Genomic DNA, 144,179 nt, shown 5'->3' on the forward strand with positions numbered 1-144,179 from the left:
GCTGCTAGACAGGAGGGTGTGACACGATTGCACATATACAAACACACAAACCAATTAGGTGCATACACACACATACACAAACACACTACCAGCTCAGGCACATACACATCCAAACTAGCGTAGGCACATGCATACCTATCACCAATTCAAGCACATACGCTATACTCCCCAAAAGTTAGACAAAAATCAATTTGTCCATACCCACACACTCAGTACACATACACAGATTACTAATTCACATACCATACACACAATGACATACACACACGCACGCACACACACACTGGCAGCAGGAGAAAGAAACTCAGTGGAAGGGTTGGAGTCCTGGTGGGAAAGAGAAGCAGAATCCAAGTCCTTGGTTGAAGAAGGGGCGATAGCTATGTATCCAGACTGGAAAGGGGTCCTTGTCCAGTAGGTGTTGTTCAGAGCGGGGTTGCTGGCAGGGCCTCTGGTTGGATAGGTGATATGGCATCGTGCTGGTCCAGATGAAGAGGGCATCCCAAAGAGTCAGTCTTCAATACCCCTTTTTAGGGGGCAGACTACCTCTGATCTCCTATGAGGAGGGCCTGTCCAGGCAATGTCAGTCCTGTCCCAGAGGGCTCCAGGTGTTCTTACTGAGCATGTGCATGCAGCCTGGAATAATGGTGGTTGCCTCATCTTTTGTTTCGTGAATGCTGAGGGTGGTTCCAAGGGCTCGGTAGTTGGTCCAGGTATTGGTGTTGACAGTTTGGTCATTCAGAGGGAGCTATTTTTAGACCTATTGCCATTGTGTCTCAAGGACCCTCATTCATCCCCATTCATTCAGGAACCAAGTTACTAGGAGGGGTAGGTGTGAGTCAAGGGTTACACAGCCGGGCCTGGGGACAGGATGGAGACTTGACAAACAAAATGGAAACTTGACATGACTTATGCTAACTTACATGTATAGTCCTAAATCTTATAGTATCAGTAAAACAGTAATATAGAACAGTAAAAATCACTATAAACATAATAATTATACAATATAAAAAAAGAGAAAAAACAAAACAAATACAACTTGCTACCAAAATAAAATGCTGAAGCTTATCCGATGTCTTAGCTCACTTATACTTATCTATAGGGAATAGAGAGGGAGAGACAAAGTCAGAAATGGTTGTGGAAGGGGAGGGAATGCATTTTAAAAAGAAAAAAAAAACTGGGGGTTTTGCTACAGCTTCTTATTTGTCAATATTTATTCCCTAGGCAAAACTTTAGGGAAATTTAAAGAGAAGAATATACCATCTTAGGAAAGAAACAATATAGTGAGAAAAGTTGTGAAAAATCTCCATATAAGATTTTTCTAAGGAGTGACAGAGTGCTGGATGACATCCGATCATAGATGAAAACAGTGTTTGTGCCAAGTGCTTACTGTCAAAGGAGCTGCAGACTCCAAACAATGACTGAAATGAGGAAATGAGGACAGGTGCAGGATGAGTGAGATTTTCAAGGCAAAATTCTTCACTTTCTTTGTGCCCTGTGTATTTTTTTTGTCTTTGTCATAGCACCTTATACCCATTTTGCACAGATGGAAATGATGAGATAGGGTGGAAGCCTGTGGTTGTTTGAAGAATAGTTGTAGGGATTAGATTTATGGCAATGCTTAACTATAATCAGGACTCCTGTAAACTCTGTCACTCTGTAGTCATTATGTTTGTTATCAAACCACTTTCTTAGACATGTGCTTCTGAATCCAAGCATTTAAAATCAGTTTCAAGTTTCTAGCCTTAATTATTTTGAAGAAAGCCTTAAAAACAATAACCAATTGTAAACTGGTACAGTCATTTGCATAAAACTGCAGGCAGTTTGAAATGGTGGATCTGGAGGCAGGGGGTGAAGTAGCATACTCACCTTCAAAAGGTGGTGGCTAAGTCTTTAAGCTAAGTATAACAAATTAATTATGATCACTTTTATGCTGATGGTTATTTTAGGAGAAACTTCCACTTTATAAATGTCCCATGCTCAAGTGTCAAGGTCTCCAACTTTCTCGTTGTTAAGAACTTCTGCAGCAATGCAGTCATGCATTGTTAATAAAAAAAGTTACTTTTTTATTTAAATAAAGCTGCCAAGCATTTCCAATAGATTGCACTACAGTTCTGCAGAACAAATTAATCTTGCTACAGAATTAGGGCCTTCCTTATTGTAAAGTACACAAGGCCTTGACCATAACAGCATTGCAATTATCTTTCTAACTCAAAAATCCCTGATTCTTAAATTTTCTCCCAGGAAGATTAGTCTAAGCAAATTAAAAGCTGCCCTGGGGTTTCTGTTTTATTTACTAGGTTCTTGTTCAACAAAAAACACATGAACCAGAAAAGTGTTTACATTCCTTCATAGAGATTAAGTCCCAGAACTCCCTTTACTAATTTTTTGTTTAACATATCTCTTTAATGAGTACCCCAAAACCCTTTTCAGGGCCTTAAGCTCCCCTATACATCATTACCTCAGTTTAGGAAGACATGCTCAACTGATATACTGAAGCACCTTTACAATTTAACCCGCTCTGAATTTTCATAATTTTCTGGTTCAATGAGTTATTGTCCTAGCCAAGCCTTTCTGGAGTGGTTGAACAGTCACTGCTGTCTAGTGGCATGTACATGTCTTACAGTATCACATTATTAGAGATGAAATTACAAAAGTGATGCATTAATATTGCCAGGTAAGACAGAAAATCTTTCTTACATGTCTCCCCTTTCTTTTTATATTCTGGTTTTGTGCTGTTAGATTATTTTCCCTTTCTTCCTCTTCTCTTCTTTTCTCTTTAACAAACACAATTTACAAGATACTTCTTCAAAGCTGTCTCCCAGAAATGGCATGTCAGCCGAAAGTTTTGTCAGACAATTTAGAAATCTTAACCAGCAATGTGTTTTATTAATACATGGTATGTATACCACCAGCTCTGAAACTGTTTCTCGGAAAGCCCAGAGGGCTGCAAATATGGAATTTATTGCATGACTGCAACCTTTGTGATGTTGCTTGTAGCTTCTAATAAACACATTTAAACAAGGTAATCAGGATTTTGTGTCGATAAATATTAGAATGTGTGAGGGTCACTGAAAGGGTGGTGGATGGCTGTTAGTTGGTACGTGGGAGACTAGAATGATGTAACCCTTTAAGGTATTCATGGGACTAAAACCTGAGAACCTTGGTGCTGCTGGGAGCAGGATCTTTGAGGGATCATCTACACTGCCCCTAGTCTATAATCAGGAGAGCCACTGAGAAGCATTCCCTACCTTTTTAGTCCAAGCCAGTACGTGAGAAAGATCAGAAATTTGGTAGCACATACACCTGAGCACAGGTCCTTTCTCTCCTTCCTGACTGAAATAATTTTCACTCCCCAGAAATAAAAATTTCCAGAGATACCATATCACACCATGAAACTGTGAAAAATGTTGTTTGGATGGCTGCAGATTTTTTTTCTTCTAGCCAATTTGACCTGCAGGTCATTTTTTTTCCAGCCAATTTAACCTCCATTGAGAGATTAAGTAAATTTGCCATATACCTATGGCATGGACAGCCTACCACTTCCTACTCTGAGATATTTAAATTTATTATTACATCTTCAGTTTATTGTTACCAAGTTTAGACCAAGAAAGAAAAAGAGAGAGAGAGAGAGAAATTCCTTTGAAATTATCAGGCTTCAGAATATGTTTTAGATGCTAATGCTTCATGGAAAAATACTTTTCCAAATTAAAGAGATTAACTGTAGTATTATAAACTTCCTGGTTAAACATTTTAGCTAACATGTACTATTTTTTTTTAATCTCAGAGCTTTCATGTCTATAACACAATAATTTAAAGCCAGTTTCACTAAATTCATTTTTTCACTGTTTGATTAGGAGGCATTTAAAATCTACAAAATGAACAGATTTAAAAATAGACCTAAGTTATCATAGATATGTATAGCGATGTAAATCCCCTCCCCCTCCCGATGTACTGTGCTTAGCAAATGCATCCTTTAACAATGAAATATGCATATGAGTATATTGGAAAAGATGGGTCTCTTTTGGAAGAACACAGACTATGCAAGGATAGTCGCCTGGTTTGCTCTTCTGTGGTCATATATGTGGACAGGACAAAGCCAGGCATACAATTTCTTCCCCATAATCCCAATCTCACACCATTTTATGCATGTACATAATGCACATAATATATGTGTACACTATATTTCTTTGCAGGGACAGAGCCAAAATGTGAGCATATCCTGAAAGCCAGGTACATTTAAAACTGCACTTTCATATAGGTGCCTTATCAGATCTGAGAACTCAGATTGGTGTAGTCTCTGACAAAAGGTCAGAGGCCAGGACTCTAGCAGGGCCAGGATTTTCCCTGAAGTTTGATAAGTTAAACATAATGTATTTATTTGTGAGATAAATAAAGGCTCAGGGAAGCTCAGGAGAGCAAAATAACAGGAGAAGGAGCAAGAGAACAGAACTTAAAAGACAGGTAGAAGATCAACATAAAACAGAATTCCTGTAAACAATATCCCATCTGTGTTGCCAGAGTGAAAAGCTATGGTAGTTTCTTGGTTGGCTGAAAGTATCACAGTAGTAATTAGGACAACTGGAGTTATTTGTTGTTAATAAATGCAACATATGACTAGAATGTTATATTTGAGTAAATCATTTGTATTTTTAAATCAATTATACATCTATATAAGTATTTTATTAATAACTTACGTGATTATGGGTTTTTCCTTTCAATCACCAAGGAAATGTTTACAGTTACTTTTTTCATCATGTGTAGGAAAGTCAACATCTGTCTTCAAAGAGCAGTGAAGAAAGGGTAACCCTTGGCGTACAGTGCTACCCATGGCCACATCCAGATGTTCGGGATTTGGGGTGTCAGGTAGTTCTACCCATATTCAGCTCACCTATAAGTGGCCAGAGGCTTCTTGAGACAAGAGGCTCCCTTTTACAATGAAGAGACCTTGCAGACTCAGGAATAACTACCTGCAGAACTTAATTATGCACAGGGAATAATTATAATATGCAAACAAATAGTAAATGATATCAAAAGTTTGAAATACTCTATTTACAATACAATCAGGGTAAGTTTATACAAAAATAGCAGTTAATAGTGATTTACACTTAAGCGATGATCAATTTGATACAAAGCTAATAACTGATACATATGCTAAATGCTCATTATATTAACCCCTTAATTCATTATCCATAACTAATAAATGTTTTCCCCAACTTATGTCCAATGGATGGAGGGAGGGGCAGTCCTTCACTCCTTTCATCATGGGCTTTGAGGCTCCAGCTGTCTTGGACTATCCCACATAGGTCCAGGTGTCTTGCAGTCAGCAGAGGCTGTTCTCACTCTAGACCTCTGCAAAACTCAGATTTTTCCCCACACACCTCCATACACAGTTCTCTGCCTGCATACTCTCTCTCCAAGCCCACAGAGATATTTATGCAGTTAAACACACGGAGGAAAGCATGCTGTGCCTGAACACTCTGGGATCCTGTGGCCCTTGAACACCCAGACTGTGTGCTATGGACACTAGCATCGATGTGGTCCAGAAACCCCTACCAACTGTGTGCCTTGAAACTTTCACTGTGTGGGCTGGCTGCACATCCTCAATCCCTTTTCCTGGGTTGTTACCTCACACCTGAGCCAGAACTTCTCTTCCCCTTGGTTTTATTCTCCCTGTTCCAAAGCACTCACCAACAGACAAGCCAGGTAGCACCTCTGCTCTCACTTCTTCCTTATGCACCTAGGCACACTGAGGCTCCCCTCAGGTTGTGCCTCCCTGGGTCCTAGCCCACACAGGCATCCTGGAAACTTCCCCTTACTGGCATCTCTTTCCACCAAGCTGGCACAGTTCTGTCACAGTCCTTTCACTGGCCACTCACAGGGGGGTTTATCACATTCTTTTACTGACCCCCAAGTTTCCAAACCCAGCAGGGAACTGGCATCCCGCTATCTAGGGGCTCCCTGGGGCTATGTCGCCACCCAAAGGAGTTTGTCAAGCTGGCTCACAAACTCCGAGACCCTGTTCTAGGGCTTGACCCACAGGTGCTCCACTGGCCTCCTGCCTGCTCATGAAGGCTTTGGCATGCACCTGTGGGTTGGGACCATGCTGCAGACTCTCCTCAACTGTCTTTACTCAGCGTGCGCTCAGCGCACACCTCTTTCTACTACTATCCCCCCCCGGGGGGGTGGGGAGACAGTTGGCTTTAAGGGGAGTTGCCCAGCCAACCCTGGGCTAGAATTTTCCATGGGCTCCCAAACTGATTTTTGAATCCTGTTGGGGATAGTACAAGTATGGCATCCTGATTGGAACAAAATTGATGCTAGTTCCTGGTAAGGTGTCCCTGCTGGGACAATCTTCTTCGAGAATTCCTTAAATTGTCTGTTACAAAAGAAATGCCAGTGCTGCCATTCTCAGCTTTTCTAACTTGGGCCTGTCAGCCATGGCATGTCACAATATATTTCAATTAGTTAAATGAGTCTAAAGCAGAAAAGCACAGAAGAAAGAGGCTTTTATGTCTTCAAGGCAGATAGCCCCCAAATGCTTGGCCCTTAAATACATCAAAACAAATGTGTATCTTAAAACAAACAAAATTTAACGCAACCTGACCAAATGTGAGGCATGATCTCCAAAGTGAATTCTTTCCTGCCTTAGTGATCTTTTAAAAATTATCATATCTTTCATTTCGTTTGCCTCAGTGGATAATTCCTAGTATGAAGGATGTGTTGTTGTGTCAGTACCTATATATCTAGAAAGAAAGTTTAATTGGGGAAAACCTCTTGTTTATGGAGCTGTGTTTCTTTTCCAGCTCCATTTATTCATTCAATTTCCATTCATTTTTCTGCTTTATTTTTCACATTTTTCATGTTTCATTTCACTCCATAATGATACAGTTCTCAAGTAAATTAATTATTAAATACTCTATCCAATTTGTTCTTTTTGAATTCAGACCTTTGGCTGATGTAAACTGGCACAGCTCCAGTCATGAAGCTATACTGATTTAAATCAGGTGAAGTAGCTTCCTATGCAGAATTTTTACTGGACTTTTCCATGAGGATTTTTCAAGATTGTTTCTAGGATTAGAAAGGTGGAAAGCCACAAAAGCAGGATTTTATGTATGTAACAGAGTTTTTTGTGTGTCTTTCTCTTGTATTTATCTTTTTCTTACGGATTTTTCCTTACTTACAGATTTCATACATGTTTTGGTCATGCATTTTAATATTTTTTCCTCTCATATAAGTTTTCTTTCAAACCTATTGTTGTGTTATTAAATTAAATAATGCCTTTGGGATATGGCTTGAATTATAAATATACAGAAAAGATTATGATCCTTTGGTTCTTTGGGGTCCAGCCCTGGTGAGAGATACATGGGAGGAAGCCCACTGTGCTCCCATCATTTCATAGATTTCATAGACATCAGGGCTGGAAGGGACCTCAGGAGATCATCGAGTCCAGCCCCCTGCCCAAGGGGCAGGAAGTCAGCTGGGGTCACAGGATCCCAGCAAGATAAGCATCCAATTTACTCTTGAAGGTCTTCAATGTAGGTGCTTGAACCACCTCTGCTGGCAGACTGTTCCAGACCTTGGGGGCTCGGACAGTAAAGAAATTCTTCCTTATGTCCAGCCTGAAACGGTCTTGCAGGAGTTTGTGACCATTCCACCTCGTCATCCCTTGGAGCGCTCTGGTGAACAAACGTTCCCCCAGATCCTGGTGGTCACCCCTGATAAACTTATAGGTGGCCATCAGATCACCCCTGAGCCTACAATTTTCCAGGCTAAAGAGTCCCATGGCTCTCAGCCTGTCATCGTAAAATCTGTTTTCCTGACCTCTGATCATGCGCATGGCTCTCCTCTGGACTCTCTCAAGCTTCTCCACATCCTTTTTGAATTGTGGAGCCCAAAACTGGACACAGTACTCCAGCTGCGGCCTCACCAAGGCCGAGTACAAGGGGAGAATGACGTCCCGGGATTTGCTCGAGAAGCATCTATGGATGCACGCCAGCATTTTGGTCCCTTTATTAGCCGCAGCATCGCATTGCAGGCTCATGTTCATCTTGTGGTCAATGATGACCCCCAAATCTCTTTCTTCTGTAGTGCTATCCAACGTAGCACTGCCAAGCCTATAAAGAAGCTGCAGGTTTTTCCTCCCAAGGTGGAGAACCTTGCATTTTTCAGTGTTAAACACCACCAGGTTCTCAGCCCAGGACCCCCAAGGACCCCCAGCAGACATGCAGCAGATCCTGACCTTGACCCACAGCACAGCTGGGATGTAAGTTGGGCCTGTGGTGAGTGGGAATTAGACAGCTGTGGGAGGTAGTTGAAAGGAACTGAGGAGGGTCACCTCCCCAACTCCTACTTGGCCCAGCCCCCCAGGGAGCCATGTGACCAGTGCCACCCAGTGTGTGAATTAAAGGAAGGGGAGGCACTTACCTACCCCCTTCTTCAATGGGTCATGGATACCCCAAGCCCCTAAAGTGGCATGGCACTGGTGGTGGGCCCATTGCACATGCACAGAATTTAAAAGGCCCAGTAACACAAGCCACACTTTGGGGTCCAGAAGCTGCACATTGAGAAATGCATTGATGGCAGCCCGTGATCCCAGGACCCCCAGGGATCCCCAGCAGACACACAGCAGACCCCAACCTGACCCCCAGCACAGACAGAAGGTAAGTGGGGCCCAGGGTATGTGGGAATTAGACAGTTGCAGGAAGCAGCTGAGAAGAGCCTAAGAGGGTCATGCCCAACCCAGCTCCTGCTTGGCCCAGCCCCAGGGATCCACACAACTGGAGGCTTGCAAATGGAACATGTAAATAGCCCACATGTTAGTGTGGGAGTTTGCACGCATGAGCAAGCAGGAGGGGCACAAGGCTCTAGGCAGTGAGACTGAAGAGAGGGGTCTTCACAGCAGTAGCCTGGACTACTACCTGCACCATGGTGGGGACACGCTGCACTCTGAAGATCTCCTCTGTGACTGCCCCCCCCCGGTACCTCTGAGGGCTCCAGCGAGATGGAACCCATGGTTCTGGCCTTCACTCAGATGGAGCCCCGGCTCTTGGCTGTGGGGGATTCCTGGCATGACTACAGACACATGGCATCAGGAGCAATGACACCTCTCCTTGTGAGGTTTGCTTCATATTGGAGTCTCTGGAGTGCCAAATAGGGGAGCTCCAGACTTCAGTGCAGAGGCTGTGTGACATCAGGGATGGCAAAAAGAAGATTGACTCCTACTGCCATGCTCTTCACCTGAAGAAAGCAGAGGGAAGAAATAGATTGCCTGCCAGAACAAGGGTGGACAAGAGGAGCTCTGATACCATCCAGCCAGGGGTTTGGATGGAGGTTGTCTCCGGCCTCAAGGGTTACTGCACTAGGGTCACCTCCCCTCTGGATCTTTGCAACAGGGATGAATCCCTTGAAGCACCAGTAGGGTCAGCTGTTCAATTAACTCCTGCACATGGGGAAGAAACACAACCAGCTACCATCCCTAAGAAGAAATGCAGAGCAGTCATCATGGGAGACTCCCTCTTGAGAGGAAAAGAGGGAGCAATCTGCCACCCTGACCCCTTATCCCATGAGGTCTGTTGCCTCCCAGTGACCCATATGTGGGATGTAGCTGAGAGGATCCCAAAACATACCTGTCCCTCTGACCACTACCCCATACTCCTTATCCATGTGGGCACAAATGACATGACTTGGAGCAACCCCCACTGGGTTATTAATGACTACAGGGCTCAGGGAGTGGGGCCTAGGGGGTTGGGGGTTCAAGCGGTTTTCTTCTTGTTCCTTCTGGTTATGGGTCATGGGCTGTGGAGGGAGAGACAAAATGAAGTAGTGAACAGAACACTGCAGTACTGGTGCCATTGTGAAAGGCTTTGGCTTCTACAACCACAGTCCACACTTTGGAGGGAGAGGCAGTGGTCTTTTGGGAAGGGACAGCTTCCACCTCACTCTATTGGGGGAGAAGCTCTTAGCCAGAATGGCTGACCTGCTTGACTGGGCTTTAAACTAAGTTCACCAGGGGATGGGAGGATAACAACCAGTACAAGCCCACCAAGCATCAATCACAAAATCATCAGGTCAGGCTGCTCAAGGGAACCCACGCCTATAAAAGCCCTTGGGCTGGGGTAGGAGTGCAAGGAAGCCAAGGGCATCCAGTGGCAGACTCACTTGCCTGTACACAAATGTCAGAAGCCTGCGGAACAAAAAGGAGGAACCAGTCCTCCTACTAAACAGTAATGACTATGATCTCATAGGGATAATGGGGACCTGGTGGGACTCCATCTATGACTGGACCACAAGTATAGATGGCTATATCTTATACAGGAGAGATTGTGTTGAAAGAAAGGGTGGGGGTGTAGCTCTCTATGTGAAGGAACAGCACACTTCCCTACAAGCTGAGATTGGCACCCAAGGAGGGTGACTTGAAAGCCTCTGGGTTAGAATATAAGGTGGAACATGGAGAAGTGAATATAGTGGAAGGAGTCTACTACAGACCTCCAAATCAGGAGTAAGAGTTTGACCATGAATTTGCTAGGGAACAGTCTGAGGCTGCACACTTTCAGTGCATGGTTGTCATGGGAGACTTCAACTACCTGGACATCACATGAGAAGAGCATTCAGCCAAATCCAGTCGGTCACAACGCTTCCTCACATGCATAGATGAACTCTACCTGTCCCAAAACATTTATGGGCTGACAAGATGTAAGTCAAGACAAGATGGACCTGATACTGGCCAAAGGGGGTGATCAAGTCAGCGACTTAAGAATCAAAGGGAAGCTGGGAGACAGTAACCATATGTTGATCACTTTTGCTATCCATTGCAAAGCTGGCAGGTCAGTCAGCAGAAGTCAATGTCAATAGGCTTTAATAAGGAATTTCGACTTTAATAAGCTCAAGCGGCTAGTTTTCGGGGCCATGAGAGGCTATGCTCTGACAGGGAGGGGATTTCAAAATGACTGGTTGCTCCTTAGGGGTCTGGCAGCTCAGGTGGTGTTTTCATCGATCCTCCCAGTCTCGGGCTATGGGCTGAGGAGGGAGAGGAGGATACACGCAGTGAACCAAAGACTGCGGAGCTGGTGTCATCGGGAAGGCTTTGGCTTCCATGACCACAGCACACTTTTTGGTGAGAGAGGCAGCGAGCTGCTGGGAAGAAATGGCCTCCACCTCTTTCCCCTGGGGAGGAGGCTCTTCTCAGCCAGGTGGGCTGACCTGCTCCACTGGGTTTTAAACTAAGCCCGCTGGGGGATGGGGGGACTACTGTCACTGCTGGCCCGCTGAGCGACCCTTGCAAAGCCAGCAGACCAAGGCACTTAAGGGAGCCCACCCCTGCCCCAGCCCTGGCACAATCTGTGGGCAAGGCAAGAGCCCCCAAGGGCACACTTGCCTGCCTGTACACTAATGCCAGGAGCCTGGGCAACAAGCAGGACGAGCTCGTCCTCCTACTCAGTGCAAAGAACTATGATGTCACTAGGATAACGGAGATCTGGTGGGACTCCACCCATGATTGGACCACAGGTATAGAGGGCTATACCCTGTACAGGAGGGATCATGTTGACAAAAGGGGTGGGGGTGTAGCTCTCTATGTTAAGGAAAGCCACTTGTCCCTGCAAGCTGATGTTGGCGACCGGCATGGACAGCTAGAGACCCTCTGGGTAAAAATTCGTGGGGAATACGGCACAGGGGACACAACGGTGGGAGTCTACTACAGACCTCCCACTCAAAGTCCTGAGCTTGACCAGGAGTTCGCCCGGGAACTGACTGAGGCCGCTTGCTCCAGGACCTTGGTTGTCATGGGTGACTTCAATTACCCAGACATCTCCTGGGAAGATCACTGAGCAAAATCCGAGCGGTCGCAAAGCTTTCTCTTATGTGTGGATGATCTCTACCTGACTCAAGAAATCTATGGGCCAATGAGAGGCAAAGCACTGCTCGACCTGGTACTGGCTACGGGGGATGACTTAATCAGAGACCTAGTGATCAATAGGAAGCTGGGTGACAGCAACCATGAGCTGATCACCTTCGCCATCCGCCGTAAAGCTGGCAAGTCAGTCAGCAACACAGAAGTCCTTGACTTCAGAAAAGCCGACTTTGACAAGCTCAAGAGGCTTGTCAGTCAGGCCCTCAGGGACCATGACCCCAGGGAAATGGGAGTTCAAGAAGAGTGGTTGCTTCTCAAGGAAGCGATCCTCAATGCACAAGCTAAATCTATTCCAACATGGAGGAAAGGCAGCAAGAAGGCACAACAGCCCTCCTAGCTCTCCAGGGACCTAGCGGACCTCCTGCGGCTAAAAAGGAAAGCCTACAAAGGATGGAGGATGGGATTCACCTCCAAGGAGAATTATTCTGCGCTAGTCCGGTCCTGCAGGGAGCAAACCAGGAAAGCCAAGGCTGCAACTGAACTCCAACTAGCTTCAGGCATCAAGGACAACAAAAAGTCCTTTTTCAGTTATGTGGGGAGCCGGAGGAAAAGCAAGGGCAATGTTGGACCCCTGCTAAACCAGATGGGGCAACTGACAACTGACACCCAGGAAAAAGCCAACCTATTAAATAGGTACTTTGCGTCAGTCTTTCATCAGTCCCATGGGACGCCCATTCCTGCTATGGGACAGAGAGATGGGGATCCCCTACCCTCCATAAATGCTGACCTCGTGAAGGAACACCTTGAGAAGCTGGATACCTTCAAGTCAGCCGGCCCTGACAATCTGCACCCCAGGGTACTCAAGGAGCTGGCGAGCATCATAGCCCAGCCCCTGGCATGGATCTTTGAAAACTCCTGGCACTGTGGTGTAGTGCCCGAAGACTGGAAGAAGGCCAATGTGGTGCTGATCTTCAAGAAAGGGAGGAGAGTGGATCCGGCTAACTACAGGCCCATTAGCCTGACTTCTATCCTGGGGAAGATCTTAGAAAAGTTTATTAAAGAGGCCATCCTTGATGGAGAGGCCCAGGCTAACATTCTAAGAGATAGCCAGCACGGGTTTGTTGTGGGTAGGTCTTGTTTGACCAATCTCATTTCCTTCTATGACCAGGTGACCTATCACCTGGATGAGGGAGAAGAGATTGATGTCATATATTTTGACTTCAAAAAAGTTTTGATCTCGTATCCCATGATCACCTCTTGGCCAAACTGGCCAGTTGTGGCCTTGGCTCCACCACGATCCGCTGGCTGGGAAATTGGCTCCGTGGTCGTACCCAGAGGGTTGTAATTGATGGCAGTCACTCATCGCGGTGCCCTGTGACCAGTGGGGTCCCTCAAGGCTCTGTCCTTGGACCCATACTGTTCAACATCTTCATTAATGATGTGGACATTGGAGTCAGGAGTGGACCGGCCAAGTTTGCCGATGACACTAAACTTTGGGGCAAAGCATCCACGCCAGAAGATAGGCGGATGATCCAGGCTGACCTGGACAAGCTCAACAAATGGGCAGACGAGAACCTGATGGTGTTTAACACCGAAAAATGCAAGGTTCTCCACCTTGGGAGGAAAAACCTGCAGCTTCCTTATAGGCTTGGCAGTGCTACGTTGGATAGCACTACAGAAGAAAGAGACTTGGGGGTCATCATTGACCACAAGATGAACATGAGCCTGCAATGCGATGCTGCGGCTAGTAAAGCAACCAAAACGCTGGCTTGCATCCATAGATGTTTCTCGAGCAAATCCCGGGACGTCATTCTCCCCTTGTACTCGGCCTTGGTGAGGCCGCAGCTGGAGTACTGCGTCCAGTTTTGGGCTCCACATTTCAAAAAGGATGTGGAGAAGCTTGAGAAAGTCCAGAGGAGAGCCACGCACATGATCAGAGGTCAGGAAAACAGATCTTATGATGACAGGCTGAGAGCCATGGGACTCTTTAGCCTGGAAAAGCGCAGGCTCAGGGGTGATCTGATGGCCACCTATAAGTTTATCGGGGTGACCACCAGGATCTGGGGGAACGTTTGTTCACCACAGCGCCCCAAGGGATGACTAGGTCAAACGGTCACAAACTCCTGCAAGACCGTTTCAGGCTGGACATAAGGAAGAATTTCTTTACTGTCCGAGCCCCCAAGGTCTGGAACAGTCTGCCAGCAGAGGTGGTTCAAGCACCTACATTGAACACCTTCAAGAGTAAATTGGATGCTTATCTTGCTGGGATCCTATGACCCCAGCTGACTTCCTGCATTTTGGGCAGGGGGCTGGACTCGATGATCTTCCAAGGTCCCTTCCAGCCCTGACGTCTATGAAATATATGAAATCTATGAAAGGAAGCGATACTTGAAGCACAAGGGATAGTCCATTCCAGCCTGTAGAAAAGGTAGTTAAAGGGCTTGACAACCCCCTTGACTTAATAGGATACTCATGGATCTCCTGCATCTAAAAAGAGAAGCGTATAAAGGATGGAAGACAGGAAACACCAGTAAGGAGGAGTATTCAGCACTGGTCCACACCTGTAGGGAGCAAACTAGGAAAGCCAAGGCTGTAACTGAACTCCAACTGGGTACATTAATCAAGGAAAATAAAAAGTCCTTCTTCAGATATGTGGGAAGTCAGAAAAAAAATAAGGGCAACATTGGGCCCCTGCTAAACCAAATGGGGCAGCTGCTAATTGACACCCAGGAAAAAGCCAGTCTGCTTAATGATTATTTTGTGTCAGTCTTTCACCAGCCCAAAGTGAAAACCCTGCCTGACAAGATGCAAGATCACCAGGGTAAGGGTAAATATACATCCACCATTGGCTTAGATCTGGTGAGGCTGGACACCCACAAATCAGCTGGTCCAGATAGACTGCACCTAAGAGTGCTAAAGGAACTGGCTGACATCATAGCATGGCCACTGGAAGGATATTTGAGAACACATAGTGCTTGAGTGAAGTACCTGAAGATTGGAAGAGGGCCAATGTGATGCCTATCTTTAAGAAAGGAAGGAAGGAAGATCTGGGAAAATACAGGCCAGTTAGTTTGATCTGAATCCCTAGAAAGATCTTCTAAAAAATCACCAAAGGAACTATTAATGGCAGGATAATGGAAGGCAACATTCTGAGGGATAGCCAACACAGTTTTGTTGCAGGTACGTCTTACCTGACCAATCTCATTTTCTTCTATGATCAGATGACATATCACCTGGACAAAGGAGAAGAGGTTGACATCATATATTTGGACTTAAAAAAAGCCTTTGACCTGGTGTCGATGATGTCTTCATGGCAAATTTGGGAAACTGTGGTCTTGACAACACTACAGTCCGATGGCTGGGGAATTGGCTCCAAGGTCAGACCCAGAGAGTGGTAGTTCATGGAACCGAATCAACATGGCACATAGTGACCAGTCTTTTCCCCCAAAGCTCTGTTCTTGAACCTGTACTCTTTAATGTATTTATAAATAATCTGGACTCTGGTGTCAAAATAAGACTGGTTATGTTTGCTGATGACACCAAACTATGGGGAAGAGTGTCCACAGTTGAGGATAGACTAGGGATCCAAGCCAACCTTGGCAGACTCGCAAGGTGGGTGAATGAAAACTTGATGGCATTCATTTTGGAGAAATGCAAGGTGCTCCACCTTGAGAGAAATAAACTGCATCACACTTATAGGCTCAGCAGTGCTACACTCGCTAGCACCACAACTGAAAGAGACTTGGGGGTCATGATTGAACACAAAATGAACATGAACACCAGTGCAATACTGCAGCACAAAGCTGTGACTTGCATCTACTGATACATCTCTAGCAAGACCCAGGAAGTTATCCTGCAGTACTCAGCCTTGGTGAAGCTGCAACTGGAGTACTGCATCCAATTCTGGACTCCACAATTCAGAAAGAACATGGAGAAACTTGAAAGAGTGCAGAGGAGAGCTATGTGCATGATCAGAGGGCAAGAGAATAGGCCTTATGAAGAGAAGCTGAGAGCCATGGGACCCTTCAGCCAGGAGAAGCGCAGGCTCAGGGTTGACATGGTGGTAGCCCATAAGTACATAAGGGATGTGCATCAGGTTCTGAGGGAACAGCTGTTCACCAAGCACCCCAAGGGAAGGCAAGATCTAATGCTTACAAACTACTGCAAGAATGTTTTAGGCTGGACATGAGGAAAAACTTCTTTACTCTCCGAGTCCCGAAGGCCTGGAATAGACCCCCCCTAGAGGTGGTGCAAGCACTTACTCCGGACACTTTCAAGAAACAATGGGATGCCTATCTTGCTGAAAACCTTTGATCTGAGCTTACTTCCTGCCCCTTGGGCAGGGGGCTAGACCTGATAATCTTGAGAGGTCCCTTCCAGCCCTAATGTCTATGAAATCTATGACATACTGTGCTTTTTGTTCTAAATAAACAAGAATCTCATTTTTGGTTTTGTATTAGAGTAGTACCTCCATGCCCAAATAATACAGAAATTTAAGTGCTGAGGAAGGCTTGATATAATTGCAAGACTTGCTGAACATTTATTTCTTTTTCCCACTTAGCTGGTAATATGGGTTACATTCCTTTCATTCTGCTATCACCTACCACTAGAAGTATTTCAATTGTCAGGTTTCATTTCCATATCCTGGGCTTGGCACATGCATGTTGTTATGCTTCTCCTGCTGTATTGTTTGTGTTTTTCATACTGCTTCATCAAACCCAGCCTGAATTTAACTCTGCTTTGGTTTTTAGGTTCAGATTTATTTAAGATTTCTGATTCAAATACATAAGTTCATGAGTTCAGTTGTATATATTACTATTGACAACTGAGAGCATTCACATAATTCTTTCATGGGACGTACTTATTGGACAACTGCATGAACAATCCTTTAAAAGTCTCAAACTAAAAATCAGAAATTGTTTATAGTAGTTTCATAGTTTCATAGTTAATAGGGTCAGAAGGGACCTGAGCAGATCATCGAGTCCCACCCCCTGCTGTGGCAAGAAAGAGTACTGGGATCAAACCCGTTCTCATTAAGAATTGGGGTATGGTGGTGTCGACACTTACACACGCAAATGGGTTGCCAACTGGCTGAAGGGCCGCACCCAGAGAGTGGTAGTGGATGGGAGGTGATTGTCAAGCCTTGTCTTAAAGACCCCCAGTAGGAGCCAACACCACTTCTCTTGGAAGTTGGTTCCAGATCCTAGCCGCCCTGACAGTGAAGTAGCATCTCCTGATGTCTAATCTGAATTTACCCTCTGCCAGCTTGCGACCGTTATTTCCAGTCACTCCTGGTAGTGTTTGGGGAAACAGGGATTCCCCCAGTGCCTGCTGATCCCCTCTGACTAGTTTGTAACAGGCCATTAGATCCTCCTCAGCCTCTCTTATGGAGGCTGAACAGGTTCAGGTCCCATAGCCTGTCCTTGTAGGGTCTGCCCTGCTGCCCCCTGATCATGCGAGTGGCCCTCCTATGGACCCTCTCCATGTTGTCTACATCCCTCTTGAAGTGCGATGCCCAGAACTAGATGCAGTACTCCAGCTGCAGCCTTACCAGTCTTGCATAGACGGGGAGTCTCACCTCCCTGGACCTGCTTGAGATGCATCTGTGGATGCATGACAAGGTGAGGTTGGCCTTTCTGACTGCATCTCCACACTGTTGACCCATGTTTTTTTGGCATCAATGATGACTTCAAGAACCTTTTCTGCCTCTGCACTGATGAGAAGGGAGTTCCCCAGCCTGTAGGTATGGTTCTGGTTCTTCCTCCCCAGGTGCATCACCTTGCACCTGTCAGTGTTGAATCCCATCCTATTCTCGCCCGCCCACCCCTGTAACCTGTCTAGGTCCAATTGCAGCCCATTCCTTCCTTTTAATGTGCCCACATCCCCACACATCTTAGTGTCATCAGCAAATTTGAACAGACTGCTTTTACCCCCTCGTCCAAGTCACTGATGAAGATGTTGAAAAGTGCGTGCCCGAGGACTGAGCTCTGAGGAACCCCACTGCCCCCATCCCTCCAGGTCGAAAATGACACATTCACTACCACTACCCTCCAGCCAGTTGGTAACCCATTTGACTGTGTAGGTGTTGACACCACAGTCCCCCAGTTTCTTAATGAGAACTGGGTGAGAGACAGTGTCGAAGGCCTTCCAAAAGTCCAGAAAGACTCTGTCCACTGCTACCCCTGCATCTAAGGATTTGGTGACATGGTCATGGAAGGCCACCAGGTTGGTCTGACAGGACCTGCATCTAATGAACCCATGTTGGTTGTCCCTAAGCATAATGTCCCCTGCTGGCCCCTCATGGACATCTGCCAGAATAATTCTCTCAAAAAACTGACTCAGGATCGAGGTAAGACTAACTGGCCTATAGTTTCTTGGGTCCTCCTTCCTCCCTTTTTTGGAAATGGGAACCACATTGGCCCTCTTCCAGTCCTCTGGAACCACACCAGAGCACTACAAGTACTCGTAAAGCTGTGCCAGGGGTCCCGCAATGACCTCAGCTAATTCCCTCAGCACTCTGGGGTGGAGATCATCTGGACCAGCTGATTTAAATACATCTAGTCCCTCCAGAAGTTCACTGACTAGATCTTCACTGACCCTTGGCCTAGGTGCATCTCTGCCAAGGCCTGAGGAGGGCCCGCTGGGGGTGCTGATCTGGTCCCTGCTCAGGACATTGGAGGCAAAGAAGTCGTTAAATAAGTTAGCTCTGTCGTCTAGTGTGATGACCAAATTTCCTAGTGTGTCTTGCAGGTGCCCCATGTTACCCAGTACCTTCTTTTTGCCCCTTATGTATTTAAAAAAGGACTTCTTGTTGTCCTTGATCCAGGAAGCTAGTCCCAGTTCCATCTCTGCCTTGGCCTTCCTGACTGTCCCCCTGCATCTCCGAGCAACTTCACTATAATCCTTCCTGGTGATGGCCCCTCCCTTCCATTGGGTGTGCACCTCCCTTTTAGCCAGAAGACATTCCTGGATGCTTTTGGTGAGCCACAGGGGCTTTTGTGCTCTCCTGCTCCCTTTGATCCATGTCAGGATTACCTCCCTTTGGTCTTGGAGGATCGTCTCCTTAAGAAGCAACCACTCTTCTTGGACACCTGGCTCCCCTCCCCTCCCCTCTGGGACCTCAGTGCTTCCCTGACTATTCTTCTTAGCTCATTGAAGTCCGCCCTCATGAAATCTAGGGCTGCTGCCTTGCTGCAGGCCTTTGCCACCTTGCGCTGGATGGTGAATTCCAGCAGGCGATGATCACTGTCACCCAGGTGGTCGAGCACCCACAGCCCCCTTACCTGGTCCTCACTTGTGGCCAGCACCAGGTCCAACAAGGTGTCTCCCCTGGTGGGGCTGTTCACCTCCTGGGTTAGATGGAGGTCCTGCATTTTGCCTAGGAACCTACATGAGTGATAAGACCTGGCTGATTGCTCTTCCCAGGAGATGTCTGGAAAGTTCAGGTCACCCGTGATGACCAAGTCCTTTAACCTAACTACTGCTGTGAGCTGACTTAAGAATTCCTGGTCTATCTCTTCCCCTTGGTTGGGTGTTCTGTAGTAGACCCCCACCGTTAAATCTCTTTCCCCTTGACTGCCTTGTATTCTAACCCAGAGCACTTCTGTGTGCCTCTCCTCTGACTCTGTACTACCTGGTGAGGATGTGTATTCCTCCTTAATATAGAGCGCCACACCCCTGCCTTTCCCCCCTGTCCTGTCCCTCCCGTACAGCCTATAGCTCTTGATATTCACTGCCCAGTCATGTGTTGGGTCCCACCATGTTGCAGTGAGCCCCACTATGTCTGGGTTGATGTCAGCTAGCAGGAGGGTAAGTTCCTCCTGCTTGTTTCCCATACTACAAGTATTTGTGTAGAGGCATTTGAGGCCTCCTGTGGATGTGTGCACTGTCCCCCTAATCACAGCATTGCCCTGGTCCTGTTGCTTACCTGTGTATATGTTCCGTTTGTTGGTCTAGGCTGGGCTGTACTTGTGAGTGCTGCTTGGTTTAGCGGTCCAAGGCTTCCTCCTCCCTCATCTCCCCTTCCCCCAATAAGCCTAGTTTAAAGCCCACCAGAGGAGATCCACCAACCTAGAAGAGAACACACGCTTATCTTTAGGGGAAAGGTGGAGCCCATCCCACCCGAGCATGTCTCTTGTCATGATGTGCGGGTTATTGTCAAGGAAGCCAAAGCCCGCCTCAAGACATTATTCCCAAAGCCACCAGCTGGTCTCTGCAATGCATGTCTCATGCCATCTTCCATGTCCGCTCACTGGTAGAACAGAAAAGAATACCACCTGTGCACCTATCTCCTTCAGCACGCCCCCCAGAGCATGGTAGTCTTCCATCAGGTGATCAGGGCTTCTCCTGGCCACATCATTAGTACTTACATGGATTAGGACCATGGGGTAGTAATCGGTGGGCTGGATCATGGCCGGACTGGAGGAACTGGTACTGCTGTGTTACGAGCAGCCCTGGTGGTGATCGTATGCCACCCTGCAGTGAAGGGCACTTCCTGAGGTGCTTCTTCCTTGGGTGTGTGGCCCTGCAGGGAAAGGAAATAGCCATCATTTCTTCCTCTACCTCCCTGATTCCCCTCAGCCTGCTAACCTCCTCCTGGAGCTCCCTCACCTTCCCCTCCAGGGCCCTAATGTGGGTGCCTGCAGGAAAGGTATGGAGGTCCCCAATCCCTGCCCCCCCAGGCCTTGCTGGGCAACCCCTGCAGGCCAGGGGATGAGGAAACATCAGCTCTCCCATGGGCCTCAGAGGCCTCAGACAAGCCCTGGGTAGGCTGCTCCTCCTGGGCAGGGGCCCTGGAAGCACTCCGCATCAACACCATCATAGGAGTTGCTGCTTGTTTTTAGCTTAGTGCAGTGCCTTTGCCCTGCCCTAGTAGGAGTCTCCCTCCTGACCCTTCCTGCTCACCCACCGGTGTGAATGCTGCCACAAACGCCAGCGCGCTCTGTTTGTGTGGCGCGGCTCGGGATCATGGCTCCCTACTGGCTCAGCCAAAAGGGATCCGAGGGGATTCCCCTCTGGTTCCGGCTCAGCTGTGTCTGGCCCCTCTGCCCACTTACTTTATGCTGCTGGCTCCGCTTTTGCTGTGTCCGCCTCTGCCTTGGGTCTGGTAAGGGGGCACACGTGCGTGCGGGACACACATTTGCCTGGATCCCTCCTCTCTCTGCTGCTCCTGGCTCCCGAGTTTAATCTATTCCTTTCCAGGTAGTCATTAATCTACCTGGGATCTTTGCTTACCTTGGTTTAGAATAATTAATACTTTTAGTAGTTTTGCTAAATAGGTGAAAAGGGTGTAAAGTATAAGATCTTGGTGCTCAGAGGCACAACCTAGCTGTTCTACTTGAGTCCTTCAGGGAGGAAAGGATACTGTCAGGGGTTCACTGTTTTGAGTCCCTCTCTGTAAGCCTTGTTTTGGATGTTTTAACTCATAACTCCTTCCCTTTTTCTTTCTTCTCTTGTCCCAAGTACTCTATTGTAGCCCTTCTAGCCTCCTCTAACAGCAAGGGCTTATAGCAAGAGTCAGATCTAAAAGCCAACCCACCTAAACCATCCTCTGGTTCTAGGTTCTTGGTTCCAAGAGGGTCTTTGAACCTATTACATAATTTTAATCTGAAAACAATAATGCCTATAAAATTGTAGGAACAAAATAAAGGAAGATAGATTGAATTGACACATTTCTTAATGGAAAATGTGTGCTTTTTCCATGTATTATTTGGACATATTGGCAGATTTTTACAATTTTTGACCAAACTTCATTTGAGCAGTCAAATACCCAAACTCAGTACAAAGTTCTCAGAAATGTATAAGCCATAACAATTAAAAACAGTTTGTCACAGAGGAAAAAACAAAACCAAACTAAACCCTGAGCTGTTGCAGAGAATGTTACAAGGTATCATTATAAGTTATTACAAGTAAAATGCTGCAACTTAATGGCATCCATTGTATTCTGATTGATGGACCATCCTTTGAATAGCCATATCGTTGTTGTAACAGCCATAGTAATTGCTTATATGGAAAGTGCTAAAGTTATGTTGGAGATGTATTTGACACCGTTGGTGTCCTTTAATGGGGTTCAGACTCTAGAAGCAAGTGGAGCAGGCAACACACCAGCTAAAGCTAAATGGTTCACTAACACTCTGTACATTATTATGAGGGATCTTCAGCTGTGCAGTATAGCTTCTGTTAATGAGATAAGAATCACTACTGCAGAAACTCAGATTTAGGACTTCACAATATGCAAAATGTGAAGCTGATACTCCAGCATCCTTCCTGAATAGTGGGTTTTAATTCACCAGAGCCCAAAGGAACAGAAAGATGTATCACATAAAGCAGAATTTTAAAATAATTAAATGTCAGCAGAAATTGTAAATTTAAAAAATGACTATCACTTTCTTAATTTGTTTAGAGCTAGACATAACCATGTTGATGATTCTTTAAGTTTATACCAAAGCACATAATGAGCAATTATACCACACACGATAGATTCCACAGTGAAATATTATCATTTAGCAGCTGGGTCTTTTGCAAACATAACAGAGTGTGAACATGAAGGGTACTAGAACTAACCATCTGCTGGAAAAGACTATATCACAAATTTAAAAATTCCAAGTTTAAAATGGAATGTATTTTACCATACCTTATTAATCTGCTGAATTGTGTATGCTGTACAGAAAATAGATGATGGATAACCAAAAATTATATAATCTGAATTATTATGTCTAAAAATAGTTTGAAATTGGCTTTAATGTCAAACTCTTATATGTTTAGTCCTAAACACAACTTGAATCCCACTTAAAACTTTAGATACGTTCCAATATGTAGATCCATTGACCTCAGTGGGAGCTATTTATATATAGCTGAAGTCAGAATTTGCCATTGTATTTGTTCTCCAAATTTATATTGAAAAAATTAGGAAAACTTTTAACGAGATATGCTGTATTATTCCTACCTCCTGAGGTGAAATTTCATTTACTAAAAATTCTCCAGAACTAAGAAATCCCAACTGCTACTTTAGATTCACTCTTCCCATAAGCCTGTTAAAGTCGATAATATTAACATGTTAAATATGTAGACAGTGGCCACTGCACCATTTCATTAGAAAGGCTTAATTTCAGATAGTGAGATGAGAGTTTATGTCTGCCTAGATGTAATATCTTGGACGTTTTTACCTCAGAAATTCATACATCACAATGTTGAGTGTTATAAATGCCTAGGTATCAGTAGAAAGACTTCTGATAACACTATGTGCATGATAAGAAAAAATCTTTTACATGTTAAACCCATGCATAGTATTTTAAACTTAAAACTATTTAAAATATCAATAAAAACTAAGACCACTTCTGTGAGATGATCCAAACTCAAAATGAGCATTAAAACCATGTGTGCAAGAAGGGAAGACCAAAACAACTGATGGTGAATTGGCAAGTTGTTTTGTCAAGTCAAAGGAATATTATTGCTATTCGTGCAGACAGTGCTAAATTACAGAGAAACCCTGGCTTTTTCTTAGACAGAAATAGATTAGTCTGAGCAAGGTAATATCTCATGCTGTACAGCATTCAATCCATGATCTTATATACACATATAGCTGTCATTCCTGAGATTTATGCTCAGTAGCTAAAGATATCTTCATAATTGTCTCATTCAGTTGATAAAAAGTGCCCTCCATGTATGTATGAAACTACTTACTCAAACCTTGCATACAACCTTAGTAAAAGTCTTGAATTTAAAATTGCCCATAATTTCAACTCATTGCTTTTACCTTTGAGATTAAATTGTATCTTGATACATACTTAGAAAGGGCATCTGACAGTTATGATAAATAAAGCCTTTCAGTCTTACCTAGGTCAATTTAGAGAGAATATTTTAAAATGAAAATGACTTATGTTTAAATAGCATCATTTAAAAGTCTGATTTAACATGAAAATTCCCCTTTCAAGGTCACTGCACTTGTATAGTACATGATATAACACTTTTCTCTCTCTTCCCAAGTAAAACATGTAAATGACGGATAGAGCAACATGTGCTCCTTGACACCAAGCTTTAGCTCAACAGCAAAGTGTTTTTTTTATGAAGTATAGAAAATCTCCCCTGGTTTGTTAAGCTGTATTTGATGTCAATCAGCCAACTCTCAATATAACATAAAGCAGGATTAGAGCTTTTTTATGACATATTTGTGTAGCATACTGAAGAATCATTTCTAGAGCAAAATGATTTGAGGGAGAGGGGAGCAGGGAGGGATCATTGAGTTCCAGGTACAATTTTTTTAAAGTCTTCACAATATTTGGTTCTTTGAGATTTGAGATTTGAATGCCAATGGGACCCAATTTTCAGAAGCCCTCACAACTCCAGTTGAAGTAATTGGAAATTGTCAAGTGCTTAATACTTCTTCAAATTAGGGTCCATGTATTTGTATCTATCAATCTTAAGGGATTGCATTGTCAGAAATTAACATATTTCTGAGTGCTTTATGTGGAAAACAGATTGTTAACAAGTTTCCTGTTGGATGGAGTTCCTTATTCTTCTCTTTCAGGGCATGGGAAGCCTGACTGGCAAGGTCAGAGTGCAGAAGTAAAGACTACATGACAGGACATTAGTTTAACTCCACTCCAGCTAGAAGCTTGTTGTTGGTTAGATGTAGCATCATGGCAAGGAATATTGAGAAGTGTTGGCGTGATAATACAGCCTTGCTTAACTCTCATATTAACCTCAAAGGGGTCTCTGATAGATTCATGACTGACAGCCACCACATGCATACCATCAGGGAGCAGACAGAGAATGATGACGAATTTCAGTGGGCATCCATACTTCAGAAGGATCTTCTACAATACTTCTCAGATGACAGAGTCAAAAGTCTTCATGAGGTCAAAGAAGGCCATTGTAGAAAGCCTTATGTTGTTCCCAACTTTTCTCTTGCAGCTGGCAAGCCATGAAGATCATGTCAGTTGTGCCTCTTGATGCCCTAAACCCACACTGAGATTCTAAGAGGAGCTCTTCAGTAAGTGGAAGGACACAGTTCAGAAGTGTTCTTGCAATGTTCTTTCCAGTGGTGGACAGCAAGATGATTCATCTGTAGTTTCCAAGGTTGGTTTTGCTCCTTTCTTGAAGACTGTCACAATAATGGCATCCCTTAGGTCATTTAGGATTTCCTCATCATTCCAGATCCATAAGATGAGGGGATGGATCTGTGATGTGAGCTCCTCTCCTCCCTGTTTTAAGATTTCAGCAAGGATTCCATCTGTTCCAGATGCCTTCTTGTTCTTTATCTGCTTGATGGCTTTGCTCACCTCATCAAGGTTGGGAAGGATTCTGAGAGCATCTTGACTAGGTGTTGTGGGATGGAGCTCAGAATACTCTCTTCAACAGCAGTGTCTCAATTGAGAAGGTTTTCAAAATGTTCTTTCCAATAGGCATTGATGGCTCCCCATTCCTTGATCAAGTCTCCTTCATCCTTAGGTCTCAAGGGGGGTGATTCCTGTGTGCTCAGACTGTAGATGGCTTTGGTGGCACCGAAGAAGCCATGCATATCATGGGTGTCAGTCGGATATTGAATCTCCTTAGCCTTGTCTTGTCACTAGTTGTTCTTCATATTCCACATCTTCCTTTGGACCTTTATCTTGGCTTGTTGGAGATTCAATTTATTTTGCCTGGAGTTGGCATTTCCTATTTTTATAGGGGCAGACCATGTGTGACCCTAGTGACAGGAGGCATGCCCAGGCAAGGGTCAGCCCCTGGCATATTAAGCATGTGTGCTCTATGCATGGATGTGCAGCTTCAGGTGTCTGTAATGGTGGGGTACAATGATAGAGCTGCTGGTTCTTCAGGGTCCTTTGTTTTTCAAATGCTAGGTTCTTGTCTTTGTTTCTGGATGAGATCCATGGTTCCTGGATGAATCAATATGAGGTGATGGCCCAGTCGTTACAGGCTATTCAGTAGAGGCCTGCTACCATTGTATTTCAATCATGCCCAATCATTCTCATTCATGGGGGAACCAATTTACATGGGAGGGGTACAATGAATCATATTGTTGCAACATGGGATGCCCAGGCAGAGGACAGAAGATGGAAGCTTGACAAAACTTTGGTTCACTTACAAACGCAGGCCTAAACCATACAATATCCATATGCAACAATAAAAATCAATGCAAAATTGATAATAATACAATATACACAGTAAAAATTAATACAAACTTAATAATATAAATTATAAAGTAATGGATATCCAAAACCAAAAACTTGCTACCAAAATAAAAATGTTTAAAGCTTATCCTAAGTTTGAGCTCACTTATACTTATCTATAGGGAATAGAGAGGGAGAGAAATGTCAGAAATGGTTGGGGAAGGGGAGGGAATGCATTTTAAGATAAATAATAATAATAGAAAAAAGAAAAACTGGGGGTTTTGCTACATAAGTACTAGATAACCTTCTTTTAACTTCTACCTTTGTGCAAGCAACCAGGAGCTTCCAGACCTCATAATCCTGATACTGTCACCATTAGCTGATTGCCAAAGGCCTTGGGGAATCTGCTGCCATGGAAGACACCTATGCATGACTGCTTTTATTGTGTAGAAGCTGCTGCACATCAGCTTCCACATGGCTTTTGACAGAACGGGACCTTGGTCCAGTGGCAAGGAGACCAAGATAACAGAGAATCTCATTCAGCTGCAGCATTCATCCACCCTTGCAGCCACTGAGAATCTAACATCTTATTCTGCTTGCTCCACTACTGAGGACTTGTAGACCCATAGGTAAGGGCTGGACAGGCTTATTGTAGTGGTGACCTGTACTTGCAATGTCACAGCACCATCAATGGACATATGTGGCTTTTCAGGAGGAAAATCATTGCCATCTGCTGTCCTCATCACATCCTGATGGTGTTGCCACTGCTTGGTCCGCAACTGCTTATTCATCAGAGTTATCCCTGCTTATTCCACAGCTAACCTATCCTGAATGTCATTCCACTATCTACCACCCGTGGATGTATTGGGTAGCGGTAGACAGCTCTTTCCCACAGGCCTATGTAGAAGAAAAGAGGTGTAGTAATAGTGTTGTGCAAAATCTGTCATGAAAATTAACACCTCAGAACTGGCTCTGTTCAATTCAACCAGCATTACTGTGCAGTAGTGCTGGCTCATGCTTTAGTGACTAATAATACTGGGCAGTAGCATATTAGCATTGTTTGTGTTGTGAGACATTAATGCACAGTGTTATTAGGCTACTGCACAGTTAGCGTATCATGTAGATGTGGCCAAAGAGAGTCAGAATTCTGCCAAAGACAATTCCTGGTGCCCCTTCCAATAAGCAATCAGAAAAATGCAAAATGACCCTTCCACCTGATAACTTTATTCAGACTCAGACATTGTGGTCTAAATCTGCACCTTCCAAGCTACACTAGTATTTTATCAGTTTTTCTGCTGTCTATTAAAGACATTGCATATCATCTTTGCCACTATTGACCATAGCCCTCTAACCAACTTCAAACTTCCTACCCCAAAGAGGTTCTGTCACTTTTTCTCTTATATTCCCATGATAGAACTACCTGTTTATTTATGTATCTAGGCATTTATACTACACTTAAATAGGAGTATCAATCATATCTTTTGAAAATAAAGGTTACACATAACTCTAGCTAGTTATTAATGTTGTATTCAATAGCAAAATTAGATCACGTCCAATTAAAAAAAAGAAGAAAGTATCAACTGCAGGCACCTATTCAGAGTTTAGGAAATAAAACTAAAAAGGCTCTGTATTAGAAGTGCTTTCCAAAAAAACCCCTTTCTTCTTCCTTGGGAGTGGCCAGAGCACCTTGACATTAGTATAGACAGTGAATGTATGACCCTTTGCCTTATTTTATTTTAGTTCAGGCAATTATAGAGAGAACTAAGGAAATACATGTCCTTTGATATGTATACACATCTTTTTCTTTTTTATTTCAGACCTGTTTCTTTACTTTCTTTTAGACTAAAGGTGATACAAAAGCCCCTATTAAAGTATGAGGAATGAAGCTAAGTTTATTCATGTCAAAGAAACAGAACCTTTGTTAGGCATCTTGCAAACTTTTAAATTAAGGCAGGAGAATGAATATACTCAGAGGAATTTAGAAAGACTAAAACTAGAATCGAAAAAGTCTTCTCTTCTGGATAGCTCAGGAAAGCTTCATATTCAAATATTGGTGGTTTTAATTAAGTTTTCAAAATTCAGTTTCCTAAGAAGGAAAGAATTCTACTCAATAATCATACAGGTAAGTGCGTTAGTAAGATGTGCTGAGTGCAGATTAGGAATCTTCTTTTTTGGATAGCCTCTCAATCTGTTATTACTGATTAAGACATAAATTATATTTAAGAACTTTTAACTGAACATGAATCTCATTTAGCATAGAAGAATCAAACTTACCCTTTATATCTAAAGAAAATGGTTTGAAAGATGGTTTATGGGAATCAGTTTCTTTGGACTAGATTCTGACTCTGTGTGTGTGTGTGTGTGAGAGAGAGAGAGAGAGAGAGAGCGAGAGAGAGAAGTAAAGTTGACTTGAAATCTACTACGTGAACATAGATCCAGGCTGTGTAACCATATGTTTTATTACAGTCCTATGTAGGTCCCCTCCAACAATTTTATCTTAAGTATAATTTTCTTGGGCTAGCGAGGTTTTAACTATGTGCTTTGTTTGGAGGGGTCCCCATAAACCCTATTAAAACAAGTAATAGCTTTTAACTTTGATACAAGCTAATTCTGTTTGGATACATCAGTTGGATTAGTCACATAGCATGTTAAAATGTTATTCTCTTTTGTAAAGAGTGCTGAAAAGATTAGAAAGTGTGCATTGTTTAAACCGTGCCGCCTTAGAGGTCTTTGCAATTTTTTTCAAGTTTTACTAGTCTATCTGAAATCTAAACATATAACTAAAAAATTTATAACATAGACCATAAACTCACATCTTGAGCATTAGGATTTAGTAAAAAAAGACCAGCCAAATAATATCAATTAAAAAAAAAAAAAACATGGTCAGATCTTCAGCTGATCTATATTATCTAGACTTTGCTGACTTTTATGAGGCTATTTGAATTGACACCACCTCAGTGGCCATTGATGGTAAGAGCCAGATGTGTCTGTTTTCTGATCTGGACCCTAAGCTGTTCATCAGATCAGATTGTTACCCTTCCAGAATTGTTCAGTTGGCTCAGTAGCTAAAAACACTTCAGCCAAATGAAAATCACTCAGCTGCCAACTAATCCTGAAGTCATATAATTTCCATTCGGACTTCACATTCTGATCTTGGGTGCATCTACACGAGATGCTGACTGTGTGATAGCCAAATAATAGTGTGCAGTAGGAAGTCACAGTATGGAAAATGCTAATATGCATTATTAAGCTACTGTGCAGTACAGCCACTTAAAAGACATTTGCTGGTGCTGCTGCACAGTAACTCCAGTTACTACACATTTATTTAGTACTTGCTTATACAAGTTTTAAAAAAATGCACAGTAAACACTGTGCACTAGTATCTCATAGACATCCCCTCTGTTCCCAAAGAGCTTAGAATTCTGGTTTCTCACATGCTCAGAGTCTTGTCAGTCTTGACCATTGTTACCTGTCAGCTCCATGTTCTTGGGGAACCCTTACACAGGACACAGACTGTCTGACTCACAAAGAATGCACCCCACCCTTCCTCTACCTAAATAGAAATTGATTAGGATGCAGTGAGAGACACACCTAAAACCCTCCAGATAAGGGTGACAAAAGTGAAACAACTGCCCTAGGTCTCATTTGCATCGGAGATGGGACCAGATGACCATTCATTTACATGAGAGATGGAGAACAGAAAGCCTGAAGCAGAGACTGCAGTGAATTCTGGGATCAGCGAAGCAGGGAAGCACTGCATGATGGGGAAGCTGTGTTCCAAATGCTAATCAACCCCCACACCCCGCTCAGCATTGATCAAACCAGTTCTAATCTGGATTTACAAAGGACTTTTCCTCCCCCCCACCCCCCCCCCGCACACACAAACACCTCTAAGCAAAAGTAAGTTGATTAGGCATCTCGGGCCGTACATTCCCCGGTCCCACTATGGGAGGCCTATGTAAACTTAATTGGCTACAACTCGGTTGCTGGGTTAGGGAATGCTGAGGCAATAGACTGTGTCAGAGGGGGTATGGGCAACATTTGAACAATGGTACAGGGTTCATCACAGTGTCCAGCCCATTGGAGCCCTGTCCACAAGTGTTGTCATATTTTTCCCGAGACGACTGGTGGAAGTCCTCTCCGCAACAGGTTATGAACACTCCAATAAGTGCCTTAAGTCTGGTAAAAGACTATATAGTAAGGTCTGGAAAAGTCATGCTAAGCTGAGGCTTGTTCACAGCAAGTAAAAATCCAAAACCCTGATGCCGCAATCTATTGTTTCTGAAGACACCAGGAGAAATCCCATCAAGTATATCTGCTATCCATAGGAATGTCAAGCTGGCTCCAAGTAGATGGTTCCTGAGTATCAATCAAGTTCCTGAGATGTTCCACCCAGATAACCCCTTGTCAATAGAAAAGACCATTTGATTTTCACTATTGAGAATGCTTGAAAGAAGCTGAACTGGGGGGTATAAAAATCTGTAAAAGAAGCAGCAGTGTGTGCTGATACCACCTGCTTTCTCCCGGAGAGGCTGAAGGAGGCAGATCATCTCCCTTCAAGGATCGTGCTGAGAACTTTGACCTGTCAGCTTTGCAACCTGAGTGCCCTGGACTGGTGAGATCTCTCTCTTTTCTCTTGTCTCTCTCTAAGCATAGATTTCTGAACTTGAACTGTATTAGTTAAGCTTGATCTAAGTTTCCCCAAATACTTAGTGAAACCAGGGTATACTGTGACTGTTTGTGTTTGTTTTTCCTTTGCATGTCTATCACTACTAGTGTCAATATATATTTCATCTTCTTAGCAATAAATAACTTTTATAGTCAAACTGGTGGTAATTGGGTATATTTTGCCTTCTTTACTTCTCTTTCCCCACTTCCTCTGCAGCAACGTCCCTTTTACCTAAGCTAAAGATCCCTGTGAAGCCCAGAAATACTGTGGGGTCTGCTCATCAAGAAGCTAAAAGATTGGGACATAAGGGGATCAGCTGGTACAGGCTGATTGACCCAGTTTGGCTCAGATGTGCCCTAATGAACTGAATGCTGGCCCATGAGGGTGTCATCTGGACACCCAGCCAGATTCAGAGGTATTCTGTTTAACTGTGTGCTTGTGTCTGACTATAGTTTATTGTTGCTCTGATGAACTGATTCTTGGCATATGAAGGTGTCGGCCTGTCCATGCTGATCAACCCGGTCAGGTCAGGCATGTCACGTTAATCTGTGTGTGTTTGTGTGTATGACTGATTTGGGGACTGGAGGAACCCCGCCCCACTGAATTGAGTCCTGCAAGATAGCTCCATTGGGGGTAAGGGCTTGCAGAAGGGAGAGATACAGCTCCATATAGAAACACAAGTAACACAACCAGCACATTAATAGAATTACCAAGACCCTAGCCCTAATAAATGAGCACACCCCAAAGTAGCCGGCAAATTTGGTAACACCATACTGAGCAATTTAGCGCCTATTTTACATGGGACCCTGATCTGGATTCAGAATTAGCCAGTCTTTATTATAACTCCAATAAAGGTTTTAATCTAGTTGTCATGCTTTCAGAACACCTGCCCAATTGGGCTACATACAAAATGCAAGTGGTAGCTACATCTTTCTTTTCAAATGTTGATACTGATGCTTCCTTTTATGAGTTCGAGGGGTTCAAGCACTCCTTTGAGTGTGATGGATCCAGGACAAATTCCATCTTCTGCTGTAGTAGATTCAAAGTCATGTCCCCTCCAATGCACTAACTCTCTAGGTATTCTGGGATTGAGGTGGTCCCCTTCACCCTTCCTGCCAAAGGTCTGCAACGGTGTCGGAAAGAAGTCAAGGCTCATAGGGCCAGGAAGAGTGAGAAAGAATGAGCCCTGTCAGCATCTACAAATGTGTTGCTACCCACTAAAAAACTCTGATGTAAGATAGTACTTTCATTTACAAGTATTAACCTGTGGCAGCATTAATTAGATTCCTGTGGCTTAATAGGGCTGCACATAATAGACATTGAGACTTTACTGCAGAGCTAATGGGGCAGCTCCACAGTAAATGTCTTGTGTAAATGTGCCCAATGGGTGCATCTACATGTGCAATTAATGTGGAGCAATAAAATCTAGAGCAGTTTGAGCCAGAATAAATTACTTCCAGACACAGTGTCTACATGTTCACTCAGGACAGCAGCAATTTGATATGGGGTGGAGCAGGGCTGCACTGGCAGGGGCAGAGGGGGCCAGCCCCAGACTCTGGGTGGTGGTGTCAGGCAGCTGAGGGGCTGGCTGTAACACAAGGGTGCTGAAAGTGTAGAGCCTAATGGCTAGGCAACAAGCAGGAGTCTTGCCCCTAGCTGGCTGTGCTGACCAGGCTCAATTTCACCTGTGGCCAGAATCTACACATGTATCTAATCACTGTTAATTACTCTGGCATAAGATAGTTAATTAGTTTACTGCAACCCAATAATGTTGCATGTGGAGATGGTGATGCTTTACTCCTCAGCTAATTACTCTGTAGTTAAGTGCATGTGTAGGCACAGCCAATATGAGCAAAAATTCCAGAATCTGGCCCTAATAATTAATTGTTATGGAAATTGAATGAAGTTATTTGAAAGAAAGAATCCAAAATTTCTTATGGACTCACTTGGGCCATTCTTCCTCACACTGCATAATGCCTTCCACCCAGCTTCCAGGCATTTTGCAAAGATGTAAATGGCTTCAGAAGACATAAGGAAGAAGAAAATTGTGTCTATGGTCTGTGCTAGGCAAGGAGAAGATGTCAAAAACTGAGTTGAATCTGGAGATGGTGACATCTTGTTTTAAGGATGTTATAGATGGAATTGCCTGTGTAAAGTTTTGCTTTTGTTTTAACTATGTTTCTTCAAGGTAATCAGGAGCTGGACACACATTTACAAATATTAATATCCCCTCTTTCTTTCAGCTGGGTTGGCCGAGGTTCAAATCCAAGAGAAAAGTGAGTAACGTGTTAATTACAAAATATGATTTCTAAATTGTTATTAAAGGGATAAAATAATTCACAAAGTCCATGTCATGTTCAGTGATATGAAGTACTGTGCTTCATTTACTTTTGAGGAGTTTTCTTAATTAAGAAAGTTTGCTGACAGAAAATGGTAAATGCAGCTTCCGTGGATTTACTGGAGATACAAAATCTGGTACCAACAGGAAAAACCCTGAAGTGCTAAGAATCTCTAAAGGTCATTTCAATAATAGTTGTATCTTCTCTTACAATGGTTTTCAAACTTTTTTGACTGTGTCCCCTTTCACCTGCAAACTATTGCTGCTCATACCTCCCTCCCCACCTCCAGTATGTCTCTACATGTTTACCAACGTCAACATGTGGCAACACCATTACTCGGTGTGCATTTTCCAATCAGAAGTGTCAGCATCATTATTAACATTTAGACAAGCAGCTGCTGGCAAAGTGCCATGTACCCCCATTTGAAAACCATCATTCTATTAACCAATTCAAAACTGTGAGGTTGTTTAGTATAATGATCCTATTATTAATGTCTTCATAATGGAATGTATTAAATGAGTCATGCAAAACATTGTGCTGGATTTTGGAATCCAGGTGAACTATACAGTCCAGCCCCCAATCCAGGTAGAGCTGGATACAGTGTGTATTCCATAGCCTACTTTACAACACAGTGATAAAAACAGCCCTAACGAACTAAAACTTTCAGCATTAGCCTGTCCTAAGGTGAACCTAAAATCACATCAGGTTATGTTTGTGGAATGTTCTTTTCATCATAGAGTTGAACTTGGGTTGCAAATGAAGTATAATTATTTAGGGTTTTTTCCAGTTTCAGTCCTGGATGCATCTTTGAATTAATAGCTGCTTTTGCTCTCCAGTGAGTTTGCTGAGTTCTGTTCCACATAAGGTAAGATATAGCAGCCTATGCCTATGACTTATTTATTTCCATATGAGGAAACAACCTACTCTTACTCTAAATCAAGGATCAGCAACCCCCGGCATGTGTGTCGAGCATGGCACATGAGGTTTGGCACACCACCTCCAGCCTGGGGTCTAGGCAGCTGCTGCCAGCCATGAAAGCCCAGGCTGCAAGCCCTGCAGGCTGTGTTCTGTGGTTGGCAGCAGCTACACAGAGCCTAGGCCACTTGCAGCCAGGAGGCTGCAAACATCTGCTCCGATCTCCAGCATTAACTCCATACCAGTGCCTGAGAGGGGTTGAGGTGGGGGGGCTGAGGCAGCACAACCCCAGCCTCTCCTCGACTGCTGACAGAGCAGATGACTGCGCTCTGGAGACTGGTGCAGCTGTTTGTGACCAAACTGGGCTCTGGGAAGCTGCAGCAGGCAGCAAGCAGGCTGCAAACACCTGCACCAGGTTTCAAATCCCCAGCATCAACTCTATGCTGGCAGCAACTGCACGTGGACCTCAGAGAAGATAGTGGGAGGTTTGTGCTGCCTCACGCCCTATCCCCACCGTCTGGAGGTAATGCTGGAGCCCGGAGCAGATGTTTGCAGCCTCCTGCAACCGGACCAGGCTCTGGGTAGCTGCTGCCAACCATGGAGCCCAGTCTGCTTGCAGTCCCCCAGATGCCTGCTGGGAGCAGCCTGGGCTTTGTGGCTGGCAGAAGCTGAGACCACCTGACTCCTGCTCGCTCCAAGGCCAGCATCAAGTTCTGTGTATTTATCTTCCTCTGTCTGGTTCTGTGACTGTGTGCACACACATGTGTCTGGTTGTAGATGTTTGCATGCATGTGTCTGTTCTGGGTGTGTTCTGGTTCTCTGTGTTTGTGCATGTGGTTCTGTGTGCATGTGCCTGGTTCTCTTTCTTCTCTCCTTTCTCTCTCTCTCTCTCATCTTTTTTTATCTCTCACTTTTATTGCAACATGCTCAACAAAAACGGAATACAGAACAACAAAGGCAACATTTATGATTATTAAATATATTAATATGCAGTGCATCCTGCCATGTACCCCCCCCCCCCTTATTTTGTTTTTCTGGCATTCCATCATTTTCCAAGGTAGGCAGTGTGGTATTTTGGCACTCCAGCCAAAAAAGGTTGCCTACTGCTGCTCTAAATGCTCCACTGATATTCAAATTATATTAACATATGTGGGTGGGCACTCAACACTATAATTTAGGAGGAATGTGATGGGATTGGGATGTCTGTTGTAAAAAAACAAAACAAAACTGGGAAACAGAGAAAACTGATCAAAATCTTTAGCTCTATATCACAAAACACCATTTTAGTAGGATGCAGGAAATAAGGGAAATCACAAAGATGGTTACATGCTATGGTAGAGATGAACATGCAAAAAAAAGCCATGATATTTGAAAGGGGAAAAAAGTTAGTTTCAAAGCCATTTTTTAAAGAATATGGAGCTGCTGCACAAAAATTGTTTAACAGATACATGGATTAATATGTAAATGTTATGATTTTATTATATGTTTTGTGTGAGTCCTAAAGTCTATCTATAAAAATAATTTTCATAAAGTTCATCTGTAATAATATCTGCAGTTTTCTTAATTGAACTTTTAATTAGACTGCATAAATTATTTAAAATGTTCACTTTGATTATGCATTGAAGAGCATCTCTTTGCCCATGTAAAGAAACCAAATTGGCACTTGCTTTCCTATCTTCTTTAGAGCGTTAAGATAAGGATAATTTCATTAGTCCCTGACTAAATGATGTCTCAGATTGAAGCCCTAGGGCCAAAGTACTGGGTCTTAATTGGCTGCACCATCCAGTTTATTCATGTAGATAAATTAAATTAACTACAATATTTTGAAAATGCTTCACCAACAATTTTCAATCACAAAACAAAGAACATTCTTCTGCAGCTCCATTGGAACACAAAGGAAAAACAGGGGCTTTGTTTTTTGGATTTATATTTGCTACCTGGATTGGACATAAAATCACATATTTAAAAAAATAAAAAAGAGCCATAGATGAAAAAAAATCTTTATTTTTATGTTCATCAGATGTTTGCATCATTATCAGTATAATCTATTATTTGTTCTGGAGCCTGGCTAATTAGCCAGTTGTCAAGACATGCCTTGTGACATTGAAAATTTTCTCCTGCATTCTTAAGCATCAGAGCCAGATCAGGAATGAAGGTGAAGATACTCAGAATCAAAATTAAACAACATTCATGGCACTATCTGCTTCTCCAAGGTGAGTTTTATTCTTAACATGGCAAGTTGTATATATATAAGTAGTCTCTTTTGGTGTTGTATACATATATGTCTAAGATATGCTTTGTAAAGGGGCATGTTATGCTGGGGATTTGTTTTTATAGACTTGTTTCTGCATCTTTTTGAGAGTACCTCCATCTGTACAAGCTGACTTAAAGCTGTGCAAGATTTTTTGTGCAAAACTTTTCTAGCTGAAAATGAACAACCAGAACAAATGAAACAAGATGTGAATTTGTGTCAAATTCACAAATTGTTTCATCTGAAAAAAGACTTAATTTTATTTCTAAACATTATTGTTTTCTTTTTAGAAGAGGTATTTATTTTTACAATAAATCAATCGCATTTTTCTTTTCAAAATAATGTTTAATTTACTTTTGTTTTCTAAATAATTTAACATTTCCCTCCTCCAAAATGAAGTAAAATATTTGATTTGGGCTCAAACAATTTTTGCACTGGGCCACAAATTTTTTCAAATTTTCATTTTGTTAGAAAAATAACAAGGAAAAAATGCTAGTTTGGGAGCAATTCAAAACCCTTCGTTCCTTCCTTCCTTCCATGTTTTTTTCAGTCTGTTCAGGGAATTGAAACATCACTTACTAACGTATCTCTAGTAATAAATTGTACCTCAGGCAGGGGAACAGTTAGCATGTCAACAGATCCAGCAAGTCAGCTTGCTGATTTGCAAGGAATGTTTCTCCTCAAGGCAAGTACATATCACAAGAAAGGGAAATAACTTTGGAGCTCATAAAGAGAGCCTCAAAATAAATACATTATGAATGGGAATCCAGAGAGAATGACTAAAATATGACACAGGAAGATTGTTTTCCTCCTATTACTCTTAATCTCTGAAGTTAACAAACATGGAAGATTCCTAGACCAAGACTTTGGGAGGAGGCGTGGAAACATGAGAAAGGAACTATTTCATTAGAATGAGAGTTTGGGGCTTTTCAGGAGTACCTTTTGGGCTCCTTGGAAACATAAATATGCCAACATTGAGCAGGAGCCACTTTGCATTTTTCTGCACTATTCTGAACCAAGTTAAGGGAAACTTGAACATAGCTTTGGTAAACTGGCCAGAACAGAGAAGCCCCATACTGAAAGTTATGTCATAGCAAAGATATAATATTTAATTTTCAGTTACTGTTCATGGCCTTATTATTTTCTGGTGTCTGACTAAATAGTGCTGAGCTAGTCTCATACAAAAAGTAAAAAAGCAATTTACCTTTTTTGTAACGATGTCCATCAGCAATTCCATAGTTTTTCTTCTTAACCCTAGATGGCCATTAAGGCCCCCTCTACATGTTACAGGTATCACACAATTAACTTGTTTTGTTCTTATCACACATGGTAAATAAGTAGTACCTAAACTCACCCCTGAAAAGGAAATGCAGTGTGCAGAACTTAGCCATATAAAAAACACTTTCCTGTTCAGTGTGAGTACTTAACAGATAATATTTGTAGTAAAATATTTTAATACATTCTTCCAAAGCCATGTATCTGTTTCATATGATTTTCTTTTAGATGCTGTGAAAGCATCTGATGGAATTGAATGGAACTATTTATTTGTACATTGGAAGCTACAGATCTTGGAAAATGAATTAAAAATAAGTCCATGTTACATATAAGGGCACATAAACAGCAATTGAGACAAAAATGTACCCTAGTGAAAAACTATAAAAGCAGATTCCCTTCCACCATTATTCAGTTACTTATAAAATAAACTCAGAGGAAAATATAAAAAACTTAAGTGTCTAAAGCCAGGGGAAAATATTCACTTGATAAATCTTACTCAGGGGCAGGCAAAATATGGCCTGTGGGCCAGATTCAGCCCACCAGGCCAGTCTATCTGGCCCACAGGACCCCTAAAAAAATTAGAAAATATTTATCTGCTCCTGGCTGCCTGTCAAAGATGACAGGAGACAGGGACAATAGGACCCAGGGGGAGCCAGCAGCAGGAGGCAGGAGTCCACCACTACCCACCCTCAGGCATTTCCCTGCTTCCTGCTCCCTTCCTGCTCCAGCACCACCTGGCTCCTAGCTGCATGGCCAGACGAAAGAGCAAGGGGTTGTACTTGTATGGGGGGTACATGCACAGGCAGAAACAGTGTGTGTGTGTGTGTGTGTGTGTGTGTGTGTGAGCGTGTGTTTCTGTGTGTGCATAGGTAGGGCAGTGTGTGTGTGTGTGTGTGTGTGTGTGTGTAGGTGGGACAATATGTGTGTGTGTTTGTGTGCAGGCAGAAGCACTGCATGTGTGTAGGCAGGGGCCGTTTGTGAGTGTGTTTGTGTACATGTGTATATAGGCAGGGTCAATGTGTGTGTATGTAGGCAGCAGCAGTGTGTGTGTACGTATGTGTATTTGTGTTTGTGCACATGCACATAGGTAGAGGCAGAATGTGTGTGTTTGTGTGTGTGTGTGTAGGCAGGGGCAGTTGTATGTGTAGGTAGGGGCAATGTGTGTGTGTGTAGGCAGGGGAAGAGTGTGTGTGTGTGCAGGTGTTGACTTGACATGTGTAGCCCAGGTAACTGAGGTATATACTCCCCTTCTCCAATTGAAGGGGACTGTTAGCTGGAAGGTGTGCTGTGGGGTGGGAACTGCAGAGCACTCAGTTTCCCTCCGTCCCTATAGAACCAGGCCAGGACAGTCAGGGGAATTAACTGTATACAAATTTATTTATATTAACTTATCACAAGGGAAAGGAACATGGATATAAACTTATGTACAATGTGTGTATATATTTATAAGATATCTAAACCAGTAACATAAACACTACCCTCTGGGTAAATGACATAAAACCTTATACCAGTGCTCCAGATACAGGTAAGTCACAGGTAAGTATCTGATCTGAAACAGATAAACCCCAAAGATAAACTCAACCCCAAGGGGAAACCACAATGCCTCTGGGCTTTTTCCAAGCCCTACATAGAAGCTGGTAATGTTAGGGGGGCCCTCTCTGTGGGACCCCCCCCTTTCAGGAGCCCTAAACTAACCGGGGTGGGAAGCCGGGGGGTACTCCCCTCCCCTCTGGGAATCCTCTTTTCCCTGTAACTCATGGCTCTCAGGCCTGGCAGGTGGTCCTCATCCTCTGTGCCAGGCTGCTCTTTCGCCTGCAGTGGGTTTCAGGGGGGGTTGCTGTCCTCTGAAATAGGGCTCTGCTATGCAGGACTTCTGGGGCCTCTGACTTGGCCCTGTCTGCTAGCTCAGTAGACCAATCACCATTTGGCTCTCTGGACTCAACCTTTTGCTATGGGTTGGAGGCCTGGGTTGCCTCATGCAGCACCAGGCTCAGTTTGCTCCTGGACCCTCTGTGCAGCACCTCTTGCACTGAGCTCCCAGCCTCATTGCGGGGGTTGAGGACCTGAACCACCCAAGTGCTCCAAAGGACCTACTCTGTGCACCGACCTGTGCACCGTGTCTCTGGCTGCACATCAGAGGTTGCAGATCTGAGCTGCCTCACAGAGCTCCCAAGGTCTGGATGCTGTGTGCCATGCTTCACACTGAGAGCCTAGCTGCTGGAGCCATCTGCTGTTCCCCACTGATGGAAGTCCTATGGGGCACTTCTGGGTTACTGCTTCACCCTGCTGAGCAGCTCTCTTCAGCTCTTCTAAGTCCTGCTCTTCTCTCTCCTGGATGTGTTTCCCTCATGCTGGGCATGCAGCTCCTTTTATATGCTCCAGGGCTCTGTCCCTGAAGTCTTCCAGACCTGAGTGTTGCAGTCTTCAATCAGGTCCATGGTTGGGGGGGGGGAACTTCTCCCCTTCCCTTCAGGAAAGGGGCATGATTAAACTCCTCTTGCTGCCTCCTGATTGGGGGATGAGCTCCACCAGTCAGAACAGCAAGATTTCAAGCCTGGGACTCAACCCAAGCTCTAAAAGGCAAGCCTATTACATACACATAAGATCAACAGTCTAGATCTCAATATTGCGCTGTTAGACAGGAGGGCATGATACAAAATTATATACTCACATGCACAAACTACACATATACCACTCTGAGTTCACACACACACATACACATACACAAACACGCACCTCTGTGGCTGTATATTCACACTGGGGGGGGTTGGGGTAACTTGGTGCCCCAGGGTTACTTGAGGTCAAGGTGCCCAAGGGTTATTCAGGGTCACTGGGGCTCAGGATTCCTTCATGTCACTAGGGCTTGGGGTTATTTAGGGTCAATTGGAGCTGGGGTTACTTGAGGTTAATTGAGGAACAGTGCTGGGAGAAGCTGGGTCCAGAGCAGAGAGGCTGTGGGTGGAGCCTGTGGAGCCAGAATGAGCGGTTGAGGTGGAAGTGAGCTGAGACCAGGACTGGGAGGCTGTGCGGGATGCTGGGGGTTAAATCTGGGTCAGGGAACTGGCCAGGGAGTTGGGGAACCTCTGGGGAGGCTGCAGGTGCTGGGCGGAAACCAGGAGCCAGGTCAGGGGGAGCTGCAAGTACCAGGAACAAAGGCGGCTGGGGCCGGGAAAAGTGGCAGAGGCAGGACCTGGGGCTGGGAGGCAGTGGAAAAATCCAGCAGAGGATGCTGGAGCGGGGAAAGCTGGGGTCAGGAGAGAAGCCAGGTGTTGGAACTGGGAGGAGACTGGGATACAGCGGGGTGAAAGCTGGCACCGGGAGAGCAGCAGTCATGAGTTTTGCCTGTCAGCAGCTAGGGGTGCAGGGCCCCAGAACCCCCTTAACAGCTGGCAGGCTTTGTGGCTGCATCAGGACCTTGCAGCCAGGCCTGCAGTAGTTCCCTACCCCCCACCCCACCATGCCCCAAGACAGACACAGTTGCACAAGCACCCATGTCACGAGTTTTTCCTATAAGCAGCTAGAGGTGCAGGGCCCCAAAACCCAGAATCCCTGCACCTATCTCCTTGACAGCTATCAGGCTTTGTGGGCTCAGCAGGGGCTAGCAGGCCTGCAGCTTTCACCCTGCTGTGCCTTAACAGAGTGTCACCCATGTCACAAGTTTTGCTTGTCCAAAGCTTGAGATACAGTTTCCCCCAAACCCCTCCAGCTATCTCCTTGAAACTTGGCAGGCTTTGTGGCTTCTGAGGAAGCCACCACTCCCACAGTTTTGACCCCGCTGTGACTTAACACATACACATGACATGAGTTTTGCTTTCAAGAACTTGGGGTGCAGTTTCTCCCAAACCCCTACACCTATCTCCTTAAAACTTGGCAGAATTTGTGGCCTCAGCAGGGGCTACCATACCTGCAGTTTTTACCCCTCCATGCCTTAACACACAAACCGTGTCACCTATCTCATGAGTTCTGCTTATCAGCAGTTTGAAGTGCAGTTTCCCAGAAACCCCTGCACTTATCATCTTGAAACTTGGCACAAGTCATACTATCGGCAGATGCTACAATTTATGCAGGTTTGATCTGAATTAACCAACAGACAACTAAGTTATAGATATTTCATTGATTCCCCATTATACTCTATGGCCAAATCTCCAAATTGGCTCCAAATTGGATCTGAATCTTCTGAAGCAATTTGGCCGAATTGAATCGGAAAAACAATTCAGATGTCTGAAATGAATCTCTGGCACCCATACTGGCTGAATCCAAATCCGAATTGAATAGTTCCCTATTTGCACAGGCCTATTCACCAGGGCACCCTTGGGGAAAACCAAGAGTAATGGCCCCAAACTCCTGGAAGACCATTTCAGGTTTACCACTAGGAAAAACTTCTTCACAGTCAGGGTGCCCAGACTGTGGAATAAACTCCTTCCAGAGGTGATGCAACCACCTACCCTGAAAATCTTCAAGAGGAGATTGGACGGTCACCTTGCTGGGGTCACCTGACCCCAGTTGTCTTTCCTGCCTAGTGCAGGGGGGTTGGACCCAATTATTTTGCTAGGTTCTTTCCAGCCCCTTACAAGCTATGAATCTATGACCCTTAATGTGCAACTGCTCACAACTGGTGCACCTTCCTAAGATGCTAACTGCACAGTAGCCTAAAAACACTGTTCAGTATCATGCCAGGCAAATTCTGGGCTAATATGCTACTGTACAATAGTAATAGGCTTCTGTGCAGTTACTGTCTGTAAAAACCTGTGTACCAACACTTCTCTGCTGTAGCACCAGTTACTGTGCATTGTTTTAGTACTTGGTTATCCAAGTACTACATTTAACATGCTGTAACTAGGGTGCATTAATGAATATGTAGACACACCCAGAATGTTCTAACTTTAACACTATTTAACAGTCTACAGATTTAGTATGGTCTAGGTGTAATGTGTGACTGCACACTGTACATTAACATAACACTCTCCTACAAACACCTCTGCTGGTTCATGGATTTCTGGCTACTTCTCTCATGCCTTAGGCTTAGCATCAGTTACCTGAGAAACCCCCACCTTAGATATATCTCATGTAATGTAAAAAGTTTGTCATATGTTATTAAAGGGACACAGAGTAAAGATTGTATGTGACATCTAACAAGTTGTATGAAACACATTCTAGCATAATAGCATTGCTGGAAAGTTATATCAAGGATAGTGATTTCAAACACTTATAGTAGTTCTATCCACATAAAGTCCATGCATTTAAATTTTATTTCCAGTCTAGTGTTATTTCTGGTTCCCTATGTATTTCTTATTTTAAAATGGCAAATGTCAATTTCTGTGATTTTACCACAGTGTTCTGTTTATTTAATTAAACATTCATTTTTTTAAAAGTCTCATGGTCTCTTAGAGAGAAAAGCATAAGCTTATGAACCCCAAACACTGATTGTAAACAAACAGAACCCAACACTATAAAAAGAAATCAATGTTGGGAGTATCCTGGGGTGAAAAGGAAGGAAGACCATGAAGAGACAGTGAGACATCCTTCAAGATAAAAGAGAAACAGAGTAAAAGGATGGGAGAAATAAAAAGGAGGGATGGAGCCCCATTCACTCCACCATCCCCTGTGCTCTCTTTGGAATCAGTGTAGACAGAACTCTGGGTGTAAAATGTGACCAAATCTGAATGGTTATGTTTTATACTCAGTTTGTATAGGTATAGATGGTTCTCCAATGTCAAAACAGCAGAGGAACAGGCCTCATATATATCCCTCAAAAAAAATTTAAAATGCACTATTTTTAACGAATGCTTGAGAGAGATTAAGAACAAACAGAAGTAATTTTTATAGTCTTAGTGTCTCTGACTTGCATCACACTACTGCTGTGAGATGGTAGCTGCAAGGAAAGAGTCATAATGAGCAAAGAGAGGAGTTTACAAAATTCTAGGAAATGACACTGAGATTGTGAATCTTAAATATTCCTTATACTTCAATAATAGGACCCAAATGAAATGGTGAATAGTGTGACTTAGTGGGATAACACAGCCTCAGATTATGTTTTGTTTTGTTTTATTTTTCTTTCTCACCTTCAGGAAGCCAGGAAGTCACATTTTCCCAATAGAAAACATGCCCTTTAAAGATTAAAAGCTGGATTCAGACCGCTACATGTTCAACTCAATTTACTTAATTGGTATTGTTCCAGTTTATAGCAGCCAGAGGTTAGCACTGTAGCTAATTGTTTTGTTTTGTTTTATTTTTTCAAAGAAAGCCTGAAATGCTATTTCTTAAGAGATAGGAAAGAAAAAAGGTTAATTCAAACCAGTAGGTGCTGACATAATAATAATAACTGCCATTCATTATATTTATGTGATTATTCTTTGTTCCTGGTAGAACTTCTTAAGCATTAGACCAATGAGCTTCAATTTAAACATAAACATACCCTCTGAGATGATGAAACACCAAGGAATTTAAAAGGTAGTTGTGATCCTTGCTCAGAATTTAGCCCTACAAGCATGTAGCAAGCATCCTTATTCACATAGTCACATAGGGCATATCCACACATGCAGGCATGTACACTTGCAGCAGCTCAAGTAGAAGAGGTGCACATTTGAGCCAGGGCTTTTTGCCTCAGCGCAGGTACCCAAACATGCACTTTGGTGTGGGGCAAATTGTGCCAGCTGGGGCAAAAAAACCCTTCCTGGCTCTTCCTGGATCTGCAGCCAGAGGTACCTAGAGGTATAAAAAGCTGCCCTGTGCTGGCCCCAAGCAGATTAGGGCTAGTTGCTTTCAGGAGCTTCTGGGGCCTGGCCAATTGGTGTCTGGGGACACTACCCCATGTACCAGCTAGACTGCTGCAGCAGCATCCCAAACCCATTTTTTTAAATATCCCCAAATCCATGTTCTTCCACAATTAAAACAGAAGATCACTAACACACACACACACACACACACACAGAGTCGGGGGGAGGGGGAGAATCAATCAGTTGGGCAATGCTTTATTGATATATTTACAATGTTAAAGCAATTTGGAAGCCTACCAGTGTCTCTATCATTATAATAAAATAAATTCTAAATATCTATATGTGTTGATGTGTGCCTTTGGTTTTCTCACATGATGAGTGTGTGATGGGGGGATGTGGGGTTTGCAGGAGGATGGTAGGAAGGGATGTGGGGGAAGGTGGGTGGGTATATGGGTGGGTGTGAAGGGATGTGGGGGAGATGTGAGTTGGTGTGTGGGGTGATTGCAGGGGGATTGTGGGGCTGGGGGGAACTTGTGGTGGGGTTGCTCAGGAGGGGTGGGTCCCCTGGCCCCAACAGGATGCAGCCCTAGCACACAGTGCATAGACTGCCCTCCCTGCAGGGCCCCAGCTCCCTCTTGCAGGGTCCCAGGCACCCTGCAGGACTACAGCCCCCCCCCCCCCCCGACTTGGTTTCAGGCACTCTACAGGGCCACAGCCCCCCTGTGCAGGGGGAGTCGGTGCTCAGAGCCCACTGCTGCCAGACCTCCCCCCACCCACAGCTTGGCATGGCCTTGAGCGGCTCAGAATCAGTGCTGCCTGTGCCACTCATCAGGGACTGGCACCACTCACTGGTGTCATCCAGGGCTGGTGCAACTCATGGGGACCACGTGTTGCACTGAGCCAGGTCCTGCCAGCACTGGGGCAGTTCACACTGCTAGGCTGTGCCAGTTCCATGGTGGCAGGACCCAGCTCGGCATAACACATGGTCCCTGCATGCCATGCCTGGTCCTGCCAGCATGGAACCAGCCTGGCCCGGCAGTGCAAGCCGCCCCAGTGCTGGCAGGACCTACCTGGCTTGACTTAGTATTCTGTCCCTGAGTGCCACACTGCGTCCTGCCTCCAGTGGCAGTGCTGCTTGACCGGTGGTGCTTGCAGAGAGAAAGAGCATGGCGGGACCTGGCCTAGCATGACTCCTTAGCCTGGCTTTTCAGTGAAGCAGGATACACAGCTCTGGGAGGCATGGCTCCTGTGCAAATGCATGCTATCTGTGCAGCCCGGGGCATGCAATTTGCACAGTAACTGTGCCTCCCAGAGCTGCATGTCCCACTCTGATGCAAAGCCAGGCTAGCAAGCCACACCAGACTAGGCTGGGTTGGTCCCAACACATGTTTTATGGAGGGACATAAGGGGGAGCTTCCACATGCCTGCCCCTCCACACAGCCCCTGCAGCACCAGTGACAGCAGGCAAGTAGGGTCGTGTGGGGCTGTGGCTCTGCTGCAGGCACAGTGGGTGGTGACACGACATTGTGTGACCTGGGCTCCATACATGCTGAATGGACCTGGTCCGGCCTGTCCAAGGCCATGCACTAGTGGGCCAGGCCAGGTCTGTTCAGCATGTAGGAAGCCCGGGTCACAGAGTGCCGCATCACCACTGGCTGTGCCTGCGGCACAGCCATGCTTCCTGCTGCTGTCAGTGCTACAGGGGGGCAGGCACATGGCAGTCCCTGCTTGAGCCCCTCCATGAACCAACCTACATATGGGCCATCTTTCCCACCACTCCCTACTCCCCGGCATCCTCCTCCACTCCCCATACCCCCGACCACCCCTCCACTCCTGACATCCCCCACCACTTCCCATAGCCCCTGACATCCCCATGCCACTCCTCACACCCATCCATACCCACCAATACCCATAAACCCACCCACCTCACATCCCTATTTACCCTTGATAGTGCTGGGGGCAGCAGGAGCAACACAGAGATGCTCTGGCCAGAGACCAGAGCATCCCTCCTGGAGGACCTACTCCTGGGTTGCCTCCAGGCATGGTTTTGGCCAGTGCCTTGCCTGACTGTTCCTCAGGGTTTTTTTTTTTACCAGAGGTCTAATTTTGCCCAAGCACTGCAAACATGCAGCACAAGGAGCAGTTTTTTGTTCCTGTACATGCATCTTGCAGCATCTCAAAGGGGTTTGAGATGCTTCAAGACACATGTGCATGCTCATCTGGACATGCCCATAGAGTTCCAAGAGATTATGTTTAAGCGAAGTTACTCCAATGTGTTTTTAGGATTCACCATATTGTTTAACCCTTACAAAGCTCTTAAAATTAATGGAAGTTTTGGTGGTATATGTGTATGTTGTCTGGTTTGATATACATTTATATTAATAGCTGTCATTTGCATTTTAAATATATGCTAATTTAAATTAAATGGGATTTCAGGGCTCCATGCAACTTTGAGGAATTATTCAGGAATGTTCATCATTGGGATTGGCGTATGGTACATGCTTGGTTTAATAATTGCATGGACGCTACATAAGGAGAAAGAATGATCCACTTATTGCCCAATACCCTAGTGTTTAGGGAACTTGCTTAGGGTGTGAGATACCTGATCTCACTCAAACAAAGCAGATTTAAACCCACATTACTTTTCAAGAAATGACTTAACCTCCAAGCTATGGGCCTAGGTAGGGCATTTCATCTTCCTTTCAAAATTTTCCACTGCCAAAAATGAATGCTGCCAGGACAACAAACAAGGAATGTGATTTTGTAACCTAATGAGATTAGCTCCCCTTGGAAGGGAGGGAGCTGTGCACTTTTGCTCTTGTTCCCAAGGCTGTGTATGCATTTTCTCTACTAACTATTACATTGAAAATAGAATTATCCTCCTCAGTGGGACATACTTTTGGTGACAAGAATTTTCTATATTTTAGATATGTAGCAAGTGGAATAGGATCCATACCTCTAGTAGTAACAGATAATTGTGTGGTTCTTCATTTACCACTTCACTGCTCTAGACACTTTTCTGTGGTATTCTGCCCAAGCAGTGAAAACTTAGAGCTGAACAATGGATATCCCTAGAGTAGCTATCTCTTATTTAGTTGAAGCTGTTTCTGTTTCTTTATCAGACCTGAGAAAGGGCACTTTGTGTCTGAAAGCTTGTTTAACATCTCTCTCAAATATATAGTTTGTCCAATAAAAGATATCACCAATAAATCCTTGGTTCTCATGTATTTACCCAGCAAAGACACTCCAGCAGACAAACAGACTGAGCTTTAAGACCTTTACAAACCTACTACAATATATAAAGAAAACCTCCAGTGACTTCATACCCCTGATTGCCATATGCTATTCCACACTGGAATCTATAATAAAGATCATCAGACAATTACAGTCTATACTTGAAGTGGAAAAGACCTTCAGAGAAATATTATCCCACTACACATGCATGCACACAGATTTCTGGCTTCTCAAAAATCCACAGCTTTGTCTGATTCGTCATCAAAAGTGAATTCCCTGATGATCAGCATTTACCAAGTGGAACCTGAACCTGCCTAAGCAGCAAAAACAAAGCCTGTTGACACATGTCCTCTGTTGCTACTATCTACACACTGCACAATGAAACTGTCATAATTCACCAAAACTTATATGCCTGTCAAACATGTGATATAGCTATTTTATCCAATACAGCAAATGCCCTTATGGAAACTATGGCCAAGTACAGACATTACACTTTTACCAGTATAAGTGATCAGAACCCGGTCTATACCTGTAACAGTACAGAATTTCAGTGCACAGACTGGTTTAAAAGTGGTGAAATATGGTCTAAGATTTCCTCCTGTCACCAAAGGGTAAATGTACATTCTATTTGCTATCAATCTAAACTACATTGCTTGCAGAAAACTGCATAATATACATTGATTTCACCATGGGTTTTTTGAACGTCTGTACCTAGCCTATGTGAGTAAAGCTAAATAATCACTATGGTCCAGAATGAAATATCAAAGAATAACATAAAGGATAGAAACACCCAATCACCTGTGGTTACAGAACAACCACTCCATTTCTAGCCTCATAGTAACTGTACTCAAGAGAAAGCTACAAAATGCCTTCCAAAGATGGGCCTGAGAACACAGTGGTTTCATGGATCATTCTAATTTAGCCTGTATTTCTCCTAATCTCTCTGTACTCAACATGTAGTAATGATCCTTTCCTCATTTTGAATGATCTTTTCTTTTACATAGGTTACCTATTCAACAACACTTCTCTTGTTTTGAAACTAGTTCTGATACTTTACAGTATCATACTTTACAGCCCTCCTTCATTCCTTTAGGTAACTTTCTTCAGTTACTTATGGAGACCAACACAAGCCATTATCTTATCTGGTAATTTGTTTAAGTTATACCTGCTTCTTTCCAAAACTTTAGGAAAAGGATCTTATTCCTGAAAGCTTGTCTAATACTGCTTTCAACTATATGTTGATCCAATAAAAGATATTACCAGAAAACATCACTCTTCTAATATTCCATAGACCATCACATCAACAACAACACTCCTACCCTTCTGTAAACCTAGCAATATTAGCAGAAAATAATGGTAGGTCTCCACAGTTGCCACTGAGCTCTTGTGACTGAAAACTAAATCCTGCCCATTCGCCCCTGCCCTTCACAAACTTAGGTGGTGAGGATGCTCTGGCAATGTCCTCTGCCACCATTTTCATAGATTTCATATATTTCATAGACGTTAGGGCTAGAAGAGATCTCGAAGATCATCTAATCCAGCCCCCTGCCCCAGGGGCAGGAAGTCAGATAGGGTCAAAGGATCCCAGCAAGATAAGCATCCAAACACTTCTTGAATGAGTCCAGAGTAGGTGCCTGCACCACCTCTGGAGTACGTCTATTCCAGGTCTTGGGGGCTCAGACAATAAAATTTTTCTTTATGGCCAGCCTAAAATGGTTTTGGAGGAGTTTATGACCATTGGTTTTGTTTTTTCTTGGGGCACTCTAGTGAACAGACATTCTTTCAGATCCTGATGTACACCCCTTATATACTTATAGGTAGCCACCAGGTCCCCCCTGAGCTTGCGCTTGTCCAGGCTGAAGAGTCCCATGGTTCTTAGCCTCTCTTCATAAGGCCTATTAACTTGCCCTCTGATCATGGGCATGGCTCTCCTTTAGAGTCTCTCAAGCTTCTCAACATCCTTCTTGAATTGTGGACCCCAGAACTGGATGCAGTACTCCAGCTGTGGCCTCACCAAGGCCGAGTACAGTGGGAGGATGACATCCTGAGATTTACTTGAGAAGCATCTATGGATGCAAGCCAAGAGTATTGTTTGCTTTGCCAGCTGCGACATCACATTGGTGGCTCATGTTCAACCTGTGGTTAATCATGACCCCCAAGTCTCTTTCAGTCATGGTGCTAGCAAGCATAGCACTGCTGAGCCTATAAGCATGTTGCAGGTTTTTTCTCCTGAGGTGGAATACCTTACGTTTATCTATACTGAAAGTCATCAGGTTTGTACCCACCCACTTACTAAATTTATCCAGGTCACTAGCCTCTTCTCCGGTGTGGACGCTATGCCCCAAAGTTTAGTGTCATCAGCGAACTTAGCCAGTGCACTTCTGATATTAATGTCCACATCATTGATAAAGATGTTAAAAAGAACCAGTCCAAGGACAGAGCCTTGGAGTTCGCCACTGGTCATGGAGCACCAGGATGATTCGCTACCATTGACCACTATTCTCTGGGTCCGACCTCGAGGCAATTACCCAGTCATCAGATTGTGGTGAAGCCAAGGCCACAGTTGGCCAATTTTTCCAATGAGAAGGTCATGGCTCATGGAATTTTAAAGCAAACCAGAGACAGAGATGTGGAGAGTAGCAGAGTCCACAATGCTTTAGTTCTGCGTTTGCAGCCAATGGGAAAGATGATAATCTATGGAGGTTAGTTTTTGATGGCAGCCTTGAGAGCACTGCAGAAGCAGTGTAGGCATTCTCTAAGAAACAAAAGACTCAGCTCTATGCCACTCCCTCAATTGAGGACAAGAAGTCAGGTGGTATTTGGATGATATTATAGAATACTTGCTTTGATTATAGTGTGATTGTTTCCAAAATATACATAGCAAATATAAGCACCAAAAAGCATAGTAGAGAGGCAAGACATCTAGCCAAGGTATCTGTAGCAAATTCATATGTTAAAAAACTTATTTCTGGTGAAAAATGTTTTGCCATAATCTGAATTGCCTCCATAAATAATGCAACTTCAGTGTCCCATGTCTGTAAATTCTCTGCTCTAAATTAGATAAACTGGATTATATTCAAAATGGATCTAAAACTTATGTTCACCGCCATTTAAAACTTCTGGGAAAAAGTAAGAAACAGGGACAATATGCCTCTGATGAGACCTCTCTAGGTTAGTTAGTGTTCTGCTTCCTCTGCTTGCTGCTTGCTGGTGTTTGACAGAAAAATGAGAGTGAAAAAAAGAGGCAGGAAGGAGAAGAACCAATGGCTAGAATTTCTTCTGTTTTGTATCTTCATCATTTGTAGTCATTTGCTTCTGGTATGCTCCTTTGTATAAGTAATTAATACCATTACTCATGCTACTATTTACACTTTATCATCCTCATCATATACTATATGGATAGGGGAGTTTAAAACAAGGTGCAAAAAGGCAAATCCATTGAAATAAATTAACATATTTCAAACATTCTAGAAGAGCTTTTAAGCAAACCAGCTGGGATAATATTTTTGGTGTGTATCAAGATAGTCTTATCTGATACACCATTTTTTGCTTCCCCTTTTTTCTCCACTCTCCTAGCAAAGTTAGATTAATGAATGCATGCAAAAAAGTGTTATAAACCAACAGGGAATCATTTCCCCAAACTGGATTGGTCATACAGGACTAGATCTTATTTCACGTAGTGGATGTAGATGTCCAAGTGCAATCCCACTCCCACTCCACCCTGCTAATGAGAAAACATGCACATGCCTAATTTTTAATATGGTATCATCTTTCATAAAATTATTGAAAATCATTATATATCCACTCTGTCACAAGGCTGAGCAGTCTAAAAAAAATCATCCAACCACATTTTCTACCAACTGGAAGGCACCGAAAATAATTATCCTTTGTCATCAGCTATGGCCTGGATTAGCAATACATACTTCTTTTCAAAGGCTGTGACAGTATTCTTAAGAATTGCAATCCCTTCCAAACAGAAAATTAATCTCTAACATTTTTGCACTTCATATTAACATCTCAGTAATGAGAGGCATAACCTCAGACATTGAATGGTTGCATATTTTGCTGCCAATATGTGGAAGAGCCAAACAATTACGTATCTTTGACAACAGATTGGCTCAGTTTAAGGCAATATCACAGGACTGCTTATTTCTAATAAAGCTTCTGGAGCTAGAATCAGCATATGAAATAGAAATATGTAGTTGCACATCATAAGTGGTTGCATTCAAAGCTGGACATTTCTCTTATATACTATTGTTAGAACATCGAAAACCAGCTGGAAGGTTTTACTTGCCTCAAAGGCACACACATGTTGTTTTTTTATTTGTGATGACAGCAATATAATAAAAGTAGTCATGGACTCCTGAGTTTCATGAAAGCCAGTTCTTTTGAAAGCATAATAGTTTTGTTTGATTTTGCAGTGTTTTCATGATAATAAACAGCAAGTGATAATCAGGTTAAAAATGATTTCTATCAATGATAGCCTACAACAAAGTAGGTGGACAAATGAAAACCTATTTATATGAAAATATAAACATTTCAAAGTAGTTTTCATTTTCAAGTGTTTTTAAAAACTGTTTGCTCTTTAGAAATTTTCTATTATCTTCCATTATTTCTAAAAATATACTTCCAAAATTAAATTGAATGTGATTGAAATCATAATTGGAATGCTGTAACAAAACAGGAGAGAATTTTGTTTAAAAGAATTTTAAAATATTTTGATTAAATATATCATAAAATAGCTAAAACATTCAGAAGAATTAATGAAAAATAGAAAATGTGGCCAAATTGATACAACTCTACATTATGTGATTTTCCCTCTCCTTCACTTTTCTGCAACCCACACACAAATATTAAAAATGCAACTAGGAATTTTATGAACAATTTTCAACGTTGACAGAAGCACAAAAAGCAATACATTAAAATACATTTAATAACATCCATCTTCTAGTTCCTGACTATTTGAAAAATGGACAAAACACACTCTGGGCATAATAGTTGTATGGGACTGCTAAGATGTTAAACAGGAATAATAAAACCAAAATATCCCATTATTAATCTTACTGGCATCTGTATTTATAATTCTATATTTATATTCTCTACCAATTTCAAATTTGGTAATACGATGCACACTGCAAACTACTTATATACTCCAACCTGGGGATCACAAACACAGGATTTCACATGCCATCCACTATCTGCTGGAGACAGAACTCTCCATCTATTCTTTCCATAAATGTATCCTCAATAACTGTAAAGTAAATCAGGTTCTTTGTACCCCCAAGCTTGTTCAATCTTCTTTCAAAAGAAAAGGTCTTCATTCCTTTTACCATATTAATATCCCTTCTTTGAACTCATTCTGATCTAGGTTGATCTTTGATAATTGATCACCAGAACTGAACACAATATTTTACATGAGGTTTTAACTCTGCCTTGTACAGTGGTACCAGTAACCTCCATGTCTCTATTGTGTATACCAAACAATATGCCTGAACACTGTATTAGCTTTATTCAGAGCTGTGTCAAATTGATGAGTCAGGGTCATCCAATGATCTATCAGTTACTTCTCTTTTTTGGTTCTCTCACACCTTGTCACACAATAAAATGTCTTTAATTTTCTGGTACAGTAATTTTGTTATCTATGGAACAAGAAGATTAAGTAGATTAAGTCTAATTGACAAGTGACAAATTCCTCGATGTAGAGAATCACTCTATAATATTTCTGGTCTAAGATACATCATAGATCATGAATCAGATAATCAATTTTAGTAACTACAATTTAGGAACGGTTTGAAGGGACTTTCTTTAGACTTGATCCATACATTTAAACCGCGACATCTATTTTTTCCCTTTTCTTTTTGTTGTATCCAGTCAGCAAATTCCTTTTTATTCTTTATTAAATTAGCTAATTCTTATTATTTAATACTGGGGAACACAATGACATGTGTTTTTGAGAACAGCATCTCCACTTTTTATGGGAGGCAGAAAAAGGCATAGCTGAAATTCTATGTCCAATTTTTGCTGCTACAAATGCTGCAATGTCAGACAATAACTTGATGGTTTTGGATGACCTCAAGAGGACAAAAAAAGAAAACTAGGGATACATGGCAATACAATAGAAGTAGTAGCAGTAGTTGGAATGTACAATGATAAATCCCTGAAATAATCTGTATTCACAAAATAGGGTGACACAACCTAACAATTCCTTCATATAATAATATAATGTGATGGCTTTTCAGAGTTTTAATGACCTAAAAAGAGATATTTCACAGTTAACACTTTAAACATATTTCTCACTTAAATATGCAAGAACAGACACTAGTATCTCTTTGCTTCAAGTGTCAGAAACACTCTCATTACTCTCAGCTGGACTAACAATGGAATAAGGTACTGTTCACTGAGAATAGGAATCAGATCTTAGTTCTTGTCTTGTTGTTGAAATGTCATAGTGATAACTGTGGGCAATGAACAATCAGGAGGATTACCTATACTAACTCTCCTATTAATAACACATAGAAGGACACATAACACTGGCGCAGCTCATGCCTCTGAACTATTCTTTTCACTCTTGCCCATTAGATGCAATATAAGTATATAATTAAGTATAATCTATTCAGGTCCTTATTGCGTATCAGAAATCTTAGCACATCATTAATTGAAGTGAACAGAGCAGCTGCTTGCTTGTGAATGTATCATTTCAGTGTTTAACATATTTAATTAAAATGAATGCCCTCCCTTCCTTTTCTTAGGGGATTTAGCTCATTTTAAAAGTTTTAAAAGTGAGCAGTAGTCCTCTAGCTAACATTAACATTTGGTTTGGAGGTGGAGATTGTATAGGTGGGTAAGGCAGCCTGTATTCTTTGTGTTGTACAGTGGTTGCTTAGTGGGGTGGCAGTTACTTAGTTTGTACATGCATTTTAAGCCTGTGGAAAGTGTCTCTGGTTTTCTCTTTAAAACTAACCTATTCTAAAAACCCTTATTTACGCTAAAGCCATTCTTAGGTTTTCATCTGATACAAGCCAGATAGCTGCATATGAAAGCCTGTCACCAACTAGCCATTATTTGAAACACTGAACATTGTATCTGTCATACTCTTCATCTGTTTCAGTGAGCCATACATTAAACACACATGCACAAGAGAACATGTTTTCATGGAGTCTAAGCCTCAATATAATGTTCAAATAGAAGACGTTTAACATGTTATAAAGTTCAGTGGTGTCAAAGGTTTTATTCCCTTTTGATTGCACAGGTATGACCTGGCTAGACCTCTGTAATTTTCTTTAAGGTGTGTGATATGATAGGTAAGGAGAAGTATAGTTCTTAGCTTCTTTTTTGTCTATGTAGGCTACAAGACCTTGAAAGGTTTAGCAGGAAAAAATATCTTTGCCATTACAAACATATTGGGAATTAAGTAAAATGGAGTAAATCTCAACATTATGATCCCACTGGTCTCATGGAGAAGTACGTTGCTCTGTGACTATAGTGGCTCTCAAATCTTTGAGTCTGTGCATGACTCCACCTGAGTCTGAGTGGAAGAACTGACCCTGAGTGGAGTAGATACACAAAGGGAAGCCTCATTGCCACTTGAACATCCATGTCCCCAACTAGATCCTAAAAATCCTTCTCAGCTGTTGCTTAATTTTGGAGATGACTGCATTCTCCAGGTGCCCAAATGTCTACCTTTAAAATCTCCCAGACACCAGACTTTCCACTCCATTCATGTGTAGAACCACTCGGGGCTTGACAGCACTGACATAGCTAAGTTATACCTTCCTACTTTACTTATGTAAGATAGATGCACACAATGTCATTAGGGAGTCATGAATGCACTGACTGGAGTTTCATAGATTTCATAGACGTCAGGGCTGGAAGGGACCTCGGGAGATCATCGAGTCCAGCCCCCTGCCCAAAGGGCAGGAAGTCAGCTGGGGTCATAGGATCCCAGCAAGATAAGCATCCAATTTACTCTTGAAGGTGTTCAATGTAGGTGCTTGAACCACCTCCACTGGCAGACTGTTCCAGACCTTGGGGGCTCGGACAGTAAAGAAATTCTTCCTTATGTCCAGCCTGAAACGGTCTTGCAGGAGTTTGTGACCGTTCGACCTCGTCATCCCTTGGGGCACTCTGGTGAACAAACGTTTCCCCAGATTCTGGTGGTCACCCCTGATAAACTTATAGGTGGCCATCAGATCACCCCTGAGCCTACGCTTTTCCAGGCTAAAGAGTCCCATGTCTCTCAGCCTGTCATCGTAAGATCTGTCTTCCTGATCTCTGATCATGCGCGTGGCTCTCCTCTGGACTCTCTCAAGCTTCTCCACATCCTTCTTGAATTGTGGAGCCCAAAACTGGACGCAGTACTCCAGCTGCGGCCTCACCAAGGCCAAGTACAAGGGGAGAATGACATCCCGGTATTTGCTCGAGAAGCATCTATGGATGCAAGCCAGCATTTTGGTCGCTTTATTAGCCACAGCATCGCATTGCAGGCTCATGTTCATGCTGTGGTCAATGATGACCCCCAAGTCTCTTTCTTCCATAGTGTTATCCAACGTAGCACTGCTGAGCCTATAAGGAAGCTGCAGGTTTTTCCTCCTAAGGTGGAGAACCTTGCATTTTTCGGTGTTAAACACCATCAGGTTCTCGTCTGCCCATTTGAGTTGATGGGAGAAGTTGGAGGACCTTGAAGACAAAGAAGACATAGCAAAATTATGACATTAGGTAGGCATGAGATGAACTATTTGATAAAATAAGAGAGCCCTCATTTTCACCCACAACTTGAGCACATCTTTTTGAGGTATGGCTTATAACAATTTCAGTAAGTTTATTTATTTTCATGACTCTGTACTTCATGACAGCATCAAGAAAGACCTCAAGCAGAAATGAAATAAAATGTGAAGTTATTCTCATAGTATTTTCAACCTGGCTAGAACCAAAATGAGTTGTAAATTATGAGCTTTGTCAGTCACCAGTCTGAAAGTGCTGGCTGATTATAAGCCTTGCCCCTGTCAGACACTCATTTGAAGGGGCAATTGGATCTGGTCTGCAATCCTAGCAATCATGTCTCCTGCTGTGCCTCATCAGGAATCAGATCCCAATTCTTTCATATTGCCAGTGCAGGGGAAGCCTGAGATCATGATCCTGGGCTCTCCCAGAACTACAAATTGAGTACCTGACAATCAGGTGATAATCAGCTGGCTTTGGGGACCCACAGGGCTGGCTGAAGCCCCCTTGTGTTCTCTGAAGCTGGTTGAGAATTTGCTAATTGTCAGCAGAATTAGGACCACCCTGGGGCATATGCCCTGAAGTGGTATCAGCCAGCTGTTTGTTAGCAGGATCAGGACTATCCTGGGGTTCCAGCCCTGGGGTGGTCCCAATCTGCCATCGGCTGTCAGAGATTGGACTGGGGATCTCAGTCCTAGTGCAGTTTCTGCCAACTGGTGGTAGATTGGGACCATCACACAACTGGAACACTTGGGTAATCCTGATCCTATGGACAATCAGCTGATTGGGACCCCTTTGGGGCTCCAGCCCTGGGCCAGTTCTGATCCTGATGACAAATCAGGTGATTGAGACTGCCCCAGGGCTTCAACCCCAAGACTGTCCCTGCCTCACATTCAATTTAAAGTGCCATGGAAACCAGCCACAAAGCCTCAAAATAGTTGTGCTTCCTATTTTATTGTGCCATTCATGTCCTTAATATATAGCTGGCTTACATTTTAAGACACAATTAACTGCTTAATCACTTGAGTGTAATGGCTGCCTATGACCCTAGTGTAATGGCATAATATTTATGGATTTTAGAAACAGTTTGGTAAAAAATACAATGTGCTGTGTGAGCCATGCTGTCTCTGTATAGTTACTGTGGGATTAGCTAGTTACTTGTCTGTAAAATAGCAGCTAATTTAAGGGAAGTAATAAATTGGGGCAGAGTATCATAATTTAATTTGACCTTTGTATATTTTTATCCTTCTCATGAATCTTTGCACTCTAGTATGAACATAAGATGGTAGTCCTTAGAAAAAAATGATCTTATGAACTCCACAGGAAGGGTTAATGATGGTTTACAGTCATAATACAAAGAAAACAAGAAAATGCTGTAAAAACTACCCCTTCCCACAGAATATCCCCAGAACAACAAACCATTACAGAATAAGCACAGCTTTTTCAAAGTGTCAATCATGTTGCTTTTATTGCATATTGCCCATGTTCCTCCACAGTAAAACCACCTTGAGGACTGAATTCTGGATAAAGCCCATCTCAAGTACTGGCATTTAAATCAGAGCAGTAGTTATGGAAATGAAGTAAAATTGCCCCTATATAAAGAGAAATCAGTTGGTTTCAGTGTTTCTCAAATATAAAGCCTGACCTCCCTGAAATTTTCCAACCTTTCCTATGGAAGGGTCAAACTAAATCGGGCTAGATTAAAAGAGAGTTTCTTTATCTCATGCTGCAATAATTGTTAAGGTTGATTGTTTAAGACTCAACAGCAGCAGAGCTTTTTTTCATGAATGCATCTGAGAAACAATGTGACTTAATGAATTCAGTGCCCAGAAATTCTGGGCTTTACTCCCAGCCTGCAACTAATTCACTCTATGTCCTTGGCCTAGTTGCCATTTTCAAAGAGACATATACAACATTACTTACCTGAACTTGGCTTGATTTTCAGTAGAGTCAAACACATGCAACTCTCTTTGATGTTACTTACTATATTTTGATATCTAGGTTATGATCCAAGGTTAAACTGTGGAGGTCTCATTTTCATTCATTTCATTGTACCTTTTCACCACTGTGGTGGTATAAATTAGCTTGACTGTGGGTGTAAAAAACACTTATCTCCATTTTAAAAGCCATTTTACATTGCCAAAGTGGTGCATGGGGTAACTTAATATGAATAAATGTGAGATTCATGACTTTTCCCTTAGTATAAAAGGACATAACTGAATTTGCAACAGGTAAGATAGTGTTTCATACAGATTTGGCTCTTAGTTTTCCAGTTTCCCTGTCTGCAAAATAGAAAAAATAATATTTGAATCTCAGCCTCAAAGGACTGTCAATAGTAATTATACTTTAATGTCTGTGCAGCTCTTTGAATATATCAGATATTCAACAGAAGCACTGTTGTATTGGATAGTATTTTTCTAAGTAAAAAAAGGCCAGCAATTAATCAGTTGCCCTATCAGCATATTTATCAAATTACAACACTGAATTGCAGCTCAGAATTAGGTGGTAAATATGATTTTCCCATTCCCCTCTTTCCTCATTTTTTCCCCTATAGTTTGGATGAAGGAGTCAGAAGTTACTCTTGAGAAGCTGCCTCTCTGTTTCAAGTAAAAGAAATGTCAGTGATAAGGCATTCACTGTGAAGAATACTTTGGAATAAAACACACATTGTTATTTTCCTCTTGGACACTAGGAAAATTAAGGCATAAGGCCTAGTCCATCTCATCATACCTACTCAAATAGTCTGTCTGATAACAATAGGACTGCTCATACAAGCCTGGTTAGCAGGATTTGACTCCTAGTTATTTGTTCCATGGCACTTCAAGAAACAATATAGTACAGCATTACATATTATTTGCATGGCTACACTATGCAAATGGTACATGAACTCAGATGTGAATTTACAGCATATTAGCTAATCCAAGCAGCATTAGCTAATCCAGGTGGTGGCATGATCAGCCTTCAGGAGTCCTCAGGCTTTTGTGTGTGTTGGGAGTAGCGGGGAGGTCGATTGCTTTGGTTGTTAGAAGGACAAAAATCCTCCTAAAGGTATCTGTGGCTGAAACGCTATATCCAAACACTTCTTAGCCACCTGTGCTAAGAATCCACAACTTTGCAAAGAATGCTTTTTGGAGTAAAGGAAAGGTCTCCGTTTACTACACTATAATTGTTTATTCATGTGCTGAGATGCTGAGATGTATCTACACGTGTAAAGATTGTGGGAGGACAGATGGGGTGGTGGTGCAGTTCATAGTCACCCCAATACTTCACAGAGCTGTGTGCCATGCAAAACACACAATAATACACATTATATGCAGGTATTCACAGCAAAACTGGGCAGGGGGAGGCAGTAGGGAAGCAGACCCTGTCAGAAGTCCCTATGGAAACTGTACCAAGTCCAGACAGCTCAGGAATCCTGGGAAATGTAGTCCTGAAGCATGGAAAACTAACTGTTGGATGGACCCAAGGTTTTTCCTGCCCCCCTCCACTCCCCAGACTGTACTATACTACACCATTAATTTTTGTAATAAGCGTTAATAGCACATATCTGCTTTGTATGAAGCACCACCACCAGAAACAGCAGCAATCACAAACAGCAGTGTGGAGGAGGATGAGGAGCAGATGTGCCACTCACTCCTCTCACCCCAAAGTAATTTACAGTTCTAATATAGTTTGGTTTTTTTTAATGCATATATATACTTATATTATTTTCTAACATGGGAGTGTGAGAGATGATGCACATGACTTGGTGTGGGGGTCCCTATCACAAGCCACCTGCTGGAGACCAGAGCCTAGGGGATGCATGTGGCAAGGTTTTGGGGTGACCACGGCTTGGCAGGCATGGGTGGCAGGTAGCATGAGGCTCCGTGGGAGAAGGCGGTGGGGACTGAAGAGGGAGCAGATTACTGGTGTACTACTTACTGGTTTCATAGTTTCATAGTTTCATAGTTTCTAGGGTCGGAAGGGACCTGAGCAGATCATCTAGTCCGACCCCCTGCCATAGCAGGAAAGAATACTGGGGTCAAATGACCCCAGCAAAATGTTCATCTAACCTTCTCTTAAAGACCACCAGGGTAGGAGCCTGCACCACTACTCTTGGAAGCTGGTTCCAGACCCTAGCTGCCCTGATTGTGAAGTAGCGCCTCCTGATATCTAACCTAAACCTAACCTCTGCCAGCTTGTGACCGCTTTTCCTGGTCACTCCTGGCAGTGCTCAGGGAAACAGTGACTTCCCCAATGCATGCTGATCCCCCCTGACTAGTTTATAACAGGCCACAAGATCCCCCCTCAGCCTTCTCTTTTGGAGGCTGAACAGGTTCAGGTCCCATAGCTTCTCCTCATGAGGCCTGCCCTGCTGTCCCCTGATCATACGAGTGGCCCTCCTCTGGACCCTCTCCATGCTGTCGACATCCCTCTTGAAGTGTGGTGCCCAGAACTGGCCGCAATACTCCAACTACAGCCTGACCAGTGTCGCATAGAGGGGGAGAATCACCTCCCTGGACCTGCTCGAGATGCATGACAAGGTGCGGTTGGCCTCTCCACACTGCCGGCCCATGGTCATCTTGGAGTCAATGATGACCCCCAGATCCCTTTCCGCCTCCGTGCTGACAAGAGGGGAGTTCCCTAACCTGTAGGTAAGATGCCAGTTGTTCCTCCTGAGGTGCATCACCTTGCACTTGTCTGTGTTGAAACCCATCCTATTCTCATCTGCCCACCCTTGTAACCTGTCTAGGTCTGATTGTAGCCTGTTGCATCCTTCCAGTGTGCCCACGCCCCCCCATATCTTAGTGTCATCAGCAAATTTGAACAGGGTGCTTTTTACCCCCTCATCCAAATCGCTGATGAAGATGTTGAACAGTGCAGGCCCAAGGACCGAGGCCTGCGGAACCCCACTGCCCACGTCCTTCCAGGTTGAGAAGGACCCATCTACTACCACCCTCTGGGTGTGGCCCACCAGCCAGTTGGCGACCCATTTGACTGTGTGGGTGTCTACACCACAGCCCCCAGTTTCTTAATGAGAACGGGGTGAGAGACAGTGTCAAAAGCCTTCTGGAAGTCCAGGAAGACTATATCCACTGCTACCCCTGCATCTAATGATCTGGTGATCTTATCGTAAAAGGCCACCAGGTTGGTCTGACAGGACCTGCCACTGATGAACCCGTGTTGGTTGCCCCTAAGCATGTAGTCCCCTGCTGGCCCATCCTAGATGTGTGCCAGCATAATTTTCTCAAACAGCTTGCCTAGGATCGAGGTGAGACTAATCGGCCTATAGTTTCCCGGGTCCTCCTTCCTGCCTTTTTTGAAGATGGGGACCATGTTGGCCCTCTTCCAGTCCTCTGGTACCTCACCAGAGCACCACGAGTGCTCATAAAGTTGTGCCAGGGGACTTGCAATGACCTCGGCCAGTTCCTTTAGAACTCTAGGGTGGAGACCATCCGGGCCAGCTGACTTGAATACATCCAACCCCTCCAGAAGCTCCCTAACTAAATCCTCGCTAACCCGTGGCCCAGGTGTGCCTCCCCCGGGGCCTGAGGGGGGCCCAGCAGGGAGGTGGCTGTTCTGGTCCCTACTTAGGAAGACGGAGGCAAAGAAATCGTTAAACATGTTAGCTTTGCCATCTGGTGTGACGACCAAGTTTCCCATGGCGTCCTGCAAGGGCCCCACATTACCCGGGACCTTCTTTTTACCCCCTACGTATTTAAAAAAGGACTTCTTATTGTCCTTAATCTGGGAAGCCCCAGTTCCATCTCTACCTTGGCCTTCCTAACTACCCCCCTACATTCCCGAGCAACTACAGAATAGTCCTCCCTGGTCATGACCCCTTCTTTCCATTGGGTATAAGCTTCCTTTTTAGCAAGGAGACATTCCCGGATGCTGTTGGTGAGCCATGGAGGCTTGTGTGCTCTCCTGCTCCCTTTGATCCTCACTGGGATTACCTTCCTTTGGGCTTGGAGGATCGTCTCCTTAAGGAGTGACCACTCTCCTTGGACACCTGGCTCCCCTCCCCTCTGGGACCTCAGCACTTCTCCAACTATTCTCCTTTGCTCGTTGAAGTGTGCCCTTCTAAAATCTAGGGCCGCTGCCTTACTGCATGCCTTTGCCACCTTGCGCTGGATGGTGAATTCTAGCAGGCAGTGATCACTGTCACCCAGGTGGTCAAGCACCCGCAGCCCCCTCACCAGGTTATCACCCGTGGGCAGCACTAGGTCCAACAAGGCGTCCCCCCTGGTGGGGCTGTGCACCTCCTGGGTTAGATGGAGGTCCTGCACTCTGGCCAAGAACCTACGTGAGCATTCAGACCTGGCTGACTACTTTTCCCAGCAGATGTCCAGGAAATTCAGGTCCCCCATAAATACCACATCCTTAGCCTTCACTACCTCTGTGAGCTGACCCAAGAATTCCTGGTCAAGCTCTTTTCCCTGGTTGGGAGGTCTGTAGTAGACTCCCACCGTTAAGTCCCTTTCCCCTCGACTGCCTTGTACTCTAACCCAAAGCACTTCAGAGTGCCCCTCCCCTCTTTGCTAATTAACGAGGATGTGTATTCCTCCTTAATATAGAGCACCACACCCCCACCTCTCTTTCCTATCCTGTCCCTCCTGTACAGCCTATAGCCCTTGCCATTGACCACCTAATCATGCGTTTCGTCCCACCACGTTTCCGTAGTCCCCACTATGTCTGGGCTGGTGTCAGCCAGCAGGAGGGTGAGTTCCTCCTGCTTGTTGCCCATACTACGAGCATTTGTGTAGAGGCATTTGAGGCCTCCTGTGGGTGTGTGTACTGACCCCCTAGTCCCAGCGTTACCCTCGCCCCTCTGTCTTACCTGTTTGTTTGCTTCGCTCGTCGGTCTGGGCTGGGCTGTAGTTGTGGGTGCTGTTTGGTCTGGCAGTCTGATGTTTCCTCTGCCCTCATCTTCCCCTTCCCCTGATGAGCCTAGTTTAAAGCCCACCAGAGGAGGTCCGCCAACCTAGAAGAGAACACACGCTTACCTTTAGGGGAAAGGTGGAGCCCATCCCATCCCAGCATGTCTCTCGTCGTGATGTGCCGGTTGTGGCTGAGGAAGCCAAAGCCCTCCTCGAAGCACCATTCCTGTAGCCGCCAGTTGGTCTCCGCGATGGACATTTCATGCCATCTGCCTCGTCCACTCACTGGCAGGATAGAAGAGAAAACCACCTGTGCGCCCATCTCCTTCAGCACGCACCCCAGAGCATGGTAGTCCTCCATCAGGTGATCAGGGCTTCTCCTGGCCGCATCGTTAGTGCCCACATGGACTAGGACCATGGGGTAATAATCGGTGGGCTGGATTACAGTCTGGAGCATCCCTTTCATGTCCTGAATCCTCGCTCCAGGTAGGCAGTATACTTCACGTGCCGAGGGGTCCCGGCGACAGATGGGGCCCTCTGTACCTCTCAGGATGGAGTCACCAGTGACGATCACGCGACGCTTCTTCCTCCTGGCTTTCTTGCCTCCTTCAGCTTGCACGGGACACGGTGTGCATGGAGTTGCCTCCTCCCCGGTTTTGTCCTCTCCGTCCTTCTCCTTCAGGGCTGCCAGAGCTTCGTACCTGTTCTCCAGCCGGACTGTAGGAACTGGTGCTGCCGTGTCTCGAGCAGCCCTGGCACGGGAGGTGACCGTCTGCCACTTAGCAGTGGAGGGCTCATTTTGAGGTGCATCCTCCTTGGTTGTACAACCCTGCAGGGAAAGAAAATAGCTGTCAATTTCTTCCTCTGCCTCCCTGATTCCCATCAGCCTGCTAACATCCTCCTGGATCTCCCTCACCTGCGCCCCCAGGGCCCTAAGGCAGGTGCCTGCAGGACAGGTGTGGGGGTCCCCAGTCCCTGCCCCCCCAGGCCTTCCTGGGCAGCTCCCGCAGACCAGGGGGTTGGGGGACGCCAGCCCCCCCGTGGGCTCCGTCTGGGTGGAGGCCTCAGACAAGCCCCGGGAAGGCCGCGCCTCCCGGGCAGGGGCCCTGGCAGCACTCCGTGTCGACACCATCGTAGGAGTTCCTAGCTGAGTTCGGGTCCTCTGGCCTGCGCTAACACGAGTCGGTCTCTCAGCCCCTCCTGCTCCTCCTCTGGCGCAAATGCCGATGTAAACGCCAGCGTGCTCTTACAGACCACGCCTATTTGCGCACTCTGTTCGCACGGCTCAGGAGCGCAGCTCCCTACCGGCTCAGCTAAGAGGGATCTGGGGGGCTTCCCCTCCGGATCCGGCTCAGCTGCGTCGGCCCCTCTGCCCCACTTACCTTAGGGGGATCAGCTGCTGCTGCCCCCGCTGCTGCTCTGTTTGCCTCTGCTGCTCTCACCTCCGCTCCGGGTCAGGTAAGGGGGCACACGTGTGTGCAAGACACACGTGTGTGCAAGACACACGTGTGCTTGTGTCCTTCCTCTCCCCGCTGCTTCTAGCTCCCAAGTGCCCCAAGTCTCTTTCTTCTGTAGTGCTAGCCAGCGTAGCACTGCTGAGCCTATAAGCATGCTACAGGTATTTCCTCCCAAGGTGGAGAACCTTACATTTTTCAGTGTTAAACACCATCAGGTTCTCATTCGTCCATTTGCTGAGCCTGTCCAGGTCAGCCTGGATAGCTCTCCTGTCTCCAGGTGTGGATGTTTTGCCCCAAAGTTTGGTATCATCAGCGAACTTTGCCAGCCCGAGTGGTTTATTGGTGAACATGCAACTTCTGCTGTAATTTGGTAGGGAAGACAGCACTGGGGTACATTAGTATTTGGCTCCCCATGCTGGAATTTACAGGGAATTGGACACCTGGCTTAATTCATAGATTTCATAGACATTAGGGCTGGAAGAGACCTCAGAAGATCATCGAGTCCAGCCCCCTGCCCAAAGGGCAGGAAGTCAGCTGGGGTCATAGGATCCCAGCAACATAAGCAACCAATTTTCTCTTGAAGGTGTTCAGTGTAGGTGTTTGGACCACCTCTGATGGCAGGCTATTCCCGACATTTGGGGCTTGGACAGTAAAGAAATTCTTTCTTATGTCCAGCCTGAAATGGTCTTGCAGTAGTTTATAACCCTTTGACCTCATCATCCCTTGTGGTGTTCTGGTGAACAAATGTTCCCATAGATACTGATGGTCACCAGTAAACTTACTGGTGACCATCAGATCACCCCTGAGCCTGTGCTTTTCCAGGCTAAAGAGCTCCATAGCTCTCAGCCTGTCATCATCAGGTCTGTTTTTCTGAACTCTGATCATGTGTATGGCTCTTCCCTGGACTCTCTCAAGTTTCTCCACATCCTTTTTGAATTGCGGGGCCCAAAATTGGACACAGTACTCCAGCTGAGGCCTCACCAAAGCCGAGTACAAGGGTAGAATGATGTCCCTGGATTTGCTTAAGAAGCATGTATAGATGCAAGCCAGCATTTTGGTCACTTTACTAGCTGCAGCATCACATTGAAGGCTCATGTTCATCTTGTGGTCAATCATGGCCCCCAAATCTCTTTCTTCTGTAGTGCTAGCCAGCGTAGCACTGCCGAGCCTATAAGGATGCTGCAGGTTTTTCCTCCCAAGGTGGAGAACCTTGCATTTTTCAGTGTTAAACACCATCAGGTTCTCATCCGTCCATTTGCTGAGCCTGTCCAGGTCAGCCTGAATAGCTCTCCTGTCTCCAGGTGTGGATGTTTTGCCCCAAAGTTTGGTGTCATCAGTGAACTTTGCCAGCCTGCTTCTGATTCCAATGTCCACATCATTAATGAAGAAGTTGAACAATATGGGTCCAAGGACAGAGCTTTAAGGGACCCCGCTGATCATAGGGCACCATGACAATTGACTTCCATCAATTACCACCCTCTGGGTCTGACTACGGAGCCAATTTCCCAGTTGGCCAGTTTCACCAAGAGGTGATTATGGGAAACCAGATCGAAGGCTTTTTTGAGGTGAAGATATATGACATCAATCTCTTCTCCCTTGTCCAGGTGATAGATCACCTGGTCATAAAAGGCAATGATATTGGTCAAGCAAGAACTACCTGCAACAAACGCGTGCTGGCTATCCCTCAGGATGTTGGTGTTGGCCAGTCCATTAAGGATGGACTCTTTAATAAACTTTTCTAAGACCTTCCTCGGGATAGAGGTCAGGCTGATGGGTCTGTAGTTTGTCAGATCCAATTTCCTCCCTTTCTTGAAGATAAGCACCACATTGGCCTTCTTCCAGTCTTTGGGCACTACACCAGAGCTCCAGGAGTTCTCAAAGATCCATGCCAGAGGTGGGCTGTGATGCTCGCCAGATCCTCGAGTACCCTGAGGTGTAGATTGTCAGGGCCAGCTGACTTGAAGGTAACCAGCTTCTCAAGATGTTTCTTCATGAGGTCAGCATTAATGGAGGGCAGGGGATCTCCCTCACCCAGACCTCCCTGTCCCGTATTGGGCATGGGCGTCCCATGGGACTGATGAAAGACAGATGCATAGTCCCATCTGGTTTAGCAGGGGTCCAATGTTGGCCTTCCTTTTCCTCCAGCTCCCCACATATCTGAAAAAGGACTTTTTATTGTCCTTGATACTCAAAGCTAGTTGGAGTTCAGTTGCAGCTTTGGCTTTCCTAGTTTGCTCCCTGCAGGACCGGACCAGTGCAGAATATTCATTAGAAAGCCCAGTGTGTGCTCTGACATGACACTCCAAAATAAATAAGTTTAAATTTTATTAATCTATTTAAGTTAATTAGGATTTAACCCTGATGTTTACAGATGCCCATAGTGTTCATACAGGCAGTTACCAAGCAGTAGCTGGCTTGCTTTGACTTTCCTTGCCAGCTTACCTTACAGTAACTTGTTTGTATAGCCAGAAGCCTTAATTCATTAAATCAATTTTATTATGGAAAGCATTTGACTATATGTTTAACTACATTCCTAAACAAAGTTATATTTATACCTAGGACTAACTGCCTTCCTGAATTATGGTCCTAAACTCTTAGCAAAACTACGAAGAAGGCATTGTAAAAAGATGTTCTGTTAAGAGTCATGACCACAGTACCTAGCCTGTATGTAACATCAATGTCCTTGTGACACTGACTGAATTTGCTGTCAAACTAAACATAACATTATATCCTCAAGTTAAATATGCAAATCCTGCAGTCACAGATTTTTTTTTCCACTTTGATGCTACTAATCAAGTCACATTAGAGAGTCAGAGAACATCAGAAATGCTTCTGAGGTGGGAATAAGATTTAAGGGAGCTGAATAAAATTACAAATGCAACCAGACACTAGGTCATTTTAGCCAGTTTGAGCAAACAGCACTTGTTTACGGAACAGAAAATCAATGACATAGGCATAATGGGCTATACTAATGGCCACAGCCAGCTAATTTGCTCAGGAAACACAGGGAATGACTGGGAGCTTTCCTGTCTTTTTTCCTCAATTTTAAAAGGAAACATTGAATTAAGTTTCTTCAAGGGTAATATGATGAAACTGTAGAGTTCTCTGGGAATGAATTTGATGAATTGCCATAATAGCACAAACATGGCAAGTGGTAAAATCCTGGAAAAGTAAGGTGCCTGAATACTGTTTTCTTTCATGTCAAATGCTGTATGCACTGTAAATATTTGTCTCTATTTATTTTAGTTAAACAAACTGCCTTTAATAAGTATTAATTTTATTCCATTTCAGGTTAGTAAACTGTTTGTATCTGATTCCAAAACGGTGGATACAACATTCAGCTCAAAACAGAATACTATATATGAGAATAAAAGATTATCTGACCCTAAACTGTGGGGGAAACCATGGACTTTTCTAGCCCAAAGTGTTTTGTCTATAAGTCATATTGAGGAAATAAGCTGCTTGTGTTCATTGTGAAAATCCAACTGGAAAACATTTTCTGCACAATTGACATGACAATATGTTAATTTTGTTCAATATTTTCTGTTTTCTACTAAGGAAACTGAAACAAACACTTTGGTCATCAGTAATTGGCTCCTGACTGAGTCACCACTGTTACCTCCTGGGTGATAGCCTTGAAGAAGTTTGTATGTCTAGGGGTTTAGACAATTATAAAGTGGTTAAAAATTTGATTTGCCCAGAAACTGAAGGTTCTCTGATATACAATATATTTCTCCAATTCTCTGGCCCTCCTCCAACTGTCTATTACTTTTCTTTATAGATTTTAAGATATTTCAATACATACACACACAGGTGTGTATGTCAGGGGTGGACAAAATATGGATCTGGCCCACCAGGCCATTCTATCTGGCCTGCAGAGCCCCTAACAATTTAGGAAATGTATATTTATCTGTTCCTGGCTGCCTGTCAAAGATGACAGGAGCCAGGGGCTGTAGGACCCAGGGGGAGCTGGCAGAAGCTAGCAACAAGGCCAGCTCAGCCCCACCCTACCCCCAACTGCCTCCCACCCCCACACCCTCAACCAGAAGTCTCTGCCTGCTGGAGATTTTGGGCTGCTTCAGCACCATTTGGCTTCATCTCCAGACCATGGGAGCACAGGGCCTGTGCCAGTACCCCAGGGCCAGAAGCAGGAGGGAGGGTGGATGGGTGGATATGCGTATGTTTGTCCATGCAATGGAGGAGGAGGAGAGAGAGCAATGAGGGAGGGAGAGACTGTGTGTGTGTATTTTTGTGTTTGTGTGTGTGTGAGAGAGAGAGACTCTGTGTGTGAGACTCTGTGTGTGACAGACTGTGTGTGTGTATACAGTGAGGGAGGGAAATAGGATGTGTTTGTGTGTTCATAGGGTGAGTCCCCCCCCACAACTGGCATACACAGCAGAACCTGGCACACAAACCCCCTCACACACCCTAGCCACCCTTCCTCCACACACATCCCCCCACAACCCCATACCCATCCACACCCTACATAGCCACACACACACACATGCTTCTTCACCCCACACTCACATGCCCAGCCTCCCCCAAACCCCACATACCACACCTAACAGCCCCCCACAAACCTATCCCCATACCCCTCACTCCCCCCAATATATAAAAGTAAGACTTGATTTTAAGCTGTTGTGAAATCATTTCTATGTACACTACACAAACACATGTAAATCAGGACAGCAATATTTTTTAAATTAAATTAATGAATGTTGTAGATGTTCAATTTTTAGAATATAATTTGATATTTTTCTGGTTCTCAGATGGCAAAACCACTTACTGAAAGGAGTATTTCCGGGGGCAAAGGACTTCTGGTGGCAAAGGTGGGGGTTAGGGGGTGGGACATCCACTCACAAGATGACAACCAGGGGCAGGGCACCTGTCAAGGGGCAGGGCTACCAATACGGCTTTCAACAGTTTGCCAAAATGATTAAGCAGACCTCCACCCAAAATAATTGCCCACCCCAGTATATGTGCATGTTTGTGCATATATATAATGTGTGTGTATCACACAGAATGCATCTGCACAAGATGTTACAGCACTGTAGTGATGTGCTATGGTTCCATAGTGGCTGTTGGCTAAAACTTCAGTAACAAAGGTGCCATAGGACCATGTGTAGACAAACCCACACACGTTTATATGTGTGATACACACACACACGTATAATTCCAGAATAAAGACGTGACAAACCGTTATTTAAGGTCATCTTCTTCTTCGTTGTCTCTTCAGTCTAACTTTTTTATATGGTCTGCTCCCAATATTCTGCACAGGCCACTGCCTTCTGGTGTTGCCAAATCTTGTGGGATGGACTATGGTGTTACAGGAATCTCAGGAGATGATCTGGGTTTGCTTCTCCTGACAACCACATTGGTTGGTTGTGTCATCTCCCCATGATTTCATGAGAAAGTTTCATCTGCTCACACCCACTCTCAATCTGTTCAGGCTCCACCATGTATGCTATTTGTAATTGGAGCCATATGCTAACTCCTCACTGGGGATAATTCCTCTCTGGCTCCATTCAACAGCTTTGTCACCTAGTTTCTACCATTCTTTTTGCCAGAGGGTAGTTCTGGCTGATTCTGGTAATGTGGTCAATGGTATGGTAGAGAACAAAAAGGTATATCTCAATAAGCGATGACGGTAAGCTGGTTAATGCCCATATATTGGATAGCGATCAGTTGACTTTTTTACCTGCCTGTCAGCGTGGCCCGCTAATTTCCTTCTGATGTAAGAGGGTGCTATGCCAAATAGGCAGGGGACAAGGGTGGGTTTTAGGCAGCCTGTTATAATTTTTCACGTATCATTTAGAGCAGTGTCAATATGTTTACTGTGACTTGAGTGTCCCCAGGTGGTACAGGTATATTCAGCCACAGAAAAAATGCTAAGGCAGCAGTGTGTAGGATGGATGGATGTGCTCCCCACTTAGAATTTGTGAGCTTACTCAGAATGTTGTTTTGTGTGTTGACCTTGGCTTTGGTATTTAATATGTGCTTTTTGTAACAAGTGTATGGACCAGTGTTACACCTAAGTAGACTGGGTGTTTTTAATGTTTGAGACTCTGGTCATCCTAAGTGATATTCAGGTGTCATTCCAGATCTTGGTTGCTCAGATGGAAAGCACAGATTTTAGTTTTGCTAGGGTTGGTTTTGAGATAATTATTTAGGTAGTAATCTGAAATTTTATTCAGTGCTGTCTCCAGGATCTTCTCTGTGTCCTCAAAATTCTTCTGCTGTGTGGTAATGCAGAGATGCTGAAATGCTGACATTTGCCAGAAAGTGGCTGAACATTAATAAAAATGTTGAATAAAAGTAGGGAAAGCTCGCTTTCTTGTGGTAAGCTGTTGTTCTGAGTGTTCCATCTACTTTTCTGGCCATTTAGTTCCATGTAGGAGTGCCTGTTCTCCAAAAAGCTATGAATGGTCTGGCTTAGATCTAAGTTGTCAGTCATGAGGTACAGTTTGTGGATCATGATGCGGTGTTGGACAATACTGTGTGTAGCAAATAGGTCAACAAACACAGTGCAGGTGATCAACCTCTGCTGAAAACCATCTTCTATGTGCTGTGTGAAGTTTAGTAGTTTGTCTGCACAGGATCGATCTGGTCTAAAATCTGCTGGGTCTTGTGTAAGGTTAGACTCTACCCAGGGTGAAATTCACAGCAGGATAAGACATGTGTAGAGTTTGTAGTTGATGCTGAGGGGGGAGATTGGTTTATAACTTTTGGATGATGAAAGGTCCTTCCTTGGTTTGGGCAGAGCTATGACTCTTGCCTTCCTCCCTACTGATGATATTTGTTTACTCACTATGCATGCATTGAATAGATGAAGGAGCCATTACCTTGCAAGGGGTCCTAGGCATTGTATTATCTCAGTGAATACATCATCTACTCCTGCTGCTCTCCCACATTTCAGTAGGCCTGTTCTGACTGTCAGTTCCTCCACAGAAAATGGACAGGTTAGCTCTTTAGATGATTGCTTGTCAGATGTTATAATGCAGTGATGGTGTTCTCCAGTGTTTCTTCTAAGTGAGCACTTCCCATTATTAAGCAGTTGTTGTGCAACCTGAGTAGTATATAGGGTTGGTAGTAACATTTGATATGGCTGGAGGTGTGATGCTGTCACCTCTTAGTTTTTTTATAGATGCCCAAGTTTTGCTGTTATGTATCAGATTGGTATTCTTGATCATCTCTTTCCAGGTATATATGTGTATACACACACACACACACACACACACACACAACTGAGCTGTTTTACTGCATTGATCTCCCAGACAGAAAGTACTCAGTGAAGCTGTCTTAAGAGGGAAGAGAAAGATGACTGCCATTCTCAATCACTAAGGACATATCCACAATGTAGATGACTGAGTATATGTATATGTATATGTATACATATGCATACCACAATGTACATGACTCAGTCCAATGTATAGGACTGAGCTAGGGAATTCACCTGCTCCATGCAATATATCTGCCGTATAACAGTGCTGGGTGTGTGCCAATATGCAGCCCAAGAAAAGGAAATTACAACTATATGCCAAAATCTGGTCTAAAGCAGTTTCCTTAAAAGTGTTTTGGGATGCACTGTGAGCTTTATTCTGGCCACTCTTGACATGTTCTAGAGATGGTGTAACATGTTTCACACAGATAGCATGCCTCTCCCCCTTTTGCCTCAGCAAACTAATTTAATGTATCACATGTAGGAAAAGGGAAAAAAAATATTCAAAAGTCATGAACAGCATATCAGTGGTTTTGATGATCACAAAAGGAGAAAACCAGAAGAACTGTGTTCTTCAGGCCCTTGGCACATGTTATTATTATGATATAATTAATGTGTTAATCACACCACACATAGTAACAATGCCACATATTCAACTGATTTATGATGCCACAAAGATGTTCCACAGTCTATGTGAAATATATCTATAGCTCATTTGTATGGTGCCATAAATTAAGCATGTAGCAGCCCTATGCTAATACTGATAATCAGCTGATTATTGGGTTCAGTGTCAGGCTGGGGTTATCTCAGTAGTGCCATAATTAGGACTGGTGGAATTTTATGCACCATTCCAAATATTGCACCTCCTGGCAGAAGATGTAATGTTAGGGATGGCACATAACATTCTTCTGATCCCAATTGTGCCATTTTTAAAATATCTACAAGGGGCCTCAATGTTACTTTATACATAGGACTCTCAAAGCCACCCATTAACATGATAGGCAAGTGCTATTCCTTATATTACCTTTTAAACCTTTGTAAATCAAGGACTATTTGTTTCAACTGAGACAAAGTTTCTTTTAAATACTACCTCACTGAATTAAATATTTCACTTAAGTAAGGACTGTCGCAGTGCAATGAGCCAACTGTATCTAAAAACAAACAGGTAGAGTTCATGCTCAAAATGAAATGACTCTAAGGTCCATGATTTTTTCATTTGGTTTTGTATTGCTCTGGCTGTTTGTGTCCCCTTGCAATGCAGAATTTAGTTCTTCATTCGTTTCCTAGATCTCAGTAAATAGCATTCATGTAATGAACTGTGGCTGCATATATACAAGACACCTACTAGGCAGTAGCTTATTGCTACTGCACAGTAGTGTTGCAAGGCACAAACCATGATGCGATGCTACTGTGCAGTAGTAACAAGTTACTGTGCAGTAGTAACAAGCTACTGTACAGTCAGCCTCACCAGGAAGCCATGTGTGGAAGCTACTGAACAGTAATGCTGGTTACTGTACAGTCATTTAGTACTTGAGTACTAGTTACAATAGTAACTACTAGTTACCAGTTACAGTTGTACCTATTAAGTACAGTTGTCAGTGAACACTTGAACAGTTGGAGGAGGATTGTGGGGAAAGCAGGCTCAGGGAGGAGGGGGATTGGAGTCTGTAGGGGGATCAGGGAAGCAGGCATGGTCAGCAGAGGGATTAGGGATAGAGGTGGCATCTGCAGGGGGACTGCTGGGGTCTAGGAGCATTTGGTGGATCCTGGGGGGCTCATGGGGTCCACAGGGGGGGTGTGGAAGGATGGGGGCAGTCTTTCCCCCACCCTTGGGAACCAGGGGATATTTTTAGTCCTCTGACCCCCCGCCCCAAACCCCAGGCAAACAACCCCTCCCCCAAAAACCTACTCCCCCCATGCCAACTTACTTCTTTAGCTCCTGGTGTCAGCAAACTGGCCCTGGGAGTAGCTTGCAGGACTTGTGGTTTGGTTAGGGGAGAGCTAACTGGTCCGTGGAGGGGCAGTTGTCAATCTGGGGGTGAAGGGGAGTGCCTGTGGGGATAAAATTAGCCTGGTGCCAGGGAGGATGTTAGGAAAACCACAGCCCCAGAGCTGGGGCCAGCAGGTGGGCTTTGTCAGCCCTGGTGCTGCCCTGGGAACTGTACAGAATTTCAGTTAAATCAGTCTTGCCGGACCCAAGATAAGTAAGACTACCTGGGACATACACTTCATTTTGACTGAATTGGCCACTTTTAGATTGATCTAACTGCCCTGATCTTCTGTACAGTTTTCACATAGTTTCACCTACCTAGTGTAAGGTCTGCACCTGGGCGAACTAAGTTACCATGGGTGACCATTTTTAATGTGAGCTAACCTCCTCCTAACCTCACCTAATGCCTGTACACAACCACAGTGGAACACAGAAGTAAGCAAGTTCCTCAAATCTTAAATCTGATCCTAGAGAAAAGAAACTATGTGACCTCACAGGAGAAAAAAGCTGATGAAAGTATGGAGGGAATGGGGGATGGGTGCATGAATGCTGCATACCCCTTGAGGCTGAGGGGGGCACAGCAAACACCTTCAGGCAGCAGTGGTGGTGGTGTTGGCAATGAGGGCATGGCAATGGAAGGTGGGTAGCTCCCACAATTGGCCACAGTGGTGTCAGTGGTTGGTGGGGGGTGGTGAGCACTGACTGGTGGTCAGCAACCACCCACAGATGCCTCCAGCAGTGGCGGTGGCAGCCATCAGTGATCAGGGACCTCCCACAGATGTCACCAGAAGTGTCAGCAGTGTGGCCACAGAAGCTGCTGGCAGCCTCGGCAGCGTTTTGTGTAGGAGGTACACCACCAAGTTCGGGGTGGGGCATGTGCACCCACTTGCACCCCCTACGCATCACCAGTGGATGACTGGAATCTGATTCCATTCCCAGCAATGCAATTCTCAGTTCCTAAACCATGATACTAAATTGTGGGGTGAAATGAACATTCTGGAGGGTAGGGAATGATTGCAGGCAGACCTGGACAGGTTCAAAAACTGGGCAGAACATAATAGGATGCAGTACAAGGATAAATGCAGAGTGCTGTACTTAGGGCATAAAAATATCCAGCACACCTACTGGCTAGGAAATGACCCTCTCGGCAGCACAGAAGAGGAAAGGGATCTCAGAGTCATAGTGGACTCCAAGATGAACATAAGTCTTCAGTATGATGAAATCATCAGCAAAGCTAACCACACTTTATCATGCATCAGCAGATGCATGACAACTAGAACCAAGGAGGTGATACTTCCCTTCTATGCAGCATTGGTCAGACTGCAGTTGGAGTGCTGCATCCAGTTTTGGGCACTGTACTTCAAGAAGGATGTTGATAGACTTGAGTGGGTCCAGAGGAGGGCCACTCATATGGTTAAGGGTTTACAGGTCAAGCCATATGAGGAGAGACTAAGGGACCTAGACATTTTCTGCCTCTGCAAGAGAAGGCTGATAGGTGATCTTTTGGCTGCCTACAAATTCATTAGGGGGATACAGCAAGGTATTGGAGATGCTCTGTTCACCAGGGCGCCTCTTGGGGTAACAAGGAACAATGATCACAAACTGACAGAGAGCAGATTTAAGTTAGATATCAGGGGAAACTTCTTCACAGTGAGAGTGGCCAAAATTTGGAATGGACTTCCAAGGGAGGTGGTGCTTTCCCCTACCCTGGGGGTCTTTAAGACAAGGCTGGACAGGCATCTGGCTGGGGTCATCTGACCCCAACACTCTTTCCTGCTGAGGCAGGGGGTCATTCTCAATGATCTGTTGAGGTCCCTTTTGACCCTAGCATCTATTAATCTTTAACTAAATACAAATAAAGTAAAATTATAAGCCTATGTGTAATGTGTTCACTTAGTGATGCCTGCTATTTCAAGTTTAAGCCCTCTCCTAGTTCAGGAACAGCTACAGCTAAAATGGGTTCTGAATTATCTTCTGGGTTTTTCACATAAAGCACCCATTTCACTCATTACCAAGAAATAGCAGGAACCTGCATGGACAAAATTATGAAAGCAAATATTTAAAAAAACAGCTATCTGTACCTGGCATAGGAAATTAAGGGCAACAAGAAGAGGTTCTATAAGTATGTTAGCCAGAAAAGAAAGACAAAAGAAGCTATATGTTCTCTGTTACCAAGCCAGGGGGAACTCCTAACAGGAGATGTAAAGAAGGCTGAGCTACTTAATAGCTACTTTGCCTCAGTCATCACAAAAAAATTAAGCTTTGACCAGATACCTAATAAGGCTTATCTGAATAAGCAGGGGGCCAGGCTAAAGGAGGAGATAGCAAAAGAGAAGATCAGATTGCTTTTGTTGGGTCTGAATTAATTCAAGTCAGCAGGGACAAATGAACTTTATCATAGGGTCCCGAAGGAACTGGCAGAGGTGATCTTGGAGCCCTTGGCAATGATCTTCATGAATATGTGGGAGATGGGCCAGGTTCCAGTAAACTAGAAAAGGGCTGACATAGTGTCCCCTTTAAAAAACACCAACAGGAGGACACCAGAAACTACAGACTGGTTAGCCTCACCTCAGTACCTAGGAAGTTACTAGAACATATCCTAAGAAAGACCATTGGCAAGCATCTGGAGGAGGAAAGGCTGATCACAAGCAGCTAGCATGGATTTATGAAAAATGAATCATGTTAAACAAACTTGATCTCCTTCTTTGACAAAGTAACTACTTGGGTGGATGACGGAAATTATGTAGATATAGTGTATCTGGACTTCAGCAAAGCTTTAATAAGGTCCCGCATGATGTTCTCATAAACAAATTGGAGAAATGGGGGCTGGAAAGAGCTACTATGAAGTGAATAGACACCTGGTTCAATAATGGCAAGCAAAAGGTAATTATTAATAGGTTCGTTTCAGAATAGCAGGAAGTTTCAAGTGGATTCCCACTGGGATCTATTCTGAGCCCAGTGCTGTTCAACATGTTTATTAATGATTTCTATACTGGCAACAAGTTTGTAAATGACACAAAACTGGGAAGGACTGCAGACACATCAGAAAATGCAAGCACAGTTCAGAAGGGTCTCTACAGATTGGAAAGTTGGGTAGATTTATCAGGATGAAGTTCCATGCAGACAAATGCAAGATGCTATACCTCGGGATGAATAATCAAAAACACAAATATAAAATAGTTTATATCTGGCTGGATAGCAGCATTATGGAAAAGGACTTGGGAGTCTTGGTAGACCATAGACTCAGTATGAGTCTGCAGTGAGATCCAGACACACACAAAATAAATATAGTTTGGGGATGCATCAATAGAAGCATTAGGTGCAATACATGAGAGGATATAGTGTCTCTCTACTCAGCACTGGTTAGGTCTCATCTGGAGTATTGTGTACAGTTCTGGTCTCCACATTTTAAAAAGGGTGTGGAGAAGTTAGGGAGGGCTCAGAGGTTTGCTTCAAAGATGATCAAGGGTTTGGAAGGCAATTCATATGAGGAGGGCTGAAGGAGCTAGGCATGTTCAGCCTGTGAAAAAGGTGCTTAAAAGGGAACAACATATCAGTCTTCAAATACTTTAAGAGCTGCCAAAAAGAAGAGGGAAAGCACCATTTCTCTCTTACACAGACCGATGGCTTAAAGTTGCAGCAAAGGATGTTTAGATTGGATATCTGGAAAAAAAACTTCTTCACTGTTAGAAAAGTGAGGCGGTGAAATAGACTGCATAAGGAAGCTGTGGATTCTGCATCATGGAAGGTGTCCAAGAAGAGGCTGGACAGCCACTGGTCAGGGATGATCTAGGCATCTCTATGCCTATGTTCTACTACAAATATTTCCCATGCTTTGCTGGCTGCCCCGACTCTGCTCCCCCCTCTCCCTTTTCTGCTATATGTGTCAGGGACTAGGGACATTCATTACACATAAATGAGTTTAAGTGATCAGAAACTGGTTTAAACCTGTAACAGAACATAAGTTCAGTGCACTTAAACCAGTTTCAAAATGGCTGAAACTGATTTAAGATAAAGCTGGTTGAATGTAGTATCAGACTTAACTGATTGGGTCAAACCGGTTTATGCAATGTCTGTAACAGACCCCTTCCTGTTTTAAGTTAAACCAGAGTCCCCCAGCATCCCAATTGCTTTGCAACTCTGGGCTGTGCTGTCTGTTCCGGAGAACAGGGTTAGCCCTGCCCCTTTGCTCCCTAGCCAGAGCTCAGGCAGACTTCAGGCACAACAAGGTCTGCCTTGCTTCCTCCTGCCCCACCCCTCCCTTCTCCCACAGCTGTTCACCATTCAAGCAGGGATCCACCCCCCTCCCATCTTCCACAGCTTGGACCCCAACCCCATGGACCCTAGGCATGTGGTATGCTATCTAATGCTGAGAGGTGTGTGTGTGTCTGCACTTTCACTGGGACAAGCGGACCCCTCCCTAATCAAAGGTCCAGCCAGGGCCTGGCCACTCCCACCCTCAGGTCAGCACTATGAAGGGGAAGGAGGGACTTCTCTAGCACCCCCCAGGTTCTAGCTTGAGCCACTGTAGACATGTGCTGGCATTTCCTCAGCCCAGAGGGAATGTCTGTACAGTTTCAAACTGGTTCCTAGTCAGGTTAGACTAACCTGCAAAGACTGAATCAATTGAGGCTCAGGCTTTTTCAATGTCTGTCCCTAGCCAAGGTATTTTTAAGCCTTCCCAGAGGTATTTGTTATTGGCTACAGACAAGGCTGGGGACTTTGACTGGGCTGTGCCAATGCTCCTGATGGGCCCAAAACCAGAGTTTTCTGGCTAAAAGGTTTTGCTTCTCTGCTCATGGTCAAACCAATCAGCACATTTGTGGTCAGGAAGGAATTTTACCTCATGGTCAGATTGCTATGGAATTTTGCCTTCCTCTTTAGCAGGGGCCATGGCCCGCTACCAGGAATCTTTTGAGCATCCATTGACAACATTTTATAGAAGCAAGATGTTGGCTGCCATAGTTCCCCTGCTTTACTTGTGGCAGATTAGAGAATTAGGTCTGTGTTGTGTCAGGGTTAATGTTAGGCTTGTGTAGAGGTTCCTCTTTGCAGGGGGGTTGGACTAGATTACTTCTGGAGGTCCTTCCCAGGCCTCCTTCTCTATAATTATCTATGATTCTATGATTCACTCTCAAAGACTTTCTCACTAAGAATTTCTTTGGGGTCAGAGGAGGGGAATCTTCAATATCTGTGACACTGAAGTTCATTTTCTGTATTCCATTCTTTGTTTTTCCTTTTCCAGCTTGATATCCAGTATTTTATAGAGTAGCTCCACAATAAGAGTCACACATTAGTTAATTCCACAATCTTATTGAACAATATACTAAAGCAAAGTGTCACTGTGCAAAGCTGAGAGGAGAATACTGCTTTAAGCTAGTAAACAGAGGAGGAGGTCAACAAGAAAATATAATCAAGGGCCCACTTCTAACCTTAAGTCAGTCTGGTATGCTCTAGGGACCCAATTTGCCTGTGCAGTCAACTTGTCAAAAATTTTGACAGCAAATAGATATTTGTCAAACTGCCTGCTCCCTACATTAAAACGCTAAGCCAATACCTAAAAGATGAGTAGAAGGGAAGGTAATATATGCTCCCAATTCAAATCCCTCCCTGCCCTCAGCCTTCAACCATGCACAAAGAAAAGATCAATCAGGATATTGTGGGAGCCCCCAGATGGGTGCATCTCTTTCCTTATCTCCCTGTGAATGCATCCCCACTTGTGTCATTACAAACTGCAGTGGATAAATGACTAACAAATATATTGCAAATAAAAAATGCATCTACAGGAAGATGGATTAATGGACAGGCTATCTCTAACTTCTGTTATTATTGCTCCTGTAGAAAGCATTAGATGCTTCATCAATTCAGAGATCTCTTCTATAACCCAGTTCAAAACAGTCCAGGCCAGACTACCACACACTGTGGACAGTACCGAGATGTACTAGGAAATGCCATGCGTCAGAGACATAGGTATAAGATATGCACTTCACCATCCCTTAGGAGATTATGGAACCCTTTTGTTGATTCAAGTGAGAACATGGTTTTGCTGTGACTTGGTTCCTCCTTGCCCTTATACAAGGAAAAGCTCTTCAGGAGATGCCTAAGAGACCTGAGAGTCCCTCCATTCACTTGAGGAAATAAAATAACCTGTCTGCCTTGGAGTACTTTCTCTTGATTTGAGAGGAACAACCTTGCCATGATGAAGGTGTCCAAAGAAATAACAAGCCATTTCCTATTTTTCCCCAAGAAGTTTTAGAGCATAACACGGAACTGCCAACAAATGTTAACAGAGTGTGAGAATGTCCAGAATGTGATATAAGCACTTAACAGAGTGTATTGGGGTGAAAGTCCATGGAAAAGACATGTAACATTGCACAAAATCTAAATAAAATGTCTAAATACCAGAAGTGTAATAACCATTCTTACAACCCTAGTCAAATATTCCTGTCCCTGTCCCTGCTCAGGCAACATTTCTGGTCTCATTTCTCCCTCAGTTCTTTTTGTTTTTCAATAAACTGCTGACATTTAGTTGCCAGACAAAACTGTTTTATTAAATTTAAATTAAAAGCTCAGCTGGAATGTTTGCATTCAGTTATATTATCAGTTTTGTTTACTGACTTCTCTTATCTTGGAATGTAATCGGCTTTTCATTATCTAAATTGTTGCCTCCCGTATTATTTCCTTGTTTCTAGTTACTTCCAGTTTTACAAAAAGATTCCCATGCCAAATGTTCTGTTTGGGTTGAATTTTTTGGAGGAGATTTAAATGATAATCAAGAGTCAGTACATGTTGGCTTTTAAAAGTCCATAGTTATTTTGTGTTCCAGATAGCTAACATTGTGGGAGAACCTCTGGTAAAGCTTCTAACTAGTCAATATGAAGCATCTGTTATTCTATGTATTAGGAGCACTCCATACATGGACCAATACTACAAAGGCACGCCTGAAAATGCTTCTTCATTGGTTTTTCAAGAATTGTCCATGCTTATTTGAAATATGTTATTTCTTTCCTACTACATACATTCATCCTTTTATGTGGCCCTCATCTCTGTATTATCTGAGTGCCTTAATCACTATTCATTTCATCTAAAGCTCACTTGCCACATTTCCTATTCCTGACATCTCCTGAACTGTCCACATTGCCTCCAAGCAGCCACCCATTTCCCACAACTCCAATATATGTATTAGCCACCTGTTAGGCATGGTTCCTGTACATTTTTCCCTTAGAAACCACCAATTCCCCTGAACTTCCCAATCACTGAAAATACCCATTCATTGCATTTTCTATTCATATACTAGCTGCCTGAACTTCTGTGCTCTGTTCCAGCTATTCTTGGTTCTCCCTTCTGCCTCAACAAACAAACATTCTCAAAGGGAAAGTCTGGAAATGTTTCCTTTGGTAGCACCTGCAGATCCCAATCAGCATGCAAGATCTTTCTCTGCTCAATGTTATCCAAATATTTATTGAATTAAAATCCTTCATCCAAAAGTCTTACATTTAGGTGACAGGAATCTCAAAGTGCATGAAACAAATGAAGCAGTAAAACAAGTAGGAATATTCTCCTAAGGTGGCAGCACTGGGGCTTGGGATATTAGGCCAGAAAATGAATGAAGCACTTGAGAGTACCTCATGCTATAAGGAGTAATTGTGCATGGGTAAGGAGTCTGGTGAAACTGAAGAGGTCTGAGTTGGAAAAAAAAACCAAAAACAACACACTTCCCAGTAAGGAAAATGGGATGTAAACATTTGGCTGATTTTTTTTTCTGAACTGGGGTATAATAAACTACTTTATACCTCTGATATCTGAGAAGCAAAAAACCCACAAGAAATCCTTCCTGAAGCTCATTTCCCCCTTACTACAAGTTTATTTGTGTTTAAATATTCATCTTCAGTTTGTTTCTTTGTACACCATTAGAAACACCTATGGCACCATGGTGCTAATGACAGATAAATAATTAAACAACTAATGAATAGAGCTAATGATAAATTGAAGCAACTCAAATACAACAGTTTTGCTCCCATTCAAACTAAAGGAGGGAGGATATTGGATATGAATGTGAAAACCTGAGCAAGACAGCCAAATGACAATGTGCATCATTAGCATAAATATCTGAAATCATTCTGAAAGCATCTCCATCATTTAAAATTGTACAAGGTCAAACCCAATTGCTTCCGTTCTTATGTCAGTAGAAAATATGGAGTTAAAGAAGGCTTTATTAGATATTCTTTTATTTAAGCATCTATAATTCATTAGTAAAAGGGAGGAAGGGAGCAGTGAAAAATGTTAAACTTACAAGACAGCTGTGGATGCTACTGTTATTCTTATTTTTCCCTTTGAGGTTATACGAAGGTTAAATTTATCTGTACAGCTACAACTACTCTGTTGTGTAAGGGTCTGGTCTGTTCTTTTCTTGATGAATATGTATAAGTGCTGTTTATATTAACAGCAATAAAATTAAGAGGTCCACATATGACAATTGGAATGTGCCTTTGGGGTAGCCTTGCAGTCTATAGTAGAAGAAAAAACAAAACTTTCATGAGCAAGGAGAATAATTTCAATGTCTACTCATTCCCTGAAAAAAACCCAGGAGTGGATATTGTACACTTTACTTTGTTTCCCTCTGTTGTTCTCTCTGTGTCCCCCTCTTAGCAGCAACCTCAGGCCAAAGCACTTCTGCTTTGTCTCAAGAAGTTTTAGTCTCTTTCCTGGAATGTGTGTAGCCTCACAGCCAAACAGTGACTGTCCGAAACTTAACATTTCTGGGACTTCTTGTCCTCTTTTCCAACTTTTACACTATGTTTCTAATTTCAAAACTCCCTTCAATCCATGCAAATTGTAAAAACTAGCTTAAGTTTTAGCCCTCTAATTGCACATCTGCTTTATATAACAAAACTTTATTAAAGCTTTAACACCATTAGGAATGCAGTGTAGAAATATAAAGGTTATCTGTCAGTATAATTACTGAGTCAGCTGGAAGGTAGGACAGGGTGGGACCTTACAGACTAATCAGTTCAGAGGAGCATAACCATTTGTAAGCAACAGCTTCATCAGATGCTAGGTACACAGATGCTATGCAACTAAAGAAGGAAGCTGTTACTTATCAAACTTATGCCTCTCTGAATGTAGTTGGTCTACAGAGTGCCACTCTGCCCTGCTTTCTGCTGTGTGGTTATTATATAGAAATTTTCTAATTTAGAGTTTTTCTCCTGGATGCCTGTATCAATGGAAGCATCTTACAGCCATACTGTAATGACCACGTTGTTATGTAGTGTGTGTGCACCCTACAGCAGGTGGAATCAGAAATGCTTTCTTTCTTCTAGGAATGTAAAAATACAAGCTGTATCTCATTGTTTCCCATGAAGTTTTGAAAAGTCATAGGCTATTATTGGCTTGCTCTACAGTCACTGCATGTTAATGTGGACTGTGTACTTAAAAGCTTGACCCAGGCCAAAGATAGGCCTGAACTTTAAGGGTACCTGAAATCCAAACCTAGATCCAAATCCAAATTTTATACATGAACCCTATCTTTATAATGAGCGGAAAGAACACCTAACATCAGAACACTCCACAACGTAGGATAATTCAAATTCTGGATCAAGATCCTTGTTATGCAATACAATCTATTTTTGTTTAAAGACATTGTGCTATATCTATAAATTTGAGCTTGAGTAACAAGCAATATATGCAGATACACCATTGTAATCCAGAGTGGGACCTGTAGCTGCTATTATAATGCATCAAAGCATCAAAACTAAACAATAATCCTTGATTAATAATAATGGGCCAAAAAATCTGAAACTTAAAAAGGCAATTAAGTAAAAGTCACATTTTATAATATAGTATTATTGTAATACCAACATTTCATTTAATGATTTCAGTGAGACTACCTATATGTACAGACTTCAAGTCCATTTTTAAACAGCAGAAGTTTAAAACCCCAAATATGCCATTCTAGATTTTGCTTTGAATTGCTTTATTTGCTTCTTACTTATCTATGGGTTCCATTATACCATTTTTCCATCTCCTTGGCAAGCCAGCAATTAAATATTACAGAGCACCGAACCCAGATGTCAGAAGTGTCATAACAAAAACAAATTCTACATCTCTAGTGGTAACACCCCTCTATTTTATTCCTGACAAACTCTACTGCTGTTTGCTCCAGCATGTCCTTGATAATCCCTTAAATTTCCTTTGGGCCTCAGGTAGCTTTATTTCTTCACAAAACAATTTGCTGAAATTCAGTACATTTTACCATGGGTGCATTTGTTGTATAACAATGGCTTCCTGTTGTGAAGCAGAACTAAAGAGAATAATTTGTCTGTGTGCAGTTAAGGCCTTGAACACATACTACCACCATTCTCATGGCCTATAATTGTTTGAGAGCAAACCCCTGTTTTACGAACTGTTGCTCCTCTTTTTATAGAGTAATTTTGAAAAAAAATGGTGAGCAGTTTCTTAATTTAATGGACTTATTATATTCTAACACCAGCTGCCAAATAATTTGTAGAGATGCATTATCTTTTTGTGAATGTGCCCTGAGAGAGAGACAAAAGTAGAAAGGCTGTTTGCTAAGTGTATAGCAAAGAAAAATAAACATTTTCTTCTGGAAAGCAATTAAAGTGGATCATTTCTCTTGGGTATGGATTAATTAGCAGAGAAGCACAAGTAACATTTTTATTTAACTTGCAAAAAATCATTAATTAATACAATACCTAACACTTCAAGTGAATATTTAATCACAAGAGTTCAAGGTAGTGCAATACAAAGGTTGGCTCAATTCTCAGCATTCAGATCCAGGTTTGCCTTTCAAACATCTTTTAAGATTGGGACTTTTGGTTTTCATTGGGCTATGCTCTAATTAATTTACCAATTGTTTAACAGTAATTCCTCCAGGATCAAAAAAAATTGAATGCTCATTGGGCCACAATGGGTTAAACCCACAATATGCCTCAGAATTTGCCTACACTGTAGTGATAGCAGGGCCTGACAAGGATGAGGCCAAACACATCATCCCCAGTGATGTTTTCAGACATACTCCAAACTCAGGATTTTGCTAAATTAATCCTCAGTGCTTGAACCCTGTCTGTAGCACACCTGAAAACTGCAACTGGAATGAACCATAACCAGCTGCACTAGTGAACTTCTGGATAGGTAGTGTTTTAGCAGGTGCAGGAAGGAGTAGGGTACATGTTGGTCATACTCAGCCCCACTCTTGACAGTACTTACTACCATCACTGGGTAGACAAGTCCCAAAGTCCAAAAGCTGAGACCCTGAAGACTTCTGCTCAGTTGCTATCTACTTGTGAAGGTATACAGTTGGTTTTTGACCTGAAAAACCTTGAAGAATCTAAAAGATCTTCTGCTATGTTTGTGGAGAAGTGCCTCAGAGATTGTTTTCACCCCATTTGTGTGAAGCCTGGGAGTACCTCCAAAAACATACTCCCCTTTAGGCAGTCCCATTCAAACTTTGCCAAGTAGTTTGACACCCATTCCAGTCAGGATCAAAAACTAGCTCTCTCTTTTCCTAAGTCCTCTGACAGTGTCAGTGTAGTATCTATTTCAGAGGACATTAAACACACCCCAACAGGAACATATCCCTGAGAAAATGCAGCTGTGGCCATTGTTTTCCTTTGGGAAGGGGTGGTAATAGTGGTGGCAGTGGCCTTTTTTGTAATAGCCCCATGGCTAGAACATTTACTCATGATGTGGAAGAAGGAAGACCCCAGTTCCAGTTCTTAATCCAATGATTATTTAATGTAAAACACAGAAATGGTTCAGAACTCAGGTGTCTCACCTCCAGGGTGAGTGCCTAAACCACTAGGTTATCACAACAGGTTCCCTCTTCTGATCTTCTTTAGGCCTAATAAAATTGAATTCCTTAAGTAAAGTGACACAGCTTCAATAAGGGGGTTGGAAGACTGCTCAATGTGTAGACTAACTGACAGCTCTGTAGATAGGGTGCTGTCTTGGGAACAGGTTGTGATTTTGAATCTGCTAAAACTGAGGAGGGAATAGAATCTAGGTTTCCCAATAGCTGAGGAAAGGAAGAATGCTTTAAATTACGTTATTATATTATAGGAGTGCATCACTCCTCCTTCTCAAATATCTGTGTTTTAAAAGAAAAGAGCTAACACCACTGAGTTGTTTGAAAGAAGACTGTAACTACCTAACCCAGAAGGGATATAGGGTAATGGAATTTAAAAAGTTCAGAGCCCACAGCCTTGAGATCGTAGTTGAGAGGCATTGTTTAAGACTCACCCTTGTCCTGAACAAATGCCTCTTGGTTAGCTCCAGGAAGCTGTGTGCTAGTGGTAAGGACCTCACTGCTCAGCATGCTAGCTTTTCTGGATACCTTTCTGAAACATCCAACTCTTCCTTACATACTACATGGAGACACAAGTAGGATTCTAGATTCTACTCCATGGACCATGCTCCTAAAAGTTAGGCATTGCAAGTGCTGAAGTCTTACATGCCTGAGAAACTTTTATCTTCTCTCATTTCCTGGAGTCGCAGAGCAGCAGAGACTCCCTGTGCCTGAAGAAGGGTGACTGTGCCCAAAAGCTTGCCAAGAATTTTTTTCAACTACTCAGCTGGTATAATAAAAGATATCACATCTACTCAAAGAACCTTGCTTGCTTTGGTTATGCAGGGATAAAATCAGAAAGGCCAAAATGCAATTGGAGTTTCATCTAGCAAGGGATGTGAAGGGTAACAAGAAGAATTTCTAAAAGTATGTGAGTAACAAGAGGATAGTCAGGGAAAGTGTGGGTTCCTTACTTAGTGGGGGAGGCAGCCTAGTGACAGAGGATACAAAAAATGCTGAAGTACTCACTGTGTGCATCTGCACATGCATTAAAGCACTTTTTTCTAATGCACATTAATTGTAGTACAGCAAAAGCTTTCTTATCTGGCAGCCACGGGCAATTGGGGGGGGTGCCAGATAACAAAATATGCCGGTTATCTGAGAGGCCGCCTCTCCTGCTGTGTCCGGTAGGTAGCTGCCCCTGCCATTGTGTCACCGCCCCTCCCACTGCAAGTGACAGGGAGGAGGGCACAAGAAAAAGGGGAAAAGAATTGTTATTGTGGGGGTTCGGCAGCACAGTCTGATTTGCCATGTGGGCTGTGGGGGCTCAGCGAAACCGGAAGTGCCATGGTGGGCACTTCTGGTTTTACTTTTACCTTACAAGCCAGCATGCCGATTAATAGAGCATGCCAGCTTGTAAAGTGCTGGATAACATGGTTTTTACTATGCCTCCAATGTGAGGTAATAAATGCACAATAATAAATACACATGGTTTTTAAGTGATGCTTAATATGCAGTACCTATTATACTGCACATTAGTGTAATCAAACATTTCTACATGACGTGTTAATGCACAATAAAATAGGCTACTGAACACGCGTAGATGCACCCAATGTCTTTTTTACCTTGTCTTTACAGGCAAGGTCAGCTCCCAGACTATGGCACCTGGCAGCACAGTTTGGGGAGAAGGTCAGCAGCTGACAGTGGCAAAAGAACAGGTTAGGAACCATTTTAAAATATTGAATGTGCGCAAGTCCATGGGTCCAGATGCAGTGCACCCAAGGGTGCTGAGGGAGTTGGCCAATATGACTATGAGGCACTGGCCATTATTGAAGACCACTTCAGAGGTCCCAGATGATTGGAAAAGGGACAAATGGAATCTCATGAGGTTCTGTAAGTTGAAGTAAAAAGTCCTGCATTTAGGATGGAACAGTCTTAGACACCAGTACAGGCTAGGACTGACTAAGAAAAGGACCTGGGGGTTACAGTGAACAGTAAGCTGAAGATAAGCCAGCAGTGTGGCCTTGTTGCCAGGAAGGCTAACAACATACCGGGCTACATTAGTAGTAGTGATTCCAGTAGAATGAGGGAATGATTATTCCCCATTATTCCCCTCTATTTGGTACTGGTAAGGCCACATGCAGAGTGAACTGTGTTTAGTTTTGAGCTCCCCTTCACCCTCCGCTCCCCTTCCACCCACACACACCACAGAAAGAATGTGGACAAATTGGAGACAGTCCAGTGGAAGGCAACAAAAATGGTTAGAGGACTGGGGCACATGACAAATGAGGAGAGTCTGATGGGAACTGGGCTAATTTAGTTTGAGGAAGAGGAGACTGAGGGTAAATTTAATCCTTCTACCACCTGAAGGCAAGGAACAATGGTCTCAAGTTGCAGCAAAGAACGTTTAGGAATGTATTAGGAAAAAATCTCTCACAATGAGGGTAGTCAAGCACTGGAACAGGATACCCAGAGAGATTGTGGAATGTCCATCCATGGAGGTTTTTAAGACTCTAGTAAATAAACACTTGGCTGGGATGATCTAGTTGGGGATAGCCCTGATTTTAGCAAAGGGTTGGACAAGATTACCTCCTGAGGTCTCTTCCAACCCTTATTTTCTATGATTCTGTGATTCTGTTATTTCCTTTTACTTAAAACCAAATTTTAAACTGCAATACTAAAATGCAAGGAAATTGAAGTCTTAGTGTGGCTATTCCACAAGATGGAACTGTCTAATAATTATCTCATTCAGAACATTTTGACACAGAAGGATGGTACAATTTTTAAGTTTAAATTCCTGAAGTTTTAAAAAGGATGACATGCTATATGAAAAATGTTACACAGACGTTAAGCATCTGTGAATTTCCATTGCAAATATCATTTCCATAAATCTTGTTTTCAGAGATGCACATGTTGATTTATAAAAACTAAAACCAAGCATATCCTACATTGAAACAAATTGCACTGTACTTTGAATGAGGACAAATTATTTTTATTCAGGTGTTACATGAGTGAAAGAAATATACTAGTTTATAGAACGTCACTTTTCAGACAAGTGTCCTCATTTCCATTATGGCTGGCATGAAGCAGCTGAATATAATGAGAACTACTAGTTGTGAGAATACGGTACCCTCTGTGATAGTTAAAATCATCTGAAATTTGGAGAGGACATGCTGAACGTTTTTTGAGTGGGAATTTGTATCAAATAAATACAGTAAAGTTGGAAGGCAGAATGGATGTGAATGAGAAACAAATGAAATCATTGTGTCTGATGGTCCAGAAAAATGAAATGATGCTTGCAGAAGACTCTCCAGTAGGACTACTAAAAGAATAATATCTGGCAGGATCAAATTGAGGACCATATATCCATGCACAATCACCCCATTTTAGGTCTAGTTGAAAAAATGGCTTGATCCTTACTGTATATTTGAAGAGGATAATGTTTAATATTCCAATTCAGATATAGTGAATAACCCAATCTTTGTGCAAAAGGAATACTAATGGGCAGGACAAATGCTAGAAGTTAAGAGGGAACAATTATCTGTGCACTCAAATTAGGGCTGAGCAAATGACTGTTTCGGGCAGGAAATCTGAACCCATTAAAACCAGTCATAATTTCACCCAATAAAACTAAATCCACATTTCAGTGTGAATTTTCTTAACTAATAGATAAAAGGATAACAAATGTTTGTAATATGAAGCCATAGAAAAAAATCCAGGTTGCTAGGTCTTGGTTCTATTAGCATCAAATTTAAAATACTTTCATCTTGGCCTCAAATTTTCAAAAGCAATTTGGGATTGAGGGTAGCTCAATTTTTAGGCATCCAGTATGAAATACCATAAAACAGTGGTTCTTAATGTTTTTAGATTCGAGTCACCCCTTAGACAATGCCAGCTCTTAGTTTTCACATTTTTGACTACAGAGAAATAGAGAAATTCTTATGTTGGAAAAAGCCCAGAAAAATCACAGGAGTTCAGGAAGTTTTTAAAACTGTGAATTCCTATGTGAAATCTCTAAGTTTATTTTGTGACTCATGTTTGCACACCTTAACAGTGCTAACATTGTATGGCAGCCGGTGGCACTGTTGAAAGGATCTCAAGGCACCCCTACAGTGCCACATCACCCTGGTTGCATAAAGGAACTCGAGGTTATAAGCAGTTCCACTGATAAATGGGCTACTTTAAAGCATCTGAAGTGGAGCAAAAGAAACTGTGGTATCTAAAAATCACTTTTCAAATTAGGCCATTGATTAGCACGTGGATCTAAAGCCAATCTTCTCCCAAGTGATTTAAATACCTCTAAAATATGAACCAGTTACTCCTTAGTGTGTTGACAGAGGTATACTGATTTCAATAGAACAACAGTATTTTACACCAACTGAGGATCCAGCCACAAATGTGTAGCACAAAGACACAGAGCCAACCCCTCAGGTGGCATAAACCAGCACTGGTCAATTAACTTCAGCGACATTAAACGAGTGTACAGCAGCTGAATGTCTGGCCCCTAGGGCCTAGTCCTTTTAGTAAGTTACACAGCAAGACTTGACAGCTATGTCAAGTAGGTACAAAGTGAATATAAAACGCCGCTGAATCAGAGGATTTTGTTTTGGCAAAAGTAAAAATAACTATGTAAATAGAAATGGAAAATTAGATCCCAGATCATGTAAGAGACCAGCAGGGATGGGGTACAGAAAGAAAGCTGTTTCCGTATCTTTTCATGCAACTTAAATATTAACTGTCCTCCATTTTCTCAATGATGATAACGATGTTGGTAAGATTATATAAGAACCTGAGATTAAATACTGTCCATATAGATAAACCCTTTGTCATATTGTATCCCAATTGTTAAGTACTTTGTATGGACACTTCAAAATGTGTATAATGAGAGACATTTTCTCAAGTTATTGAATTTTATGACATTTTTTTCCTTAGATGATTAAAACATATAATAATGCCGAAGAGGAGAAAGAGTGATAGGTTTCAGACTTATAGTTATTTTTTTTAGTGAAGCCATCATACTTTTCCTCATACTTCTTCATTTGATTTTGTTCTACTTCACATAGTCAATATATGACAACCAATCTGTGTTTTCCTCTTATTCACTTCCTAGATTCCCTCACCTCTAACTATAGGTGTGGAAAAGCAACTCTTCCTTTAGTGTTGTTTGGTCTGAACCTGCTGTCCTGACTGAAGTAAAATTAGCATTGATTTCACTGAGACTTTTGCTTATACACACAGAGTTGGACTCTGTCTTATTGAGCTTGTAGTTCCATGTGCAAAAATCAATTTGTAGAAAGTGAAAAATAAATGACTGAAGTCTACTTGTCTTGACCAATGTATACAGTATCTTTAAAAAAAACTGCTGAAAAGGGCATATTTATGAACAGAAGTGTGCAGTATTATTAATCAGCCATACCTAAATAACCTTGGTCTGACACTTAAATCTCATTATTTTGCTCTAGTAGGCAACAATAGTACTTCTGTTGTCCCACAGCTATAATAATGCATTTATTATTTACAAGAATTCTTGCTTTTCCAGGAAGTATCACCTATCTAAGGATGAAAAGTATTGCATTATGGTGAAGACTTTAAAAATCTAATTACTAAATTAAACCCAGATCATAGCAACTATTTTACATAGTGTCTCTTTTTAATTTCTCTCCTTGGCTTGCATTTTCAAATAATAATAAGGTGGCAAGATTTGTTGTTTTCAACATCTTGGTAATTAATTATCATAACTTCGTTAGTGATAATTTAGGGTCTATCTAATATTTCTAAACAAATTATAAATAGATTCAATCTAATTCCTAGGAAACAAGCCACAGAGTGCAGACATCTTTTTTAAGTATTTTTAAAACAAACTTAGTAAAGTGCGAGACTATTTAGATGCCAATCCAGCAGTTAACTATTTATACACATAGCGTTTTACCAACACAGAGCTCCATTAAAGCTCACTGAAGGTTACTCTTTCATAATCTAGAGAAGTGTGTTTAGTTTCTACATTTTAAAAAGAAAAAGCCAGAGGTTTCCTTTACTAAAAATGAGGCTGCAGCAAGTTTACAGGAGCTACTTTGCATGAAATATCTCAGCAGGAATTTGAGTTTGATACACTGCCCTTCAACCATGCATGCTGTTCTCATGGACATTAATGGAAGTTCTGCTGTGAAAGCATATCAGTATACAGCATTTAGAAGGGACTTCCTCCGCCTGAATAGGTGCATGGATTGAAGTTTCACTTAAAGCAAAATTATGTTGTTGGGCAGGAGACAGTCTTTCTGCCAATCTACTCTGGATCTTGATATCAAGCAGAACTATCAAAATCAGCGGACAGCTGCCTGATGTTGGAATTTCCTGTGGTAATATGATGGAGAAATCCTGAGGTATAATGGGTTTGATATTTAAGGTGGTCTTAAATAGTTTTGCAAGCAGATCAAGTTACCTGCAGGAGTAAATTCCTATATGTCCAGTGACTTCAAAAAGGGCTGCGCTGATTTACACCTGCTAGAGATATATCCCAATAAACTGTATGTTCTACATATTTCTATATTGGAGTTTCCAGATAGTAGTATCCTAATTAGGTTTTTCTGACCCATATTTATCATTGACCTGGAAGGCAGTTAATATTTTACCATGTTTTACCCTCATGTTTACCACCAGTATGGTTTACTGTGGACACTACTTTCTAAATTGGTTATGTATTGGCTCTATACAATTAGATCGGGTAACTTCTGTGTTGTTCATTCCAGTATAATAGAGAGTCAAGCATTTCAAAAGAAAGCAGCATTCCACAACATGTCATACATCACATCAAAGTGGAAAATAATTCATGGAGATGGTATTCTGAAATTAGTGGTACACTTTTTGATCATGACATGTGAATTAATGTCACAACACTCATCTCAGATTTCATGGAAACAATAGCATCTTACTGTATTTTCTCACCGATGATTTTCTACAAAGAGTTCAGAAAAAGCAATTCTCCTTTTGCCTATCCGTGAATCTAAAGTGTCAAAAGATTATGCCAAGAATGGCCTTTAAGGTGCAGTAACACATAGATCATTACAATCCCAAAGGAGCCATTATCTCTGTAGCTTTAGTGAACTACAGATTAAAGGTTCTATATACATCCACTGGCCTGATGAATCTCAGTGCCTGCAACCAATCATTCTTCTTTTCAGTGGTTTGTAAGTAACTGATTCTCAGTCAGGTTATTGTGGGTCCAATGAAACTTCTGCAGATCTATGACAAGACTTTATCATGAAGCACTCGCAAGCATTAAATACCTGAGGAACTGCTAGAAGTACTGGACTAAAATAAGCAAAACAATCTGAGTTCCTCAACATGCAGGGGAAACGTACATGATCTGTTAAAGTCTTAATAGAAGTATCTGAAAAATGTCTATATTTTTCTCCTTTAAGTCACTAGGGGACTAACAAAACAAAACAAGCTAAAGATAATTTGCATGTATTTAAATATATGTAACCCTTCTGCTGGGTACCAGTTGGCAGCAACAAGGGCTGGGTTCATTTTCAGAGTACTAAATATATTTTACCTTGGCTCAAGCCCCCACCAAGACCACCTGGGAAACACTAAATTAGTTACTAGAGTGTCCCACATAAACAAAACCCCAGCTTGCAAGCAGTGTAAACAGAGGATACATTTATTATAGAAAACAAAGGCAAAGAAAACAAGACAAACACTAAATACAATTTAAAACACTACCAACTACAGGACATAGTTCACAGATTGCACCTTCTTGGGGAGGCTTCACCCATGCCCAGGCAGTCTGGGGCTTGGGGCTCACCCCAAAGGCAGGGGCTTACACCCTTATATCTGCACTTCAGCAATGGTCTGGAGAGGAGGGCTTCACTGGGGAGTCCTTTGAGCTGCTCCTTGGGTTCACAGGGCTGCAGGAAGCTGCTAGAAAGTGTGGGTCCTTCTGCATTGCAAGGGGCTCCTTGTTGCTACCTGTGGAGCTGTAAGGCAATCTCTACTTCCATGTGGTGGCCTTGAGGGGTTAACTGCAGCTTTTGTCAGTATGCTGCACCCCTAAATTCCTAGTCCCAATCTCAGTTCTGCTGGGCAGAAATTACAAAAAAGGAAAAAGAAAAAAAGGAAAAAAAAAGAATTACTTGGAAGCAGAGGTCAGGCCTATCTCATGGGGCCTGAACTTGGTAGGCAAAACCAGCCAGATCTATACTGCTCTGAGGCCTGAATAAACAACAGGTGGTACCAGGTCTCACCTTGGCTCAAACCAGGCCAATCAAACATAGCTGGTGTTCAGCCACACAGCTAGGCTGAAACACCATAGCTGTGAAACAGCAAAAAAAACAGCCCAGGCTTATGGCTACAGCCTGACCATCTAGTCTCAGCTATACCACACACTGAGATGATACAATTACAAAACAGAGGGTGCCAGGCCCCTAGGGCAGGACCCATTCCTGGTCAGTCTGCTCTAGGGATTAACACCGTTGTGACATCAATCCACGTAAGGAAAAACAAAATGGAAAAGAGGGAGGAAATAAGTCTTAGACTCAAAAATAGAATTTCTCTCCTTGTACCTGGGGCTTTCCCTTTAAATAGCTTTGACTTTCCAGTGAAGAGGAGAGGAGAGGAGACCCCTCCATGGGGAGCAGGTTTTCTGGCTCCTAATGCTGCTGTGCAGCTCTCAGCAGCCTCAGGAAAAGGAGAGAAAGAGAGACCCTTGAGTACCTTAAATACCTGGTATGACATCACCCAAGTCTTGTTCAATCAGGAAGGGCCGCATATCAGTCTTTCTGAAGCATTCTCTGCTTTCTCTGGCCAATGAATACAAACGGTTTTGCAGGTCCCAGATGAACAACAGCAGGCATCTTTCCCATATAAAATGCACACACAAACAAAAAACCCCCACAACCCCCACTGCCCAGTGTGTGGGATTAATAGTTTAGTGGGATTAATAGTTTATCCTGCAGGGGAAGGGGGTTGCTATAGACTTCAATAAGAAAAGAATCAATTCTAAGAGAGTCTTAATTTTGTATTAAATAAATGAAGAAAATATTTTAAGTATTTTAAAAGGAGAGAGATCTTGTGCACTATGCGGGTTCATTTTTTGCAGCCACCTCTTCCTCCCCTCAGTTCTTCCCCTACAGAATCAATCTTTCACAAGATGGCTACAGCAGAACATTGTATAGTAAATTACAGACTACAGGTATAATCTCCTCCTGATGGGATATGAATAAACCACACCACAAGACAGACAGGTTATATTATAGTGTTTGTTTGGCAGTGAACCCTATTGTTATGGAAGTTGCATAATACTTTCATAAGCTTGACCTTGTAGTCGTACTGAAATCAGGATGAATTTGAGTCAAGTCTATGGAACTACATAGAAATAAAACCAATATGTAGGTAGAATCGGACCTCCTGTTTTTACATGAGTATAACTTATTGAAAGGTATACCCACGCAAAATAATTAAGTATTAGTGTCACGGAGCAGGGCGCAGGAGCAGCCGTGATCTCTCTCTAGCGCCCCCTGCCGTGCCAAGTAGGCAGTCCAGCACCCTCTTACTCGCCCGCCACGTCTTGTTGTTATATGGTTCTAGAAAGGAGGCTGCTCTTGTCACCCTAGACACTGTGCTATGCTTATACTGTCCCCCGTTCCGTAGGGAGTGACCTGGTGCACCCCAGCCTTATGGGCTATGCATGCCTCCAACCTCCCCTTTAGCACGCCCCAAGCCTCACAGATGTACCAGACGTTATCTGGTCAGTCTCCTGTGTGCGCCCTTCACTGGCACCCCGGCCTTGTCACGCAACTGGCGCCCCTTCACCGGCGCCCCTGGGCTTGTCACGCAACCGGCGCCCCTCTATCTGCTAGCCCTCTCGGGCCTACTAGCTATATCTGCCCCCTCCTGGGGTCCGCACAATATACTCACCCCTCCTGGGGCCTCTCCAGGTACAGACGGTGCCCCCACTGGAGCCTGTCCCTCCACACACTCGCCCTCTCCAGGCTCTCTATAATCGCAGACTTGCCCTCTCTGGGCTCATCTCTATAGTAGCACCCTACCCTAGGCCTCTCTTCCTGTGTGCCCCTCGCTTGGGCCTAACACAAACCCCTCGGGCTGCTCACTGGTGCTGCTTGCACGTGGGGCTCAGGTGGCCTTAGCCATGCCTGGCCCTCAAAATCCTCTTTGCCCCTTCTCAGGGCTGGGGTATTGCACCCCGAACTACAGTGCCCTTGCCAGCACTGTGCACCTTGTTGACTGGAGTAGCACACCCCTACTACAGTGCCCTCGCAGGCACCAGGGTACCCATCACTGTGGAGCCCCTCAGGGGCTCTTCCTAATTGGGGGCTCAGGTGGCCCTAGCCTTACCTGGCCCCTTTGACCCCTTTCTCTGGGTCCTGCCCCACTAGGGCTTCTACCTACGCCCACACTGGGCTTCCTCTCACTAAACGTGCCCACCTTGGGCTCCTCAATCTGTTCACCCCTTCTGGGGCCAGGGTCTAGATGCCCCACAATACAGCACCCCTCCCTGGCACTGGGAGCACCCCTGCCTCCCTGGGGAGCTCCTGATGAAGCCTCCTCCACCCCTACAGCCTCACCTGGTCCTCCGGTATAACAATAACTAAACAGAACCATAAGCCATTCGGCTGTAACACAACAATAAGCCTCCTTGCTATAATATAGGATCTAGGCCTACCTGGCTCTCTTGCAAAGGCCTCCCCATCAGGGTTCTCTCCACCTTTCCTATGATGCAGCCCCTTGGGTGCTCAGGCTGCACCACTCATCTCTGCTCTGCTTGGCTCTCCTGCACTGGTAGGCTTTGGCCTGGGCTGTTTATAAAGGCCCGGCCCTGCCCCCTTCTGGTCATGTGACCGGGTGCAGTTGCCCCAGCAACTGACACCTGGGCTGCCCTAAAGAGTGGCAGCTTCCCTTATTCCTTCCTAGGAACAGGGCACCCGAGTGCCCCTGTGACTATTAGTGTCAAACATTTACAGTAAAAGTTAATGTGTTTTATTTTGTTCCAAAAATTGGATTTAACAATAGATGTGCAAACAAAAATGCTGAACTAGTTCACCAGCTGGTATAAATTGGAATACCTTCTTTGAGGTCAATGGGGCACTGATAATTTAAACCACTTTAGGATCTGCTCACTTATTGTTTTAAACAGATAAAAGCAAGTCAAGATCATAATTGGCCTCTGTCCTAGCCCACAACAGTCCATCTGTGTTGCAGTGATTGTGCTACAGGAAGAAAGCAGGTGGGTTCAGTGAGGTGATGGCTTGAATATGGTATTTAAACTTTGTTTTTTAGGAATTGGCTTATAAATGTATGTATATGCATTAGAATGGTTCAGGGTAGACAGCAGGGGTTAACTGATTTCTAAAAAGCTTGGGTCACACACACAGTTTCATACAGTTTTTGAAGCAGACAGGCTGTCTAACACAATTGTGGCGAAATGCCGGGCTAGCGGCTCCGGCACCGCTTACGGGAGCCGCGGGCTTTGCGGAGCTGTGCGAGCGTGCGGCTTGTGGGGCGGGATTGAGGTAGCTCTTCACCGCCCTCGAGGTTCGCCGAGTTGACACAAGTAGACGACTTAGAGTAAGTAGTTAGTGTCTCTTAATCTATAGGGTGTCCGTTGGTTCACGAGATTCCAGAGCCAGCCCTTGCGTTCCAACAGTGGAGCTAGTCCAAAGCTAGGTGCGGCTGCCGACTCCTTAAGTCCCAGAACTGGTCAACGGCTCATTGATATGGAATGTTAGTAATAAAAGTTATTACTGAGCAGATATAGAGTAAAATAAAAAGATTTATTCACTCACCTGGCCTCACCCTCTTACAAGTAAGAGGGGAGGCCGGTTGGAACGAAGTTGCAGTAAATACAAGTATAGCGAGCGTAGGTATGCTGTCTAAGCTACGATGAGAGGCAGTCAAGAAGTGGAGTCTCCGATGTTTCTTCAGTTACAGTATGCTGGATACTAAAGGGGTCTGTTGGTTCACGGGGTTCCAGAGCCAGCAGCTGCCGACTCCGTAGTCCCAGAACTGGTCAACAGCTCATGAATGGGATAGTCTATAGGGTGTCCGTTGGTTCACGAGGTTCCAGAGCCAGCCCTTGCGTTCCAACAGTGGAACAAGTCCAAAGCTAGGTGCGGCTGCCGACTCCTTAAGTCCCAGAACTGGTCAACGGCTCATAATTGGGAAACACAAAGCAATACTGTAACACAGTGAATCGTTGTCAGTTGTCGGATTTCTGAGGCCTTTATCTTCGCTGGGATACGCCCAGGCGGGGAGGCTGAGAACTGCGGGGTGATCAGGCCCACAGAGTTTTCCAGTTGTCGTCTCTGCTGCTTCCTGCTTTTTGCCTCTTTTATAAATGTTTGTTGGACTGCCTCTATGACACTAACTATAGTATACAGATAGGATAATTTTCTTTTACATAATTATTGCTAGGCAGATTTTCTACATAAGTTTCATTTCTGCAGAAATGACACTTTTAGATAAGAAATGAAATTTACAGAATGCGCATGTGTAGCTTAATGCCAGTGGAGAAAAGTACAAAGCGTTCATTTTGATTAACAGTCGACTTCAAGGTTACATAAATGTGAGAGTGCCGCGCGGCAGTTATACAGAAAAGAGAAAATAATATAAAGTCTTTGCTAAAAACTATAAGACAGTTACAACAATAAGACCAATGGATAAGCACACAGACTGGTGAAGTGGGGACATGTTCCATAACTTGGTAGAACCAGGTTGCAAGGCCAAAGAGGGGGACCCCATCCCCATCCCCCAGGAGATGTCCCCAAGGCTACCATGGACAGATGGCACACAACCAGCCCATCTCATCCACCCTACCGGAGTGGGGGTGTGTACCTCGGCATCCCACCTCCAGGCTGCTGACATGCTGATGTCTGACACCTAAGAAAGAGCCTTAGAAAAAAGCCTGGATCCTGGCCAGGCATTTCTTGACTGATGACAGCCCTAGAATTGGTAGCTATAGAATTGCTTGATTGTTTGTGTTGTTTCTTTTTTGTTATCGCTCTGTATCAATAAATTCACCTATTATCAAATGGAAAGGTTGTGGTCGGTCTGAGTGTGGACCCCAATGTGTTCCCCCCCCCAAAACAAGGCATCTGGGTCCTAAATCCAGAGCTGACATGAGGGACATTTTAGATGCAGAAGTTGAAGCACTGGGATCTGGGATTCCTTTGCTAAGGAACTATGTATTACTTAAGTCCTTGTTACACCTTTAAATTCATCTTAATTTGGGCATGAATAGTTCCATGCAGATATGAACATCCGTTCACACCATAAACTTCTGGGAGATCTTAGATTTCCTTCCTGTTCCTCTTCCTTTCATAAAATCAAACTCTTTCGGTTATTTAGTTTCAATAATCTGATCACCGGCATCCTAAAAAATGGTGACCTGGTATTTTTCATTTACTCTACAATACAAATATAGAGTCCATGACAAAATAAAAATCAATTATACATCCACATACACACACAGTTATAAGGTGTAACTTTTAACAATACAAAATGCCAAGGACATAGGAGGAGTCTGGTAGCATTTTGAGCACTGAAGGTGTTAGTTTCCTTTATTAACATCAAATGGCAACCTCATCTACCATATGAAGTGTAATAAGGAAAGAAGTCAGCCATTATATACCATTGTTTCAGTAGTGCATGTATTAACATCCCAAAGTGTGTATTTATGGGGATAGACCATAATGATTCCAGAGGAGCAATAACTGTCTTTTAAATCAATGATGCATGTATTAAGGAGTCCCTAAGTACTCACTGATAGTGTCATACTGAACAGTTCCACTGAGATGGCAACAGTACTGAGGGAGTTATGGTCTCAGTTGTGGGGGGAGGGGAGCTAGTCTAACAAAGACTTATGAAAAAACCTCCACTAGCCTTTTCTTTCTTCAAAATCATTTTTAAAGAAACATTTTTTAAGAAATGATGGGAAAAGAAGCACTGAAAACCTGCATTAAAGGTGATCTTGCCAATGTAGCTCAAAGCCCCAATAATGAAGGAAATATTTTTTTTCTGTCTTTCAACATAACTGGTATTTTTAAAAATTAACTAGCTTCTTATTTATAAGCCATATAAATATATTTGCTAATTTATACAGGGGGAAAATAGTTGTGCTTTTTCACAAAACAAACATATTTTTTCCTAGTAAAGAGTCAGTTTAAAACTTTCAACTGGAAAGACACGAGAAATTAAAATACTGGGGCTTTGCTGACCTTAAAGGGAAAAAATTGATGTAATTATGGAACAATGATATATCATAATTACACAGGGGACCACTTGTATAGAAATAGAAATACAGAAAGAAACCAGAAACCAATAAACTGTATATACACAATTACAAAAATATAAACTACATTATATATTTGTTTATAATAAAATGCTATTACTATGACAAGGATGTATATCAGACTCCTGGGCAGGGACATGGCATATTGTGGTGTGGTATGGGTCTGTATCTATATTATGAACTTCATTTTGTAGCATGTGTTAATTGCATGTATAACTTGCCGGAGGAAGCCCATGGTCTTGCTTTCTAGACATTTGCCTGATGAGGAAAGGTTTTTGACTTTGCATTAAAACACTACCATTGAGAAACCATCAGGTTGGATTCTCTCATACACTATTCTACTCTACAGAATAATATTCTTTTTCATATATGAGACCTTGCAGATGGGGCAAGCATGATAATACTCAATTGTCCCCACTGTGGACATGAAATGGAAAAATGTTCTTTAATGGCAGGATTTGCTCTATGAAGGTGGGCAGACCACATATATCTCAAGAGTTTTAATTTTGTCAAAACCTTTCAATTTTTATTTCCTCATGACTTTAGATCATATGGTTACAAAGCTCTTTCCTAGAATAGCAGTCCTTGTTTTACTGCCCCTCCCCTCTTTTTGTAGGAGTTAAATAAAGAGTTAGGGTATGGGCACTACTAGGTGAAGCTCCAAGGAAGTATGGAGATTTGACATGGGAAAAGAAAGATAATGATTTTGCTATCAAGGGTAGTAATGTTGTGGCCTCCTGAGTGATGGTGTCAAGTAATTTATAACAACCATTATTCCCTTGGGCACCAAACTAGAAACAGTGAATTGACCCAATTTTGTTGAAAATACATAAATTCTGAGTTTGGGTTCATTCGCCTCTGACTGGTTAAAGATACTATGTCAGGCTGTAACAACAGTCTGTGTGCTTCATTGAAGGATAGACTGCTTGGTCTGAGACCAAAATTATTTATGGGCAAGTAAAGAGGAATGGAATCCCATCTTCTCTGCACTTGCCAATACAACAGCTGGCCCAATACAATACAATACAATATAATACAATACAATACAATATTGCCAATACAGTAGAACCCCATCTCCTCTGCATTTGCCAGTACAACAGCTGGCCCAAGAAAGGAGTCTTGCTAAGTTCATGCTTCCATTCACAGGACAGGACCACTCTTCCTTTGCCACATTCCCTTGATCTGAAGAGTGAGCGGGAAGCAAGGAGCGGTGGCCAGAAGCCAAGCACAGGGACAGCCACTCCCGGTAGCAGGCATGTTTGCCCTGCTGCTTCCCACACTTTCCTCAAACTGGGATCACCTTGTCTTGTGAGGCACAGGGGAGAGGGTATGGTTGAAAGCTGAACACCTGTACTGCTTCCTGTACTGCACCCAGTAACATTTTTAGCTGTGGAAAATTTCCACCATTAGAAAAATTGCCTGTTCATGGCCTTAGACTGGGAGGTATCACAATGAAAAAAAGAGTAGGGCTTATTTACCTATATTACTTTGAACTGAGCTGAGGCTTCCCCAGTCCGAGGGGCACTAGGGGGAGAGACACTGTCCCCTCTGCCCTTCCCCCCCCGCCAGGCTGTGGTTGTCAGCTGGCTGGAGGAAAGAGGTTGGGCTGGACTGAGATGAGAAGCTGTCATTCACAGTCCAGTGGCAGGGCCAGCCCAGTACTTGGGCAGGCAGAGGAGACAAGCTCTGCTTGCCTGAGTCTAGAGCACCGCACTGTGCAAAGGTAGATGGGATGCAGGCAGAATCACCCAAAAGTAACCTTTGCTGCTAAGAAGCTCTGCCCTTGAGTGCCTTCATCTAATAACTTATCAGACAACAGTGAAATTTTCCCGTGATTGGCCATTTTCAAAGTGTTCTGCAGCCATGAATGTTTGTTATGTTACAGCTGAAGAGCACTTTTGGGGGCCTTATTGCATAAAAAAATGTAACCTCTGTTCGCACCCAAAAAAACACTGCCTTATCAAGAACAAAGCCCTTTTAATGTTATGGTTTGAAAGAACAATCTATAAATGAAGTAGGACTATTAGCAAACTGCACCTATCAACCTAATAGCAAAATCAGGTCAAAATAACTGGAAAGCAAACAAGAAATGTCAATTTCCTTCCTTGTCTCCATTCAGGTAGGATGCTAAGAAAATGACAGCAAGCAGATAATACATTAGGAAAAAAAATGGGGAAGACAAGTCTTTTTATTTCCCTTGTTAGCCACATTCTACCATGCTTATTTAGCAGTGTGCAAGCTGAGTCCTTAGACACTGTATCATATGACTTACCTCTGAAGTAAATCTGAGAAATATTGGGATGCTGGCTTTTCAGGAAAGGAACTTCTGGAAAGCAGGAAGTAGAAATAACAGTGCAGGATGACTGTGTACTCAAAAAAAAGACAAGAAAAGAAAAAGTTATAATAATCCAGGAGAGAATATATACAGAGAAACTGTTCTCTGACATCTCTCTATCTCTATATACATACCTACGTACCTGCATATGTGTGTGTAATTCTAGCATTATTATGAAGTCCTAGTCACTTCTTTTGTCACTGGAATTTTGAGGGGTTTCCAAATACTTTTGCAGGTTAGCCATGACACAAACGCTAATCACTCAGCACCTGAGTAATTCTGCATGTGCCCAGAGGCAGAAAGGTAAGTACTATGAGACTTTATATACAAAAACATAGACAAAGAGCAAGTTTGAAGTTTTTTGGGGGTAAGGAGCAGGTTTGAAGAGAAAAAAATGGATTTAGGCTTCTAAATGAGTTTTTTGCTGAAGAGGGAATTCTGTGAAACCTGGTCCATGAAACCTCATTTTAGAAATGCTTAGTGTTTTTTTCTCAGCTATTGACCATGTTCAGTTCTTACTGAAGTTAATATGCTGTAGTTGTAGATCTGGTTTATTACTAGTTTTTATTTATATTTCTAGAGTCTTAATGGTCCTTTGTGCAATTCAGAAATACTATTGTTTCCTAATTAGTCCTTTTTTTCTTTTCAAAACAACAAAAAAAAAGGAAAACCTTGGGGATTTCTTTTGTCTATTCAGGGCTTACTTCTTGATAGACTTTATTCTCACTTCTTTTGTTTTCCTCTTGCTTTTGATAGAGCAATGTTATCTCAATGGACAAGGCACCAAGCAAACTGTTACTCTTGATTTCTCAACTTCTGAGAAATTTTATTAAAATAGAGAACTAATTGCTTTCTGAAAAAATAATAGCTTGATGTGACCAAGACAAAAAATCCTAGAAAATTATATATATATGAAATTTCATATAGCATATGTAATATACTATACTATACAGAAAAACACTATACAAATACATACACACACACATACACATATATATTTGTGTGTATATGTATAAAATTGTGTATAGATACATATATGTGTGTATGTTTGTGTATATATATAATATATATAATTGCATCTGTTTGTGTGTGTATATGTGTGTGTGTGTGTATGTATTTGTATAGTGAATTGAATACATACAGTATAGTGAATTTATATGGTATATTGAATACATACACACATATAATTGTGTGTGTGTTTGTTTGTATAGTGATTGCCTGTATAGTATAATATAACTCCTCTGTGTAGATTTCTCCTCTGTGTTTGTAGCAATCAGCTGATAATTTGACTGGCATGGAATATCCAACGTCTTTCCGAGAGGGCTAAGTGGTACTGGCATAAAACCACATCTCAGCTTCTCTTTTCCACTCTGTTCTTGCCATGTGCAGAAAAATCCTCATATGGCCACTGGTGTGAGCATGTTTAACAACAGTGCTGTATGCATCAAGGATATGTGTGAAAAGGTGGCTTGTGAGCATGGAACACATGTAGAGTAAAAGTGAAGCCTGGTTTACTGGTGGTATACACTGAAAGGTGTAGATGTGTCAGTGATATTTAATTCTTCAATTTAATGTGCATAACTCTGTATATAACTATTGGTTGTGTTGCAATTGTTAATTATTATTGTAGTAGCTCTTAGACACCTGTGACAGGGGACGAACTCTGGGCGAGGTCTCAACATCAGCCTATACATCTGTCTATATGGGGCAGTCCGTCCAATCTTGCCTGCTGTTTGATATGACTTGCTGTTTGATATCTGGTGTAAAATGTGGGAGGCTCCCCATTTTAATGCCCCAATGCAGGGGTGTTGTACATGGCTCTGTACCACCCCTACACTGTGTTCCATGCCTTGCAGAAGGCATCATAATTAGATCATAACTCTGGTCCATGGCTGGGCTAGCTCTGCCCCTGGCTGGGCCTCTCCCATTCTACTCAAGCACTCCTCCCCCTCTCACATGACCTCTTACATACCACTCCTCACTAGACCATTCTAAACCCACCCTGGTCCTCTTGAGCAACACCCTGGGCCATCAGAGTTACCTAGTCTCACACTGGTCAGTGCATGGGCAGCACCTCTGGGTCACTCAAGCTACCCTGCTCTATGAGGCACTGCCTTTATGCCCTGCCCTGCCCTGCCCTGGGTAGAGCTCAGCCTCTAGCTCCAACTTCCTCCTGTTTTCACTCACATGGGCGTTGGCCCATGTGCTGCCCTTTAGGCCACCCCGAAGCTCTACTGAGCACACCACCAGTACAGCCATTCAGGTCACTCTATGCAACCCTACTCTGTACCCACGAATGCCAGTCCTTCAGGTGCCATCATGCACCCTACTGTGGGTGGACCACACACAACTTCTGTCCCACTCACTGAGGCCACTTTCTTTCTCTGCCCTGTCTCTGGGGTCTTACACCCCTACAGGGCTCAGGTACCTCTCCCTAGGCATGCCTTCCTTCCCCTCCCCCCACTATTTGTTCTCACTCATAATCACCCATTTCACAGTGGGGCTGGGGTTATAAGGTGCCTCTATCCACCTTTCGCTGGGGAGGCAAGTGGCCTGTCATTTCTGGAGAACTTTCCTGCCCCAGCAGGCATCTTACCACCAAGATGTTCCAAGCACCACCTCAGCTAGGTGTTGTTATTCTGGCTGTCAGCAGAAAACTGCTGCTTGGGCTCTGAGAGCCTGGATCTAAAATTAAGGCATCTCAGCCCTCTCTTCTTATCCCAGGGCTTTCCTGCAGTCATATGACTGCCTCATTAGAGCTAGCTTGCCGCAACAGCCCAACTGAGGTCACTATTCTAAGCATTATAGAGAGAAAGAGATAGGGCAGGAGAGAGAGGGACATCAAGGACCACAAAGCTAAATATATGAAGAAGCAGAAGGGAAAATAGCACAAAGCCTTTGGCTGCCTATACACATGCTGTATCATATTCTAATTAGAACAGTCCAGCATGGCCACACCACCATATGCAGAACCCCCTGCACATTTAAAAATGGGATGCTTTAACTAAACTGCATCAAATGAGGTTTAGATAAAGCATCCTGTAGCCATTTTTAAAACCAAAGGGGCTTAATTCATGTGGTGGTGAAGCATTTTAATTAGACCAGCTTTCTGGGAACTGCTTTAATTAAAATACATACACCCTCCACCCCTGAGCACCAAAGTGAAATGATTTGCCTAAAGTTGCCCAGTGGGTCAGTGGCAGAGTACAGAATAGAGTGTTTGGGTTCCCTCTTTGAATTCCTTTGAGACTCTTTGGGTTCCTTTCCACCTTGCCCTCTCCCCCACCACAGAAAAAAAAAATAAATCTTGGTACTGACTTTATCAAAACATCCCTAAGTAAAATGAAGTAAGAGCAAAGAGGCAGGCTAGCAGCTTTCACTTTGAATTTTCTTGCTTTTGTAAGTAGAATAAATTCACTATTATCCTAACATAACTGTGGTTAATTTGTAGAGCTCAAGCATGCTGGAAAAGGAAGATTGTAAAATGATTGCTTCTGATCAACCATTATGTAGCTATTATGCATAATGGTTATACAGTGTTATATAAAAATGTTATGCAAAGATGTTATGTAAAGAAAAAAATGTTCATGAGTTTAAATAACTTTTACATTCTGACTTAGCAACTAAAGATTTCTTGAGATTACTTATTGTAGCAGAAGGTCGATAGCATATGGAATATTCAAAAAGATTATTGATGATAATAGAGATGTATAAATTCAAACAACAGCAAACCCTTCATTTGATCTCTTGCTAGAAGATACTGCACTCCTTCAGATGAAGCTGGATGAGTGAATGTACAGCCATGCAAAAAAGAACAGGAGGATTGTTCATGTATCTAATGGCAACAGAAGGGTTGGTAGAATGAGCTCACTTTGAAATCACATCCAAATTTATGATCAGTGAATATGCAGAAGGCATGCATTGCATGAGTCACTTTAATACAAAGCAACATCTATAACTATTTTTGGTGATCTGGACCCTATCTAAGACAAGAATGGTTAAATCATATTTGATGACCTCAACCCCATTCTGCCTATGCAATGCATTACCGGTACTTCTTGGGTGAGATTTTCAAAAGTTTCTATAGACATTAAGTATCTCCTCATTGACACAACAAATCTTATCCTTTATCTGTCAATCTTTTTATATCACTCCAATTAAATATATTCCTATGTATAGATTCTTCTACTAGAAATAGCATGTGAGATAGCATAGCACTACAACTTCTTCAAGCAGTTTGTTGTGTTTAGTTAGTTAAACCCAAGAATACAGGACAGGAATCAGAAACTGCTCAGTGGAGTTGCAGCTCACTTACTAGCTGGGGCCATTGATTTTTTTTCCTAATACATGAAGATATTGTCTGTAGAAGTGGGGTAGGCCACAATGATGGTGAGCTAGAGGTTTCCTTTGCTACTGCTATATAATCAAAGGGCACGTCCACGCATGCAGGCATGTTTACTTGCAGCAGCTCAAATAGGAGTGGCACAAATTTAAGCCAGGAATTTTTGCCTCAGCGCATGTACCTGTACAAGCACTTTGGTGTGGGGCAAGTTGTGCCACTTAGGGCAAAATAACCCTGCCCAGCTCCTCCTGGATCTGTAGCTAAGGGGAGCTAGAGGCTAGGTCCAGGACCTGTGCTGGCTCACTCAGTATAACAAGCTGCCTTGGCAAGTAGCTCAGAGCTACTTGCTCTCAGAAGATTCTGGGGGAAGAGCCTCTGGAAGGAAGTTGGCCATGCCCCTTCCTGTCCCAGGCTGCTGCTGCTGGTTGCTGCAAGCTTGGTCTCAGGAGCTTGTGGGAAGAAGGTGGCCAGGCCCTTTCCTGCGTCTGGATGAAGTGCCAACTACACTGCACTACACTACATGCCCTTTCCTGCCTCTGGCTGCTACTAGCTGCTGGCCTGTTCGCAGAGCTTTTGGGAGTAAGTTGGCCACACGCCTTCCTGCCTTGTGCTGCTGCTGCTGCCTTCACCATTGGGGGCACCCTGCTGCACACCACTGCCCCCCCTCAGGGAGGGATCCACCACATCCCAGCACTGTACCCCAGCTTCTGCACCCGTATTCTGACCTGCTGCCAAGCCATGGTCAGGGGACAGCTGGGGAGGGAGCCTGCACTGCCTGTGGGTCCCTCCCCCATCACTGCCAGAGCCTAAAGGTGCTTTGCCTCCCCAGCTGCTTTGGCAGGTCACCTCTCACCTTCATCTCCACTTTCACCTGAAGCATACCCAGAGTGGATGAACTGGATGGCTCCTACCACCACTGCTGCTGTTGCTGCTACTGCTGCCATTTGTTCTGCTGCTGCCCCCTCTCAGGGGAGAAGGAGATTTCCTGCTGTACCACCTTGCACCACTCAACACCACACCTGCAGTATTGGGCAGCAGCTTTTGCAAGAAGCTTTCAGAGGCCTTGACTTGTGTGAGCTGTCAGCCAGCCAGGCTCTCCTCCCACATGCCCTGCTCCCATCAGCCCCTAATGGAATGATTGCTCCTGCCCTCCCACACAGCTGCCTCATTACATCTGATCCTGCTTTGTTTTCCTATCTGTTGGTCTGCTGCTGACTGCCAGGATGGAAGCCTGAGGGGCTCCTGGACTGATCTTCATAAAACAATGCCCCTCCACCACTCAGCCACCTTTTACATATGCCTCAGCAGCCTTCCCTCTGTGTTTTTGCCCTTGTGTAGTAAGTCCTGTGGTCCACTCCCCCTGCCTTGGTGTTTGTCTGAGTAAGCTAGCTTGAGTCTCCCCAGCCCTTGCATGTGTGTGATCTCCCTACCCCACATTCCCCAAGCATAGCTTTCCTGTTTTGTTTTTTTTTCCTGTGGGGATGTGTTAGGAGCTCCCTCCCTTCCCAACAGGGGTAGGTGAGTAACCCACAAGTCACATGCCAGGTAAAACTCAAGTGCCGCTCTTTATTATGAGGAAAAATCAATAACACATATAGAAATCATCACAACAAGCTTCTGAGCTTCAAGCATATCGGGCTGGAGGAAAGGCACTCCACACCTTATCCCCTGTTATTACCTGATAGGTCTCGGGAACCCCATCCTGTGTCCAGGGTGGAGAGACTGCCTCCTTTATTGGGTCCTCAGCCTTGTCCTCCCCAAAGCAATTCCACTTGGGATCTGACTCTCTTCAACTTAAGTACCTTTCCTCTCCTCGCTTATCTCCCCCAAGAAGGGGGTTCACTTTTGGCCTCACTGCCTTTTCTGGAATTAGAGCCAAGACTTTATCTCATTTTGCAAGCAGTTATTTTTCAATTTTAGAATTTGCTATCTTTGCATCCTGCTGGGCCCGGAACTTTCCAGGCCAGATGGTTGGTTTAGGGCAGTCCCCCTTTTCTGTGTTAACAAATGGCAACAGATGCATTAGGTCATAACCTCCAGGGTGACAGGTTGGCTTCCTCCCAGAGGCCTCTTCGGGCTAGGCCTGGTTTGGGCCTGACAATCCCCCCATGATCGGTTGCAGCTGCATATATTCGTGCCAATCAAAATTGCACAGGGTAACGTACCCATCATCATAATCTGTCAGACCTTTGACCCTCCAATACAATCTTTGAGCATAGCAAGTTATCATGCACATCAGCAAGCATAAACCCACAATACATAACAACACAATTACTACGGGGTGTATCATCAGATTCATAAATCCTGTCCAGGTAGGGCTATATCCTAAGAAAATCTCATACCAGTGATGTCCGGACACTGATTCTAACTCTGCGGTTAATTTCAGGATTTCACCTTTTTGGTGGATGATATGCAGACTTCCTTGTTTTTCTCTACTTAAAGCATTACTATAGGCTCCAAGCAGCTTTTCTAACTTGTCTAATTGCTGATACACGGCCTCCTAAGAAGGACCCAATGAAACTGTCCAATTTACTGGAAACATCTTTGCCACTGGTTGTGACCGGGAGTAAGTTGGTTGAGCATAAATATGCCCCCCACTCTCAACCGCCGTCACATTGCAGTGGCACTTTCTCACGAGAGGCTGGGAAACGTTTCCATCGTTCCAGATCACAGGGGCTACTGAAGCAACACACAAGCACCTGATAGTGTTATTGATTACCATGGTACTTTGATTGAAAATACCATCCGGCATGCAATCACCAACACTATCTTAGTGCAGCCAACAAGGGTCCATCAAGAAGTTATTTTGATAACACATCCACTCATTTCATCCCCATTGTTCACATCCCCTAGCGTCTAGAAGTTCCCCAGACTGAGTTAACCACTTGGCCAGAGATCAAGGGGCCCAAACCCTCCCTGCTAAAACTATGGGGATGGGAACATACTCATACAAAGACCAAACTTTTATCACTATCCCTATCGATCTGACATGGATGTACCCTTCCAGTGGTGTTTTTATCCCTGACAATATTACTTTAGCAAAGAGAGGTTTACACTCTGGGCACCATTCTGCATAAGAATTGGAAATGACTGCTGAATCTCCAGATTTAACCCAGAGTGCTTTTCTCTCATACTGGTGCAATGCAGAAGTTTGCATGATGACACAAGCTATAGCCAAACTTGTTTCATTCGCAAGGTCCTCCCCCCACCTCCACCATTGCTTTCAGAATGGACTGCATTTGTCTGAGGGGCTGTACCGCCATGGTTAGTGTTTTGATGTGGTTCTCTTGGTATTCTGCATTTGCCACAATTTGGCCTTCCAGCACCTGCTGGGTAAGTTATCCTATCCTAGCAAGCTTATTTCTTACAACCTCTATATCCATTTGATTTAGTCCTACTCCTGCTGTTCCTAGTATTCTCAGTAGAAGCATCTCTCCAGAACCTGCAATGGGAAGTGACAAAAGAGTCCTTTTGCCAAACAGAGAGAATGGGTCCTGCCCATCTGCCGCCCCAGGGGTGCAATTTAGTAATACTGACTTCCCATTGCAAGACTACAAATCTCTCTAAGAATACTGAGGGGAACAATACAAAAGTTTCTGGGATTCTAGACTCCATGGCAGTGTGGATCTCTTTTGGATAGGTGGGACCCTCTGAAATCCAAAAGGAGATTACCCCTCCATTTGCCAACCCGTGCTATTTCCCTTCCAGTAAATCCCCATCTTCTGTTTCCTCCTCCTCCCCACACAAAGTGTCCTATACTGCCATTGGGATGGGGTGCCTTGAGATCTGACAATCTTTAGATCCCTTGATTCCAGCAAACATTAACACAAAATCTACCCTGAGTCCACTATGCATGGCATGTTCCTAGCTGCCTTCAGCGAAGTCTTGGGTGCCTTCTGCCCAGGTGTGTCGAAATTCTTCAATTTCAGTGACACAGTTCTTATCATGGGTCAATAAAGTCCAATTAGTTCCTGGAGGTGCTGAGATCTTATAGTGGAATGTGACATTCTCTCGGAGGTCAGAGATGTGTATTCCCCAGTGGGTGTCTCCCCAGATCTGGGGTCCTTTAGTTTTGGTAGTGTTAACCAGTGTGCTCCGTAGGGACTCCGAAGGGGGTCAGCCGGTGGTCACACATCTTCCCAACTGGGGTAATCAGGTTTTACACTAGCATTCCAGATTTTCATCAAAAGCAATCCGGATACATATCTGTGACAGGCCATGGGACGGCAAGAGACATTGAGCCCGGTGGCCTGTAGTGGTTGCATTTCGAGTTCCATTAACCAGTACCCTTTCCAATGTCCGAGCTTCCATCACTCAGAATGGGGGTGGGGGGTAATCCCAGCATTTCATCCAGGAGTCTGGACCCACTGGTTTCCTTGCTGCTTCTAACCCCATCAGTCCCATCACGATCAGTAGTATCTTGGCCTTCACAGTGATTCCTGGAAGACAACTGTTTGGTTAGCTGGAACCCACTATTTAGTGGTGGCGGTCCCTACTAATACCATGTTTCCCTGGCCTCAGGCCAGGATTAGACCCTCTAGTTCCCTTCTTTGCCCCGGACGGGCATGAAATTTTACTTGGGCCCCTATCGGGGGCCGACGAGATTGGCTCAGATCTTCCTGTTTCAAGCCCAACTCTGCTTCTTCTTCCCACCAGTACCTAGGGGGTCAGCCCATCATTTGGGCGAAAGGGCTTGTTCCCCATTCCCCCCCTGCAAGTCCGTAGGGCCCATAACACCCAGGGGACTTGTTGAACCCACCCTTTTCCAAACACTTCTTGGGCAATATTCAATTTTCTTTTTATTTCCTGATTCAAGTGCTCTACCTTTCCCTGACCTTGTGGATGGTAGGGAATACCAAAGCGGTGCTCTACATTCCCCCTTCCGTACCACTGTGAGATCCCAGTATTTTTGAAGTGGGACCTGTTGTCTGTTTCTAAACATCATGGTTTCCCAAAATGGGCTTCTAAATCCCTCAGTGCCCACAGCACTACTTCTCCGGTAGCCTCAGCCGTAGGCCACATCTCCGGCCATCCTGTGGCCACATCTACTGCCACCAAGATATATTTCTGTCCCTCACTAGGTTTCAGTGGGCCTATGAAATCCATTTGCCACTCCTCCCTGGGCTCCAGTACCTGAACATCTGCTTGCCCTGTCCCAGGATATGGGGATCGTCGGTGGGTGCTGCGGGCCGGGCATTCCTCTATGACTTGCCGTACCTCTAGTTCAGTAGCAATTTTCCCTTCTTGCCAGTCTCCTCTGCATCCCTTTTCCCCCTTCATGGGCAAACGCGTCCACTGCTTATGCCTCTTCCAGAGAGCTAACGATGAAAGGACGAGTCAAGGAGTCCGCCTGGGCATTCGCACACACTTCGGGTGAATCATCGTTCTGATGTCTGACTATATGCCAGATGGTCACCTTGATTTGATCTTTCATTTCCCAAACATGTTGCCAAATTTACATTCCCTGAACTGACCTACCTTTTAGGTGCCAGCCAGTCTTTTCCCAATAGGGGATCCATTCACTAGCCCCCTTAGCGCACACCCAACTATCGGTGTACACCCTCACTTCTCCCCAACCCTGCTTGATTCCATAAGCAATTGCCTCTTCCACTGCCTTCAACGCTGCAAGCTGAGCACTTCCCTTTATGTCCCCTCTTCCATAGTCTTCTGAGAAAGGGCAGTACCAAGCCCAGGTTGCTACTAGGCCTTCAGCTGCCCTGTCGGTAAACAGAGTATGGGGGTCAGTTGGATCAAAACTCTCAGCATACTTTATGGGGTTTATAGTTTCCCCATCCACAGGGGCCTCTAACCATGGGAGTACAGGGTTTTTTAGCATGCCACCCACCTCCCAGTATGGGTACCCTGCCAGTTGTAAGCTCCACTTCAACTACTGAGCTTGGTGGGGAGATCCCGCAGGGATCTGGGCCTTTCTTTACGGCCGTCAAAATCCTAGGTCATGCTCAAATTCGTAAAGGAGCATCTCCTACCAATCTTTCTCCCTTCTCTAATCCAAAAACTACTGCCAACATTTCCTTTTGCAAAGGCTCATAGCAAGCCTCCACATTGGATAAAACCTGACTCCAGGCCCCCAACAATTCCAACTTATCCCATCCTTGTTGACTTCGCTGATATAGCACTGTGCTGATGGTGTCCCCCCCAGATTCCCACCTCCAAATACCTAGGGGTGTTGGGGTCTGGAGGGAGGTGGGCTTTGTAATATAGCCCACAGCATTTCCTGATGAAGTCCCTCGATTTCCTCCCCCCATTCCCACTGCTCATCTTTGACCTTCAGTGCTTGATACAGCGGGCAGGCCAAAGCTGCAAAATTGGGGACCGCCGCCTGGCACCAACCCATCAATCCCAACTGGGATTGCAGCTCTTTCAGAGTACAGGGTGGGGGGATTTGGGTTAATGCCTCCTTGGTCTGCTCCAAGATTCCTAAACCCTGGGCATCTAGCTGCATTTCCCGGTATCTTACCACGTGTCATACCCATTGAACCTTTTTTGGATCCACTCGGAACCCTGCCACCTCCAAAGTCTGCAGGACCCTGTGAAAAATATCCACACACTCCTTGGGGGTGTTTGACCAAATTAGTATATCATACACGTAGCTTTGAACTTGTGGCTGGGACTCTAGTGCTTCTCACCCTTGTTGGTGTGCTAGAATCAGTGAGTTGTACCACCCTTGTGATAGGCGCAACGGCTGATACTGTTTCCCTTTGAACATGAAAGCAAAAATATCCCAATCATCCTCCTGCATGGGGATTGCCCAGAAACAGTTTGAAATGTCAATTACTGTGAAATGGGAGGCACTTGCTTTTTGGGCCGTGTCCCACATTTCAGGCAAGGTGCTTACCACTGGACTTAATTTCTTTGTTCTCTTATTTACTTCTCGATAATCTATCACCATCCTCCATTTTCCACTAGCCTTATGCACAGGCCATGAAGGCGAGTTCCACTAGGAGATAGTGGGCTCTACCATCCCGGCCTGCAACAGACCCTGAAGCATCTTACTCAATCCCTGTTCAGCATTCAAGGGGTAAGGGCACACAAAATGTGGTTTTACTCCCTTTTCCATTTCAACTTGAATCTCCTTCCCAGTATTTCCCACATCCCATTCTGATCAAACCCAAAGCCCAATCTTTGGCATTGGGTCTACCTTTCCAAAGGCCATCACCTTCTGGTGGGGGCCATCTATTATGAAATGGCTTAGGACATTGGTTCCCAATATCCAGAGCAGATGGCAAGTAACAGTCATGACCATGGAGATTTCCCACCTTCCTAGCTTTACAATCCTAAAACCGCACATCACCCACAGAGCAAGTTTTGTTACAAGACACTACAGACACTACAGACTTTTTACAGAAACTTAAAAACATAGACCACCTTCCCAGCAACACCCTTCCAGCCATCATGTGCATTACCAGCCTATATACCAACATCCCACACCAGGATGGCATCCAAGCCTGCCTTACATATCTACAGGAACAAGATTACAACTCAGAATACAGACCCAAAGATATTACTGACCTTATACACTTCATCCTCACACATAACAATTTCACTTTTAATAATCAATACTTCCTCCAGATGATGAGAAAAGCTATGGGTACCAAAATGGCCCTGCAGTATGGCAACCTTTTTATGAGCCACCTGGAAGAAGACTTCCTCAAGAAAACTGCACCATCAAACATCAAACCCTTGTTATATTTAAAATATATCAATGATATCTTCCTCATTTGGACTGAAAACCTACAATCTCTGATTCAGTTCCATCAGAAATTCAACAATCACCATCCCTCCATCCAACTTTCTCTAGAATACTCTAGCACCAACATCTCTTTTTTAGACACGATGATCAGTATCCATAATGATAAAATACAGACCACATTATACAAGAAACCCACAAACCAACATACGTATCTGCACAGAACCAGCAATCACCCTAAACACACCAAAAAAGCTGTGATATACAGCCAAGCCCTCAAATACCACCAAATTTGCACTGAAAAGCACACCTGGGATTGCCACCTCACCAATTTTAAAAAGACTTTCACCCAACAAGAACACTCCTCCAGAGAGATAGATCGCACATTTGAAAGAGCCACCCAGATACCACATGAAGAACTGCTGCAGTACAGAAGAACCCCCACCGCACACACACACAAATCGCACACCACTGGTTATGACATATCACCCCTCCCTTGAACCTATATGGAAAATTCTTAAATAATTGTAACCCATACTAGAAAGAGACCCTACTCTTAAAAAGATCTTCCCAGAGCCACCCATCCTAGCCTTCAAACAAGCACTGAACCTCACTACCTCATCACCAGAAGCAAACTTCCTCAAGCCCAGCACACACTGAATAGATCCAGACCATGCCATGACAAGAAATGCAAAACCTGCCAACACATCTCCACCACCTCTGCAATTACTACACCCCACAACAGAGCCATTGGCATTCCTTGATCTTACAGCTGCACCTCCAGAAATGTAATATATCTCATCCAATGTACCAAATGCCCTGATGGAAAATACGTAGGAGAGACCAAACAACAACTGCACACCAGAATGAATGCACACCAGAAACCTATCAAAGACAGGAATACCCAATTACCTGTGGGGGCACATTTCTCACAAGAAAACCACTCTCTCTCAAGTCTCTCAGTCCTGATCCTCAAAGGAAACTTACAAAACACTTCCCAGAGATGAGCCTATGAACTCCGCTTTGTCAACCTCCTGGGTACTAAAAATCATGGACTAAATATAGACACTGGATTTATGACACATTATAATGCCTGACATCTGACTTCCTAGGTATCTGTCCACTATTCATCCCCCTTCTCTCCTCCCCTCCCCCAGCCTGTCTCTCACCCTTTGACTCCTCATTCTACATTTTCACTGACTACCTGCTTTGTATGCATACCAGACCAGGCTCTGGCTTCTTTAATTTTCATTCCATCCAGCAAGAGCACACACCAACTGCTGAAACTTCCCTAGCCTGACAGAGGGTTTTTGAACCCAAAAGCTTGCTTAATAATTGTTTTCCAACTATTTAAGTAGGTCTAATAAAATACGTCAGATTCATGCAAAGAACCTTGTCTGCCTATGCCCTTAGACCAGCACGGCTACAACCTACACACCTGTAACATTTAGTAGGTTGGCTTTTTCCTGGATGTTGGTTGTCAGTTGTCCCTTCTGATTTAGCAGGGGTCCAAAGTTGCCCTTGCTTTTCCTCCAGCTCCCCATATATCTAAAAAAAGACTTTTTATTATCCTTGATACTTGTAGCTAGTTGCAGTTCAGTCGCAGCCTTGGCTTTCCTTGTTCGCTCCCTGCAGGTCCAGACCAATGGGGAATATTCCTCCTTGGATGTGGATCCCATCCTCCATCCTTCGTAGGTCTTTCTTTTTAGCCACAGGAGGTGGCTAGTTCCCTGGAGAGCCAGGGGGGCTGCTATGACCTTTTGCTGCCTTTCCTCTGAGATGAAATAGCATTAGCTTGGGCATCACAGATTGCTCCATTGTGGAGTAACCACTCTTCCTGAACTCATCTCTCCTTTGGGTCATGGTCCCTTAGGGCCTCACTAACAAGTCTCCTGAGCTTGTCAAAGTCAGCTTTCCTGAAGTCAAGGACTTCTGTATTGCTGACTGTCTTGCCAGCTTTACAGCAGATGGTGAAGGTTATCAGTTCATGGTTGCTGTCACCCAGCTTCCCATCAATTGTTAGGTCACTGATTAGGTCATCTCCGGTTGCCAGTACCAGGTCAAACAGCACTTTACCTCTCATTGGCCCATAGATTTCCTGTGTCAGATAGAGGTCATCCACACACAAGAGGAAGCTTTGCGACCACTCAGATTTAGCTGAGTGCTGTTCCCATGAGATGTCTGGGTAGTTGAAGTCTCCTATGATAACCATGGACCAGGAGCATGCAGCCTCAGCCAATTCCCTGGTGAACTCCTGGTCAAGCTTCTGACTTTGGGTGGGACATCTGTAATAGACTCCCACCATTGTGTCCCCTGTGCCGTGTTCCCCACAGATTTTAAGCCAGAGGGCCTCCAGTCATCCACCCTGGTCACCAATATTAGCTTGTAGGGATGCATAGCTCTCCTTGACGTAGAGAGGTACACCCTTTCCCCTTTTGTCCACTCAATCACTCCTGTACAGGTTACAGCCATCTATACCCATGGTCCAGTCATGGGTGGAGTCCCACCAGGTCTCCATTATCCCTATGACATCATAATTATTTGTGTTAAGCAGGAGGACAAGTTCCTCCTGTTTATTTCTCAAGCTCCTGGCATTCCTGTACAGGCAGGAAAGTGTCCCCTTGGGAGCCCCAGCCTTGCGTGCAGATTGTTCCAGGGCTGGGGCAGGGGTGGGTTTCCTTAAGTGCTTTGCAAGGGTTGCTCAGAGGGTCAGCAGTGGCAGTAGTCCGTCCATCCCCCGCAGTCTTAGTTTAAAGCCCAGTGGAACAGGTCATCCAGTCTGGCTGACAAGAGCCTTCTCCCCAGTGGAGAGAGGTGGAGGCCATCCCTTCCCAGTAGCTCGCTAACTCTCTCTCCAAAGACCAGACTGTGGTCATGGAAGCCAAAGCCTTTCCGATGACACCAAAGCCGCAGTTTTTGGTTGACTACCTGGATCCTCCTCTCCCTCCTCAGTCCATAGCCTGAGACTGGGAGGATCAAAGAAAACACCACCTGTGCCCCCAGTACCTTTATCTCTGCTCCCAAATCCCTGTAGCACTTCATGACCTGGCTGGGAGCACTCTGAGCCATGTCACTGGTGCCCATTTGAATAAGGAACATAGGGTAGTGATCAGTAGGCTGGAGGAGTTTTGGGATCTTCTCTGAAATGTCTCAGATTCAGGCTCCCAGAAAAGAACAGACTTCTTGGGCTAAGGGGTTGGGGTGGCAGATGCCCTCAGGATGGAGTTTTCCATGACAAACACTTTGTGTTTTGTCTTAGGGACAGTGGGGGTGGACCAGTGGACAGTTGAGCCTGTGTTTCCTGCAGGAGCTAGTAGCTAAGCAGGCCCTGCTGGGGCTGCAAGTGGTTCATACCTGTTGCAGAGCTTCAGTGGGGCAGGGACTTTGGTGTGGCAGGCCTTTGGGCCCTTGACCACCTTGATCCAACCCCTTGACTGGACAGAAGGGGAAGTTCCTCTTGTCCTCTCTTGTCCTGGAGGGAGACCATGGTCTACCCTTTGCCTCCCGGGGGAGAAGGGCCTGGCTGTAGGACTTTATCTCCTGCTCACAGTCCCTGATGGTTCACAGTCTCTGGATTGCAGCCTGGAGCTCCTCCACCTGGCATTCCAGAGACTCCAAAAGGGAGAAGACCTCACAAGGGGAGGTGGCCATGCTTACAGGGCCCAGAGCCTGAAACAGTGACAGGCAGCCCCCGCAGCCGAGAGCCAGGGGCTCCATCTGTGTGAAGCCCAGAACCATGGGCTCCATCTGGGTAGAGGTCTCTGAGGTGACAGAGGGGGAGGTCACAGACCCCAACAGAACCCTTGGGGTGTGTTGCATGCCCATCTGCGGCATGCCACTGGTAGGCCAGCTACGGCTGGGAATGCCTACCCAGGGGAGCGAGCACACAGGCAGGGCCTCAGACCCTCCTGCTCACCCTCCTGTGCAAACTCTGCACTAACTCATTTGCCTGGCAGACAAGTGTGCCTGTTTGCACAGCCTGTTCACACAGCTCCGGTCACATGGCTCCCTAGGAGGCTGGGCGAAGTAGGGGCTGGGGCGGGGTGAGACCCTCCCAGGGTTCAACTTAGCTGCCTCCCCAAGGCTAGGATGGGCTAGTCCCTCCCACCAGAGGCCCCGCTTTCCTCTGGGTGCTGCTCGGGGTCAGCGGGGGTGCTCCACGGCAGTTGGGGTTCACTGGGAGGTTTTGGGGTGTGGAGGCGCAGTCGGCTTTAACTCTTGTAGCGGGGGCCCCCAATATCATGGTAGCCTCCCACTTTCATGGCAAGGGGGTCTTATTTCTTGCCTCAAAGGCCACTGCACAAAAGGCGGTGGAGTGGAGGCCTGAGGTGGAGGGCAAGTACGTCCCCCACAGGCCCCTACAAGAGCTGGGGACCAGGGTGATCCTCAGCTCTGTCCCTCCCTATATCTGTAATTGGGCCCTGCTCCCCCAGCTTCAAACTCTGGGTATAGTTATCTCCCCAGTAGTGGCCTTTTTGCTGGGGTGCCAAGACCCCAGCCTCCACCACTTGCACTCCTTCTGTTACCAGGTTATGATCAAATGGATGATCCCCATGGAGGAGGCTTTGGGGCTGCTAGACAGCCCCAAGCTGAATCCCATGGAGGAGGCCCCTCACTCTACTAGCCAGGGCCTATCTCCCGAGATGATGGGCACCGAGGCTGAGGCCAACCAAACGGAAGGCCCTCCCCCTCCAACAATCTGTGGGAGACAAAGGCCCTGAAACTCACCCTGGTGAGTTCTAAGTGGGGAAGTCCCCTCTCCCACGACCCCAAGACAAGCAGTGATACCACTGCAGTGCCTGTTGGGTCTCCTCCTCCTCCCTTCCAGCCAAACCCCACTACTAGCCTCCCCAAAAGTCCCAAATCAGAGAGGATCAGGGTGGGGTCCCTGAACCAACAGTCCAATCTTGTTAGGGACCCCATGCAGACCACCTGGGGCTCCAACTCTTACCTGCTGTCTTGTGAAGGAACCTCACCCCTACCTGTACCCCCACCCCCATCCCAAGGGACAGCAGAGCTCTTCCAGTCCCAGCCAGAGTCATGGGTCTTATTGCACCAGGGGTTCAGATGGTACCTCAGCAGCCCACTGAACTCCAGGACCAGGAGGAGGAGGCCCAAAAACCAGCAGGCTCTGTGGAACCTGTGGACCTCTCGGCCCTGGCGATCCCCAGGGGCATGTCTTGACCATGAATACACTCCACAGTCTGCCAGCAAGGTACAGCTTGCTTTGGGCCACTGGGAAGATTTTGACAGCACCCTTGGCACTGCAAGTGTGCTAGCAGGGGAAGGCAAGGGGCCCAAATGCTGCAACACTCAGATCTATAGGTGGGCCCGCAGTTTCATAGACACCCTCTATACTTATGGAAGGGCACTGCATGAGCTGGTGAGCCCCACACCAGGCATTTAGATGCACAAGAAGCCACCCCTCCTCCCTAGCCATGAGGTCATTTAAAATCATGACCATCAATGTCCATGGCTTCAGGAAGGGTCTCTGGAGATACTGAGGCTCCCCTTCCTCCGTGGTGGGGTGCCCAATGGTATTCTTACAGGAGACCCTAACAACTGTGTTCAATGAACCTAACTGATGGCAGGAGTGGGAAGGCACAGTCTTTTTTGGTCACTTCTTGGCCACCTCTTGTGGGGTGGCCACCCTGTTCTCCCAAGCCTTACAGCTGGAGTTTCTCCAGGACATTGAGGTGGTGCCGGGTCACGTTGAGGTGGTGCCAGGTCACCTGCTACACCTCCTTGTCCAATTGCAGGGGCTGGTCCTGAACATTTTTAATGTGTACGCCCCTGCAAAAGATCCAGAGTTGGAAGATTTTTTGCAATAGGCAGCCACTTACATCAGCACCCTCAACCCTCACGAATGCCTGGCCCTTGGCAGGGACTTTAACGTCACCCGAGATGCATGAGACTTGTCAGGCAGGGAGCACCAGTCATCGTGGGTGTCCTCAGGGACTCCCTGATGTATGTCGGGCATGCCTGTCACCCTGTCAGCCCCCCTGCCTTCACCTATGTGAGCGTGGAAGAGGAGCAGATATGTCACTCCCGATTGGACCGGATTTATATCTCGCTGCTGGACTTTGCCCAAGCCCACTCCTCTGGCATCCAGCTGACCCCTTTCAGGGATCACCACTTTGTCTGGAGCCAGGCCATGCACTTTAATGCCAGTCTCCTGGAGGTTGTGGGCTTCAGGAAGGCCTTCTGGGAGTTCTAGTTGGCCTGGCAGAAGCAATGGGCAGCTTTCCCCTTGGCTCAGAGACGTGGGGAAGATGTGCATCTGGCCTTTTTGCCACAGCTACACTCACAGGCATGCTGAGCAGAGGAGGCAGTCCAAGAGAAGCTTGAACAGGAATTGCTGGGGCTGGAGCAGTGCCTGGCCACTGACCCAACCAACCCGTCCATCTGTGGAGAGTGTCAGGAGCGGCAGGAAGAGCTTCATGCTCTGGACTACCACCGTGCCTGCGGTGCTTTTTTCTGCTTATGCATCCAGCTTCTTTGGGATATGGACCATGGCTCTCTATGCTCTGGAAAGGAGTCAGGGGGCCAAGAAGTACATCATCTACCTTCTGGCAAGTAACAGCACCCCCTCACTGATCCTGGAGAAATGCTCTGGTGTGTGCGGGCCTTCTATGAAGAGCTCTTCTCCCTGGATCCAACTGACAGCAAAGCCTGTCAGACCCTGTGGGAGGGACTCCTGCAGGTCAGCACAGGTGATTGGGACCAATGAGAAGCTCCTCTCACTCTTACCAATTTTTGCCGTCCTCTGCCTGATGCCTAGCAACAAGGCACGAGGCGTCGACAGGCTGATAGGTGAGTTGCATGGGAGAGAATCATAGAATCATAGAAGTAGGGTTGTAAGGGACCTTATAGATCTTCAAGTCCGACCCCCTGCCAGGGCAGGAGAAAAAAAAAAAAACTGGGCTCAAATAAAAAATACTTGGACTTCAGGAAGGCCTTTGACACGGTATCCCACCCCATACTGGTGAACAAGTTAAGGGGCTGTGACTTGGATTACTGCACAGTCCGGTGGGTGGAGAATTGGCTGGAGGGTCGCACCCAGAGAGTTGTGGTGGATGGGTCGGTTTCGACCTGGAAGAGTGTGGGCAGTGGGGTCCCGCAGGGCTCGGTGCTTGGACCGATACTCTTTAATGTCTTCATCAGCGACTTGGACGAGGGGGTGAAATGTACTCTGTCCAAGTTTGCAGATGACACTAAGCTATGGGGTGAAGTGGACACGCCAGAGGGCAGGGAGAAGCTGCAAGTAGACCTGGACAGGTTAGACAAGTGGGCAGAAAACAACAGAATGCAGTTCAACAAGGAGAAATGCAAAGTGCTGCATCTAGGGAGGAAAAATGTCCAGCACACCTACAGCCTAGGAAATGACCTGCTGGGTGGCACGGAAGTGGAAAGGGATCTTGGAGTCCTAGTGGACTCCAAGATGAACATGAGTCGGCAGTGTGACGAAACCATCAGAAAAGCCAATGGCACTTTATCGTGCATCAGCAGATGCATGACAAATAGGTCCAAGGAGGTGATACTTCCCCTCTATCGGGCGCTGGTCAAACCGCAGCTGGAGTACTGCGTGCAATTCTGGGCGCCGCACTTCAAGAAGGATGCGGATAACCTGGAGAGGGTCCAGAGAAGGGCCACTCGTATGGTTAAGGGCCTGCAGGCCAAGCCCTACGAGGAGAGACTAGAGAAACTGGACCTTTTCAGCCTCCGCAAGAGAAGGTTGAGAGGCGACCTGGTGGCTGCCTATAAGTTCGTCAGGGGGGCACAGAAGGGAATTGGTGAGTATTTATTCACCAAGGCCCCCCCGGGGGTTACAAGAAATAATGGCCACAAGCTAGAAGAGAGCAGATTTAGATTGGATATTAGGAGGAACTTCTTCACAGTTCGAGTGGCCAAGGTCTGGAACGGGCTCCCAAGGGAGGTGGTGCTCTCCCCTACCCTGGGGGTATTCAAGAGAAGGTTGGATGTGTATCTAGCTGGGGTAATGTAGGCCCAGCACTCTTTCCTGCTTATGCAGGGGGTCGGACTCGATGATCCATTGAGGTCCCTTCCGACCCTAGCATCTATGAATCTATGAATCTATGATCCCGGCTAGGTAGGCATCAAGGCTCCTCTTAAAGACCTCCAAGGTAGGAGCCAGCACCACTTCCTTTGGAAGTTGGTTCCAGATCCTACCCACCCTAACTGTGAAATAGTTCTTATGGATGTCTAGTCTAAACTTACTCTCCAACAACTTGTGGCCATTATTCCTTGTTATACCAGGGGGCGCTACGGGAAACAAAGTCTCTCCCAAACCCTTCTGGCCCCCCCAGTGAGTTTATAGACTGTCACCAGGTCCCCCCTCAGCCTTCTCTTGTGAAGGCTGAACAGGTTCAGGTCCCGCAGTCTCTCATTGTAGGGTCTGCCCTGTAGTCCCCGGATCATTCGGGTGGCCCTCCTCTGAACCCTCCTCTGAACCCTCTCAATGTTTTCCACATCCCTCCTGAAGTGGGGCACACAGAACTGGATACAATACTCCAGCTGTGGCCTGACCAGTGTTGCATAGAGGGGGAGGATCACCTCCTTGGCCCTGCTAGAGATGCACCTGTGGATGCACGACAAGTTCCGGTTAGCCCTGCCAACTGTGACCTCACATTGTCAGCCCATGTTCATCTTGGAGTCAATAATGACTCCAAGATCCCTTTCTGCCTCCGTGCTCTCAAGAAGGGAGTTTCCCATCTTCTAAGTGTGCTGCTGGTTACTACTGCCCAAGTGCAGCACCCTGCACTTGTCAATGTTGAAGTGCATCCTGTTTTTGCTAGCCCACTCCTGTAACCTATCCAAGTCTTACTGAAGCCTTTCCCTCCCTACTAGCATGCTCACCCCCAATTTTGGTATCATCAGTTAATTTAAACAGGGTGCTTTTCACCCCATCATCCAAATTGCTGATGAAGAAATTGAGCAGCGCAGGCCCAAGGACCGAGCCCTGGGGGACTCCGCTGCCCACTTCTCCCCAGGTTGAATATGACCTGTTGACCACCACCCTCTGAGTGCGACCCTTCAGCCAATCTGCAATCCATCTGACTCTGTAGGCATCAATGCCACAGTCACCCAATTTCTTAATGAGGATGGCGTGGGAGACAGTGCCAAAGGCCTTGCTGAAGTCTAGAAAGACTACATCCACGGCAACACCTGCATACAAGGCTTTTGTGACCTGATCATAAAAGGCAATCAGGTTGGTCTGACATGACCTCCCCCTAATGAAACTGTGCTGGTTGCCCTTGAGCATCATCTCTGAGGCCAGCCCATCACAGATGTGCTCCATGATGATCTTCTCAAAGAGTTTCCCTAGTATTGAGGTAAGACTGATGGGCCCATAGTTGCCTGGGTCCTCCCTCCTCCCTTTTTTAAAGATGGGGACCACGTTGGCTACCTTCCAATCATCCGGCACCTGGCCTGAGCACCAAGAGCACTCATAAAGCCATGTCAAGGGCGCTGCAATAAGCCCTGCTAGCTCCCTCAACACCCTGGGGTGGAGAGCATCTGGACCCACTGATTTGAACACATCCAGCCCTTCCAGAAGCTCTCCAACCCGGTCCTCCTCAACCTGAGGTCTGGAGGCATTCCCCTTGAGTCCGTCTTGCATCATGGTGGGGAAGTCCCGGTCCCTGCTGAAGAAAACAGAGGTGAAGAATTGGTTAAAGAGGTCTGCTTTCTCCACCAGCGCAACCACCAGATTGCCCAGAGGATCTTGCAGGGGCCCCACATTTCCCGGTGCTTTCCTCCCTATATATTTGAAAAAGGACTTTTTGTTATCTTTGATTTTGGACGCAAGCCCTAGCTCTACCTAAGTAGATCATCAAGTCTGACTCCCTGCCCTGGGCAGGAGAGAATACTGGGCTCATATGACCCCAGCTAGGTAATTACTAAGCCTTCTCTTAAGCACCACCAAGGTAGGAGCCAGCACCACTTCCCTTGGAAGTTGGTTCCAGATCCTAGCCATCCTGACCATGAAGTGCGTTCTAATGTCCAGCCTGAACCTACTCTCAAACAACTGATGGCTGTTATGGAGAGATGGTCCTGTCCATGCTCTGGCACCACTTACAAACCTGCCTGTGCCCCCTGAAGTCCTGGAGGGGCTCCAGAGATGGGCACTGGAGTTTTTCTGGCCATGACAGCACCTGGTCACTGAGCAGGTCCTGAGCCTCCTCTTGCAGGAGGGAGGCCAGGGCCTGATTTGTCTTTGTGCCACATACTCTATGTAGTTGCTCAAGTGGGGGCTGCCACATGCCTACCCCCCCACTCCTGATGTGGCACTGTGTGGCCCAGGCTCTGTAAATGCTGAACCAACCTGTCCCAGCCTACTAATGCACAGCTTTCTCAGTCCTGTTTAAAGCTGTGCCCTAGCAGGTCGGTCTGGCTAGGCTGGGTCTGTTCATCATGTACAGCTTCTGGGTCACAAAATGCCACATTGCTGCCAGCTGTACTTGCAGCTTGGCTACAGCCATGCTGGCTGTTGCCACTGGTGCCATTGGGGGGGAGAAGGCATGTGGCAACCCCCACTCAAGCCCTTCCACAAATCCATCCACAGACCGCACATTCCCCCACCTTTCCTTACAACCCCCGACATCCCCACCACCACCTCACACCCACCCACACCCATGTCCCTACTTATCCATGACAGCACACAGGTCCCAATCCTTGCCATGCTTGTGCTTGCCTCAGCACACTAAGGATTTATGCCCTGCATTCTGGAGCAGCACGACCACCATAGAGACACTCTGGCCAGAATCCAGAGTGTCTGTCTGAAGGACCAGCTCCCAGCTTACCTGCCGTGCTTTTTTCCTCCATGTTTGTTGTGGGGGTTTTTTGATACCTATCCAGGTATCACATTTTGAGCCTGTGCTGCAAATATGTAGCACAGGGAACATAGTTTTGTTCCTAGTGTGCTGCTTTCTGTGTCTAAAACTGCTCTGAGATGTAGCAAGAGGCACATGCAACTTCATTTGGATGTGCCCAAAGAGGGCAATAGTTCTTGGCTCTGAATGGGGAATAGTGGTCTTATGTATACCAAGACCTTGTGGTATTTATTTCAAAGTTTAAATAATGCATGGAAGTGTCTTGACATGAAACTAGTCTTTTCCATAATATTTGAACTAGTTTGAATGAACTAAATTTGAACATGGACCTTTCTCCAACACACTTTTTTAAAATCTTTGTCCAAATCAATGAACCTTCTAGTGTCATAAAAATACAGTGCCTCCGTTTATTTTCATGTTATTTACCACACATTGGGGAGTAAATATTTTTGTACACCTCATAAGAAATTATGTCATTTATAAGAACTCCAGCTTGACCTTTTTTTAATTTCATTTATGCCAGGGGGTTAAAACAATATGCCTGGCCTGCAGAGCCACTGGATCTGTCCCACACAGATGGAAGGCTTTGCTTCTGCCCCAGCCCATGCTGGGGTTGGCCAGAGAAGAATGGCACTGGATCTGGGCAACTGGAAGCTGCAACTGCATTGCCAACATTTCTCCCCCATGCCCCACTCCCTGGCTGTAGCATAGGCATACTTCCAGCTGGTGGGGACCTGAGAAAGGGCTGGCCAGCTTCCAACTGTACCCATAGTGCAGCTGGAGGAGAGGGTACAGGGAGAAGTGACAGCAGTGCAGACACAACTTCAATCTGTGCATATCTGAAGCCATGTCTGGAAGCTGCAGCTGGGCTTTGGAGAAACAGCAGCAGCAGTGTAGACATAGTTCCTAGCTGTGCAGCCCTGACCCAGCTCCCCTCCTGCTGAAAGCTGCAAAAATATATGTTCAGTTCTTGAACTACTGCTCTTGGTCTGCACCATATTTTTATTACCTAGTGCCTCCATTTATTTCTTGTTCCACCTTGTTCTCTTTTTATGCATATGACAAAAGATGCTTTTGCTATTTAATTCTCTTCACAAGGTTTTTAACAGCTAAGACTGTGTCCATTCATGCTTTATTCCTGTATTCTTTGACAGGAGAATGCTATTCATCCTTACCGATCAGTCCCAGTTCCCATTCTGGGTAGATGGTCTGCCTGTTCTAAATGGCCTTTATGAGTTGCTTGTTCATCCATGCAGGTATGTAGCCTTTTCCTATTAAAATGTTCCTCTTGCTTGGGATGAAAACCCCAAAGAATATTTGAACTTTTGCCTTAAAATAATTCCATGCCTAGTGTACATCCAAGTCTCTTAGCTCTCAAATCCAGTCAACCTATTTAACACAATGTTTTAATTTCTCAAAATTAGTCTTTCTTATGTCCTGAGTCCTATTCTTCTCTGTCCTGTAAAATTAAACTAAGCTAAATCAATTCTTGGTCATTTGACAACAGATTTCCCACCATCAGTTGGGAAAAAAGTATAATCTACTCAACTGCTTCCAGTGGTGCAAATGAAATTAATTAGTAAAAGAACTGATTTCAAATATTTGATTTGGATGGATGTACTGAATGTTTCCCATCCTGTTTTGTTTTCATCTTTCACTGAACATAAGCATCACAGATTCAAATAAATAATCCAAACAATGCTCACACACTGTGGGAAGGACAACTCAGAATACTGAGAAACAGAAAAATTACACTTTGAATTAAAAGAGCAGAGAACGTACTGTCCATGTGCCCACATCTGGGAAGGATTACAATATGACCTTCTCAATTACTGCCACAACTCTGACATACCTTATCAGAAAGTCCACATTTACAACTGATCTCCTCATTATCACTGCCCTTTTCGCTCTCAGTTCCTTCCTACATTTTTTCCGTTTTGGAGACCTACAGAAGGACTTGTGAAAACAATATATAGAAATCAACCACTATGCATATAATCCCTGCCAGAGTTTTTGCTATTTATATCCACTCCACTGCTGCCTTTACTGACACCTTTTTCTTAATTTTGTTCTACATTTTGGTAGATAGGCTTTTAATGTTAATGTTTTAACACATTGCCTTCAAATTCCATGTCATAATATTGTTCTTAGTGATACATGACATAAGGTCAGGATTTAGAGATGTCTCGAAAAACCAAGAAATATTGGCATATCCAAGGATAATTAATTTGTATGACTGAATCACCTCATCATGCATGCCATTTAACAGTAGAGATTATTATATCAGATGGTAATTTCTAATTTTGTATCCGACTTCCATTTTTATATATTCCTGTGAACCCTTTATCTAGCTGTCAAAAGGAACTATTCCAGAATAGTGAACATAAGAATAATGAGGCTGAATCACACCAGCAGGGTCTCTGATTCTGTTTCCTGTCACTAATAATAGTCAATAGAAGACATTTCAGAATTTGATTTATGGAAAAAAAAAATCCAGCACTGTGTAATTTTTGAGAAGCTCAGAAAGTTTCCTTCTCACCCATTAGAATTAGAGGTTGGTATGGTATAAAGGTTTATATGTCCTTCCAAGTATAAGCCCTGTGGAACAAAAGTTTATATCCTTCCAAACCTTGCTTATATTGTAACTAGCCAAAGTGCCCGGCTTCTCATGGGTTGCAGTAATCAAATTTTAATGTTTCATAAATAAAATATTTTCATTCTATTTTATTTCCCTCTATTAATAAGCTGAGTGTATGTGCTTAGTTTTGTACCCTATTTTACTTGTGTGAGACACCTTGACACTGTGAGGATTTGGTCATACCAAAAGCCTATAAAAGTTGAACATTTAAATGTATTAAACAACTGAATTGTGAGGTAGAATTATTTATTTACTTTGTAAGACTTTAACATAGCACTGAGGATTTCACATCACATTTTTCTATCCCAGTATGTGATGGTGTCTGACACTTTTTTATCCATGTAGAGCTTCAGGATAGACAATGTTGGATGTTTTGCCATCTGGTGCCAAGACAAAAAGGTTTTTGCCATTGCCAACTCTGAAACAACATAGAGCTGGCCATGAGAAAAGCATGGGCTTTGCAAGTTGAAGCCAACAACTTTGAGTAATTATCCCTGTGCCTTGTTGGTGCTCATGACAAAACTGAGGTGGATTGGGAACTGGAGCTCTTTAAATTGAAATGGCAGGTCAAAGGGAACAATCAGAATGTGTGGAATTGAAGACATCCTGTCCCACTGCATGGCCAGTCATGGGGGTGACTTCAGTGACATGTGGCATGAGCTTCTTGACAGCCAATCATGTTCCACTGCAGAGTGCTGGTGGGTCCAGGTTCCTGAGAAGAATGATGGGTGCACCAATCTTGAACTCTAGATTGTGTGAAGGCACACCTGGTGGTTTGAGAGAGTTGAGAAATTATGTTGGGTAGTTGACTGCCTCATTGTTGTTTGGGGCAGTTTCCATTGACTTGTATTTTTGCACAGTGCCAGGCAATTGAGAAAGAAGGTCTTTGTTTATGGTACTGACCACATCATTTTTTGTGCCAGGATGGCTCTTTGGCATACCCACTTGCAGTCACGAAAGTGATCTGCAACATTTGGAAAAACTGCCTCTTTCAGTTCTTGAAGTGCTGCAACTGTCTTCCCAATGTTGTTCATTGAGATAGTTCCATCTTGAATCTCAGATACCATGGCCCCATTTCCCAGTTTGAGCAGTCTTTCAGCAAACTCGCCAGCAGATGTATCACCTGTTAGATGCACTTATGTGTTGGTCATGAGGCTGAGTCACTGAATGTTTTTCCAGATGTATGAAGCTTTGAGGCAGGCCTACAGTACATGTGGAATTACTTGCAGTATCTGCTGAAAATCCCCAGCCAACACCAGAGTCAGTCCTCCCGTTGTTTTGTCATTTTATTGAAGATCTTGGAGGATGCAATCAAGACCCTCTAAGGCAGCTTTGTGAGACATTGTGCACTCATCCGAGACAATGAGATGGCACTCCTGCAGGACCTTTGTTTTGCCAGTACCCCTGGAAATGTTGCAGGTTGGTGCCTTTGCACTTGCCAGATTTAAGGGAAACTTGAAGGCTGAGTGAGCTGTTCTTCCTCCTGTCAACAGTGTGGCAGCAATGCCTGATGATGCCACTGCAAAGGCAATACTGTTGTCTGCTGGATTTTGGCCAAAAGAAGATTGAGGAGAAAAGTTTTCCCAGTTCCACCTGGAGCTTCCAGAAACAAGATGCCACCACTCCCATTGAAAACTGTTTGAGTAATCTTGTTGAAGGCTTCTCTTTGGTCTGGGACCAGACTTGTCTCATTATCTTGTATGTATTTAATAAGCTGGTCAATGTTGTAGTTTGTCTTTCTCAAAATTTAATCTATCATTATCATTGCCTCATTGTGGGTCAGGAAGGCCACACATTTTGAGGTTAGAGCCACCCAAAGCTTTGATCTTGTCCTCAATGATAATGAGAGCTTGATTGAAGATGGCATCACTGTAGTCCAGTTCAAAGTTTGGATTTTGCACTCATGCCTGATGCAAAATATCCTGTGCCAGATTCTCCTTGTGGTTGTCCCATAGCTATTGAGGATTTTACATGGCATATGCCTGCAGCATGACAGCAAGCAGGTTTTGCAGCATCCCTGGTGACTGAGTTGCAGCTGCCTCTTCCAATGTGCTCTTCCAGTGTGTATTATCCTCCAGGAGTCCTCTAAGCTGGCAAGCCTGTTTGAAAGTTTCATATGTCATGGCATGCTGAGTGCACTCATGCATGTAGCGAGGACCACCTGTGAAACTGAAAGGCAAGATGACCAATGGCCAACATTGGCAGCATCTCCATCATTGTTCATGGCATCCCTCAGGGGAACGTAGTTTTCAGCTGAGTTTCTTTTGGTTCATTCAAATGAATCTCAACATTTCTGCTTCAATTTTGGCATGCATGTCCACCGCAAATTGGTGGCAGAGATCTTTGCATCGTAAGATTTGATTGAAATTTTTAGCTCGCAACATCACCCTATAGGCATAAAAGTCCATGGCAGAAATCTTTTTTTGAGTTGGCAGCCCCGTTCCTGGTTTTGCTTGTTGCAATTCAAAATGGTAGCCATCATCACCCTGCCAGAAAATTAGTGGATACTGAAGTGCATCATATGATCGGTGTGTCTCAGCAATTCTCTGGAGGGAGTTGCTCCTATGTTGCAACACACTGTCTTGATTGCTATGTTGTATGACAGCCACTTCTGATGTTATGTTGTTCACCAGCCAGAATAACAGCCACTTCTGATGTTATGGGTGTATTGAAGTGCCACTCATGCTCACCAGCTGGAGTTTTGTCTGCATGAATGACAACTTTATACTCTGGAGTCATCTTCTCCATGGCATACTTGAAACTTTTAATATTGTAGTTTTCCTTGTGAAGCATGTCTTGCAACTACAACACCACCTGCAGGTTGGTTTGAATGACATTATTGCAATGCTGTTCAGCCTGCTTTGTAGTGTTACCCATGAAGTATATCTGCAGGAATTTGGGCTCTTCATTTGGGAGTGGCATCAGACTGACAATCTGATGATAAACCTGGCCCTGCACTTTAAATGTGGGCATGTAGCCAGATTCTCTGATGTCTTTTGTGGTGCCAAAACATGTCATTTGGAAGTATGAGTTCTATCTTCTAATGTTGCTTTGGGAATGATGTGCATCTGTAGTGTTTGCTGTCAACAATGTATGAAGGAGCTCAGAAAGATCATTCATTTGGGGCAGTTGAACCTTGCCACTGTTGCAGCATATCCCTGGAGCTTCTCCTTTTCATGTCATTGCAAGACAGTGGATGCAAGAAGTCACCATTAAGCCAATTGCAACTAATGGATCAGAACTGTATGGATTGTAGAATGCAGTTTTTTTCTTCCCTCCAGGACCAGTTCCTGGCTGCAGCCATTGCTGCTTTGTTTTCAACTTGCTGTGCATGAGTTTCACTTGCTCTGGATGCAGCTATTGCTGCTCTGTTTGTTTCTCATTTTGTCACCTGCTGTGAAGGAGTCTCAGTTGCTATGGATGCAGCTTTTGCAAGGTGATTTTTGGCAAGTTTGCTTCTTGTAGATAGTCTTACAGGGAATGCCTCTCACAACCCCCTAATCAGTCCCTGAGAAGGCCAAAGTACAGTTTTCTCCCTGGACCTTCCTTAAGCCCTCACTCTACCTGTGGGTGCTCTCAATCCTGTTAACCAGTCCCAACCACAGCCCTTAGGGGAATACTCCTAAATACGGAGCCTTCTCCAGCTGTACCAGTTGACCTTGGCCAGGAGCTTTGAGCTTTGCTAAAAAATGTTTTGCAAAGGCAAATTTATTCTGCTTCCTGGGGCTGACCTGTCATGGGGTGTTATGCAGTATATGATCAAAAAATTGGCAACATTTTTTTGAGCCAAATCAAAAACATAGCACCCAGGTGCATGCCCCTAGGGTTCCCTTAGCATGCATTCAAAGTTTCAGGTCTCTAGGTATTGTGGTCTTGGAGCTATGGTGCTGACACACACAGGCCCTTTTATTAATATAGATATTTACTAAAAGGTTCCAGATACTCTTGTTAACCATGTAAGAACACCCTTGTTCAAATCATGCTTAGTTTACTATCCTTAGTTCCATAGACTAGCAGGTATAAAACAGCATTAAAGCATTACAGTTTCATTGTTCCTAGTAATCAGACAATGTGAAAGGATACTGATCTCTATTTGCCTTGCCATTTATAATTTTGTGTAGCTGCATATAATCAAACAGGAAATGCATTATCAGGTTACCCTTCCACAATTTAGTCTGGATAATGCTAGAAGAACCTCATTGCCACATGACCTGGTTTTGAGAAGGCCAAAAATATATGCATTGTTTCTTGACTCAGAAAAAAATGGCTATCTCAGTATAACTTACTATTTTGTGCAACTTCCTTGTCATAAATCGGATCTTTCATAAATTCTACCTCTCTCCTCATGTTCTGAAATGAGGGCCTCTGGGTATGTTAGTAGCCTGGTGGATAGAGGGGAGATATGGAGGATTTGCTTTGCTTCACTGCTCATCTCTCATTTACTTCAAACAAAGAGTAACAATTGGCTCCCTTCCCTGTTTGCTCACTGTAGTGTAGTGTTTCTGAAACATCTGTCATAGCTACATGTTTTGGAACATCACACTTTGATATATTCCTACATGTATTAACAGTTTTATGCTCCAGCTCTGTGTAATCCTCATATCAGCTTCTCACTTGGGCACAGTTCTACCTTTGCCTTTAGCATATTAATATATAGGGTATCATGCTAGTGAAAAATTCCAAATATGTACAGTGGCCATATGTTCTGGTTGCCTAAGGCACACTCAAATTTGACCGGCTGTGCCCACCAGCTGGTGAAGATTACCATTCCAGGTACATGGCACAGTCTGACAGGGAGGTGCCCCACGAAAACCCAGTCTCCTAAATAAAATATATCCTTTATAATGGATTGTTTGGTGAGGGGAGATAGTGGATCATGGTAATACCTAACCATAGTGTGTTATGGGACTTAAACTGTACCTGGGAAGAGGAAGCACTTGAACTGCAACTCCCATGAGATACCACAATAGCATATCCAAATCAAAATATTTTTATTAGAAGGTTTTGGTTTTCAGACTAAAACTGCTTTTCAGTTTTTAAGTTTTCAGGTTTGACAAAAAGTTAAAAATATCTGTGGAAGCAGAAAATTACAAACTGTTTGCTAAAAAATCCAAATATCCATCATGGCATGATTTTGACAGAATGTGTTTCAACTGTTTCTATTTTCTCCCTTCTTTTCCAATACAAAACTCAACATTGACACAGTGTATAATACACTTGTAAACAGAAGACCAATTCCTCAGCTGGAGTGAAATGCAGCTTCATTGACTTCCATGATCCTATACCAATTTATATCATCACAGAATTGAGTCAATGGTTCTTGGTTTTGAAGCACACAACAACTTTAAAGGAGATACAAGTTTTAAAACAAGGTGACTCTTGTCCTTATATGTGGTAGTATGATCATGTCTTCATCTGGGTGTCGCCATTTCTAAATCAGTGAATGATTAATGTTTTTAAAACTAGCTCTCTACTCTGCAAAAGACCTCTTTAAGCTTTAATTGCTCCTCTGACTGAAAGCTAAAAATAATTTTTAAAATTCTTCCTCATTTTGCATCTGCAAGACAAATTCTTTTAGAAAGTTCACTATCTTTTTTTAAGTCTAAACTACTAAAGATCAAAGAGTAAGTAAAAACAAGTTATCTTCTCTGATGGGTTGATAATAGAAGGACAACTCAACATTTTCCTACTTAGACAGTAAGTTCCAAAAAGGCTTAAATTGATCACTGCCAGCTAAGTAAAGCTCATGAAACTTTCAGTAAACTGAAGAAACAGAAAATTATATCAAATGATGCATTAATAAACATTTATTAAAATAATTGTAAAAATCCCATTGATTAATGGCAGCACAATCAAGTTCTAAGATTCCCCTTTTATCACAGAAGCAGCTTCATCTACTGTACATTGTGGCAGGGCACTGTGTGTGCCTGCCACTTTAAGGCCCTGGAGCTGGCAGCCTCTAGATGCCTAATGAGGGCAGCCATTTTAGGCTCAGGACTGCCTATATAAACAAGGCAGTATACTACAAAGGAAGCTCCCTACTGGCAACCAAGGGGGAGGGAGCTCTGCCAGGGGAAGAGGAGGGGGCAGGAAAGGAAGAGGCTAGAATGCCAGAGCAATCTGATACAAGTGAGAGATGGAGAAGCCTTGGAGTGGCTCGAGTTCTGTTGTAGACAGAGGGCTTAGATTTATGTTATAGCCAAGGGGCTTGTGTGTTGTTTACTGAATTTCATCTGGAGGTTTGAGTAAGGCTATTAGGGGTTGGAGGAGGCCACAAAGGGGTCAGGTACCCCCTTTGCTCTCTGCCCCCCAATATTTATCCCTTGCATCCCCTTCCTTACTGTCAGTCCCTACTCTTCCTGAGCACATGAAAGTGAGAAGCAAATCTGAAAGAAAAAACAAAACAAAACACTGACCTACAAATAAACATACCTTGTAACATATTTTGTATATAGTACCCATAGGCTTAGTTCAGCCAGAATTGATGCATTTTACCTTTTCTGAAACTGCTTCAAGTTTTAGCACAGGTACTCCATAAACGCACATTTCAGCATCTATCTGTATATAGTGCAAACTAGGCATAATATTAATCTAAGGCACGGAGCTTCAGACTATGTAACTTGCTGCAGTGCCCACTGCTTAAAGGCACATGTACAATGAAGGACCTTGCAAAGTACAACAAACAAGCACAAGCATGAACAACAAAATGGTTAAATGTGCTGTACAAACATAAGAAGAAGAAACTCACCTCATTGAGGGTGGGACCACATGAATCATAGTGACAGGTTGAGAGAGGCAACAACAGAGGGATTTTGAGTGAATTTTTTGGGGCCCTGTTTCATGATGTTTACCAGACACTTAAGACTGTTGAAGAAACAGGAATCATTGGAAATGGGAAAGCAAGGCACAGATCAGCTGTGGGAGTGAAGAGGAAGTCAAAATATATCCAGTGTAGTGGCTCACCATGATTTGAAAAGAGATGGTACTGAAGGGGACAGCTCTCAATGGCCACTACTATGTATTTTATTCAGGTAGTTGTACTAACCTAACCTGATGATAGGTTTCCATCAGCACATTTGTCCTATATGGGCCATGTACTTTATAGTCATGTTCTATGTTAAGCTGTCCTTAATTAACTTAAGTTTAAGTTACTGAGTATGTGCTGCTTTTAGTAGCAGTTCAATGGTAGACAATGTTTTTAAAGTGGTTTCCTTGTGTGCAAATGTAAGACAAGAGGCTCCCCCTGCCCCCCTGATTTTTTTGGGGAAAGGAATCTCATCTTGTAATTGAGTAAATATGGGACTTCCCAACTAACAGGTAAGATAAGATATGTTTCCCTGATTCTATATAGATCATGTTATATAAAGGATGGAAAATGTCATGCTTCCAAGTATAAAATCATCATAAACTAAACACCTTATCCATATTTGTCTAATGTAGGGCTACTTAATATTCTTCTGAAGAATGAAACTGAAGATTGGAGATTGATTACCAGATACTATGGCCTATTGGTCTAAAATTTTAGAGACAGTGGGTGTCTGTGAGACACTGGGTGTATCTACACAAGATGCTTACTTACTGTGGAGTTGCCCAATTAGTTCTGCAGTAAAGCATCACCATCTGCACGAACTGTGCTAATAGGCTGGAATAAACTAATTAAATCTGCCATAGGATATTACTTCCAAACACAAGTACTATCCTGTGGTGGAGTTATTTACTCCACCACAATGCATGTATAGATGGTGACTACAGCTGGCTGGAGTACGAGGATGCTGCAGTGTGGAGCTACCTACTGGCTAGCCCTACATTGGAGCACTCTCATACCCCCAGCGGGCCCCTCCACAGCCCACTTGTCTGTGGGAGAGAAGGTCCAGACTGTCAGGCTGACCATCTGGGCCCCTGCCAGCCAGGGCTGCATCAACCTGGTTCAATGTGTTGCAGTCCCAAATGTCTGTGTAAACGTTATACCCAGAAGCAATAAACTCCAGCTTGTCAAATTAAATTCAGGTATTGATGCACCCACTGGATACAGCTATATTAAATGTGATCCATCCTAAACATAGCACCTTGTTAAGCAGTTTCCATACAGCAATAAGTAGCCCAGAGAAACAGCCAAACAATTCTTCACAAAAATGGAATGCATTTTGGAGATTCACTTTGCTTCCTTGTTTTATTTAGGGAATAAGTACAGGGTCAGGTACTTGAAGGAAACTGCAGTTGCCCTCAAATAATAAATATTTATTTTTAACCCTAATAAGTCCAATTGAAAATTGAAAATTCAAATTACATTTTGAAAAACAGTAACATTACTTAGCTCATTTTATTGTGCTTTTGACTTTCTGAAAAAATAGAACTCAGAAAGTTTAAGCATGCATAAAGCCATGCATAAAGTTCCTGGAAATGTTAAATTAAAGACATTTGTCTTGCAGACTAATTCTCAACTGATTGGTTGAACACCCCAGATGTTAATGGCATGGCATCAGTTCAAACATCAGCTGACAATAGCTTGATTAATTCTTTCAGAAACCTAGTCATTTTGTACAGTGTATTAAATCAATTGTTTCATACTGAGGAGGAACAAAATGTCCTAATGAAACAACTAGAGTTTAAATGGTAAAATAAACTGATCTAGATTTTATTTGGCCACAAAACCTAATTCTTCAAGCTATATTGAAGGAATATTTTGAGTGGCCTATCTAATTAATTATGGTTCTCCTGTAATGGAATCAGTTTTGATTTGGGAAAGATTTTGATGTGGTATGTTGTTATAATTCTAAATTTTTAAGCAATATGAAACAGCCTGTGTTGATTAATAGATGATAGTTCCTCAGTATGGCACTTAGCATACTTGGCTAATGAGATTTTTATTTATTTATTTATTTATTTGATTAACTGTACTCAACAAAACTCTCTTTATTTCATAGAAAAGGGTTGGCACTTAACACTTAATAGCTTCAAACACAAAATAAACTCCAGCATAAAACAACTGCAGTTTACAGTATTGATTGCACAAAATATCAAGTAGTGTTAAGTGATAGCTCTTAAACTAAATGAGTCTGTGTTGAGTGTTATTCTGCTCTGTACATTTCAGAGATCCTGGACTATTCAGGGCTTCAAATGCTAATTTCCCCTTCCAGCATGACTTGCCTTTCCTGCCTCATGCTTCAGGGATCCAATAGTAGGTTTCTGCAGGACAATCTTATTGCTGTTTTTCATAGTTCCTGAACAAAGGAAGCAAGGCTTTTCAGGAACTTTCAGCTATTGTAAAGGGGTCAGAATGAGGAGCAATACAGAAGAGCTCACTTGTGGAATTTATCTAACAGTCATTAATAACATGCATGATTGACTTAAAAATATTTTTATATTGCCAATTAAAGTATTTTATATTATTATTTTTAATCAACTGTATAATCTATTAGCTTTACTTAACATTTACAATGTTGTTAGGTCTAGACACCTAGAATGTATTCGAAGTATAAATCCTATTGTTATTAAGGCTTCTTTAATTGAGCTTTTTCTTATTATTGTTTTATTTGGTTTAGTTTGATTTTATTGGGTGAATAAGAGAATTTGGCTCTTTAAAATGTTCTTGCCAAATTTAGTATTACTACAATTGAATTCAACAGCACATTGCCCACTTGAACCAGGTATGCATTTAGCTGTGAGTTTCAAGAGTGGATGTTTTCTCTTCTTCATCAGTATTCTCTCCTATAACAACTGCTTGCTATTTTGTCTTGAGCAAATGCTGGACTAGAAAAGACAAGTAACTCCATCGAAATTAAATGAAATTCATTGCTTTTCTGTGGCTCTTCGTAATTTCACACCATTTTCACATGTACCATACCTGCCCTATTCAGCATCCTATCACTGGCTGCTCTCAGTAGACAGGTCATTTTTCTTTTCTGTCTTTCTTGGTGAGTCTTGGCCATATTCAAGGAGCTAGATTCCCTTTCTTCACTGCTCCTGGGGCCCAGCTTACCATTACCCTTCACCTTATCTAGTCAATTACACATCAAGTTAACATAAAATGGTTTCATTTCACACCTACCTTGCACTACCTTACCATAGGTACAGGGGTTTGGATACTCACATTTGAGGTCTTTGGGGCTCCACTTCTCTGTTTAAGATTATTTCTCTTTTCCAGGAACCTATACTCTGCAAACAACTCAACCCTAATTTTTCTAAACATGTCACTTATAGCCTGAAAAATATTTTTTTTTGTTTTGGTTGAAAAACCACAGGTCAGGTCCACAGCTGAAGTAAATTTCTCTAGCTCTAGTAACTTGAATAGAGCTACATTATTTAATACTGGCTGAGGAGATCCATGGAGCAAATGTTTTCATGCAAAATGAATGATGTTCCAATCCAAGCAGGAAGCAAAATTTAAAGAAATCTGTAAGGTTTCTTTCATAGATTTCATAGACATTAGGGCTGGAAGGGACCTCGGAAGCTCATTGAGTCCAGCCCCCTACCCCAGGGGCAGGAAGTCAGCTGGGGTCATAGGATCCCAGCAACATAAACATCCTAATTTCTCTTGAAGGTGTTCAAAGTAGATACCTGAACTACCTCCAGCAGCAGTCTATTTCAGACCTCGGGGGCTTGGACTGTAAAGAAGTTCTTATGTCCAGCCTGAACTGGTCCTAAAGGAGTTTATGACCATTTGACCTTGTCATCCCCTGGGATGCTCTGGTGAACAGACATTCCCCCAGATCCTGGTGAGCACCCCGATAAACTTATAGGCAGCCACCAGATCACCCCTGAGCCTTCACTTTACCAGGCTAAAGAGTCCCATGGCTCTCAGCCTCTCATCATAAGGTGGATTTTCCTGACCTCTGATCATGCATGTGGTTCTCTTCTGCACTCTCTCAGATTTCTCCACATCCTTTTTGAATTGTGGAGCCCAAAACTGAATGCAGTACTCTACTTGTGGCCTCATCAAGGCCTAGTACAATGGGAGAATGATGTCCTGGGATTTGCTTGAGAAGCATCTATGGATGCAAGCTAGCATTTTGCTCATTTTACAGGCCTCAACATCACTTTGAAGGCTCACGTTCATCTTGTTGTCAACCTGGATTCCCAAGTACTTTTCATCCGTAGTGCTAGCCAGCATAGTACTGCCAAGCCTATAAGCATGCTGTGGCTTTTTCTTCCCAAAGTGGAGAACCTTGCATTTTTTTGGTGTTAAACACCATCAGGTTCTCATTGACCCATTTCCTGAGCCTGTCAAGGTCAGCATGGATTGCTCTCCTATCCTCAGGTGTGGATGCTTTCCCCAGAGTTTGGTGTCATCAGCAAACTTGGCCAGTCCACTTCTGATACCAATATCCACATCATTAATGAAGATGTTGAATAGTGTTGGCCCGAGGACAGAGCCTTGAGGGACCCCACTAGTCACAGGGCACCATGACGATTGACTTCTGCCAACCACCACCCTCTGCATCCGACCAGGGAGCTAATTCCCCAGCCAGCAGATTGTAGCGAAGCCGAGGCCACAGTTGGCCAGTTTTGCTAAGAGATGATCATGGAATACTAGATCAAAGGCTTTTTTGAAGTAAAGATGTATAACATCAATCACCTCTCCCTGGTCCAGGTGATAGGTCACCTGGTCATAAAAGGAGATAAGATTGGTCAAGCAAGGCATACTGGCAAAAAACCCATGCTGGCTATCCCTCAGGATGCTGCCATCAGCCAATCTATTAAGAATGGCCTCTTTGATAATCTTTTCTAAGATCCTCCCCAGAATAGAGGTCAGGATGATGGGGCCTGAGTTTGCCGGATCCACTTTCCTCCCCTTCTTCAAGATAGGTACCACATTGGCCTCCATTCAGTCCTTGGGCACTTCACCAGAGCACCAGGAGTTCTCAAAGATCCGTGCCAGGGGCTGAACTATGATGCTCGACTGCTTCTTGAGTACCTGGGGTGTAAGCTGTCAGGGCCAGCTGACTTCAAGATGTCCAGCCTCTCTAGGTGTTCCTTCATGAGGTCAGTATTGATGGAGGGAAAGGAATCATCCTAACCCAGGCGTTCCTGTCCTGTAATGGGCAGGAGTGCCCCTTGGGACTGGTGAAAAAACAATGTAAAGTATCCATTTAGCAAGTTGGCTTTTTTCCTGGGCATTGGCTGTCAGTTGTCCCATCTGGTTTAGCAGGGGTCTGATGTTGCCCTTGCTCCCCACAGATACTTTGTAACTGAATAGCTTCCACCACTAATTAATTCTTAGTGAAGCTTGTTTTGCCATGTCTTTTGTTCTTCACCCGTGGCTTCTACTCAGAGTGCCCCCCCTGCTGCTCGCACACTGTTCATTCTGCTATTTTTTAAGCAGACATTGCCCTGACAGCATCAGGTATTTGTCTTAATCTCTGCCTCCCCATGAATTGTCCAAGAAATGCTGTCTCTCCTCCAGCTCAGGGCAGAGCCACTTTCCAGTGCCTCAGTGCTTTCCCGCACTTGCCAAATGCAGTCCAATTCCCCAGACCATTGTCCGTCTTACATCTGACCTGTTCTTTAGAGTCCCAAGCTCATGGCTTTTTCTGAAATCTTTTCATTTCCTCCATCTTCTTGGGGTCTCGATTATCCCCTGCATTTGTCCTCTTGTGCCTGAAGGCCATCAGTAAATGTCCTGCTGCTGGTTTTATCCCTGGTTTTCCTGGGCTAATGAAATAATCTCCCAGGTGTGAAAACCTCTCCACCTGGCAGGGGGCATTCATGGGTCATTTTTCTCAGAGCTAGCCCAAGTAACAGGGCTCCTGTCTGAGTCCCTATTACAGTACCAAATTCTTCATTGTACCCAGACCAGATTGTGCACCCCTTGGCAGGAAAATTCCCACACCCCACACAGGGAATAGGGAGTATCTTGAACAGGCTAAACTGAATAAAGTTGTACACAATTCCCTGTAAAGTAATTCATATAATTACTGACTTAATAATACATTTCAATACAACAAAATGGTAAAAAAAGGAAATTTGTTGTTGCCCACTGCATCCTGGAAAGACACTTTGGTATGATTAAAGATTTACACAAGCCTATTGATTTGTGGATTTTTGAGGCATATGCATGTATGCAGAGTGTATGTGTATGTCCATGTGTTAGGAATGTGTAGTGTTATCATTAAAGATTTCTACAAGCCTATTGATTTGTAATCAGGAAACCAGTACCCCAGAGGGAAATAGTAGCTGCTTATCCCACTCTTGGGCAAGCCTTCTTGCCTTGGCACACAGGAATAGAGACAAACAATTCCCTCATCCCTTGCAGGAAAAGGGCCAAAAGACAGAGAAACTGAGGTAGTGGCTTGGTTTGTTGACTTATTAATGCTTTAAACAAGCAGTTTTCAATTAGTTAAAGCTATATCACATTTTGCAGATACATTAATGCTGGGAGAACCAGAAGGAATCTATTGCTATTAATTAATGTTAGATCATGTTTTGATCATACTTTATAAATAAGAGGACCAGAAGCAATCTGCTCACTCCTCAGAGCTTGACTGAGGTGTGTCACTTGGAAGTGGTTGGATGCGTGAAAACTTTGCGGGGTGCAGGGGACTTGGCGAAGAAGTTGAGGGATTCACCATCAGGACCAGGATGGTGATAAGCATGTCACCCAGGACTTATAGATCCAGTTTTATGTATTCCTTCTTTTTATTTCTTGCTTAATCTTACGAAAACCCCCAGTGACACTTCCCACAGACCAGCGAACCTGTCAGATGAGTTCCTTGATCCATTCTGTGTGTTCATTTAGCCTCTTCATGATCTGATCGGTTCTCACATTGGCAGCCCTGTTGATCTCCTAATTGCTCCTGGGGGAGGGGTAGCAATCAGAACTGTAACATGAAACACATGTGATTGAACAGTTGTCATTTTTGAAAGGTAGAACTCTTGCTGAAATATAGCTGTTTCAACATTGCCAAAGCTGCCTGTGAGTGTCTGCATCCCTCGAGTTTTCCAAAGAGTGACAATTCAACATCGTGCTTGAGAGGAACCTTAAAAAAGCAGCAGACTAATAGCACCTCACTGTGTGCTCTCCATTTTGACATATGATATCACCAATGTCTTTTTCATGTCATGGCAAAATCACATTGGCACCCCTGCCCTGTTTGCCACACAAATAGACACCCTGACTCAAAATAACTTGTGGGGAGCTGAAGGTGCCAGGTCTCTCCTCCTGGTGCTCAGAGCTCACACAGGACACATGCACCACATGTGCTACAAACTCAAGTTGCTGACAGCAGTGCTTGTGGCTGGGGTGGTGGGAGAGCTGCTGCCATTAGTGGAACATCCTGGGGGAGAGGATGCCCTCGTACTAGTGGTTGTGGATGTCCATCATTCCGACATGTCCATAAGTCAATGCATGTATTCATATTTGACTATGTTCTTGACTGGTGTGCCCATGAGCTGTGCCCGAGCAACATCCCTATAGAAGTTGGCACGAAGTGACTTCATCCTGATATGGCACTGCTCGGGTGTTTTTCTGTGGCCACATTCTGCCATTCTTCTGGAGACATTGCAGTATATGTGCCAGTTCACTTCTGGGCTGATCGCGAATTGATGAAGCACCTCTGGTTGAGCCAGTACATGCACAAGGCTCTTAACTTCCTTCATGGTCCATGCTACTCTAGTCTTCTTTGCTGCTATTCACTTGGTCTTCTGACTGTCCTAAGCCATCTCTACTGTGTGGGTGTGCCTCCAAGTGTTTTTTGGATAAGCAATTTATGGAGTTCTGAGTGACCTGTCCTTGGAAAGGTCACACCCAGCAAAGCAGTACACTTTGTAGGCATCAGTAGCAAAATCTGGTGCCAAATGCAGATGCTGTAACCACATCTGATTGCTCCATGCAAAAACTACTGTTAGTAGTCTTATTTTTACATTGCAAGGTGGACAGAAGAAATGGCACCCTGATACGCTGAACTAATGTCCCTTGGGGTGAACCAGCCTTATCAAGCACACTGTACTGGGGTTGTGGTGATGATGGTTGGCAATGAGTGCAGGACAGATGCTGCCATCGACAGTGTCACTTCCCTTAGAAGATGTTGCTTGGCAATGGTTTGCTGTCCATGTTTTGATGTGTGTGCCTACCTCTACCATGGATGACTTGGGCAACTGTAGGGGTGGCCAGGGTGAACCTCTGCTTCAAACACCGATGTGAATTGCTGGGTGGTGGACAAGGCAAATTTACATGCCAGAAGTGATGAGGGTTTCAACATGAAGCCAGGCTAGGTACTAAGGGCACCTTGGGGACCAAGGAGCCAAAGGTGGGGTTCTGCTCTAGGGAACCTTCCCAGTGCTTACCCACAAGCAACTTGCAGGGGACCCCAAGAAACCCTAAAATTGCAGACTGTTACAGGTTGTGCATTGCTGGGTGCTGCAGGCTGTCACCCATCTGGGGTACAGAAAATTGGGGTGTTGGCATGGACAAAGTCCAGGGATGGGGGCTTCCCACAAAAGCAGAGTGCAGACTGCCTGGCAAGTGCTGCTTGTGGAGTAGAAAGTATCTTTTGCAAGGGCACCAAACAGTAAGGGGAAGGCGGGTCCTGGGTCGAGCCATCTGTGCCCAGAGAGATAAGGAGAGTATTGGAGAGTATTAGAGAGTAGGTTTAGATTAGACATCCACAAGAACTACTTCACAGTTAGGGCGGCTAGGATCTGGAACCAATTTCCAAGGGAAGTGGTGCTGGCTTCTACCCTGGGGGTCTTTAAGAAGAGGTTTGATGCCTACCTGGCTGGACTCATTTGAGTCCAGCTTTTCTCCCGCCCAGGCGGGGGGTTGGACTTGAAGATCTACAAGGTCCCTTTCAACCCTACTTCTATGATTCTATGATTCTGAGACATTGCCATGGTCCACTACTGTAATCAGTGTCAGGGAGAGCTGTCTAGCCAATGGGGGGCCCTGCCTAGCTGAACATTGTAGTGGCTCACCCCCAAACCAAAACCCCAGTAAAGCTGACACATGCTGGGGGGACCACCCCCCCACACCCATTAGAAAGCCCAAAGGGGTGTGTCCTGCCCTGGGTGTCAGGATGTTTCTAAGGTGGCTCCCCAGTCTTGTCATGTGCGGCCCTCAGGCTGCCTACCTGTGCCATCTAAGACTTGGGAAATTATTGAGGTGTCAGGGTGGGCAGGGTGGGAGAACACAGGAGTTTCTGCCACTAGAGGATGGGGATTGGATTGCTATTAGGTGATGCAATGTTGGTATTCTTTCGAGAGTGGAACATAGGTGGATTGAAAAAGGAATTTAAACCTTTCCTTGTATGGAGAAAAAAGCCAATACAAAACACTTTCAAAAGTCCTTTTGGGAACTTTATTTCAGTGAACATTTTCCAAACACTACTAAAGCAATTAAACCAAAAAACAGACAGGGAGTGAACCTGAGTTCACACATCCCCACCCCTATTAATATTAAAGAGAAATGCAAGATTGAAGTATAATCTGATTTCATAAACTGAGGTGACAGCAGAGGAGGCAGCATTGCCTAAGAAGCACACCATCACAGGGAGCAATACAGACTCTCATTACCCCTCTTTTGACATAAATTGAGTCCAGAGGACAGCCATGTGCATGATCAGAGGGCAGGAGAACAGGCCTTACAATGACAGCCTGAGA

Source organism: Crocodylus siamensis, chromosome 5 (assembly GCF_052110815.1).
Source record: "Crocodylus siamensis isolate JL-2025a chromosome 5, ASM5211081v1, whole genome shotgun sequence".
In the NCBI taxonomy this organism is placed as follows: Eukaryota; Metazoa; Chordata; order Crocodylia; family Crocodylidae; genus Crocodylus; species Crocodylus siamensis.